Raw genomic sequence first — 105,000 nt, 5'->3', positions numbered from 1 at the left:
TTGCGGCAGTGAGTTCCTTTCTCTCCTTCACTCTCTATGTGTCTCTTTCTGTGTGACTCTCTCTTCTGTGTCTTCCTTTCCTTCACTCTCTTTCTATGTCTCTGCGTCTGTTTCTCTCTGTTTTGCTTTCTCTGTCTCTCTCTCTCTGTCTCTCTGTTTTGCTTTCTCTGTCTCTCTGTCTCTGTGTCTTTTTGTGCTTTCTCTGTGTCTCTCTGTTTTGCTTTCTCTGTCTCTCTGTCTCCCTGTCTCTCTCTCTCTCTCCTCCCTCTCTCTCTCTCTCTCTCTCTCTCTCTCTCTCTCTCTCTCTCTCTCTCTCTCTCTCTCTCTCTCTCTCGCTCTCTCTCTCTCTCTGTCTCTGTTTTGCTTTCTCTGTCTCTCTCTGTGTGTGTCTCTGTTTTGCTTTATCTGTCTCTCTCTGTCTCTCTCTCTCTCTGCCTCTCTCTCTCTGTGTGTCTCTGTCTCTCTCTCTCCCCCCCCCCTCTCTCTCTCTCTCTCTCTCTCTCTCTCTCTCTCTATATATATATATATATATATATATATATATATATGTGTGTGTGGTATATGTGTGTGTGTGTGTGTGTGTGTGTGTGTGTGTGTGTGTGTGTGTTGTGTGTGTGATTGTAGTAAAACAAATACAGTTAAACAATTATAGCCTATGCCACCCCCTCTTTCTTGGATGCAACAAGAATATATTGTATACACAATTCAAAGGTAGTTGTACTATTAAAAAAACCCTATTGTCTGGCCTCAGATTACAGTTATCTTCCCATTTGGTTGTCCAAAATCCGGAAGTTTCACCGCGCAAGTAGTCTGCTGTTTGACTGTGATTATTTCATGGCAGACAGCTATGAAGTGGCAACTGTTTGACTGAAGTGACAGGGGATAGCATGTAGTTTGTAAACATGTGTAACTTGTTGACATTGAAGACTTGTTTGTGGTAATTCCGGCCCATGCAAAAGTAGTGCTTTTTGTGTAAAATGGGTGTACTCCGGCCTGGTTTAGAGGGTGTGTCTGTTTAAACCAATATGCTGGGAGAAAGAGCTGGACAACAGGGGTTGTCCTTTTCAGGGCGTGTGTCCCCCATGCAGGCAAAGGTACATACAAAACTTCACGGGCCTGCTGATATTAATAAAAATGTTATAGCCACTAAGGCTATATAGAAACATATAGCGAAATTAATTGTGGTCTGAGGCCGTCTGCTGGTTTTTGTTATTCTCTCATAGGTATGTTGTTGTTGTTAATATTTATATTGTTGCTGGCTCTACACATTTTATTTGTTTCTTTGTTTCCAGTGCAGTTCGGATACGCCATTGGCGGAGAATTGAGATGATTATATTTTGCATTAACACGGAAGTAAGAGTTACTTAATACAAAAAGGTTATTAAGAAAAAAAGAAAGCTTTTAGTTTTTGTAGCAAACGACCTGTTAATGTGACCCAAGAGTACATTTTTATTGAGGAAGAAGAAAAGCGGATTTGGATACAGAATTGAAAGTTAATCTTCCTCCGGACATGTTTATATCATCTTTCAATTAAGAAATATACACCATCTCTAAGACTGTTTTTTTACGGAAATTATATTAATATAATGGTTTCATTTTATTGTATGTATTTCATCTTGCAGGCTATAGCAAAATGATTTAGGTTTTATGTTTTCTAAGCCAAACTTAGTGTTTTTCAATCTTTGATAATTAATTAAATAATACTAAATAATTAACAGTTTGCCCAATGCACGCAGCACACTGAATTGGATTTTACAATGTCTGCATATATTCGTGTTTCATTAACCGGCAGTGAATATCATATACATGTACTATTAAAAGTGGAACAGAATCATCCATTCCTCCAGGATTAGGCAGATATTTAAATTGATTTTAAATGAATTCATAGTTTCATTAATAAAAACGGTAACACGGGTTATTTAAGAATTGTCTGTTATTTCTTTTACGTTCATCGGGGTATGAACAACAGCAAAAAAATCATCCGCAAACTGTTTGAATCGGTGAAGCCCTTCTCACATAAGTTTACGAATGAAATAACAGACAATACTTATAATTAAATTTGAATTACTTTTGGTTCATAAACAATAACGCCAGACAACTTACCCATATAAAATGACGTCATCGAGATTTGAACAAACTCCCGCTATGCTGCATTTTGGTGTGTGTAACCCATATCACCCTGTCTGTCTGACTGTCGCTCTCTCCCAACTCTTCTCTCTGTCTTGTCTGCCTGTCTGCCTGGCTGCCTCTCTCTATGTTCCTGCCTCTCTCTCCCCATATCTTCCTATCTGTCTGTCTGTCTGCCTGTCGGTCGGTCTCCCTCACTCCCTGTCCCCTCCTGTCTCTCCCCATTACCCCCTCTCCCTCTCTCTCTCTCTCTCTCTCTCTCTCTCTCTCTCTCTCTCTCTCTCTCTCTCTCTCTCTCTCTCTCTCTCTCTCTCTACCCCCTCCCCCCCCCTCTCTCTCCCCCTCTCTCCTCCCCCTCTCTCTCTCTCTCTCTCTCTCTCTCTCTCTCTCTCTCTCTCTCTCTCTCTACCCCTCTCTCCCCTCTCTCCCCTCTCTCTCTCTCTCTCTCTCTCTCTCTCTCTCTCTCTCTCTCTCTCTCTCTCTCTCTCTCTCTCTCTCTCCCAGTAGGTTTACCAATTGTGGATAACTGACTAGATTCCTGACAGGTTTCCTATTACATGTTGATGTTGTAACAATAGATTACACAAACATGTGATGGCGTAAGTAAATTGAAGAAAACAATTCTATTTAAATTGGTACTGCTGGTATTTTCGGCAAAATAACTTTTCTTTAAGACACGGATGTTACACGCATTCTGAATCGACCTCGGTGAGTAATGGTTAAAGCATCGGACATAAGGCTGGTAGGTACTGGGTTCGCAGCCCGGTACCGGTTTCCACCCAGAGAGAATTGAAAGATTCAGTAGGTAGGTTTAAGGCCACTACACTGACTTCTATCTCACTAACCATTAACATTCTGTCTGTCATGACAGATAGCTGAGGTGTTTGCCCATGACAGCGTGCTTGAACCAAAATTGGATAAGCACAAAAAGAGTACAAATGAAATGAAATTAAAGCTGCAGTCCGTGGAATATTTTTATTATTTAAGCATTTAGAATGGATGATCCAGTTCTGTTTGGTACATATAATGTCCACCACGTCGCTATAGTTTCGCAATGCTCGCTTATCTACATTATCTAGGTCAACTACAAACGCAATGGCCAGCTTTGATTTTCTTCATTTAGCGGGACGCCAGTAGAACTGGGATTTTACGTGATTTGCGCAGGCGCTGAGCTTCTCACGTGATTTTGAACAAATTTAACTGTCTTGATTGAGGGGTCGTCTCATATCTCCAAAACATATTTATATCCATAGAGGTATGGTACATCTTTCCAGGGGTCGGTGGAGGATTTGCCTTGAAATTTAAACAGTGCATCGGTTGGCATACGCGTTACATGTAAGGTGGTGTCAATAATTATGTAACACTCTTAGGGGAGAAGAAGAGGTCGGTGTATTCGATTTACGTATCATTTATCAAGACTATATGTTATTTCTATTCATTACTTAGACCTAAAAAAGTGGGGTTTTTTTTTTTTTTTTTTTCGCGGGCGGTCTAGAATCGATCCTCATCGGTGGGCTCGTTCCAGCTAGTGCGCCATGACTGGTATATAAAAAGCCATGGTATGTGATATCCTGTCCGTGGGATGGTGCATATAAACGATCCCTTGCTAAAACAAAATGTAGCGGGTTTCACAGGCGCGTGTGCAGGGATTTTAGCGGGGTTAGATGTTACAGACTGTGCTGAGCGAAGTTTATATGGCGTCATGCTCCCCCAGAAAATATATTTCTATTTTGTTTAACTTGGGCAGGTAAGTGTTTCGACCCCCAATACCCTACCCCTTCACATATACCCGTTTCCTATCTAAGATTTTATGTTAAAATTACCAAATGTTTGACATCCAATAGCCGATGATTAATAAATCAATATGCTCTAACATTTATGTCGTTAAACACAACAAACTAACTTTACCCTTTCCATACGAAATAATATTTATTTGAATTTGTTGATTATAACACTCGTGAAATTAAGAAGTGAAAACGTCCAATGTCTGCTTTAGTATATTTATTTTAAAAAATATACATGCTCAATGTTTTATACAAACTAAACTTTGAAAGTTCTACTGACACTTTATAAAATATTAATTCTGAAATAGGAAGGTACGATTGTCGATAATACATCGGTTTTAACGAAAGTCTCTAGTAGCGTATCCTCATCCGAACGTTCTTCGTACAGCGCAAGATTTCTCATTTTATTTTTTGAGACGATCCCTACAATTTCAAATTCGCAAACGCACGTGTTAACTGAAACTGACAGCAGGCTGTCATTTGTGCTTTGCCGAACAATGGCGGCATAGGCGACGAATCGAGCGTATACTTTTGACGATATCCGTTGATAACGAACACACACAAGTTTTTTTAAAGTGCATTTGAGCTTGTATTTCATATTCGTACATGGTGTTATACTATGGTAACCACAGACTGTAACTTTAACGCATTATCATATTACACGAGAAACCTTTTGTGAAGTCGGTTGGTTTCCTCCCTCTAACAAGCGTCGACCAAACCATATATTTAATACCAAACTGCGTAGTTTATAATGTGCCGTGGCATTGTTAAATATTAATTTTCTTGCTTTTTCTAAAGTTTGTTTTCCAGATAAAATTTCGGAATTCTATACAGCTCTTTGGAACTTCCGTAGGAATCCAATCAATATAGCTGACACTAAAGGCCTTTGGAAAAACATGAATATCATGAAAGATAAAACTTCAAATGTGTAAGGAGAAAGAAACCTGCTTTGGCCATACCAGGTATATGTTTCTTCTATCAGTAGAGCTGTATCTTAAAGCTGTATGCTACGGATCTTTCATATACACTTTATTACAGACAAGAAAACGCATACCATGTTCACAGGAAATTAGCTTGTGTTCTTCCAGCAAAACTTCAATAATTTAATCCTAGACTAATAAATCAGCATTTTATTTGACAAAACTGTAAATATGATTTCCATTTGAAAATGTTTGACACCGAGTCGTATAATTCGTCCTACCTAGGGCGGGACGTAGTTCAGTGGCAAAGCGTTCGCTTGATGCGCGGTCGGTCTGGGGTCTATCCTCGTCGGTGAGCCCAAAGGCCGTGGTATGTGTTATCCTGTATGTGGATTGGTGCATATAAAAGATCCCTTGCTACTAATCGAAAAGAGTAGTCCATGACAACAGCGGGTTTCCTCTCTCAATATCTGTGTGGTCGTTAACCATATGTCTGTGGCCATATAACCGTAAATAAAATGTGTTGAGTGCGCGTCGTTAAATAAAACATTTGTTTCCTTCGTCTGAAAATGTTTGACACTGAGTAATATACTTAGTCCTACCTGTTATGTTATTTCCCGTTCGAACCAGCGCTTGACTACTAGTATATCAAAAGCCTAAATATGCGTTATTGTGTCCGGCATCTTCGAGTTTCTTCTCTCAATTTGTAACGGGAGTGTCACGTAGTGCAGATATTTAAAGACCTAACAGTCTCATATTTCTGTTTTTAAAAACTAAAAATGCTTCTGTTCATTCAACAAAAATATCCATATCCCAAAGAATGCCTCCTTTATTTCATCTAGGGGCGAGGCGTAGCCCAGTGGTACAATGCTCGCTTAATGCACGGTCGATTTGGGATCGATCCCCGTCGGTGGGCCCATTGGGCTATTTCTCGCTGCAGCCAGTGCACCACGACTGGTACATCAAAGGCTGTGGTATGTGCTATCCTGTCTATGGGATGGTGCATATAAAAGATCCCTTGCTGCTAATCGAAAAGAGTAGCCCATGAAGTGGCGATAGCGGGTTTCCTCTCTCAATATATATGTGGTCCTTAACCATATGTCTGAAGCCATATAACCGTAAATAAAATGTGTTGAGTGCATCGTTAAATAAAACATTTCCTTCCTTTGTTTCATCCAAGACGCCATTTTTACGTCTTCTAGACATGCTCAGTATACGTTTGAAAACCAAGGTGAGTGAAATGTTACGCTGTCCAACAAAATATATACTCACGGAAAAACGTTCATGTGCATATGTCGGTCTGGGATCGATCCCCGTCGGTGGACCCATTGGGCTATTTCTCGTTCCAGCCAGTGCTTCACAACTGGTGTAACAAAGGCCGCGGTATGTACTATCCTGTCTGTGGGATGGTGCATATAAAAGATTCCTTGCTGCTTATCGAAAAGAGTAGCCCATGAAGTGGCGACAGCGGGTTTTCTCTCTCAATACCTGTGTCGTCCTTAACCATATGTCCGACGCCATATAACCGTAAATAAAATGTGTTGAGTGCGTCGTTAAATAAAACATTTCCTTCCTTCATGTGCATAGAATAACTCTTTACAAAATTTCACGGGCCTCGGTGGCGTCGTGATTAGGCCATCGGTCTACAGGCTGGTAGGCACTGGGTTCTGATCCCAGTCGAGGCATGGGATTTTTAATCCAGATACCGACTCCAAACCCTGAGTGAGCGCACCGCAAGGCTCAATGGGTAGGTGTAAACCACTTACACCGACCAGTGATCCATAACTGGTTCAACAAAGGCCATGGTTTGTGCTATCTTGCCTGTGGGAAGCACAAATAAAAGATCCCTTGCTGCTAATCGGAAAGAGTAGCCCATGTAGTGGCGACAGCGGGTTTCCTCTCAAACTTTTTGTATATATATATATATATATATATATATATATATATATATATATATATGTTTTTTAAATTATCAAATATTGCGTTCTATGGATTGCTATAAGTAGTAGTAGTATGCATCGCCATTTCAAAGCTATCGGAACGGGATCCAGCTCAGTCGATAGAGAGCTTGCCTTAGGTGCTTGGATCAATGGATCGAAACCCGTCGATGGACCCATTCTGTATTCTCACGCTCCAACCAGTGCCCCATGACTGATATATATCAAATGCCGTGATATGTGCTGTCCTATCCCTGTGAACACAAAACATCCATTGCTACTTTTGGAAAAATGTAGGGGATTTCTTTATTAAGACTATTTATCAGATTTATCAAATTTTTGCCATCCGATAGCCGATAATTAATAAATCAATGTTCTCTAGTGGTGTCGTTAAACAAAACTGCTTCATTTGTCTTGCGTTTAGTACATACATTTTATCGCGAGCACATGCTAACATATTTATTGGTTTAACAAGAAGCGCTGGGCGAGACGTAGCCCAGTGGTAAAGCAGTCGCTCATGCGCAGTCGGTCTAGGATCGATCCCCGTCGGTGGTACCATTGGACTATTTCCCTTTCCAACCCGTGCTCCACGACTGGTATATCAAAGACCGTGGTATGTACTATCATGTCTGTGGAATGGTGCAGATAACAGATCCCTTGCTACTAATGGAACACATGTAGCGGGTTTCCTAAGAATAAGTCAGGTGCGGGTCTAAGGAAGTCACTGGGGTCCCGTCACCCTTCTTTGAAGAAAGTTAAGGGTCACAAGCATTCTGTGACCCCTAAATATTTCTTGTGAAATATAACGATTTTACCATGATTTAAATACTCTTATCCCACACAAAAATAAAAATACATCCCAATAATTTTATTTACTACATTTTAAAAAGTATTTTATTAAAACATCCAATAAGGATGACTGACAGCTTAAGACGTATATTAAATTTTGAATTTGACAAAGAACTGTCTGCTAATTTAATGCACAGAAATTTTGTATGTACTAAATATGTTTAACATCATCAATCCTGGCGGTGACGGACAATGGACTGTTATTGTACATAGTTCTGCGCTACTTTTATTTCCTGCCAAGCGCGGATCCAGTGGTGGGTACCCGGTAGGTGTTGCTGGATGTGTGGATTTCAACGGTATTTCGATATTTTCCGTTATGTTACGAAGATGACCGAAGATGTTACCATAAAAATGTCAACATTCCTTTGCCGTGACGTCAACAATGGTTTGGCGTTTTAATTAATATGATTATTGATATCAAAGCGATACTACGCACATTCGTCTGATTATAGTTTAACTTATGAAATGTGCGAAAAGATCTCTGTTTGATATTTATAATCATATTTATTTTAAATGTGTATAAATATAAAATATTTGTGCATGGATCTAACGCTACCTAATGATGATTTCTAACTACAGTGCTGTTCATTTCCAATAGTTCCTGCAAATGATGATTTCTAACTACAGTGCTGTTCAGTTCCAATAGTTCCTGCAAATGATGATTTCTAACTACAGTGCTGTTCAGTTCCAATAGTTCCTGCAAATGGTGATTTCTAACTACAGTGCTGTTAAGTTCCAATAGTTCCTGCAAATGGTGATTTCTAACTACAGTGCTGTTCAGTTCCAATAGTTCCTGCAAATGGTGATTTCTAACTACAGTGCTGTTCAGTTCCAATAGTTCCTGTAAATGGTGATTTCTAACTACAGTGCTGTTCAGTTCCAATAGTTCCTGCAAATGATGATTTCGAACTACAGTGCTGTTCAATTCCAATAGTTCCTGCAAATGGTGATTTCTAACTACAGTGCTGTTCAGTTCCAATAGTTCCTGCAAATGATGATTTCTAACTACAGTGCTGTTCAGTTCCAATAGTTCCTGCAAATGGTGATTTCTAACTACAGTGCTGTTCAGTTCCAATAGTTCCTGCAAATGATGAGTGGATATAGCAATAGAGGTAAGTGATTGATTGTTTGTTTGTTTAATTGTTTTCTTTATCAGGACCGATGAGGTAGGTGGGGTGTGTAGGCATTGGCGTAGCCAGTATTTTATAGGGGGGGGGGGGTCTCCCACATTTGGAGGAGGAACTCACACTGTCATTGAATCGTGTTATGGGGCATTTAAAAAGTGGGGTGTTATGCGGGCATTGCCCCCAATGCCCCCCCCCCCCCCCCCCCCCGATCCACGTCTACGCCAGTACATATTAATAAAGAATAACAAGACATGTTCACTAGGTTAGTTCAGTTCAGTTCAGTTTGTTGCATCAATTTAAAATTAAGAACTGCTCCCGAAGGACTGCAAGAGTAGATCCAAAAAGAGGGCTTAGGATGGGCACACCTCCCCTCCAAAATTCGAATTGTCCTTAAAAATTCAGTGTTTAGCAGATACAAATAATGCATTTAGTGGTTTTTAGCGGGGAACATGTTTACAATGTTCAGCTTTATATTTCTGTGGATGATTACTATAAAATAATACATGTTAGTTTTCTATGGAATACTGTGGATGTCACTTGTACGTGTTGCATCCACTACCTTGAACAATCCTACATCCGTCTCTACCAGTTATGACAATATTAAACAATAGTAATATTACCCACCACCCCACCACCACCACCACCACCACCACCACCACCCACTTCTTCATCGCTTCACAGCCTCGTTATGACCCCTGCTCAGCTTGACGCTGGATCCGTCACTGGACTATATGTCAAAAATTACCAAATGTTTGACATCCAGTAGCCGATGATTAGTAAATCAATGTGATGTCGCCAAAACTTTAATTTTAAGAAGAAGCGCACCCCCCCCCCCCCCAAAAAAAAAAGAGAAAAAAAAAAAAAAAAAAAAAAAAAAGAAGAAAAGAAATAAAATAAAATAAAATAAATAAATAAAAATAAATGAAAAAAACAACCTCATCCCAAAAACCAAACAAAAAACAACAAACCACTACTACACCACCACCCTACTCCCTCAACCCCCCCAAAAAAAAAACCCAAACAAAAACAAACAAAAAAAAACCCCCAAAAAACACAACCAAACCAGAACCCACCCAAACAAAACAAAACAACAAAAAACCATCCCCACACAACAACATTAAACAAAACCGAAGGCTACCCAACACTACGGAAACGTCGTGTCAGTTGAACAAGGGGCTGGTTTAGGTACCGGGGATTGGCCGACGTTATCGCGAGGGTGGGTGGTTAATGTGATAAAATAAAACAATTAGCGCTAAGTGGAGAAAACGAAACTGGGTCCCAAAGTGTCGAATACATTGGATAATTGATCGTATATTATGATGAAGTGAGATATATTGGCCGGGGGTTTATCTTGTAACGGAAATACTATATTTTCAATCACGGGCGGCTATCGTAAACTGTCATATGCGAACCCGATGAGTCTTTCTGCCGACACACTTGTAGAGTTAATTAATGAGGCTCCATGGCCGCATTCTCCGGTAGAGTATCATGGACCACGGCGTCTCTTTTTTTTAATGATGCTACAACGAGTACAAACATATGTTACCATTCCATTCTCTTTCACTTGTCCAACTGAACGGAAGAAAAACAACCACTTTACTTGACATTCGGTAATATCTCGAAACTGACAAAAAAGAACACTACAAAAAAAAAAAAAAAAAAAATCCATCAAAAAAGCCTGCAAGTTAAAAAAAAGATTAATAGTATATTAAAAATAATTTGGATTTTTTTTTCATCTTGAAAATAATCTATTTGTACCGGTTGTATAATTCCACGAATTACTCTGTTTCCTGTCATGTAATACTAGCTTGCTACGAATGGTGTTGGAAACCCACGGGTGCCGATATCAAAGAAATAGCTCTGGAGAATCAATAGAAGACACCTTTACTTGGCATTATTTCAGAATACTGTGCTTCTGCCGAGTCTAGGCTGACATTCGCCAAATTGCCAACTAAAATTAGACGATGAAATTGGCGAATATATATATATATATATATATATATATATATATATATATATATATATATATATATATATATATATATAATATATATATATATGAAATTTAAGAAACAAGTTTTAATATGCGTTTATTTTGTTGAAGGGGCGGGACGTAGCCCAGTGGTAAAGTGTTCGCTTGATGCGCGGTCGGTCTAGGATCGATCCCTTTGGGCTATTTCACGTTCCAGCCAGTGCTCCACAACTGGTGTGACAAAGGCCGTAGTATGTACTATCCTATATGTGGGATGGTGCATATAAAAGATCCCTTGCTGCTAATCGAAACGAGTAGCCCATGAAGTGGCGACAGCGGGTTTCCTCTCTCAATATCTGTGTGGTCCGTAACAATATGTTGGACGCCATATAACCGTGAATAAAATGTGTTGAATGCGTCATTAAAAAAAACATTTCCTTCCTTCCTTCCTTAATCTTATGGAAATTATATCTAGATATAGGTGGATTTTGTGCAAACCTTGTCCAAAAAACGTTTCACTGGTGATAGTATAGCGAGATATGTCCCAAATTGGTTCACTTAAAGCCGCACACCCTAGTTCCATCCAGCGAAAATAAATTATAATTTGGTTAATCTACAAACCTGTAACACACTTAGATCACGTTTTTATCAAATGGAGTGAAAAAGCAGGTTTTATATCAATAAATACCCATGTCCCAATTGCTTGAAATAATTTTGAAAGTTTGTATTCTGATGTCACCGGTAGATGTCGCTCGAAGCACAACAATGCCTACGTCACGACAAATTTCACAGACTTGGGGTGCGTTCTTTTCACCTCTCCTGGACATGTTCCAACTGTTCTGTCCTGGTTGTATCCCCTCTCCAGATATCGTAGGACTTAGCAACATTATTGGTTTTAAGGGTTTGTAACGTTTTGTATTGAGATACTTACTTGTCTGAACTTTATTGTTACTGAAAATGTTCACGAACTGTGAAGAAAAATCTCACAAATGAACAACAACAAATCGGATGTTGATTGCGCGAACCGCGCACGAGAAAACAAACCGAACCAAAATGATAACGGTCACGTGGTATACCAACGTCTGTGACATTGAAATGGAAATATCCCGTCTAAAAATAGATTAGACCTTGTCTGCTCAACGGTTTTTTTCTCAAACGTGCGTCCGTTTTTCAGAAATACGAAAAATGCATTTTGTGGTATTACAAACACCAGGATTACCAGGATTACCAAAAAAACACTTCAGGTGAATGGAAATGTATATTCTAAATAATAAACGGTAAGTAAAGTGCAATTTTATTTGTGAAAAAATGGGTTTAATAGCGAAAAACAACGCCGTAATGGTTAACAACTAGCCGTAACTAGGGTGTGTCTCTTTAAGGGATCAATTCCGCGTAACATTGCACCTTGGGCGAACGCTTCACCATGCACACAGTCTTGTTTCGAATAATAATACACTGGCACAAACAGACGTGGGTCTTCCCTGACGAAGCCGAATTCAACAACTGGTATTTAGAGCATCGTCTCAAGTCAATACCGAGGGAAAGCAAATATTAAAATGGTCTTGGGATCTTCTTGGACGACAAGCTTCTAGTATCCCAGAGATACAGCAGAGAATTTGGATTCTCTCTTTAACATTATCTATGACATTGCGCATAACTGGAGGGAGTTGAAGACTACGGTGACATTTGAATCCCTCCTACGAAACATTAGGGGAGGAAGCTACAATGTAATGGTTGACGTAGGTCCTCAATGCTGAGGGAAGTCCGAACACAGAGACCAAAGTAGACATTACCAATAGTAAACAGATATAGAAAACCAAGTCTAAACATGTGTAGTATAATATCTCTACTCTCCTCAGTATAATACTGCTCGCTCCATCATAATTCGACATCAGTGTCCCTTGACGTGCATGTATGTTTAGTAAGTGTGCTCTCTTTCGCCAGGCGCGACCAGCCGATCATTATTGAGACCAGTCAGTAATGGGTAACCTTGTTTTCCGTTTTGCCTTGGGTAATATTAAATGTCGTCACCAATTGAAATCTGTCCCTTGGGCAGCCTGTCACCGTGCACTTCGCGTCCTCAGATTGGTTTCCAGTGTGAGATAACGAGATTACATGCAGCACGGGTCGGAGAATTGTAGAGGCATCTCGCTGGTTCACCGGAATGTTCAATGGTGTATGCTGCTGATTGGCTAGTTTGGCTGGAAGACATGCTCTTTCTAATAACGCATGTATGGGATGAACTATGGCGTTATAATTTTACAAATATGACTTGGATTCGAAAAAGACTGTACGAAATCTGATTTAAAAATCTATTTAATTTTGGAACAAAGGCTTCAAAAATGGACTATGATTATTGTGAATGATTCTACATTTGCGTGTGCGTGCGTGTGTGTGTGTGTTTATGATAGATAGATAGACAGACATAAAGATAAGTAAAGGTACATAGATATAATATATAAATACAATGTGTTTGCTTACATTCGTTTGTGGACGTGTGTGTGTGTGTGCGTGTGTGCGTGTGTGTGTGTTTGTGTGTGTGTGTGTGTGTGTGTGTGTGTTTGTGTGTGTATGTGTGTGTGTTTGTGTGTGTGTGTGTGTGTGTGTGTGTGTGTGTGTGTGTATGATTTTGATAATTCTGACAAAGTCTTAGAGGAAACCCGCTACATCTTTCCATTAGCAGCAAAGGATATGTGATGTACGTTTTCCCACAGACATGACATCACATACCATGACCTTTAATTTACCACCCATGAAACACTGATTGGGGCGGAAAACACCCCCCCCCCCCCAACAACATGAGAATCGGCCCACGGGGGGTGTTCGACTCTACGACCAAATCCCCTCATGCGAGCGCTCTGCAGATACAGCTAGTTCCTTCCAAGAACAATTAATTCTTCGACCCATTACACTTCAGCACTTCTCAACTCAGCTATATTCCGCCTCGTAAATAAAGCGTACTGGGCTTGCAACAGGACCATCCGTGTATTGTAACAAAAACACACACAAATAGGAAAAACAATATAATGCCAGCAAATACAGAACGATTAAAACAAAACATAATTCACCGACTTTAAACGTTTTATAATTATAGTAGTGAAGTTTACAGCAGAAAATCAATATCAAATATATGATCATATGTCCGACTGCCGTGGCATCAGACAGGCACGTGCGTTCTGTTCCCTAGTAATGGCTTCCATGTTGATGTCTTGTGGGTCAGAACTCGGTGACGACTCTCTCTCACATCTTTGTCTCAGTTTCTCTCCCGTCGTGCGGAGAAAATTCCACGTACGGCAACGGAAATTTCCAGAGAAAATGAGATAAACAAGAAATTTGATAACAAAATTTAAAATGTACAGCTCATAGAATATGTTATTCCACTTGTTTAACGATGACCTCATTTGCATTCCGTTTAAAGACATAGCACTTCGGATGATATTCATGGGCAGGTTAGATATCAGCGTTAGCATTAAAACGGGAAACACTAGCTTCGTATCACTCTTAGCACACTGCGCAGAATCGGACCGCGAAGAGTCCTGTCTGGGCCACAACTCTACAGCAGCCGATATCCGGTAGTACTCGCACCCTCGAATTAAAATTAATGACGTCAGAAGTATTATGATTGCATACGGGAGAATGCCGACGACGACGGAATCTATTTTGCTTAAGTTTTCGAAATGCCTTGTCAGCTCCGGCCACGGATGACACCAAGTGATGTGCTTGCCGGTCGGTCCAAAGAAATACACCACATATGAATAGCAGGTCACAGCTAATATAGCCATGAAAACCATGACGATTTTCGCTCGAAACGGCGTGCACATGGTCGTCTTTTTCAGAGGCCAGTAAATGCCAATGAACTTCTCGACGATCATCGCCACCAGGTACCAGATGGACAGGAAGGTGAACACGTAATTGAGAAACGTCATGAACTGACACACTCCCACCTGGACGATGATGGGCACCCCGTAGTAGAGGTACAGCGGCGTCAGAAAGAACGTCCACAGGAAGCCGGTGTCCGTGACAGCCACGGCGGCCAGGTACTGCACGGACGACACCTTCTTTAGCCGGGTCCTCGTGCAGACCAGGTACGCCAGTATGTTTCCGATAGACCCGAAGGCCAGCAGTACCGGGTATCCGTAGTATTTGTACGTCAGCAGTCCCAGCTGCAGAGAATCCATCCTCCTGTGGAAGAATGGCCTCCTCGTGCCGTTCACAGTCACATTTCCTATTCCTAATCCGAGCTCGGTGGTTTCATTGAATTCGTGGATCGTCGCAGTCGCTGACATTTGGAGAGAAGTAGTTTCCCCGAAAGCATCAAAGCCAGACATGATATAGTTGGAGGGACCTCAGCTGCTGGCGTGTTGGTCATTGAACGAGGTGAGAGCGTTCAGTTTCTGTTCTCATCAAAAGTAGATCTTTCCAAGACGGCTAGTATCTGCAAATAAACAAAACATATTGTTATAGTAAGAATCAAAATTAAATAGTCGCCAGGCAACCTGCTACAATGTAATCACAATTTTCTCCATAAAACCAGTAGTTAACATTGAGGCCTGATGTCATATGCAGTCTTGTAATCAGACAAAGAAATTCTGATAATGTGCTACTACTACTACTACTACTACTACTACTACTACTACTACTACTACTACTACTACTACTACTACTACTACTACTACTTCTACTACCGCCGCTGCTGCTATTGTTGATGTTGTTACTGTTATTGTTGATGCTTCTGCCATTGCTTTTGCTGTTACTACTAATATTACTACAGCAAATAAATACACTCATCACAATGTTAAGTCGACGGCTATGAATAGGCAAACATACGATGATTGTAATGCTTGGTCTCGACCATCACATAGGTTGTCAATTAATAGATGCAATGGATTTTAGTCCCAACAATCCCCCATGATTAGAATGATGTGCTATCGTGTCTGTAGTAAAGCACACATATTACGTAAAACATTTCTTTTATTTAATGACGCCACTAGAGCACAATGATTTTTTTATCTTATCATCGGCTATTGGACGTCAAACATATGGTCATTCTTACACTGTTTTTTTTAGGAAACCCGCTGTCGCCACATAGGCTACTCTTTTACGACAGGCAGCAAGGGATCTTTTATTTGTGCTTCCCACAGGCAGGATAGCACAAACCATGGCCTTTGTTGAACCAGTTATGGATCACTGGTCGGTGCAAGTGGGAGCACTCATTCAGGGTTTGGAGTTGGTATCTGGATTAAAAATCCCATGCCTCGACTGGTATCCGAACCCAGTACCTACCAACCTGTAGACCGATGACCTAACCACGACGCCATCGAGGCCGGTACATATTATGTATACTCATTTTCGAGAATAGTATCTTATGTTTGTCACAGTGCTTTGTTACTCATATCAAGTGGCAATATCTCTCCAAGACGAGCGAATTTGAGTCCTGGATTCCGTGCCCCGGATGGTTAAATTTTATTATGTTTAACGACACCACTAGAGAACATTGATTTATTCATCTTCGGCTATTTGGGCGTCACACATTTGGTCATTCTGACGTTATAGTCTTAGAAGAAACCTGCTACGTGTTTCCATTACAGCAAGGGATATTTTATATGAACTTTCCCACAGACAGGACAGCAGATATGGCGGTCAGTCATGGGACACTGTTTGGAATTTGGGGAGAAATTTATCAGAGAAAGGGTGCACTGAGCGGGTTCGATCCTGCAACAAAAGCACCTCAGGCGAGCGCTCTTCTACAGCAGAGTTGGATCCTACCTCGTCCCCCGGATCGATGATCGACTGACGTTCACAGTGACACACTGATATACTATGCTTATCTTTTGGGACGTACCCCTCAAAATTTGCAATTTATCCATTTATTAAAAGATTTGGATATATAATAACGCTGGTGGACTATACTTAGTGCATATTTAATGGCCGAGGATATACGTTTCCTCTGTTGGGATCAGTATTAGGTTTGCAAATTTGCCAATTCACCAGAGATTACTGACACTGAGATAACATATTTATGAAGAGAGCTCGTGAGACGGGCTTGTCTCAGCCAGATGATCAATCTTATCTGAGCACTTTACTAAAAGTCTGTTGGGACGTTCCCAATGCCAGCTCGGATTTCAAGACAATTCCAGTATCATAAACAAGCTTTGCTTATTTTATTTATAGGCGTATCAATTCCTCTTCCACGTTCAGTGTGTTTCAGCGTGTCTTTGTCCATCCGTCCATCGGTCTATATATATATATATTTTCGTGGTTCATGTGTGTGTGTACTTACGTATGCATGAGCAAAATTCTCCTTTCTGTTTCAGAGGCCCAAGTTTGAATGCTAGTATCTTTCCTTCATGTAACAGTTGCTAGGCTAATTGCACCGAGAAGCTAATGGGTTTGTTACGACATTCTGCTCGAACGCCAGTAGAGATTAATTAATTTTATTTGTTTTTTAATAAATTCATTTCATGTACTTGCTTCAATCCTGCGTGGAATAAAACATTTAACGGCTATAAGGTGGCCGTCTTCTTATCCATTTTGCATTTCAAAAGTATTAGTCGGCACGTTATGAACTACAGACTGCCACGAGCAATTTCATCTGCGCACTTTACGAATGCTGTGATGTTTTTGACCCCTTGGCCAAGGATGTCTAAATATTTGAAAGGAGATAAATTTGTATGCAATAGCAGACAGCTAAATATCCAACCATGCTCAGCTGTATGAGATCATCTCCAAGTTCATTCATTAATTGATTTCATCTTATATTCGTGCTTATATCCAATTAAGGTTCAAACAAGCCGTCCTGGACCCAAACTCCAGCTATCTAGGACAGTGAGTTAGTGGATGATGAGAGAAGTCGGTGTAGTGGCCTTACACCTACTCATTGAGTCGTTAAACTCGCTCTGGGTGGGAGCCGGTACCTGGAGTCGAACCCAGTACCTACCAGCCTTATGTCCGATGGCTTAACCACTACGCAACCGAGGCCGGTGGAGATCATACGAGTACTGTGGACTGCTTTATAGGTAATTATCTACTACTGGCGTCTCAAAAACCGTGCCAGGGTAAAAGTGCATTTAAAGATTTCTTGATTGCCACACGCAGCCTGTGTGGCGTCATCGTGGTCTACTTCTCGTTAAAGTCAGTCTTGGTTGGACGGCTAGGATCAGTATATAGGGCAGCGTGCTACAATCGTAAATCGTTCAGTTTTAGTGGAAAGTCGATGTAGCTCATTAGCAGAGCTCTCGCTAGAGGTGTCATTTGTAAAAAAAAAAAAAAAAAAAAAAATCTTCGTTAGGCCCGTCGCGATTTTCACCGCCCTGATAGTGCCCCATGACTCGTATATGTATCAAATGGGGTGGTATGTTATCCTATTAGAAAGTGCATACTTTATTGTTTTCTCTCTCTCCTCCCTGCTCTCTCTATCTCTGGCTCCCCTTATTTCTTTCTGTCCATCTTTCTATCTATCTATCTATCTATCTATCTATCTATCTATCTATCTATTAATCTATCTACCTATGTCTCTTTGATTTTGTCTCTCTCTTAGCCTCTGTTAGTCTTCGTCTCTATCTCTCTGTCTCTCTCTCTCTCTCAATCTCTCCTTCTATCTCTCTCCCCTCTCTCTCTCTCCCTATCTCTCTGTCTCTCCCTCTATCTCTCTACCCTTTCATATCTCTCTCTCTCTCCCTCTCTCTCTCTCTCTCTCTCTCTCTCTCTCTCTCTCTCTCTCTCTCTCTCTCTCTCTCTTTCTCTCTTTTTCAGACATCTAATGGCCATAATTTTAAAAATGTGTCGAGGTGACACTTTTCTTCCATTCCTTTTATCTTTGTTCGTGCCTATATGAAAGCCATCAACTGCTCAAGCTTCCTGATCACAGAAAGTGATCCGAGGGAGAAGATGTCATCCGCACATTTACATTCTTCGCACTTTGATCACGCTATTCCCGATAATCGTGTCTGGGCGCCCTATCACTTTACACAAATTGCGCTATACGGAATTAAATAAATGTCATTTGTGCGTAACTCCTAACGCTGGTTGGAAACAGTAAGATGCGAGTGAAGGCTTATACACCACGTTGAAGCATCAGCGGTAAGAAACGTCGGGCTTTCGGTGGTACGTGTGGCTGGCCTGCCTAGGAGCATCGAGTTTTACTGTGGGTAGGCGTGGGTAATTTTGGCATGCTTCCATCCAAGAAGTGTTCATGCACGCCTGTCATGAACCCAGCATCTAAATTCTCCAGAGGGTTCTGTCCAAGTCAGCGAAGGAGACGAGTGATTTTGCCTGTGGGGATATATAACTAATATATAACAATTTCCTCTCTTACAATAACACGTCATAGAATTTAGGCTAAATCAGCACATTGATGACTGATCGTCATTTCATTCATTCATTTGAGTCTATGCGATGGTGCATATAAAATATCCCTTGCTGCTAATCGAAAAGAGTAGCCCATGAAGTGGCGACAGCGGGTTTCCTCCCTCAATATCTGTGTAGTCCTTAACCGTATGTCCGACGTTATATAACCGTAAATAAAATGTGTTGAGTGCGTCGTTAAATAAAACATTTCCTTTTTCATTCATTTGAACTTATTTTCGGGCTTCTATCCAATTACGGTTCAAGCACGCTGTCCTGCGCACACATCAGCTATCTGTGCTGTCCATTAGAAGATGTTTGCTGGCGTGGCGGTTTATTTTAGATTTATGACGCATTATCCGTCTAAATATATAGCAGTTATCCCGCTGTCTGCAACAGAGCCGGAATAGCCCATTACAGAGAAGGGGTGTTAACATACAATATTTAATTGTGCTGTTCAGTACAATACTGCTGCACGTTGACACTCAGAGTTGAGTGTTTGTGTACCAGGGACATTTTAATCTGTACATAATGTTTTATTTTGTTTATTTCATTTTACAATTAAATGCACAGAACACACCACTCATCCACCCTTACAGCAGCAGCAGCAGCAATGGTACAGCCCATACATGTCAGATTATACCGGGTAAGAGACACACAAAAAAACACCTTCGTGTCGTTTATAAGACAAAAGTTACAAATATTACACTTTTAGCATAATCTACAATCAATCCCAAAGACAGAAGAGCCAATAAAATCGAGAAAATTGATACATTTCTTTATAATTAAAAACTTTCCGAATTTATACGAGTTACTGTATTCTGATTGGCTGACGTTACTAAAAAAACAAGCGTTATCCTTTCATAAACCTCATAAAAATACGTCATCACGGAAGACCAAGATCGAAATAACCGCACAACATCAACAGTCACTACACATAAACAAAAGTTAATATCAAGGTCACTTTGCGATAGAAAAACACAAGACAAATCTGCACATGAAATTGTTTCATTTTTTAAAAAGAAGTTATAATAAAGATATATACACTGTTTTTGTTGATTCAATATTTATTTTTATTTTTAGCGGACAATTTCCAATAGTATGTATACATGTATTCCTACGCTTATTTATAGAACATGGTTGAGGGTAAGAACGAAAGAAATTATTTTTGAGTGTTTTAAGGTACACTTCTTGTACTGTTTGTAATTATAAGAATTGTTTCTCATTTTTTAGGAATTTATTGATGTATAAAAGTCACAAATGTAGTATAAAATAAATTCCTAAAAAATGAGAAACAATTCTTATATATAAACCTTGACGTTTTCACATTCGCAACCAACAGCAGACAAAAACATGCATATGGAGTGCGCATGCGCTGAGAGTAAGATAAACGGCAAACTTGACATTTTTCAGTTAAAAAATGATGGATCATGATCTGCACCAATCAAAAAAAAAAAATATATATATTACACTAATCTCAGACATTAATTGGATAGCGAACTGGGATGAAACCGCCTCCCGAAACTCAAGCTTTTCCATTAGGAATGGAATCAAAACAATGTAAAAACATGGAAAATGACGGTGGAAAAATCAATCGGAAAAATATAACAAAAATATTTTCGGGTAGAATATTTTTTTAAAGTTTCATATGATGATATTCTGAGCGAACTGGCTCGCGACCGGGGTTTTATTTAAATAAACATGGCGTTGACAGTGAAAAAGCAAATGTCAAAACGTTACTTAACCACTGGATTTAATTAGGTCAGCGCTCAGTGAGCAAACTTCTTGTAATGTGTCCAGGACAGTGGGTTAGTTGTTAGTTGGTTAGTGGTTAGTGAGAGAGAAGAGGGTGTAGTAGCCTTACACCTACCCACTGAGCCCTTGAGAACTCGTTCTGGGTGGAAGCAGGTACCGGGCCGCGAACCCTGTGCCTACCAGCCTACAGTCCGACGGCTTAACCATTGCGCCACCGAGGCCGGTACTGATCGTCAGGGAACACTGAGAGCTGTAGACATAACGTTTGTTCCCTAACTTATGCATGCATATTAAAGGCCAGTGGTATGTGATGTACTGTATATTAGACAGAGCCTGCAGCTAAATAGAAAAAACTATAATCATTCTCAAGGCAGTAGATTTGCTTTTTGCTTTATTAACTTCCGTCAGGCGCGTTGAACATTCAAGAAAATATATTACATCGTCATTGTCACCATCACCACCATTACCTCCACTACAATGATGATGATGATGATCATCATCATCATCATTATCAACATCATGACCTTTGTATCATCATCATCATCTTGACTTTTGTATCATCATCATACTGACTTTAGTATCATTATCAACATCATCATCACATCATCGTCACTACCATCACCACCATCATCATCATCACCATCTTCATCATCATCATCATCATCAACGCCACAATCATCATCATCAATATCAAGTTTGTTTGGACAGAAAAAGAATAATTGCTTAAAATTTCTTTGTTTGAAAACGGGGGCGGGATGTAGCCCAGTGGTAAAGCGCTCGCTTGATGCGCGGTCGGTTTGGGATCGATGCCCGTCGGTGGGCCAATTGGGCTATTTCTCGTTCCAGCCAGTGCACCACGACTGGTATATCAAATGCCGTGGTATGTGCTATCCTGTCTGTGGGATGGTGCATATAAAAGAACCTTTTCTGCTAATCGAAAAGAGTAGTCCGTGAAGTGGCGACAGCTGTTTTCCTCTCTCAATATCTGTGTTGTCCTTAACCATATTATGTTCGACGCCATATAACCGTACCGTAAATAAAATGTGTTGAGTGCGTCGTTAAATAAAACATTTCCTTCCTTCCTTCTAGTTTGAAAACATGCCATTGGATATTTCAATATATTATTTTTTCACACAAGACTCAAAACTTCCTGTTTTCAACAACATAAAATACCACAGTTCTAATTGTAATAAAAAAAACCCCAAAAAGATACTGCGTAAGTGTTCATTATCTCAGAATGCTAGGTTCCAGATGTCGAAGCAAAAAAAACCCCAAAAATCCCAACGAAATAACAGACATGTCAGTAAAATCTCCACAAATACTCTTTACATGAGTTTTAAAGTAAAAACAAATCCACTAAAACAGCTCACGTGTTGGCTGAATGAAATAGCTTGTGTATCGTACACGACACTAATTATGCACTGTGGTGTAATTTTGCACTCCAGTGTAACACCCAATCAACTGGCAGACGACTTACTGGCAGATCTACACGACTGTCTGAAAGGCAAGGAAATTAGCTAGTGTTAAAAAGTCTGATACATTCTCGGGCTTTTAGAAAATCGACCAAAGAGTACAGATGGAGCACTATCTTTTTCCATTAATATTCAAATCGGATAGATCAAAATGATAACCCAGAATTCTCGACATCGTTGCAATTAAAAGGAACGATTCAGTGCCACGAGACGTCATTGGATGTAATGGAGAATTTACAATTGAATGGTAATGTCTCTGCTAACCCAATTTCTCCAAAGATGAACCGATAATTATCTGGCTTAATCACGTTAACCAAAACAAAACGTTGTGTACTAAAGCGCTTGTTTAATTTCGTTTGATTGCATCGTCTGGTTTGCTAATTCATTTTGTAAGAATAGTTCGCAAAAATTAAAGTATTGTTTTTCGTTTGAAACGGAATGTTTATGGTTCCAATAACAGTGTTAGGATTTTTACGTCTTTGTTTTACGAGTTTTGCGAGTAGTGATGGCTTTAATTTTATCAAATACATCTCATGGGTGTCTCTTGCTGGTCATAGTCTACCGAATTAATGTTACGCAAGACATGGTGCACGCAACTATACCCTTTAATTTCGCTGACAGATACATCAAGATACAGCAGGATTTCATGCTTTGTCAGCTAGTTTCAGTAAATGATGTTCCAATGATTGATTACAATCGACAATTAATCAGTTTGGCTAGATATCGATGTGATGATCAGTTATAAAACTCTATAATCGATTATGTGGGAAAATGTTAAATTGCAATTGTTCCCCATATTCACATGATGGAATTGCTGTTTGTTTTCAGGTATACATAAAGAAAAGCTATATATAGAGATTATTATACGAGCTTGTGTGTCGTACTGATTTTACGAAACGAGTGTCAGGATTTTTTTATTGCCTGAGCGAGAGCGAGGGTAATACGTGAATCCTGACACAAGTTTCGTAAAATCAGTACGACTCACATGTGAATGTAATAATTTGTTTATTGTCCATATTATTATTGTTGTTTTCTTTATGAATAACAAGACCCAAATCAAAATGTTTCAACCACAACTAGAAGGAGATGACGAAATGACGTTATATCTCAAATGCACAGTCTGAGCTAGGACAGGAGAAGCAACGTCATGTTACGACGTCGCTTCCCAAAATAACGTCATTACACTTGTTATTACACGTGTGCTTCGTATGATTATTATTAACATGATTATGCTGAATCATATGGATAATAATAAATATTATTAGAGGTACTAATAGTTCAAAGCCTTCATATAATTCAAACCGATTGTGTAATCGAAATTTGGTCGGTTGATGCAAACCGATTATAAGCGATGATCGATGATGAAATGTCCACCTATTCCCAACAGGAGTTTCAGTATATATTTTGTGAGAGCTTAGTATTAATAGAAACACTAGCAAAACCCCTTTGGGAAGGAAGGAAATGTTTTATTTAACGACGCACTCAACACATTTTATTTACGGTTATATGGCGTCGGACATACGGTTAAGAGCCACACAGATATTGAGAGAGGAAACCCGCTGTCGCCACTTCATGGGCTACTCTTTTCGATTAGCAGCAATGGATCTTTTATATGCACCATCCCACAGACAGAATAACACATACCACGGCCTTTGATATACCAGTTGTGGTGCACTGGCTGGAGCGAGAAATAGCCAAATGGACCCACCGACGAGGATCGATCCCAGACCGACCGCGCATCAAGCGAACGTTTTCACCACTGGGCTACATCCCGCCCCAAAACCCCTTTAAAGACAGTAAAAGCAGATGCACTCTTTTACCAATGTATGATGGCCAAAACATTCAAATATATTTTATACACGATTGCAAGTTAAATTGCGCGTGTGTGTATATATAAATATCAGACATGTTGGCAACTTACATCCATTTGAATCCACGAATGACTACATTATGAAGTGAGGCAATTACGTTTTGTGATGGAGCATCATTAAATTGAGCTAAATTACTCGTTTAGAGTAGCCGTCCTTTAGATAACATTACGTAAACAATAATTAGTTAATGACGTAGGATATTGACTTCATGTTTTGAAGATAATACCACAAGCCTCATGCTGCGTCATTAACTGGTTGTTATCTTTATACTACAATCCAAAATGAATTATGGGAGAATTATTTCATCACTGTTTCTTTCAATTACATTGTAGAGTTTATTCTATAAGCTATCAGCTAACGTTTTAGTATGGAGCGGATATATTTTAACATGCTCATATACCACTAAGGTTTCGAGCATGTGTGTCCCGGTTCCCACCCCTGGATAGCCAGGGGCCCGATCCGGGACAGAACAACGTTTTAGTAACGTCTCTGCTAATGCTCATTGATATACTACGTCAAAGATTTGAATCCTTTTCAGCTTCATTTAGTTTTGCACTATACAAAAAATAGTATCAATGCATTTTACATTGTTTTGTATTTACCTCAAAAATATAGCAGATGTAAGAAACAAAATTGTAGGCTAATACAGTTTTGACAACTGACACAGTAATAACACACAATGTGTGAAAGTTCGTATGTAATATTTTAAACTGATACATGACACACTAAAACGTAAACTATATACGTAGCCCCCTTCTTTACTATTTCGGCGGACCGTTCAAAAATGCGCCTAATTTCCTTCTCATAAATGCGCACCATTTCTCTTTAGACTCATCCTTCGGGACTCAAAATTCCATAGCACCAAACCACCCCTCCGCCTGTTACCGATCACGGTCGGACTGCAGGTGCTCTCTTGCAGCTGACAGTGCAGGCGGCCTCCCCATCACCCTCCCCACCCTTTTCCTGTCCTGGACGGAGGAACCGACACCTGCGCCCAGGAAAGGCGTGCGCTACAACAGCTTGCTCTGAGTGTGCACGTTAAACTCTCTGACCTGACCTGACTAAAACGTCAAGATGGAACATTATTGTACAATGTAGAATAAGAAAAAATTGTCGTAGGGGAGGGGAAGGAGGCAGAGTCAGTCACCTTGGTGATAAATAAATGGAGACAAAAATACACAGCCAATAAAGAGATTAATTTGAAATTTCTCCCAGTTCTCAAGATGGCTGAAAGGTCTCAACAGTCACTGTAGAAAATAATAGCTCTTGCTTCCTCTCCCAGCAAAAGTTTTTCCTCGTCTAATGTACAGCATCATACATGGCCGATATCTCTTTTTAGAATTGTAATGAATGAACACAGACACACACTAGAAATAAAAATCAATGTTGTTAACGGTGCAGCGGTTCTAACTAGAGTCCATATCTCCAGGCTCAAACACTATATTCGGTGTATTCAGAAGAGAAACAAATATCATAAGAAATTAATAATAGATCCATTTGAACTTTTAATTAGCATTAAAGTTAGTGGACCACTCGCCAGGAGACATCATAAGATTTAAAAAATAATAATATTCTAATCAATACAAGTACAGTAAAGTACATTTATAACGAATGTGCTTATAACGAACACGCTTAGAACGAACTACTGCATAGAACGAACTGATCGTAAAATCCTGTGCTATCTCCCCATATATATTAATGACCATTTATTCAAATGTGTACAACGAACTAACTATCATGTCCCCTTCCGGTTCGTTATAAGAGTACTTTACTATATTGGTATTTTAAAATGTATAGCATAAACACCTAAAACAAAGATCACAATAAAACACTTGCACTGTAAATCTTGACCGTGGAATAACAAGATTCCTGTGGATATAGTTGTCTTGTTTCACATAAATGCGTTTAAATTAGACGCCCATTCACTTGGAACTTTTTAATTATGATTATAAAAAAAGAGGATAAAAACTGAATTGTCAGTCAGTATCAAATTTATGTCCCGAATGAAGTAACACTTGTTACGAGCTTTTAGCGAGTGACAAATTAAAATGATTTCACCAAGAACATTGATTTATTATCTGATACAGAGTTTATTCTATTCATCAGGTATTTTTTCTCTTAATGCCTTTATCTTCGAGATCAATGATACATGCACATGCATACCGAAATGATGGAAACCACTTAACATACTGTTATAACGTTGTATTTTATTCACATTCACAAATAATTTTCAAAAACCTAAGTTCTAAATATTCTTTTCATAAAATCTATAATCAATTATGTTACTAAAATAACCTTTTATTACACAATTTAACAATGAAAACGGATGCGTACATGCAATTGCTTTAAACTATTTGACGTCATTATGTTTCATATTTAGTATTACAAGATCATTGGCTTGTTAGCGCCAAATAGTCCAGTACGTTACACCAATGCATCAGGTTTTTTATTTCCTATGTTATTTGTACCCGCTGGGATTATAAAATACAGTAAATACCCCGCCCATTCAATGAAGTAGGAACATTATATTGTTCAGATCTCATGATATACACAATTCAACTTTGACCACGTTGTCGATTAAAACCTGAAGGTTTACGAAATGTTTACAGGATATAGGAGCCTGTTAAATAAAGCCGCATTATGCCTACTACTATTTACGCCAACTTAAGGTCATATCAAATACACGCCAACCCATAGTCCGCATTATCTCTCGCCTAAACATGCAATGGTCGATTATTAACAAATGAATGCGCTCTAGTGGTGTCGTTAAACAGCAGATACTTTTACAACTCTCGCCTGAGTGAGTCATAATGCCGATGTGTTCTGTGTTTTATCGAAATGTTGCCTCGAAAAGAACGAAATAACAATAAACTGATTAGCCGTCTCCCTGTTTGACCACATTAAGACGACAGACACCATACCGCTTTATCGCGCATCAACGAATGCTTATTGTTCTTCAAAGGACGACCGCAGTTTCAGTCAATTCCCTTCTTAAGGCGACGCTACACGACACGAGTGCATCGTAAGACAATAGCCGATTGCATAGCAACCGATGAAATCGTAATATTGTATTGCCACCATCGGCCTTTCTGGGGCGGGATGTAGCCCAGTGGTACAGCGCTCGCTCGATGCGCGGTCGGTGAGCCCATTGGGCTATTTCTCGTTCCAGCCAGTGCATCACGACTGGTATATAAAAGGCCGTGGTATGTACTACCCTGTATGTGGGATGGTGCATATAAAAGAGCCCTTGCTGCTAATCGAAAAGAGTAGCCAATGAAGTGGCGACAGCGGGTTTCCTCTCTCAATATATGTGTGGTCCTAAACCATATGTCTGACGCCATATAACAATAAATACAATGTGTTGAGTGCGTCGTAAAATAAAACAGTTCTTTCATTCTTTTTTTCTTTTTTCATCGGTCTTTCGCGTACGAGACACTCGTATCGTCTTACTTCGCCTTTAGTGTATTCATGCAATGACGTTGTCGTTACAATTTAAAAAATAAAAAAAATGTTTCGTGACGAGTTCAAACTGTAATTACCATAGCTGTCAAGTGTAATAGCTTTACACATGCATTTTAGGCTACGGAAGACGAGCATGCTGTCTAAAGAAAATAAATCCATTGTAACTTGACAACTAGGTCAAACTGTATGAGCGATCATTCAATTTGCAGCTTCCATTTCTGTCATGTTTTAGCTTGGTAGGTCTTTAGTAATTGAAAAAAACAAATTGTTGTTAGAGGTACATACAATGTACTTTGTATTACACGACACATGATAAATCTTTCTTGTCACTTCAAATTAGCGACCAATTTCAAACTACTGGGCCAGTTTAAACCAACAGACGAAGGTGGTTAGAAGTACAATTCAAGGTATAAAACAAATGTACGCCATATTATGCTCTAGTTAAGTACATTTTTAATTGAATTAGTCGCATAGTTTTGAAACCGGAAATAGATATGTACCGTAGTCCTGAAATGTAGGACTACGCTTGTAACTCTATACGAAAAAGAGTTCTGGAAAATATCTCTACTTGAAAAACTCCCACAAAAAAACTAAAAAAGAAAACAAAAGTAACACTCGTGTACACTCATCCTTTTGCTAACGCTTTACAATGTGGCATTTGTTTTCTCATTAAAGAATATTACAAGAGTGGCCTTTAGATGATCATTTATCTTACAACGAGTTGTTTTAACACAAATTTAACAAGCGAAAGCGAATTTGATACGTTTTTAGACAACGAGATGTAAGATAAATGGTATTTAACGGACACGAATGTAGTATTCTATTTCTTACATATCCTAAAAAAACACAGGTTTTAAGCAAATTCGAAAGTCTTTTCTCGATTAAAACCTATTTACAGCCCATGCGCTGGTAGCTAACTTATGCGTCACAGACAAATAAATTTCATTTCAAGTGTGTGTATTTTTCTTTCTTTGGATGTATGACATTAGCTATCAGGCCTGATGCTGATAACACTTGTTGAGTCTTAGACTCAAGACTCTAATAGAGTCTGAGACTCTAACGTCATGACAACGCTATACAAATTGTATGCGTGTGACGTCATTAGAGATTGCGTCTGAACTCTAAAAGTTATATAAGCACGGGCCCTGGCAACTGATTTTCGAAGCTATATTAGCGTTACGATATCGTAAAACTGTCGTAAGCTTTGACGTCACAACGAAGGCGTGCAATAGCCTATGGCGGAGTTACGATATCGTAGCGCTAAGATAGCTTCGAAAATCTGGGCCCTGGTCATCACTCAGGAGCAGCCAGTCGTATATCTAAACTGTTATCACACGTATATGTGTTAACAATATGTGTTATCGAAATTAACAAATGATGTTCTCACCAACGGGTGTAAGAAAATTATTTAATTATTTTAAATTGTGATCTGCACGGCCGTCTGTCATAAAATGCATTACACACTACAACAGCACACAACTGACACGCACGGGATCAGGTTCGAAAAGGTAGTGGATATGCATATATGTGTTTGTGTGTCTGTGTGTATGAAGTGGAACAAGGACTATATTAATTAGAAATGCTGTACGTTTTGTATTTAATAGTAAACATAAATCGCAACTAGTATCAACAACAACAAAACCCTCGTTAAATTCAAGTTTATTGTTATTAACGTATATATCTTTTTGTCATAAATTACAATGCACTGCAATTGCACCAAGTGTCGACATCCAACAATTATAATTTAAATTATTCAATGATGCTAAACATGCATTCACTTTCTTTCCTTTCGCTAATGAAGCTTTCAATATGTTACCCAATGTACACTTTCTGCATCTTAATTAACAGCGGTTACAGACATTTGGCATTGCCTGTTTTAAAGAGAAGCGACTGTGAGTGGGTTCCATCACTTAAGTCAGCCTCTTAAAATTCAGTCAGTAGTGGGCTACATTTCCGTCTGCTATTGTTAACTCGGCGGGCCACCCACACCTAATGCGAGTTTAATTGGTTTTTCTTTAAATATAATTTTAAATCGAGATTGTACTTTGCAAACATTCGTTTGACTGGTAATTCAATTTAAACTCAAGAGAGTTCCTTCGACTTGTCAGCTGTTGTAATATGTTTCAGGATGACAGAGCTTTTCAACTTTCAACATTACATCTCAATTATATTTTCTTGCTTAGAATTTCCACGTTATTAGAAGTTATATAATGAATATATTTCTGGTAGTCTTAATGTTTGTAATAGTTCAAACTGGATTTGACAGCTGTATTTCTAAACATAAAGTTCTTGTTCCGTCTGTCAATGAGGCAGTAATTTAATTTAATTATGTCCAAGTACTTTTATCATTTCATTTTTATAATATACTTTATTATATAGTCATTTTATTAATATAAATAGAATACAATTTTTGTGTCTCCGTCTGGCCTGTACGTACATAATGTTATTATTATTAATTGTTATTTTTGTTGTTATTAATGTTATATATAAAAAATAATAATCTCTGTTTGCTGACACCAGATTGTTTGATATTGGGCATTTAAATCATCCTATGATGTGAAAATGTAACACTACTGGAACTGAACGACCATAAACACATTGGATATTCTGACACCAAAACAACAAAATATATTATATTGTTTTATGTTAAAACAAACATGGCTATTTCAGCTAAATGTTAATCGAATACTATATTGTAGAACGAGATATATAGTTTATTGCAATAGGCCTACTGGCCTTTGAGCATTCATAATATACATACATACATATAAAATAAAATAAAATAAAATAAAATAAAATATGGTGGTATATGTATATATATATATATACATATACATATACATATACATATACATACACATACACATACACATACACATACACATACACATACACACATATATATATATATATATATATATATATATATATATATATATATATATATAAAGCACCCGAAAGACTGCAGTTACATATACATGAACAGGTAATTAATTAAATATATACTTAAATATTGTCGTGTTACGGAGAAGATAAATCGTTGCAAATATTTTGGCGTTGTATGATTCAACGATCCAACACTTTACTCACCAATATTATTATGTTTATTTTTGCAGTTTGTCCTTCATGGATTTTATTGACATATGTCACAATATATCTGGTATCAAACGTGCCGAATATTACGAAATACATGTAATAACGTTAATATTACGATACTTCATATTTGACTTTCTTCATTACTAGCCTTTCTTAACTTCATCAAAATAATTTGTAACACTGTTCTCTTGATGTCTATCCATCATTAATAATGCATATCGCTATGTTATTACCTTTGTGATGAGATGTCATTTTCGATATGCTTTTGTTGTTTTCGTCTTTCTGACTTTGACCAATAAAAAAATCTATATTTCTTCCTCACGTGACGCACTTATTAGCATGTATAATTATGACACATCCGATAATTAAACATCTCTCCACACTATTGGATACGCCACTTGAAGAAAAAAGATCAAAGCAAAAGCTGGTGGCCATGAGGCACTAGTGTTTATTAACATCCAAATTCATACGACAATAGTAACCCGATATTTATCGCCAAGCTTAACAGTTCAAACAGTGGCTAGACTAACATTAACCAAGAATGACAGTTATTACTTTGTAATCATGTTGGTGACAAGATAAGGCCAAGACTGATTTTGTGGAAAAAAAGAAAATTGTTCCATCAAATGCCTTTGATGGTTTCTGATGGATTGGAGACCACGCTTTGTTTGATTGAGAACACTTGCGTGCTGGTCTGTCATCACCCATTATAAGATCACAAATAATGAAATAAATTGCCAAGACTTTTATTTAGTCCCTGGCACTTGCCAATCGCTGGTTGTTACGAACAATAATTTGAGCACGCATTCAACTGTCAGGGCTAAACGTGTTTGTAACGCGTTCTAATCCCGGTTATGAACAGGTCACGGAACAGACTATCGAATAAGGTATTTGACCTTTATAATAATTTCAGTATTATTTCTGTAGAATACTTACGTGTAATTCCTTGGCTAAAATACACAACTGGAAATTAATTTAGAACCAACTGAATTGTGTTTCAGCCGAAGAGGCACCTACAAGTTGTTGTTCGTGTCGACGGAGTTCACGTCTGATAGTGATAGTTTTTACATAGTCTGTGTCTGTGGAGTGTTTACCCGAGATTGCATGAATAAAGTACTTGTGAGAAGCACGTCAATGTGATTCCATCTCGATAATTAATTGCCATACATTTTCATGGATATTAACGGTTTCTTCCTTTTTTCCCTACAATAGATTCAATGCTGATGTAACGACAGTGTCACATGCTGTCAGTCTTTTCCAGTATCCTCTGTTTACACACAACATCAATTTTCGTGTTCTGTATTCACGAAATATTCACACTTACCTGCGATGTACTATAAATATTGGCGAGAATGAAATTTTAGCAAACTTAGCTAATACTGTTTGTCGACGATTAACTAAATACACAACAATGTTTACATGCTAACGTGGCCAAACCAAATGGATTGTAAACAATGGTTAGTTGGCATACACATTACCGCACGTTTCTACAAAATTTGAATTATCTGTAACGCCAAATTGGATCAAAAGTATTATTTCAGCTGATCCTACAACATTTGTTTTAAAGGGACATTCCTGAGTTTGCTGCAATTTTTAAGATGTTATCTACTAACAGAGACTTTTTAACGACTGTAATTACATATCAAATATATGCTTCTGCATAAAATATTAGTGGCTGTATATTAAACATGTTTCCGATCGTTCTAATATTAGTACTACGTTAAATTTCATTTTATTTCCTAAAATATACTTTTTTCGTACGTACGAAATTATTTGAAAACAAAATCCAGTTTGGGCTTCTAACAAATATTAAGACGACCAGAAACACATTGGAAATACAGACACTGATATTCTAAACAAGAAAATATATTTAATATGTAAGTTTAATCGTAGAAATACTTTATTAGTCGGAAACATCTTACAATGCAGGAAAGTCAGGAATATCCCTTTAAATGTTTGATATGACGATATCGCTAAGGTTTTTTGTAGGCAATATGTCACTTATATGTGTTTCGCAAACTTTTAAGAACGTTAATATTTTATGATTTACGTTTCTTAAATTTTAGATTGTTTTGATATACTACTGTGAGGACACACACACACACACACACACGCACACACACACACACACAGAGAGAGAGAGAGAGAGAAAGAGAGAGAGAGAGAGAGAGAGAGAGAGAGAGAGAGAGAGAACAACAACAACAACAACAACAACCAAATATTTTAATCTTTATGAACTTACATCATACAACGTTGAAGTGTAATGTCATTGTTCCCAGTCTACTGTATTGGAACCAATGTGAATTTTCTTCTTCATTTCCATGCCTGTCGGACCATGACCTAATCAGCAGCGCTCTTAAAGTTATACAATTGTACACACACACACACACACACACACACACACACACCTCTATTTATATATATATAGAGAGAGAGTCATCAGATATATGGGGAAGCGGAAGTGAGACAGACAGGCAGACGTATATATTTTGCCCTGCCACTCGAAGCAGTTTAAGAAGTTTCTCTCACAACCTGTCTCGTCTTTATATTGATTTCAAGGATCTTGCCATTAATAATATTGTGAGCTTTAGCGGTCTTGTTACGTATAGTGGCAAACATGTTAGGCTTTACAATGAATTGCGCTGAAAGCAGATTTAATTTAATGCTCTTGTTGTGGCTTTAGAAATAAGAAGAAATAGTCTGGAATTTAATGTTTCATGTTACAAATTTACAATGGCGAATAAATTGCGTTGAAACCAGTTTCAATATAATTAACATATTCGTTACGGCTTTACAATAAATAATAAATCGTGTTGAAATCAGCTTGACCCTATTTTCTTACACGCACACGTTTGAGGTAACACTGTGTGAGAGTGGTGGTAGTTCACGGCAATATGCCGCACGTTGGAGATAGACTTAAAGAACTCCGAATGTGTGATCCAGGGAGATGACCTGGACGTCAAAGCCAAACCGTACAGTGAAATTAACTCTACTGAAACTAATATGTATGTTCAATGCGCAAGACGCTATGTTGAAAAATACATTTGAATAGTTTTTTTTAAACTTGATTTTTGAGGATATGTAAGAAGTAAAATACAGCCGTGTATGTTAGAAACGATTTATTTTACAACTCTCATTAGATATGCTTAAAAAAAACTTGCATGATAAATGATATCTAAAATTATTTACGATTTTGCTTTTTCATCCTTTTGATGAATGAATGAATGAATGTTTAACCACACCCCAGCACGAAAAATACATCGGCTATTGGGTGTCAAACTATGGTAAATGTAAACACAATGTGTCCTTTTGATGACAATATTGATCATACTTTCCATCGTTTGGGTGTAAAAAAACACTCGAGCTGGTTTCCGTCTCAGCCAGTGACTTGAATGAATGAATTAATGTTTAACAACACACCTGCACAAAAAACCACTTACCCCCCAACTCACACACAACCCCCACCCCCTAAAAAAACACAAAAAAACCAACTAAAAAACTAAACAGACCCAAAAAATCACAACCCACATCAAAGTTAGTTATTTTATTATCACTATCGGTGTAAAATTATAAAACTATTAATAAACATAGTGTAAACTTCAGTGAAAGAGTCACCGTTGTGAAAGACACAACGAATCATATAAATATTAAATACCAAAAAATAAAATCTTCAAAAAGACAAAAATAAACGCTATGGTCAGACCAAAAAACAGTGTCGTAGTATTGAACCCAGTTATCAAGGCAAAAAAATAAATCAAAGTAAACAGCTGTGAAAGATCAACACAACATACCAAAAATAAAATCTCCAGAGAGACAAAAATAAACGCTGTGGTCAGACCATGGAAACCGTGTATGTAACTGTAGTAAACGAAACCAGTATTGCACAAAATGAAAAACATATTTGAAAACATTATCACAGCTGCTCATAGAGGTTGTTTAATTTCCATTTGATACCGAGTATGTGCTGTATTCGCCACTCTCATGGAAACCCATCAGAATCTTGCCATCCCTGCACTACGACAAGGAACAGTACACGCACAGCCAGCGCCTTGCAACTGGTACATCAAAGGATTTGTATCTATGATAAATAAAAAATATCACCTGCTGTCAATTATGTAGAACAAGGCTATTTGGCGGCAGGATATTTCCTCTCTACGTAGTACTAAACCAAACAGGTGCACCCAACTTTTGATACAGAAGTTAACACCACAAGTCCTGTGATTGGTGACAAAAGTGAGTTTGTTGGCTGTAAAACATTTAAGTATCATCTGGGCAAAAAATGTATGCAATGTTGTTTCATCTAGTACCACTGTGTCAAGTAACCTTGTGCTTGAAACATGTATGCGGTACCTGTAAAAAGTACTTCAATTTTATGCGGAACTAGGGTAGTCATAGACGCTACCAGTTATCTCTGAAATGAGCAGCTTGACCTTCATTTTGTTTCTGATTCACTTTAAGGGTGAGGGGTGGTAGTATATATATCCGTGGTGTTTATGTCGATTGATACGCCACATATGTTACTATTGTCGTCTATAGTGATTTGATTTGGTAGTTTTCACCCTCTTGCTCTCTCTCTTGACCAAGTATCAAAATAGCCAAATGTTACTGACCAAATATAATAGCCGTAGATTAATATATGCTGAGGTGTTGTTAACCAAATATCCACGTTCTTTCGAGTGAACAATTTGGCATGGTCGAACAATACGCGAGGACAAGCTAAGTTCTAAACTACAAACAGTAGCTGCATCCCGATAATATGAGGTCTATCAAATCGTGTTATTGGTCGGAGATAATTGCATGCTTTCGAGAGGTCAGTTCCGGGGCAGTCGCTAGTTATTGTCAATTTAAGCACACACTCAACATCAAACATGGTTAAACGTCAAAACGGACTACGGCCGGCATTCCCCAAAAGAACAGGTTGTGCTAGTTTAAATTAACGAAATGGCCCGTAGGGAGAAGTTAGGCGTGGATGGTGAAGACACCAGCTGCATAATATAATGAGAAGCAAGAGGGGCAACTGTGTGTATCATTATAGAGGAAACATTTATTTCATATAATGCCTTCTAGAGGCTAAGTTCAATTACTAAACAGCCGCAAGCATTAACTAAAGCAAATCCTACCCCTCTAAACCTGCAACGTTCCATAACTAATGAGTATAGACTTTTACCAATAAAATCTATAATGTTCCATATGTTCAGTGTTGATGGGTCGATGGTGGCCATGTTTGTTTTGTTTTGTTTGTTGTTGTTGTTTAGGTTTCTTTGTTTATGTTTTGTGTATTGATTGTTGTTTGTTGTTTTTGTTTTTCAGACTACGCCATAGTTGCTGACATGTTTAATGGGCCAGACTGACAGATAATGTTTGCTGACAAATTACTTCATATGGCAGACTAGTTTTTAAGTGAATTTATCGCACTCTTATCTAAAACGCATTAAAGACATTTCCAGCAGAAAACGTGATCTCAATCCTGCATGGTCGCAATATGCAAGTTTGGAATATTCTTGTTTTGAAGCTTTTGAAGCACCGTTAGCTCCCATCTACCTTCCAAATTCCGTGAATTTTGGTGCACAGGTGTTTGAGATAAAAACAACGGAAATATAATAAGGAATAATAAATAATAATTCTGAAAAATGCAAGAAAGCTCGTCACCGCCTGGACGAATATATGGGCTAGTTAGACTTTAAACGTTTTGGAAGCAGTTCAAAATTCTTATGTTTATTTTTTTATAAGTAGTCTAACGCATTTTATTTTGGCGCCCGTTCAATTGCTCAAAATCACCTTAAAAACCTTTTGGCTGAGCAGTCTTAACTATTTTAGGTTAAATTTTAGAGTCCGGACATGTTTTGGATGCAGTTACTCTTTGTAGACTTAGGTAAAATACAGGCTTCACCGAGGAATCGAAATTCAGCCAATCAGAGCACGGCTCCCACTCGGTGTACTTCAAGTTTACGAAGTGTCTGCTATTTGGTCCGCGCTCGCGTTGACCTTACTAAATGGCTTTATTCCAAATTCCGCCCAACTCAAACTTACCCCCCCCCCCCCCCCCCAACTCCTGCTCCGGAGTTAGTCACTGGCGAAGTCAGAGGCTAAATCCGTGGTGGGCGTGCCTGAACCTTCGTGGATAGGGGCACGTAAAAAGAGTTGCCCGTTGCCCGTTGAGAGAAAAAAAGAACCACACAAAAAACAACAACATGGCTACCATATTGAAATCTAAAATGGCTGCCCTAAATTGGACTAACATATTTAAAACGTTTGTCTGACTATTTAACTCTTGAAATGTAGGTTTGGCATTATATACCTTTAACACCATGCACCATCGACTACTGACCCTACTTAATAACCCCACACTTCCTAACCCCCCGCCCCCCTTCACGTCCCCCACCCCCCATGAAACTCAAGCCATACAATGCAGCATGTTAATGACGTCTGCCGTGGTCTAATATGTTTCGCAAACATATTTAGCAATTCCTAATTGTCCCGCTTTTAGTGGTTGTCTTGGCATGGTGCTTACTTCTGTTCTTTCCTGCTGTTTCTGTATCACAATGTCGAGTTGATCGCTCTGTAACGTGAGCGGCGGCAACCTGCTCCATCTATCGCGACCCGATCATGGCTTTATCGTCTGCGCAAAACACATTCTCGCTGCTGTGTGTTATCAAATATATGGATGTTTAATGTGAATTCGGTAACTCGGTTTATCACTAAGAACACTAAAGTTTACCGCACAAAACCCAAGTAAAGATAGCAGCACGAGAGAAAGATACGGAAAGAGGAGTCCTACGATGATGGAGAAGCTGAGAAAACACTAGTTTTGATAGCCATTTTTTTTTTGAATGCGAAAACCTGGCTATACGTTGGCGCAATGGTTAAGCCATTGGTCTACAGGCTGGTAGGTACAAGGTTCACATCCCGGTACCGGCTCCAACCCAGAGCGAGTTCTTAAAGGCTCTCACAAACCACTAACCAACAAACTACTAACCCACTGTCCTGAACAGACATCCCAGATAGCTGAGGTGTGTGCCCAGGACAGCGTGATTGAACCTTAATTGGATATAAGCACGAAACTAAGTTGAAATGAAATGAAATCAAGACTGGTCGGTAGCGTAGAGAAGGTATTATGTGTGTGGAGGAGATGCGCGGTAAATGGTTACTGTTTAAATTCCACCAACACCTGTCTTTTAAAAACTGGTTTGTTGTGTCTAACAACATCACTAGAGCGCATTGATCAATTAAAGAGACTATCCTGAGTGGGTTTTTTTTTGTTGCCAATGTGAGATGTTACCGACTAAAGAAATCTTGCATTGACCAATCTTAGATATACTAAATATAGTTTCTTGTTTATAATATCAATAAAACGTCTCTGTTATGCTAGTGTCAGACTATCAACTGTTACGACGGAGTTGGCCACCTCGTCGATCTCACGACTTTTCTAACTCTAAGACTATCCGGTTGATAGGTCTGAGCGTTCTTGCAACCCGATTCTCGTCGTTAACAACTACTACGACCGATTGGTTGTTAGTCTGAGCGCACCCGTCCTAAGTTGGAAGTGGAGGGGGGGGGGGGGGGGGGGAGATTACAACCGAAATGTTGAGTTGGACAACTCCGTCGCGACAGTTGATAGTCTAAAATTAGCATTAGAAAAATGCTCTGTCGCATCGCCTCTTTAGAAAATACTCTAGTTGTAATACACGTTAGAAAATGCTCTATCTGTGATCTGTTCAGTCAGAAAATGCTTTATGATCCGTTGCACGTTAGAAAATACTGCATATCTCTGATCTAGTGCAGTTTAAAAAACATTATCTGTTTTTAATCTGAGACAGGATGGCGAGTGATCGCGGTCGCTCACTAGACTGGTTTTTGCACTTAACGTTAAGTAAATGTATTATGACACAAGATAATTGTATTATGACACAAGACGATGGTCGTCAAATTATTCGCGAAGGTTCGGCCTTCTGTTTTGCACATGAGCAGACGCTCCAGCTATGATCTGTTTTGCACAATGCTAATCGGTAATTAACATTATGTAGGGACAGAAACATTGCACACTGTGTACCATTTGGTAAATCATTGTCGCTTACAAAGATACAAATGTCAGAATCAGTTTCGCTGCAGACCGCGCGCTGCTTTCAAGAGAAGTCGTAGAAGCCTTATCACTACGCGCGGATGGGAAATAGAAAGGAGTGGTGACATCGTTGGCGGTTTGTCGCAAGCTCAAAACAAAAAATAATAAAAAGAAGAATAAAAGGTTACCGCATTTAACTTTACCTGAATTTGAAATCAACATTGGTGGTAAACGAATAAATCCGTTTTAAATAAGAAGGAAGGAAGGAAGGAAATGTTTTATTTAACGACGCACTTAACACATTTTATTTACGGTTATATGGCGTCAGAATATGGGTAAGGATCACACAGATATTGAGAGAGGAAACCTGCTGTCGCCACTTCATGGGCTACTCTTTTCGATTAGCAGCAAGGGATCTTTTATATGCACTGTTCCACAGACAGGATAGTACATACCACTGCCTTTGTTACACCAGTTGTCGAGCACTGGCTGGAACGAGAAATAGCCCAATGGGTCCACCAACGGGGATCGATCCTAGGACAGTACCATGTAAATATAAGTGTAGACAGCATATACATGTGAAATGTGATTTACACTTATCAATTATCAGAGATTATACCAAGTTTATGGGGGGGGGTGCCTAGACTGTGGGGAGCGAAGTTTCTAGGGTCATGCTCCCTCGGAATATCTATATATTTTTTTAATTCTAGGAGTAGTAGGGTTCAATCCTCCAAAGCCCCACTCCCACACACACCTACACTCTCGCCTGAATAGTCCGTATAAAGCAAATTAATAGTTTGTTAACGATACCCTAACGGCTGTTTGATGTCGAATAAACAGTTTAAATTCCTATGCATAAAAATATATAGGTCATTTGCGTGATTTGGTATTAACAAGGGTAAATGGAACCATAGGAATATATAGGTATTTTGTTTATTAAATAATCTAATTCCTTAGCTTAAATATTATACCAAACAATGATATAATTTTAATGTTAATTTCACATACATAATGTATCATCGATAATGAAAAGATAATCTTTACAATATTATGTTTGTGTGGTTCGTGGGTCGTCATTTAACAACAGAGTGTATACTTATTAAAGGGACATTCCTGAGTTTGCTGCAATTTTTAAGATGTTATCGACTAACAGAGACTTTTTAACGATTGTAATTACATATCAAATATATGTTTCTTCATAAAATATTAGTGGCTGTATATTAAACGTGTTTCTAGTCGTTCTAATATTTGTATTAGGTTAAAAAAAAATTTCATACGTACGAAATTATTTGAAGACAAAATTCAGTTTGGGCTTCTTACAAATATTAAGACGACCAGAAACACATTGAATATACAGGCACTGATATTCTAAACAAGAAAATATATTTAATATGTAAGTTTTATCGATGAAGTATTTTATTAGTCGGAAACATCTTACAATGCAGCAAACTCAGGAATGTCCCCTTAACGATCATATATGATCACTAATTCATATTTGCTCTCATTTCCTACCTTAACCAATACATCAAACGAAAATAGCTTGATATCTATCATGTGTCTCCGTATAACATCCGAAAACAAAATCTGTAAGATAATTTTCTTTTAGTAATCTCATCATTATTATATTAACAACGCCAAGAAAAAGCGAAAAGAAACAATTTGCGTTAAGTTCAATAGTTCAATTGGTGTAATTATTTCTTAAAGCTTTATCTCTTCTGTTTTGTTTGCCCGCCGATGCGTCATCGTTGTCGATCGAAGCATCTTAATTAGTCCGTGTGACTCGGTGCTTTATGCCTGTGATATCAATATATATTTAAGGGAATGTTGGTCGATTCCAAATTAAAAGTTTTAATTTGGAATACTGTATATATAAAGATCACTTCCTTTCATTTTAATTTGGAATCGACCGACATTCCCTTGTCCTTCTATATGTCAGACCTCATACTGTCTGCCAAATGTGCACGCCATGACAAACCAAATGTTTTTTTATTTATGCTTTATGCTATTTTCAGTTTAGACCAATACCCACTATGCCACCAAAACCACTAATAAGCATTCCCTTAAGTCCAAGCTCAAAACGGCACCAGACGCCATATAGCAGATTTCAACGGAAGTGCGAACACAGGCAGGAAGATCAGACGCATGTTCGCACGATAGTTTCACAAACTGTCCATTAACCAATATGTTATTAGAGATATTTTCGTTATATGGTTCAATGTAACAGTTATGTTCTACAAAAAATGAATGCTCGCATAAATCAAACCGGACTAAGACTTGTTTTCGAATCATGGGCCTTATAGTAAAATGTGCTCAAGCGGCCAACGGTATTAAACAGCCACGTGTTAAAAGGCCATATTTGTTCTCTCAAACCTTCTACTATAGCATAAACTGACATGTAATAAGTAGCCAGCCGACTGTCCTAAAAGGCCATTTTTGATATTCTCTTTTGTGGCTGTTTTTACACATAGCGCATAATGCTAGTTTCAGACTGTCTACTGTCACAACGAAGTTGGCCAGCTCGACGGTTGCGTTGTAATTTTTCCATCTCCCGACTTAAGATGGAAAGAAAGAAATGTTTTATTTAACGACGCACACAACACATTTTATTTACGGTTATATGGCGTCAGACATATGGTTAAAGATCACACAGACTGAGAGAGGAAACCTGCTGGGTGCGCTCAGATTAACAACTAATCAGTCGAAGAAGTTGTATACGACGTTGATAGAGTTGTAAGAGCGCTGAGACTAGCAACTGGACAGTCGGGAGAGGCAGAACTTTGGCCAATTTTGTCGTAGCAGTTAGTAGCCTGCGCCTAGCACAAGTATTGGTTGAACGTTTAGGCCACCTATTTTTTATTAAATGGTTTACGGATTTTTTCCCACAAAATATATGTAGGTGGTCGAAATAAAAATAAAAATAAAAGTTTTGGATCCATTTTTTTTTTTTCTTTTTTTTCTGACCAATTTTTTCTGTCGGAGGAAAAAAAAAGAAAATTTTCAAATCCAGATTATTCATCATGAACACACACACATATATGTTGCAAATGGATTTTGTGGTTGCATGTACTTTCTCATCCACTACCATTCTGCTTCCCGGGTTTTACAGTATTTATATCTCGTTTAAATAACTAATGTGGATATATTCATGTTATTTCAAAACAATTACACTAATAAATATATAATCGGGGCGAATCGACTCACTTTTGGGGCGAAACGACTCCGTACGAATAAGATTTTAGAACGAACCACCCTGGGTGAACGGGTCTAAGGGCGAAACAACACAGGGTTCGAAATGGTTTTAGGGCGAAACAACCCGGATTCAACAGAAATTGGTCTGCACATGTCGTAATTTTTCTGCTTTGGCATTCAGGCATATAAATACTGTATTATACATAGATGCTTATTGATTTATACTTTTGATATGTATTTATGATGTTGAATTAGTTAATACAGACATACTACGATAAACTGTTCAATTCTGCTACTTGAAATTCTGATTTCGACATATAGCCGCTTTCCGCAAGTATCAATAACAACAACAACAAGATGGTGGCCATGCACCTGTGCACCCGCACAGTACACGGCAAAGTCAAAACGCAACGTACTTCTGAATAAATAATTTAACAAAGACAGAATATGATTTGACAAGTATAATTTTGGGAAAAATACCCTTGAATTACTTTTTTTATTTATTTATTTTTGGTCAGAACGGCGGTAAAAATAATAAAAAAATGTAGGTTTGCATTTTTATTTTTCCAGCGGGACTTTTTAATGAACTTCGGCGGATCCGTAAACCTATTAATCAAAAACAACTGGCCTTATGTATCTACGACGGCAGTGCGTTCTGTGATAACACATATCTATATATTAAAACGGGATATTTAAGCGACAACTCAGCACATGTTTTAAGCATGGCAGGTTGATGTCTAACATTTAATCATTACAACACTTAGGCCGTGGTCAAATGTATCCTTTTTTCAGCCGCATCCGCTTCCGCTTAAGATATCCGTCGGCTACCAAATTCGATTGCATTGCGGGCGGATGTAAATGTGCAACAATGGGGACGATCAGGGCCCCGTTCCACGAAGCGATCTTAGCCCTAAGATCACCGTAACTGCACAGCTGACATATGCACTTAAGGTGATCTTAGCGCTACGATCGCTTTGTGGAACGGGGCCCAGGCCTGCTTGTACTAATTTCAATACAATCGGATTTGACAGACAACGGACAAAGTGTGCGGAAGCGGGTGCGGATGTAAAAAACCACACACAAAAACCCCTTGATAAATTTGCCACAAGTTCCGTGACCTAACGTTTCCCTGACGTTCGCGAACTATTTGTTTGGTTACAGCGTGGCCATTTGGTTTACCGTGAGCTGCATAAACCTGTCTGGCTGAACGCAGCCTTGATCTCGTGTTTAATTTGTATCAAGTGAGACTCGTTGCCACGTATATAGGAAACTTCTAGCAAGAGATCGTTTCATGTGCACTTTCCTACAGACACTCAATTTTTTTTAATTAACTAAGAATTATCTTAAAGTATTAGCGCTTTCATCGTTTTTAGTTTAGTATATTGTACTATTGGTAACACTGGTGTGTGTAATCAACTGGATCATATCATAAAGACTTCATAGTTAAAATTTAAACAATACCTCTTCTAATTTAAATTTGTTTTGTGTGTGTGTGTGTGTGTGTGTGTGTGTGTGTGTGTGCGTGTGTATGTGTGCGTGCATGTGTGTGTGTTTATGAGAGGGTTTTATTTGGTTCTTACTATTTAAGAGATCTGTTATATACGAAACGTTTTATTTTTTAAATTCCAGTCGTCGTTGATTTTACAACAGTTCTTACGAATAAAAAAAAGTTAGTTTTGTTTAACGACACCGCTAGAGCACATTGATTAATTAATCATCGGCTAGTGGATGTCAAACATTTGGTAATACTGACACGTAGTCATCAAGGAAACCCGCTATATTTTTCCTAATGCAGCAAGGGATCTTTTATATGCATTTTCCCACAGACAGGAAAACACATACCAGGGCCTTTGAACAGTTGTGTTGCACTGGTTGGAAGGAGAAAAAAAAAACCCAGTCAGCTGAATGGATCCATCGAGGTGGTTCGATCCTGCGACGCAAGCACCACAAGCGAGCACTCAACTGACTGAGCTAAATCCCGCCCATTGCACATACGAACGATTCAAGACCAAAAAAAGAAGAGAAAAAAAAAGAAGTAAAATTGTTCATACGAATATCGTATCGGTAATTTTAATCGTACTGCCCCAGGTCAATATATTTCTTCGAAGTGAATATTATAAAGGAAATGAAGGCTCGCGATTAGTGTACCTTCTGTCGAAATTCTTACTGCGCCTAAAGGCTCATATAAACTGGATGTGGTGCGGACAAAAAAAAAAAAAAAAAAAAAAATCGAAATATATTAGTTTCAATGAGAGCATCTAGACTGAATACGTGCGATGCGTGCGTCTGGAAAAAGCATTGGGCTAACCACAATGAACAAAAAAAAATCAAAAAAATCGTATATGGTGTTTATGCCCAAACCGCAAACCGCAGACGTAACAGTCTAGAGAGAGCATCTAGACTGAATACGTGCGATGCGTGCGTCTGGAAAAAGCATGCGGCTAACCACAATGAAATTAAAAAATAAATAAATCGTACATGGTGTTTATGCCCAAACCGCAAACCGCAGACGCAACAGTCGGACCGCACATACGCGCAGGGTCCAGTCTATAAACGCCTTTAGAGATGGTCATGGACGTCTCGGCAACTGACTCGTCTTCAAGAGGTCAGGAACCCAGCAAGTATTGCTATCGGGTTTCTACCTCGTGTCATCACGCACACACTCAAAAGCGGTGCATGCCATTGTGTGCGTGTTTTGTCTGGCCTTGTGTCGGAAATAGTCTCGAGATTGACGAAGTCTTTACTAATAAAAGCACTTGAAAGATGGATGAGAGTTTTGAGTCTCTTCAGCGTTTTCTTGAAATGTTTTTCATAGACGCCATCATCTTTGACGAATTGACAGTACATGGTGGAGAGATGGGGGTGGGGTGGGGGGGTGGGGGGGGTGGGTGGCGGTCTCTAGGTGAAATTCGTCATGTTCTTGGTAGTATAATATACTAATAATGGAGTTTGAGAGGCTAAGTAAAACGGATTATTGGAACACATACATGCCAAGAGAGAGAGAGAGAGAGAGAGAGAGAGAGAGAGAGAGAGAGAGAGAGAGAGAGAGAGAGAGAGAGAGAGAGAGAAAGCGACGGACATAATTTACAACAGACACACAGAGAGAGAGAGAGAGAGAGAGAGAGAGAGAGAGAGAGAGAGAGAGAGAGAGAGAGAGCGACGGACATAATTTACACACAGAGAGAGAGAGAGAGAGAGAGAGAGAGAGAGAGAGAGAGAGAGCGAGAGAGAGAGAGAGACATACACACACATACATACATAGATGCACACACCACTTACATGCGATCGTATACTTTCAGATACATTCATGTATATATATATATATATATATATATATATATATATATATATATATATACACACACACACACACACTTTAGTAATAACCGATTAACACAATTCTATATAAAATGAAAGATATTTACTACTAGAGCTTACAAATCACTATGTAAAATAATCATTACTATGAAATGGATCGCTTACTTGTTTGAAAGACGCTACAAAAGAAAAACAAATACATGTACAGGATACTAACATCTCTAAATATTGGTTGTTTAAAATCAGTGCAAATGCTAAAACGTATGTCAATTACAGCAAAATATGTTACCGTTCAGAATATGACAATACATATAATATGACTTACCGATTCGCGCTCTAGCTGGTCAAACCAAAGACTGTTTTAATCACATTATAAAAAGCATGAATGATTACTAACTTCTAGACAAGGTAAACACAAATGCTAGACTTCTTTTTGAGAGTTGAACAAAAACAACACCAACAAAAAACCCCGTCTTTTATCTTTCGCCAAGGTATAAATACTTGGAGATAGATTGGAAACAGCTCCTGGGAATACCTCGAACAGGTCGGAGATAACTTCTACAGGAGACTTCTCGGATGACCAACCAGTAGCACAGGTTTCTGGCACGGTCCCATGTGTTCGGTAGAAAACAACGTTAGCATCCGTTATTCAGTTCTAGCCGCGTTCACGAATACCTTTCTGGTTTCAAATTCCAAGGTAAGACAAAAGCCTCGTAAAGTTGGCTATTTTACACTAATTGACAAGCGAGACTAATAAATAACTCTTGTGGAGCGCGTAACAAGACGTTTCGCCAGGCGAGTGGAAAATGGAAATAGACTGACGCCACCATGACTTTGGTGGTGCTTTCGGACGCTCGCTATCAGTGCCGGATTTATAAGGGGACAAAGGGGGCAATCCCCCCCCCCCCCCCCTGCCAGAGGGCCCCCCAAACTTAGGACTTCCTTTATTAATTTTAGTTTTTATAATTATAAAATTAGTTTTTTTTTTTATTTGTCATGTAATGTAATTTCTATATTGAGATGTCCCCGAACCTGAAGTGCTCCGGAAATTTGTATGTAATTTTCAGCTTAAAAGGAGGCAGGATTTCTCCCCGAATTGACAAAGCTCTTAAGTCTTCACTAGATGCCTCAAAGACTATCGCCAATACAAATACTTGTAGCTGGTCTAGATACGTGTCTGAAGTCTTGAATCTGAACTTCAACAGTTCGTATATAAAGACGCACCTTATTTTATATGATAATCGTCCAAGGAACAACACATTATGCGTTTCATATAGTATATACATTGCATCAACGATCCACTTGGATTTCGTCATAACTGCTATAGGTGGCATAGTTTGTTTGTTTTGCTCCAGTGGTTTCCTCTGGAGCACATTAATTTAATAATCATCGGTTATTGAATAATTCCGACAGTCTTAGAGGAAACTCGCTACATTTTTCCATTTGTAACAATACAAAGGATCTTTTATATGCACCATCCCACAGACAGCATAGCACATACATAGCCTTTAATACACCAGTTGTGGTGCACTGGCTGGAACGAGAAATAACCCAATGAGCCCACCGACGGGGATCGATTCTAGATCGCCCGCGCATTAGGTGAGCATTTTACCAATGGGCTACGTCCCGCCTCATGAGATGGCATAGAATACAAGCGTAGAATACAAGCGTAGAATACAAGCATAGAATACAAGCGTAAAGTACAAGCGTAAAGTACAAGCGTAGAATACAAGCGTAGAATACAAGCGTAGAATACAAGCGTAAAGTACAAGCGTAGAATACAAGCGTAAAATACAAGCGTAGAATACAAGCGTAGAATACAAGCATAAAGTACAAGCGTAGAATACAAGCATAAAATACAAGCATAGAATACAGGCATAAAATACAAGCGTAGAATACAGGCATAAAATACAAGCGTAGAATACAGGCATAAAATACAAGCGTAGAATACAGGCATAAAATACAAGCGTAGAATACAGGCATAAAATACAAGCGTAGAATACAAGCGTAGAATACAAGCGTAGAATACAAGCATAGAATACAAGCGTAGAATACAAGCGTAGAATACAGGCATAAAATACAAGCGTAGAATACAGGCATAAAATACAAGCGTAGAATACAAGCGTAGAATACAAGCGTAGAATACAGGCATAAAATACAAGCGTAGAATACAGGCATAAAATACAAGCATAGAATACAGGCATAAAATACAAGCGTAGAATACAGGCATAAAATACAAGCGTAGAATACAGGCATAAAATACAAGCGTAGAATACAAGCGTAGAATACAAGCATAGAATACAAGCATAGAATATAAGCGTAGAATACAAGCGTAGAATACAAGCATAGAATACAAGCGTAGAATACAGGCATAAAATACAAGCGTAGAATACAGGCATAAAATACAAGCGTAGAATACAGGCATAAAATACAAGCATAGAATACAAGCGTAGAATACAAGCGGGTATCTGCAGTTGTATTTGTGGTTAGTGCCACACTTACTGAACTCACAATGGAGACGATGATGTGAGAAACTGTTTACCACCTGTTACCCTATCGCTCACTCTGGCGCACTCACCAAATAGTTAGAAGAAAGTAATTAACTCGCCTCAAGCACCATAAAACCTTGAAAGATTACAACATATCAGAAAGATCTGCTCTAAAAATGTCATATCATTTACCGCCCCCACCCCTGACTCCCGAATTATTCGTCTATTCATATTGGTGCACAAACACTTCGTTTGTAAAACAGACAGAAGGAAAGAAGGAAATGTTTTATTTAACGACGCACTCAACACATTTTATTTACGGTTATATGGCGTTAGACATGGTTAAGGACAACACAGATATTGAGAGAGGAAACCCGCTGTCGCCACTTCTCTTTTCGATTAGCAGCAAGGTTTCTTTTATATGCACAGACATGATAGTACATACCACGGCCTTTGTTATACCAGTTGTGGAGCACTGGCTGGAACGAGAAATAGCTCAATGGGTCCACCGACGTGGATCGATCCTAGACCGACCGTGCATCAAACCGACATATGCATGTGTTTGACAGATAAACAACATGGAAAACTAAAGGGAGTATCTCTGGCATTTATTTTACAGCCAATCATGCCTATCATACCAACCTTTAAATCTGAAATTAGTTTTCTAACCTGAAAGAAGACAATATCCCTTGTGGCATTTCCCACTTCTCCCAATGACATCAAGACACGTGAATCAAATCTATTGCACTTCACCGTTATATTATTCTGTTTCATGTATCCATATTTAACTATACTGTTGTACTTTACTATATGTATCCATACTATGTTTATATTGGCTTATATGTTTATATTAGCACGGCCGTAATGTAGTGATACTAGGTTCCCCAACCCTGACACTGCCATATTTTTTCTGGAGTTGATAAACTGTTTAAAAGAACACCCCAAAAAATCCTAGAACCCAAACCTAGAAGAAATATATTACACTGTATTATTATACCGGCCTCGGTGGCGTCGTGGCAGGCCATCGGTCTACAGGCTGGTAGGTACTGGGTTCGGATCCCAGTCGAGGCATGGGATTTTTAATCCAGATACCGACTCCAAACCCTGAGTGAGTGCTCCGCAAGGCTCAATGGGTAGGTGTAAACCACTTGCACCGACCAGTGATCCATAACTGGTTCAACAAAGGCCATGGTTTGTGCTATCCTGCCTGTGGGAAGCGCAAATAAAAGATCCCTTGCTGCCAATCGGAAGAGTAGCCCATGTAGTGGCGACAGCGGGTTTCCTCTCAAAATCTGTGTGGTCCTTAACCATATGTCTGACGTCATATAACCGTAAATAAAATGTGTTGAGTGCGTCGTTAAATAAAACATTCCTTTCTTTCTGTATTATTATAGAAGATGCCCTCTCCCCCTCTCAACAACAATCGAAGGAAAAGGAAAATGTTTTATTTAATAACGCACACAACACATTTTATTCACGGTTATATGGCGTCAGAAATATGGTTGAGGACCACACAGATATTGAGAGAGGAAACCAGCTGTCGCCACTTCATGGGCTACTCTTTTCGATTAGCAGCAAGGGATATTTTATATGCACCATCACACAGACAGGGTAGTACATACCACGGCTTTTGATATGCCAGTCGTGGTGCACTGGCTGGAACGAGAAATAGCCCAATGGGCCCACCGACAGGGATCGATCCCAGACCGACTGCGCATCGAGCGAAAGCTTTATCACTAGGCTACCTCCCGCCCCACAACAATCGAATACGGGCGCATCTTAACAAAACAAAACACTCTTTTAAAACGAACTGTATTGGCTGTAACAAAAATGTTTCATGTTTTGGAGTTGCTTTTCAAAACCCTGTTTTCATATGGACTGAATTTCACAAATATCTAATTAATTCTAAACGAGAGATTGGCAGAATCATGTCTAGTAACAATTAGGTAGAAGTGTACGCACATAATGAAGGTAATTATTTCCCCAGTATTGTTTGTTTGAGAGGAAACCTTGCCCCCAAACGGTTTCCTCTGACTAGATATGGTCTTGTTACCATGTTCTGCCACAGCGACCTAATACGGCGTTCTGTCGTTAATGATCCACTCTCGGTTATTTTCTCATTTGATAACGGTATATTTTTATCTCCCCCATGTCTCGACCTCGCCATGATGCATATAGCTTTCTTCTCATAACCCAAACTTTCTTTGATCTCCCGAACGCCCGCCGGGCGACACTTACAGGATTTCCCGCCGTGGGTCCCTGATCCCAAACTAATACCGCGACTTACAGTAATCACGAACCGTTATCTTGTCCGGAAATTGGTAATGGCCAGCGAGAATTGTAAAACTGACTAATTCAATTTTGTTATTCACTTTAAGCTGTACGGCTTATCTCTACAAAGAAAAATTCCAAACGCGAAAGTAAACAATGGGCTATTGACCGACGCATTTATTCACAAGGAGATGTGCGATAACCTATAACGGTTTGTGTACATTCATACGGTAAAATTGCAAAGTTGTGTACAGAGAGCATGGCGCTTATGATAATGGTTAGTTATGTCACGATACACGTTGCATATATTGATAGCACGAAGCTTACAATGAATGCTAGTTATTATTTAGAGATAACGCGAAACATATGATAAACGTTACCTATTGTTCATATGTCACGATGATTACGATAAGTGCACGTTATAATATAGAAACAACACGAAACGCGATAAACGTTACATATATAAACAACACGAATCTTGCCATCAATGCCAGTTATATTGAAATAACACGCTAAGTACGATACACGTTACACATATAGATAACAGGAAACTTCGTTACGTGTATACGACAAACACTGGAGCCAATTTCACAAAACATCGTACGTTTACGTCTGCGACTAACAGTTAAACCGGTCCGAAGGAAGGAAATGTTTTATTTAACGACACACTCAACACATTTTATTTAATGTTATATGGCGTCAGACATATGGTTAAGGACCACACAGATATTGAGAGAGGAAACCCGCTGTCGCCACTTCATGGGCTACTCTTTTCGATTAGCAGCAAGGGATCTTTTATATGCACCATCCCAGAGACAGGGTAGTACATACCACGGCCTTTGATATACTAGTTGTGGTGCACTAGCTGGAACGAAAAATAGCCCAATTGGCCCACCAACAGGGATCGATCCCAGACCGACCGTCCCGTGTATATGACAAGCACTGGAGCCAATTTGACAAAGCATCGTAAGTTTACGTCTGCGACTAGCAGTTAAACCGGTCCGATGCGTTTACATTGTTTGGCATCTATTTCACGCATTCAAACCCCGAGTGAGTGCTCTGCAAGGCTCAATGGGTAGGTGTAAACCGCTTGCACCGACCAGTGCTCCATAACTGGTTCAACAAAGGCCATGGTTTGTGCTATCCTGCCTGTGGGAAGCGCAAATAAAAGATCCCTTGCTGCTAATCGGAAAGAGTAGCCCATGAAGTGGCGACAGCGGGTTTCCTCTCAAAATCTGTGTGGTCCTTAATCATATGTCTGACGCTATATAACCGTAAATAAAATGTGTTGAATGCGTCGTTAAATAAAACATTTCTTTCTTTCTTTCTATTTCACGCACTTCATGCTGAGGTCTCGTTAAACGTTCATTCATTCATTCATTCATTCATTCATTCATAGATTCATTCATTCATTTTATTTCCCCTGCGCGTGCTGTAACCTCACCGTGGTGCAGGGGTAAAACATTCTCTTTAAGAATGGCCAATACAGCCCAAAATTGAAGTTTTGAGTAAAAGTCAGTATCTATCTGTGATATTTGTGTTTTTGCACAGTTGTTTACACTGTTTTTTTAATTAAATCTTGAATATTTATATTGTTGTTGATCATCGCTTTATTTGTTTGCATTACCATAGTTTGACACCCAATAGCCGATGTATTTTTCGTGCTGGGGTGTCGTTAAACATTCATTCATTCATTCATTCATTCATTCATTCATTTTATTACACACAGAAAATTACATCATTATTTAAGATGAAAAATTTTAAGGACAAAAGAAAATGAAATACGTGTACTTTAACTATATTTATTATGCTATAATAGTATTAAGAATTGTCGTTTAGTCGTAAATTTACGTTTACGTGCAAAACTAAGCTTACGATGTTTTGTGAAATTGGTCCCTTGTTACTCAGGGATAATGCAAAACATATGATAATGAAAGATAAAAGACTATGAACTGGGCGTGAACGCCATACGGAACTGATGGAACAAGTTTGGCAACTGTTTCATTTCCCGAGCGAGAACGAGCAGTCAGGAACAGTGGTATGCATATTTCTACATTTAGAACGAGACGAACTCTACCGTGCAGGTAGTGGATCACTTACTGGAACGTGGACCAACCTAATGGAGATTACAAAACGACATCAGGGGCACAGGCGTACGGGATCCCATTTTTATAGTGCCGTCTGAATTTTGCCCGAATTAAACGAAAATGCCCGAATCTGAATAACAACATTTATTCATATTAGTATTACTGCCAAATACCCATAGGGTTACAAACAAATCACTAAGCATTTTTACATGGATTATAACTAATATTGTGTGTAAGATGATGGACATATATACAAGGTGAAAAGGTTTCAGGCAAGCTCATTTTGTCCGTATATCTTTATCGTTTTTGCCCGAATTTGAGGATTTGCTACAGCTCTAGGGGGGGTGAGGGGGGGGGGGGGGGGTGGGAGAGGAGTTACCCTCTGTCCTCCTGTATCTTACGTTTATGATCAGGAGCCTAATTCACTAAACTTGTTCAACTTTGCGATCTCGCAATGATTTGGGAAAATGCTTGCCATGATGATGTGATGTCTCTTAAGAGGGATTAGGAGAGATTTACGACCAGTCATACTCTGCTGTGAATACCAGGATTGCGTGTTTCAACAGTTGATGGATCTCAGCACGAAGTTCCGTGTACAACAAATGATCCATCAATATAAAAATGATCCATCAATAGGAGATCTTCAATTGCTTGACAAATAAATGCACTTAACATGCTTAGTGACAATTTACTTCTTATTAGTTATGCTGATGAAATATCCTTATTCAAATGCCATGTTAATTATATGCGAGAATTACTTCGTCTAACACCTGGTCATGATATGTTTATTCGTAGTCCATTACCTTCACATAACAGTCATATTCTTGGTGTACATATATTTTTAATTGTTATTATTATTATTCTAATATTCTAAGCAGAAAAATATATTTCATATATAATTACTATCGTTAAAAAGTCTCTGTTAGTCGATAACATCTATAAAATTGCAGCAAACTCAGGAATGTCCCTTTAAAATGTTCATACATTACTGTCAAATTGATACTGTTTTGTGTGGAGGCAGGAGAAGAAATCGGACGCTCTCTTTGACACGTGTTTTAACGGAAGACCTATGCCCGAAGCGTGATTCGGTGCAGCGCGATGGTGAAATATCGTTACCATGTCACTTTTGTTGGAAATTTAGCACGGAGAAGGACGGCAGCACACTTGATAGAGGTTACACGGTAAACATACCAGGGCTGAATTAGAGGTAGCACTAAACTAATTAATTTCCGGCTGGGTCAAAGTTCGAGGTGCACCGAACTTTTGATAGAGAAGTGAACACCACAAGTCCTGTGATTTGTTATTAATGTGAGTGTGTTAGTTGTAAAAAAAAATAGTTTCATCTAGGCTAAAAATGTATGCAGTTTTATTTGACCTAGTACCACTGTGTCAAGTAGCCTTCTGCTTGGAACATGTATGGGGTACCTGTAAAAAATGTACTAAACTTTTGTGCAAAACTAGAGGTGTTGTAGAAACATCTGGTTATAAGGAAAATGAGCCACGAAAGGTACCATTTTCTGCAGTTAATACTTTGAGGTAGGGGTTGTAGTACTGATATTTATGGGTCATAGTTTGGTCGATATATTGCATATAGTGTTTTTAAGCACAAACGTTAACATGGTCGCCTATGGGATTTTATTTGGTATAGTTTAACCTATATATATAAGTGCGTAGGTATCTGTAGTTATAGTTTGTTTTGTTTACCGACACCACTAGAGCACATTGATTTTGCAAGATTTTGGTAATTCTGTCATAGTCATAGAGAAAGCCGGCTACAATTTTCCATTAGTTGCAAGGAGTATTTTATAAGCACTTTCCACAGATACAGGACATCACATACCACGACTTTTGTTATATCAGTAATTGTACACTGGTTACGGCGGGGCAAAAAAAGCAATCAGAGAATTGGCCAACTAAGGTGATTCAATCCTAGGACGCAAGGACCTAATATGGCCATTTCAAAACTTAGTGAGAAAGAGAGAGACAGAGAGAGAGAGAGAGAGAGAGAGAGAGAGAGAGAGAGAGAGAGAGAGAGAGAGAGAGAGAGAGAGAGAGAGTTAAAAGTTAAAGATTGTTTTCTTTGATGACATCTTTAGAGCACATTTATTTATTATTTATTGGCTATTGGATGTCAATGATTTAGTAATTTTGACATATAGTCTTAGAGAGGGTAAGAAAGAAAGGGAGAGAGGAATGTAGAAATAATGGGATATGGAGGGAGGAAGAGAGAAAGTGAGAAGGAGGGATAGAAAATGGGAGAATGAGAGAGATAGAGAGACATACTTGCTACTGTCACACAGGCTACTCCTGAAAACAAATTGACTGATACACGTCCCCTTTGATGTGCCACTATTGGGACACAGGTTAGAATTGGGAAAAACCCGACTCCACGACTGTGCCATCCCTCGCACTTCAAATGAGCGACCTACCACTGACCTATATCCTACCCCCTATTTGCAGTGAGTGGTAGCAGTGTTTATTATTTTCGTGAAATTACTGTTGTCTACACGCAATGAATTGTTATACTTACATTTAGTGTACTCTCTACACAATAGGTTGACGTACAGACAAGCAGAAAGTATAGACAAGCCTAATGACATTTCCTGTTATTACCGTTTAACGTCATCCCAATCCTGAGGTAAGATTTAGTCCAGTCAACCATTTATCGCTAATGCTTGATACATATAGAATAATACATGAGTGGCCGTTAGATACCATTTATATCACAAAGAGTTGTTTTAAAATGTATCTAACAAGCGAAAACGAGTTTGAAACGTTTTTAAACAAAGAGTTGTATTATTCTTACATATCCTCAAAAAACAAGTTTTAAGCAAATTTTAACATATTTATCGACTATAAAATATTTACAACCCTTGCACTTGTAGCTGACTTACGCGTTGTCAGGTTAACTATAAGTCACAGTGTAATATACATCCCTCGTCCCCTGCGCGTGCTGTAACCTCACCGTGGTGTAGGGGTGTAACATTCTCTTTGAGAATGGCCAATACAGCACAAATCCCCTTGTTTTCTTCGAGATAAAATTGAAATATTGAGTAAAAGTCAGTATCTATCTGTGATATTTGTATTTTTACACAGTTCTTTACACTGTTTTATTTAAATTTTGAATTTTTATATTGAGACCCAATAGTCGATGCATTTTTCGTGCTGGGGTGTCGTTAAACATTCATTCATTCATTCATTCATTCTATTTCCCTCGTGGTGTTTTTCACTGGTGACCTGGTCATCACCTGGGAGCAGCCAGTCGGATGTCTTGAAATTGTTAACACACGTACATGTGTAAACAAGTATGTGTTTTTCATTTTTCAAAACATGGTGTTCTCACCAACGGGTGTGTACGAAACTGATGTTTACGCTATACATTAAACCGAATGACCACTTTGGGAACCAATCAACATAGTTTACAAACATTTAGCCATGTACTTAAGCCTGACTTGTTCCTTGGCCACTTGTTAGTGGCTTTTCCTAAATGTAGATGTAGCATTTTTTTCAATATGTACCTCTCCAAAACGTGTTTTATGATCTCTTTTAGCACTCACAAATACATCCTAAGATACTCTAGTACTTATGGTCATTACTTAGTGTAGCTATACAGAGCAGCTGTAACTCAAGGTCAAAGTATTGATTTGAAGGACAAATTGCAAAGATGTTGTGTGTTGTTCCTATTACGGTAATGAGAATGACCGACAGGGTTTAATAGACAAAGATTGGTGAACATAATAGACGGCTTCGGGCTGATTTATACTAATGTCGTTGGCTCGGCAATCCAGTGTCCCAACCACTGGGCCAGTAATCAGCAACATATATGTAATCAAACGTTTTTTTTTTTTTTGTGTTCTCACGAAGTGTGGTGATTTTGCGCGTTGACAAAATATTAAACTGTTCATGAAAATGTTAGAACAATGGCGAACAACGAAAGCAGAAATAAACATAAGCTGTTTATAAGGTACCGACCGTCATTTCATCAATTTGTTATATATATATATATATATATATATATATATATATATATATATATATATATATATATATATATATAAAGCCTTATTTTCTAATATGTAAATAGGGTGTAGATCAGATGCTTATGTAAAATTATTTATTGTTTTATATGGGCACACGGACATGTTATGCATGCAATACAGACTGTTATCAAGTAGGGGCCGTTGTCCCATATGTTTGGGGTAAACGTATATTCTTAGCTGTAAATAAATCCAAGTATATCAATGAACCTGCATTTAGTGCACGCAATAAACAAAATAAATCCTACTACATATTAGATATTTATTTTATAATATATAACTATAGCTGATAGATCTAAGAACAAAATGACTAAAACATTTTCCAGACAAATAAACAAATCGCATCTGAACCAGGACTTCTATCAGTGGCTATACTTTTAAAGGTACATTCTCACATATTGAAGTGTCATATTTTACTATTCGCTATTTTTACACGTATGGCTGATAAATAACTGCACATTATTATATATTGCATAATTTCACGTACAAATATCAAATATGTATTGTGCTGTCACTTGGCGAAAACAACGTATTCCTCAAGAATCATTTCAGCCAGTTCTTTGTCAGTATTCAAATGCAATGCAAGTGGAGACTGACATCGCAAAATAATGAATGAAACATAATTTGTCTGGACATGAAATTCAATGTATAATCTTCAGTTTTCAGAAGAAAATAACTATTGTTGAATTGTGCAACTGTGAGACTGTACCTTTAACGCTAACACTTCTCTGTATTAATCAATTCTACTCCTATATTTGTTAGTTCAACTGCATTAATGCTATTAACTATTACATTTGTATTTGATGGATTACCAGGAAGAGTGTCTTTCAATTTATCACCGAATTGTTTCGTTTTAATTAAATGTTTTAATTTGTTCAGTTATTAAGCTGCCAACAGCTACTTCTGTTTTTGAAATAGGCTAGCTATAATTAATGACTTAAATATTAAGTTTTGGTTTTTCCTGGATTTTTTTTTTATATATATATTTTTATATTGCGACCTAAATCCGATACCTTTATCCTTTAAGGTATTCCTATGTATTTGTACTGTTCATTTTTCAAAATTTTATTGTAATCTGAAATGATGTTATTTTAACACTATGCACATTGGTTTCTTTATAAGCGTTTGATTATAATGTATTTTCATACTGGTGTTTTTCTTTGTTTGTTTTTTAATGCGTATGAAAGTAGTCTACCGTTAATTTCTCTATTGAGAATGAATGAATGAATGAATGAATGTTTAACGACACCTCAGCACGAAAAATACATCGGCTATTGGGTATCAAACTATGGTAATGCAAATAAATAAAGTGATGATCAACATCAATATAAAAATTCAAGACTTAAACAAAAACAGTGTAAAGAACTGTACAAAAACACAAATATCACAGAATTTTACTGATACTGAATTTTACTCAAAACTTCAATTTTGTGCTGTATTGGCCATTCTCAAAGAGAATGTTACACCCCTGCACCACGGTGAGGTTACAGCACACGCAGGGGTTCTCTATTGAGACTTCTCTATTGAGACTTCTCAAAGATTGTTGTTGATCGAGATTGGATATTGTAATGTAAAATTTGACCTACGTGCTTTGTGTTACATAGTTTGGCATCATACTGATGATTATACTTTCATTTGTTTTATTAATTGAATTTTTATATGTTACATCCATGAGTAATAAGTTATTAAATTTCCACAGTCCCTTGCTTCTTTTAAGTGATAAAATTCTGAATGTGAAATTACTCCTGAATAAACACACGTATAGCCAGCTAATCATTTTATACTTTCAGGACTAAGTCCTTCGGCATTTTAACAAATTCGCATTGTGTCGTCTTAATAGCAATCACAAAAGATAATAGGGAGCATCTTAAAATGGGCTTGTCTGTTCTACGTCAGCTGTGTCCTATTTTTAAAATGAAGTAAATAATCGAACTACATGTAAGAGCACGTGCCATGGGTTTTTTTTCAAATACTAAAACTGTGCACTGTCTGTCTTACGGTTATCATATAAATAGTCATTCGTCAATGAATGACTGAATGAATGAATGAATCAGTCTCTCTCTCTCTCTCTCTCTCTCTCTCTCTCTCTCTCTCTCTCTCTCTCTCTCTCTCTCTGTATGTTTCTGTATCTCTCGTCATTCTCTCTCTTCTCTCTCTCTCTCTCTCTCTCTCTCTCTCTCTCTCTCTCTCTCTCTCTCTCTCTCTCTCTCTCTCTCTCTCTCTCTCTCTATCATCATCATCATCATCATTCTATTTATCTATAATATATATGTTCAAGTCCATACTTTCAACAATTTCTTAGATCTTTTTGCTATTCCATCGTAAGCGTGAACTCATCAACATGATTGCGTCTTCAATTTGTTCTTATTTCATTTCTTTATCAGCGGCAGATCTTTTGATTAGTTACGACTACGAGACACATTGTCAGTTCAGACAGCAATGATTCACATGATCGACAGCAATCACTAGAATTCTATAGCAGACATCGGCATATCCTACAGTGTAGGCGACATCATGGCTCCGTCTTATTTACACGATACTATACTATTCACAACAAGTTAAGGGTCATAGAATTTAATGTATATCGATTTTACCATACAATATTCAATGAATACACAAAAATTCATAGCAATAATGTCTGGTCAATTCTATGTACCAAAAGAATGCAAATCAGCATTGGAGACACGTGAAGAAAATGTTAGACCACTTGTGAGCAGCCAGGGGTCAAAAACCAAAGTCCAACACAAAACCGCCATCTCAATACTGAGTGAAACCACGTCTCGTCCTAAGAGGGTCAACGGTGTCATCGCAAGTTGTCTAGAAGACGTCGAAAGAACTGCTGGGGTTATAGCAGGAACACTGACAACAGCCAGTTCTCTGTGACACGTTCCTCTGATAAAATCCTATTTACAGGTACCCCAAACATGTTTAAAAACAGGACTACTTGATACAGCGGTTCTGGATGAAATAAAAACTTTTTCTACAATTACTGATACATTTATCACCAATGGCAGACCTGGTAGTATTTACTCCTCTATTAAATATTCACTTCTAACGTTGATCCGGTCGGATGTTATTGGTGTATCCCTGTCCCGAGTCAGATTCCCGATCGTATCGGAGGCCGGGCTCGGGATAGGCGTGTTCGAAACCCTAGTGGTATATGGACACGTTAAACCAGTTACTAAGCTAAGCTAAGTTATTGGTGTTGTGCTACCAATAAAGGTGCAATCTCGCCTCACAATTCTATAACGTAATTTCCTTACACCGGCCTCGGTGGCACAGTGGTTAAGCCATCGGACTACAGGCTGGTAGGTACAGGGTTCGCAGCCTAGTACCGGCTCCAACCCAAAGCGAGTTCTTAAGGGTTTAATGGGTACGTGTAAGTCCACTACACCGTTTTCTTTCTCACTAACCACTAACCAACTAACAACTAACCTACTGTCCTGGACTACCAGCCCAGATAACCGAGATGTATGCCTAGGACAACGCGCTTGAACCTTAATTGGATATAAGCACGAAAATAAGTTTAAATGAAATAAAATCCATTCATAACTACATCATCGGATAAAGTCAACTGCCTTGTAACAATTTACCTGACCCAAATTTGCGAAATTGGAAAACATTTTGGTAAATGATCTATTCCAAATTGTTAAATAATACAATTACACCGATAATTTGATTTGAAGTAATATTGCATTACTATAATGTAATTAGTTTGTAAAGCGGTGCATATGCCGCATCTTCTCTCAGAATAATTAGTATTGAATAATGTTTGGAAGCGTTAAACGGATAATATCACCAAGCATTAAAAGTATCTAATTTTTGAAAGTCTGTCAATGACCGTGTCTGCATTATCTTAAACGTTATTATGAAGCACAGCATATTACTGCTGAAGGTTAACCAGAATATTGGAAGAAAAAATATTGTATTACTTTTAAAAAATACCAAAATAGATTGAGGCACGTTATCCGAGAGATTACAAAAAGTAAAGTTTGTTTTATTTAACGACGCCGCTAGAGCACATTGATTTTTTATCTTATCATCGGCTATTGGACGTCAAACATATGGTCATTCTGACACTGTTTTTAGAGGAAACCCGCTGTCGCCACATAGGCTACTCTTTTTACGACAGGCAGCAAGGGATCTTTTATTTGCGCTTCCCACAGGCAGGATAGCACAAACCATGGCCTTTGTTGAACCAGTTATGGATCACTGGTCGGTGCAAGTGGTTTACACCTACCCATTGAGCCTTGCGGAGCACTCACTCAGGGTTTGGAGTCGGTATCTGGATTAAAAATCCCATGCCTCGACTGGGATCTGAACCCAGTACCTACCAGCCTGTAGACCGATGGCCTGCCACGACGCCACCGAGGCCGGTCCGAGAGATTACAGTTAACGCAGTGACATTGTAAGAAATTTGTTTGAATAAATGTGCTGTAGGAGGACTGCCACTATTCAAAGACTGGCTTGACAGAATGAAACTTGTTCGCAACCACACCGTTCCAATCATCTTGCCATGTAATATTTAAAATCACTGTAGGGGATACCAATACTGACATGGGTTAAATTCTAAGCAAATTTGGCAGCAGAATCTGTCTTTTCATTACCCTTAATGCCAACATGACTAGGTATCAAACAAAATATAAAATCGTTATTGGTAATAGATAAAAAGACACACTTTCGTATTACCATCCCTAAAAAGGGATGTTAAAAGCTTTATGTATTGTAATGCTTGGGGACACGAAAGTGAGTCTGTAAAAATAATATACTTGAATGTACTGTTTTCCAGGTCTTTAATGATTGGCCAAATTTCAGTAGTAAAATTAATATGGATGATGAATCGGACAATCTCATAGAAATTGATGTGTTTAATGGAAAATAACTGTAGCACATAGCCACAATATTCTCATCCCGTGATCCGTCTGTATAAACAGAAATGTAAATCACGGTAACTCTCTTGAATTTCTGTGAACTGTTGTTTATTAATAATTACATACGTCCGATCTTTCTTCAGATGCACAAGATCAAAAACAATTTTGGATTCTTTGACGCGTCAGTTCAATATATATATATATATATATATATATATATATATATATATATATATATATATATATATATATATATATATATATATATATACACACACACACATAGATATATATATATATATATATATATATATATATATATATATATATATATAGAGAGAGAGAGAGAGAGAGAGAGAGAGAGAGAGAGAGAGAGAGAGAGAGAGATATGGATGGACGTATGGATAAATGGGTGGACGGACGGACAGTCGGAGAGATAGATAGCATCTAACTTATCAACACGAAATGAAACACACTTATAGATTTGAAAACATTGTCACATATACTTTTAAAACATCGCGAGACGCTGGAAAACGTGTGCTATATTTGTAACTCTCGAGGAGAACCATGAGAATGTTATTGCCCATGCGTCGCAATGTGGAACAACACTCGCAGGGATAGACAGACAAAGGGTCACCACCACCACGTACACACCTGATAATACTAGGTTTTTTTATTTATTATATGAGTACCGCTTAACCTCTCAAGCTTCTTATTGTGCCAGTCATGACACTTTACTGCGACTAATATCTGTATGCATTTTAGATTTTTATAATTAAGTTGTATTCCTAAGAGGTTTACTGAATTCGAAAATTCATTATTTCTCTGGTCAGGGTTTAGCCAGACGTCTGCATTGTATAGTAACATTAAATCACGTGTTTTTTTGGTGGTTTTTTTAATTATCTGAATGGCTTTTGTATTGCTCTAACAATTAATTTGCACAGCCTACCACATTTTAAAGTCACTAACCCTACTTCCCCACAGTGTTTTTCGTTTCGCATAAAATACATTTTGATCTACAATAAAATGACTAATACCCTGATGACCAAAAACGCATAGAATTAACACACACCCTCCCCTTAAAACCCCCACAAAAACACACAAAACCCCCCAAAACAAACAAACTACAAAAAAAAAAACAAACAAAACAAAAAAAACAAAATCAAAACAAAACCGTAAGATAAAGGTTGTAAGTAATGTGTAATTTAACAATTAAAACGTTGTAACAGACGACAATTTATTATATTATTATTTTTAATCTTTTGTTTTACACTAATACTAGTAACTAGTCTCAATTTCATTAAGGGGTTGGATCTAGATCAGTCGGTAGAGCGCTCGGTTGGGGTACTTGGGTCGTAGAATCGAACCTCCACGATGGACCCATTCTTACGACTGGTATATAAAAGGATGTGGTATGTGCTGTCTTGTCTGTGTTAACGTGCATATAAAAGATCACTTGTTGCTGATAGGAAACTGTAGATAGTTTCCTCTAATAAAGACTACGTGTCAGAATTACCAAATGTTTAATACCTAATAGCCAATGATTAATAAATCAATGTGCTCTAGTGGTGTTGTTAGACAAAACAAAACTAAACACTGCGTCTTTAATATGTAGTGATCTGTAATGTCAGGACGTTCCCCCATGTGAAATGTCTTACAGACTGAGAATTCTATTCGGTAATCGATATGTTGCTATTAATCCGATCACCGGCCTCGGTGCTGTCGTTGTTAAGCCATCGGACATAAGGCTTATAGGTGCAGGGTTCGCAGCCCGGTATCGGCTCCAACCCAAAGCGAATTTTAACGACTCAATGGGTAGGTGTAAGACCACTACACCCTTTTCTCTCTCGCTAACCACTAACAACTAACCCACTGTCCTGGACAGATAGCCCAGATAGCTGGGGTCTGTGCCCAAGACAGCGTACTTGAACCTTAATTGGATATGAGCACAAAATAAGTTGAAATGAAATACTCCGAGCATAGTGACAAGGGTTATATAGTACGGTTATGCCTTAAATGGATCCCATGCTACTGATGGAAAAATGTAGCGGGTTTCCTCTGAAAGACTACATGTCAAAATTACTAAATGTTTGACATCCGAAAAATGGTGATTATTAAATTAAATTAAATTATTAAATGTGCTCTAGTAGCGTCGCTAAATAAAACAAACTTTATGCCTTAAACAATAGGTTCGAAAGAAAGAAAAAGTATTCACTGGAGACACTGAACATCGCTATTTTACCATACAGCAATATCGCTTGCGATTTTACGCCAACGCTAGTACAATGAACTATTTTTTAACATTTTAAAGAGAAAGAATTAGCTATAAATGAAAAAAAAAGAGGATGAGGCTTCGTATTTATGGCAACGTAGCGAAAATATGTTTTTTTTTAATATATACGAAAATACCGATAACAAGTGAAATATGTCATGCTGGTTGGAAAAATAGCCTTTGAGATAGGGGGTGGGTGGAGGGGAAACTAAATATGTTTAGGTAATATTTAACTCAGTCATTTAATGTCTCTTGCGATTAATTTTTATAGTGTCAAATTCGTGGATGCTTTTTCCAAAACCCGTCATTAAAAAAAAATGTTTTTTTTGGTGGTATTTTTGTTGTTGTTGTATTTAACCACTTAAAGCACATTGATTTCATCGGTTATTGGATATCAAACATTTGGTAATTCGAACACGTAGTCATCAGAGGAAACCCGCTACATTTGTCAATTAGTAGCAAGGTATGTTTTATATACACTTTTCCTTCAGACAGGAAAACATATACCACGGCCTTTGAGTAGTTGTGGTGCACTAGTTGGAACGAGAAAAAAACCCAATCAGTTGAATGGATCCACCGTCGTAGTTTGATCCTGCGGCGCAATCACCTCAGGCTAGCACTCAACCGACTGAGCTAAATCTCGTCAGTTTGTATTATTAATGTTAGCAGCATCATTTAACAAAATATATATTTTATTAATTTTGTTTAACCTTGAATACTATTGTTTGTGGAAACTTCAGTGATAGATGTATGGCGTAGGAATACAAAGTTACACTGATAAACAGCTAAATGAAAGTGACCACAATATGACGTCATTTTTTCCCGGTCTTTGATCTGTGCATTTTCGTGTCTTGTTTAGTTATTTTGGAAGTCATTATTTTTGGGGACTGCGTTAGCGGTGGCGACGAACAATAACGCCCAGAGTTGAGGCGCGTTAGTGCTCAGCGACAAATATTTTAATACAGCGCTTGCCGCAACCGAAATGTAAACTCGGCTTTAGACAACTTGACGTGTTATGTTCGAACAAGATACCATAACATAACTTGCTACAAATCAGGACTTCTAGATTATGGTTGCCCCACTCCCATGGCTAGTGATATTCAGTGTAAATAATTACTATAATTAGCCCGACGGCTAGTGGAAAAAAAACCTTGTCAAATGCTGCATTTACATATATATTTTGTAAATATAAATATCTTGCCCCCTCTTTCCACCCCAATCTAAATATTTTTAAGCTCAATCTCCGTCTTTAGGTGACATATCTGATTATTACTATTAATAAAATTGTATTAATTTAAAGTAGGGCTAGTACAGTTTTAAAATCACTGATCCCATCGCTAGTGGATTTTTAAAAATAGAATTCTAGAAGCCCCGTACAAATATTCAGACTATCTTTTGTATTACTTGGCATCGTTTCAACTGACGATCTATCATTTACCTACTCCAAATATAGTGAATGCAACTCCCTGCTTGAAAGCATCATTCATCAAACTTTAATAATATAATGTCTACCGATACTAACGTGTTTGCAGACATTTGAAGTTAACCGTATAACAACTTTCCAGAAGACGAATTAGAAGAAGAAAAAGAAAGAAGAGGAGGAGGAGGAGAAGAAGAAGAAGAAGGAAGAAGAAGAAGAAGAAGAAGAAGAAGGAAGAAGAAGAAGAAAAAAAAAAGTTTGTTTTGTTTAACGACACAACTAGAGCACATTGATTTATTAATCATCGGCTATTGGATGTCAAACATTTGGTAATTTGACATATAGTCTTACAGAGGAAACCTGGTAAAAAAAATTCATTAGTAGCAAGGGATCTTTTATATGCACCATCCCATAGACAGGATAGCACATACCATGGCCTTTGATGTACCAGTCGTGATGAAGAAGAAGAAGAAGAAGAAGAAGAAAAGAAGAATCGGAAGAAGTAGTAGTAGTAGAAGAAGAACGTAATAAAGCCTGGTCAAAGTATTAGCATATTTCTGAGGGAATTTTGTTTAACCGAGTACAACTGTTACGTTGGATTGCTCTATAACCCTTAGTTCCTATTAGATGTGAAATTGCGAACCTCTCAAGCCAACCTCTGTGTGTTAGCGACTATATAATTTAGAGTATATTATTAATTCTTGTTTTGTTCGTGAGACCTGCCATTCCTATATTCCCTTTGAAGACTCTGCAATCTAGGTAACATTAAAACGCAGGTGTAGGTGACAACGTATGAATGCTTCACTTGAAGTGGACCTGCTTTGCAGTTGAATACCCCGGTAAAACCTGATTTACATACTATCTGTAACACTCAGCAGACGTCATCGACGCAATCTAATTAAAATTAGCTCCACTATTACATGTGGGTCTAACAGCAGCCTGCTGGAGCTCATGTCGGACCTTTCATTCGACCAATCAAAACCTTACTTGCAAAATCATGCCAGTGATTTGAAAATAATTTGAAAACATTCGGAATTATGCCGAGGGTATACGAAATAATTCGGGTGAATTACTAAGTATGCCGGAAACTAATTGCAACATAAAATTGTATATAAAATTCGTTTCAAGACGGGGAAAAAAACGTGATGGTATAGCCATAAAATCTGTTTATACTAGTATACAATCCAAAGTTTATTACTGTACTTTTCCCCCTGTTTTTTCAATGTTGAAATAGACCAACAAGTTCGCCTATTGCATAGATAGTCTCGCCCGATATTTTTAGAATTTGTATGCTCCCGAATAACGCTATAAAAGGCGAAGTGTAATTGGCCGATATTTAAATAGTTATTTATAGATGAAATGTCACCTGGACATGGCAGTCCACGCAATGCTGTTAGATCTACTGGCTAGATCCAGTAGAGCTAATTTTAATCAGATTGTCATCGACGCAGACCACAGGAGATTTTTTTTTATGGAAAGATATTTGTAGACTTTGTAGAATTGGTCTGCGTCGGATTAAGGAAATTGAAGCATGCTCATCTTTTCAGATCTATAGCAGAGTCAATCTGCGTCCATTACATATAAGAGACATAAGAGGCATAAGAGACATGTACACACGCGTCAATGGCACTCCGCATATGTTCACGTATGGTTATACAAGGAACATTCATACTAAGATTAGTGTAAACAAAAAGTAATCAACTTTAGGATGTCTTGTTACACATATCACGAATATCAGGCATGGCAGTCTGAACTACTTTAAAAAATACTTTAACATGGTGACCGTGAGATGCTATTTGAAACAGTTCTGCCAATTCTGAAATTATACATTTTCAAAAAAATGTCCAATAAGGAGGAGTTTTTTTTTTAGGGCCGTCAAGATGACCTGTATCCGATATTGACTGACAAACCAAAAGTAACTGTTGTCTGCAGTGCAGCATCATATTTACATAATGAACACCTCCTAAAGTAAACGTACAATTCAAACGTAAGTACAAATGCAGTATGTTATATTTTAAAATATATTAAACGAAATAGTACACTTCGAGGTACTTCCTGTGAGTTGAGTGTGTACAATCAGAATATCATATATTTAGTCAGAATATGCATATCTGAAGACTCTCATTTCCATTAAATCATTCCCTCGAAACTCATTTACTCTAGTAAACCACTGTGGTTTCAAAAACCTTTATTGGCATACCATAGGAACACCATCATACAAAAGGAATATTATGAGGAAGACATTAAACTATTTGATGAAGTGCTGCCCATACAACATTTAGTTAATGGGAAGTAATGATGTTGACCCGGGATTTGATACATAATAAAACTCACCATCATCATGTTCGCGTTTTCGTCTCCTTACAAAGGTACTGAATGCCAGTAACCAGCGAAATATCAACGAAAATATTCGTTAGTAAAATTCGGTGAAATTATGATTGATTCATGTGATCTTATTTGATCTCGCAGCCGATGATCATGTCCACACTATTGTGGACTGTTGCTAATGGCATGCAAAGCAGCCTTTTAACAACGCGAATAGAACTTAATTTCTACATACACTGTAGAAATGTGATTAGTGTACTGTCTAGTCTCCGCTAAACTCACGCCCCAATTGGTTCCAGAAGAAGATCCGCATGGACTTTATCTCCGAATTAGTAGTTGAGCCTTTAAAGGATATGAACACGAAAAAAGTAATGCATTTTCTGAAAATGTAATTTTGCATCTGCCAAATATGGTTATCTGTCTTTGTACTCGTATGGAAAGTACTCCTACCCTAATGGCAATTCCGATATTCCAAAATATCTTAACTAAGGACAATCAGTAGGGAAGGGACGTGAGAACGTCTGTATGTGTGTGTGTAGTGGATGGTGTGTTTCCCTCTTTTCAGAGTTTGACAAATCCACTAGCCATCGGCCCCTGGTAGTGAAATTTTGGTCTGGGCTAGTGAAAATTATCTAATTACACTGGATTGTCTCGACACTATGAAGTTTAAAAGAGCAGTGTTTGATAAATGTTAAAGTCACTAGCTCTAACATAATCTTTGGCTAGTGCCCTAAGTATTATAGTAATACAAATGCTAGTGCCCTATGTATTATAGTAATACAGATGCTAGTGCCCTATGTATTATAGTAATACAGATGCTAGTGCCCTATGTATTATAGTAATACAGATACAATACGCTGAAACTACGCAGACAACTCACAGTGTATTAGTATTATACATAGTGCACTAGGGTAAGATTCTGTGAGGGCTGGTGACTTTCTCAAACATTTGTCAAACACTGCTCTTTGGAACTTAAATGTGTCCAGAAAATTGAGTGTTTAACGTAAATGTGACGAGATAGGTAGGAAGGAAATAGTTTATTTAACGACGCACTCAACACATTTTATTTACGGTTATATGGCGTCGGACGTATGGTTTAGAACCACACGGATATTGAGGGAGAAAACCCGCTGTCGCTACTTCATGGGCTACTCTTTTCGATTAGCAACAAGTAACAGGATAGCACATACCACGGCCTTTAATGTACCAGTCGTGGTGCACTGGCTGGAGCGAGAAATAGCCCAATGGGCCCACCGACGGGGATCGATCTCAAACCGATCGCGCATCAAGCGAGCGCTTTACCACTGGGCTATATGACGAGATAATACAGAAGTGTCATTATTGTTTTCGAAAACGAGTTCAACAGTTTTGTGGTCTACGTCATCAGTTCATGCGTACTTCTTTCAGTTCTTGTATTAAGTTTAATGGAATCAGGCTCTGAATCTCGGTTGCGTTTCGGATTTCATACTGACATGATGCTAAACACATATAAGTTAGATTTTATCTGAACTAGGATTATTTATTTAGTAGTCCATTGCCAACTTGACCAGCAAATCCACCATCATTTGTTTCACGCGGGCACCATCGGTCATATCGCCATCTAGTTGGTCTAAATACACTAAGAGGGATCGGACATACAACCTATAACACCTCATACACGTTGGTAACGACATCTAACATATCATTTAGAATGTTTACCAAAAGGGCCCATTCCTGTATTAAACCTTTTCCCGAAAACTAAAAAGGAATTAGTCTTAAAGCAATGGTATCCAAATTACGATAAAACTGTTGACAGAAATATCAAGTTGTGGTTTGTAATGTCGATACTGACATCTTATCAATGAAGAGATTTATATCAAATATTGCTGTATCCCCTGGTGATGCGTTTGAAAGGTTAATAGACATCGGTACCATTCTCAATTATCTGGCAAATTGTTTTCCTTCATTTGTACGTTTTCGTTGTACTTTGAATGACCTTTACTTTATCTCTTTTTATATTTGTCTTTGGACTTATGTATGTAAGTATGTATGTATGTATGTAGGTATGTAGGTATGTAGGTATGTATGTAGGTATGTAGGTATGTAGGTATGTATGTAGGTATGTAGGTATGTATGTATGTATTGATGTATGAATATCTATATATTGTATGTATGTCGAGGTTGACTATTACATACATAGATATTAACGCACTGGCGCAGGGGATAATTAAATCCTTTCTGGCCTCACAAAGTGTCCCATACCGTTGCTTGGACTCGAACCTGTGGCACCGATTCGCCCGCAAATTGCAAGGCTAACCACGATACGCTCTGAGCTATCGAAGCTTCCATAAAAAAGGAAGTTTCTTTAACTCAACCATATGCATGGGGCCTACAATCTACGCGGTCGATCCCGCTTACGTGCATGAAACAGTGGGCAGACCTGGCACTGGCTAGTATGTATTGATGTATGAATATCTATATATTGTATGTATGTCGAGGTTGACTATTACATACATAGATATTAACGAACTGGCGCAGGGGATAATTAAATCCTTTCTGGCCTCACAAAGTGTCCCATACCGTTGCTTGGACTCGAACCTGTGGCACCGATTCGCCCGCAAATTGCAAGGCTAACTACGATACGCTCTGAGCTATCGAAGCTTCCATAAAAAAGGAAGTTTCTTTAACTCAACCATATGCATGGGGCCTACAATCTACGCGGTCGATCCCGCTTACGTGCATGAAACAGTGGGCAGACCTGGCACTGGCTAGTATGTATTGATGTATGAATATCTATATATTGTATGTATGTCGAGGTTGACTATTACATACATAGATATTAACGCACTGGCGCAGGGGATAATTAAATCCTTTCTGGCCTCACAAAGTGTCCCATACCGTTGCTTGGACTCGAACCTGTGGCACCGATTCGCCAGCAAATTGCAAGGCTAACCACGATACGCTCTGAGCTATCGAAGCTTCCATAAAAAAGGAAGTTTCTTTAACTCAACCATATGCATGGGGCCTACAATCTACGCGGTCGATCCCGCTTACGTGCATGAAACAGTGGGCAGACCTGGCACTGGCTAGTATGTATTGATGTATGAATATCTATATATTGTATGTATGTCGAGGTTGACTATTACATACATAGATATTAACGCACTGGCGCAGGGGATAATTAAATCCTTTCTGGCCTCACAAAGTGTCCCATACCGTTGCTTGGACTCGAACCTGTGGCACCGATTCGCCAGCAAATTGCAAGGCTAACCACGATACGCTCTGAGCTATCGAAGCTTCCATAAAAAAGGAAGTTTCTTTAACTCAACCATATGCATGGGGCCTACAATCTACGCGGTCGATCCCGCTTACGTGCATGAAACAGTGGGCAGACCTGGCACTGGCTAGTATGTATTGATGTATGAATATCTATATATTGTATGTATGTCGAGGTTGACTATTACATACATAGATATTAACGCACTGGCGCAGGGGATAATTAAATCCTTTCTGGCCTCACAAAGTGTCCCATACCGTTGCTTGGACTCGAACCTGTGGCACCGATTCGCCCGCAAATTGCAAGGCTAACCACGATACGCTCTGAGCTATCGAAGCTTCCATAAAAAAGGAAGTTTCTTTAACTCAACCATATGCATGGGGCCTACAATCTACGCGGTCGATCCCGCTTACGTGCATGAAACAGTGGGCAGACCTGGCACTGGCTAGTATGTATTGATGTATGAATATCTATATATTGTATGTATGTCGAGGTTGACTATTACATACATAGATATTAACGCACTGGCGCAGGGGATAATTAAATCCTTTCTGGCCTCACAAAGTGTCCCATACCGTTGCTTGGACTCGAACCTGTGGCACCGATTCGCCCGCAAATTGCAAGGCTAACCACGATACGCTCTGAGCTATCGAAGCTTCCATAAAAAAGGAATGTATGTATGTAAGTATGTATGTATTTTTATATTTTGAATATCTCTATTGTATGTATGTCGGGTTTTGACTTAAACATACATATATTCAATGACGCACTGGCACAGGGGATATTAAAATCCTTTATTGCCTTCACAAATTTCCTCATGCCGTTACCGAGACCCGAACCTGTGGCACCCAATCGCCCGCAATTGTTGGGCCGGAACGCTACCAATCAGACCAACTACGTTCCACAAAAATAGAACGATCGTTAGTCGACAGTATTCGTACCTGTCCAACAACCACGCGGTTCTAAGGCCCCATGGCTTGGCAACGTTTGACTTACATGCAGATGTGGACAGACCTGGCACTGGCTATATATGTATTTTTATATTTTGAATATCTCTATTGTATGTATGTCGGGTTTTGACTTAAACATACATATATTCAATGACGCACTGGCACAGGGGATATTAAAATCCTTTATTGCCTTCACAAATTTCCTCATGCCGTTACCGAGACCCGAACCTGTGGCACCCAATCGCCCGCAATTGTTGGGCCGGAACGCTACCAATCAGACCAACTACGTTCCACAAAAATAGAACGATCGTTAGTCGACAGTATTCGTACCTGTCCAACAACCACGCGGTTCTAAGGCCCCATGGCTTGGCAACGTTTGACTTACATGCAGATGTGGACAGACCTGGCACTGGCTATATATGTATTTTTATATTTTGAATATCTCTATTGTATGTATGTCGGGTTTTGACTTAAACATACATATATTCAATGACGCACTGGCACAGGGGATATTAAAATCCTTTATTGCCTTCACAAATTTCCTCATGCCGTTACCGAGACCCGAACCTGTGGCACCCAATCGCCCGCAATTGTTGGGCCGGAACGCTACCAATCAGACCAACTACGTTCCACAAAAATAGAACGATCGTTAGTCGACAGTATTCGTACCTGCACCGATTCGCCAGCAAATTGCAAGGCTAACCACGATACGCTCTGAGCTATCGAAGCTTCCATAAAAAAGGAAGTTTCTTTAACTCAACCATATGCATGGGGCCTACAATCTACGCGGTCGATCCCGCTTACGTGCATGAAACAGTGGGCAGACCTGGCACTGGCTAGTATGTATTGATGTATGAATATCTATATATTGTATGTATGTCGAGGTTGACTATTACATACATAGATATTAACGCACTGGCGCAGGGGATAATTAAATCCTTTCTGGCCTCACAAAGTGTCCCATACCGTTGCTTGGACTCGAACCTGTGGCACCGATTCGCCCGCAAATTGCAAGGCTAACCACGATACGCTCTGAGCTATCGAAGCTTCCATAAAAAAGGAATGTATGTATGTAAGTATGTATGTAGGTATGTAGGTATGTATGTATGTATGTATGTATGTATGTATATATTGTATGTATGTATTTAAGAATGAATGAACGTATATACGTATGTATTTAAGAATGTATGTACGTATGTATGTATGTAGGTAGGTATGTATGTAGGTATCTATGTATGTATGTATGTAGGTATCTATGTAGGTATGTAGGTATGTAGGTATGTATGTATGTAGGTATGTATGTATGTAGGTATGTATGTAGGTATGTATGTATGTATGTATGTATGTATGTATGTATGTAGGGGCGGGGCATAGCCCTGTGGTAAAGCACATGGCTGATGCGCGGTTGGTCTAGGATCGAACCTCGTCGTTTGCCCATTGGGCTCTTTTTCGTTCCATCCAGAACACCACGACAGGTATATCAAAGGTCGTGGTATGTGCTAGCCTTTCTGTGGGATGGTGCATATAAAATATCCCTTGATATTAATAGAAACATATAGCGGGCTTCCTCTCTAAGCCTATATAATGGAATTACCAAATGTTTGACATTCAATATCCGACGATAAATAAATCAATGTGCTTTAGTGGTGTCGTTAAACTTTAACTTGTTTGTATGTGTGCATGTATTGATGTATGTGGGTATGGATGTATGCGTATGCGTGTTTATGTGCGTGTGTATGTGCGTGCGCGCGCGCGTGTGTGTGTGTGTGTGTCTGATAATAGATTGATTTTCCTTTCAGCATCACGTGTTCCTCTCTTCGTTTCTCATTACGTTGCCTAACAAGGCATGCAAACTCAATAAGACGTAGAACAAAGTTAATTTACAAAATAATGTGATTTCCTGATCAAATGGTTAACAGTATTTTTGTCTTGTCTTTGCCCTTGTCTCTTTTTGTATTTGCTCATTTTAACAACCATTGTACAGCATTTTAATAAGCTTCCAGTTATAATATAGAAACGAAGAGATTCATATTCCTAACTAAGCTTAATAAAGGGTGTGTACTTTGCACTGTGGTTTTGTATTGGTCTTGGTGTTTTGTATTCATTAAACGATACATTTTTTACAATAATACATGTATACATACGTGCGCACGTGGTGTGTGTGTGTGTGTGTGTGTGTGTGTGTGTGTGTGTGTGTGTTTGAGAGAGAGAGAGAGAGAGAGAGAGAGAGAGAGAGAGAGAGAGAGAGAGAGACAGACAGACACAGACAGAGAGATAGCGATATATATTATATATATATATATATACACACACAATGTGTACTTGTTTTGAGCATACGCGCGCGTGTGTTGTGTTCAAATTAGAGTAATTTACTGGCAGCAGTAATGCACTGTAATTTTTGTAGTGACACAAGACGTTATTTTATGTCAACAGTAGTTAGCCTACTTGCTCAAGTTTTACAAGAATATTGACCTACTGTAATTTGAAACCGTCTGGTAATGTACCGTAAATGTTACATCAAACGTAGTACAAATTGTTTTTATGTTTCTTTTTGTGTTTTTTTTCTCAACGTCAATAAAACCATACTGCCTACGGATTAAAACATCCCCAGTTAAATGATTGATCCAGAGAAATAAATGGTGTATGTATGTATGTATGTATGTATGTATGTATGTAATGTATTCAATGCATGTGTGTGTATGTATGTATGTATGTATGTATGTATGTATGTATTAATGTAATAATATCTATATAGTGTATGTATGTCGAGGTTGACTGTTACATACATAGATATTAACGCACTGGCGCAGGGGATAATTAAATCCTTTCTGGCCTCACAAAGTGTCCCATACCGTTGCTTGGACTCGAACCTGTGGCACCGATTCGCCCGCAAATTGCAAGGCTAACCACGATACGCTCTGAGCTATCGTAGCTTCCATAAAAAAGGAATGTATGTATGTAAGTATGTATGTAGGTATGTAGGTATGTATGTATGTATATATTGTATGTATGTATTTAAGAATGAATGAACGTATATACGTATGTATTTAAGAATGTATGTACGTATGTATGTATGTAGGTAGGTATGTATGTAGGTATCTATGTATGTATGTATGTAGGTATCTATGTAGGTATGTAGGTATGTAGGTATGTATGTATGTAGGTATGTATGTATGTAGGTATGTATGTATGTATGTATGTATGTATGTATGTATGTAGGGGCATAGCCCTGTGGTAAAGCACATGGCTGATGCGCGGTTGGTCTAGGACCGAACCTCGTCGTTTGCCCATTGGGCTCTTTTTCGTTCCATCCAGAACACCACGACAGGTATATCAAAGGTCGTGGTATGTGCTAGCCTTTCTGTGGGATGGTGCATATAAAATATCCCTTGATATTAATAGAAACATATAGCGGGCTTCCTCTCTAAGCCTATATAATGGAATTACCAAATGTTTGACATTCAATATCCGACGATAAATAAATCAATGTGCTTTAGTGGTGTCGTTAAACTTTAACTTGTTTGTATGTGTGCATGTATTGATGTATGTGGGTATGGATGTATGCGTATGCGTGTTTATGTGTGTGTGTATGTGCGTGCGCGCGCGCGTGTGTGTGTGTGTGTGTGTGTCTGATAATAGATTGATTTTCCTTTCAGCATCACGTGTTCCTCTCTTCGTTTCTCATTACGTTGCCTAACAAGGCATGCAAACTCAATAAGACGTAGAACAAAGTTAATTTACAAAATAATGTGCTTTCCTGATCAAATGGTTAACAGTATTTTTGTCTTGTCTTTGCCCTTGTCTCTTTTTGTATTTGCTCATTTTAACAACCATTGTACAGCATTTTAATAAGCTTCCAGTTATAATATAGAAACGAAGAGATTCATATTCCTAACTAAGCTTAATAAAGGGTGTGTACTTTGCACTGTGGTTTTGTATTGGTCTTGGTGTTTTGTATTCATTAAACGATACATTTTTTACAATAATACATGTATACATACGTGCGCACGTGGTGTGTGTGTGTGTGTGTGTGTGTGTGTGTGTGTGTGAGAGAGAGAGAGAGAGAGAGAGAGAGAGAGAGAGAGAGAGAGAGAGAGAGAGAGAGAGAGAGAGAGAGAGAGAGACAGACAGACAGACAGACACAGACAGAGAGATAGCGATATATATTATATATATATATACACACACAATGTGTACTTGTTTTGAGCATACGCGCGCGTGTGTTGTGTTCAAATTAGAGTAATTTACTGGCAGCAGTAATGCACTGTAATTTTTGTAGTGACACAAGACGTTATTTTATGTCAACAGTAGTTAGCCTACTTGCTCAAGTTTTACAAGAATATTGACCTACTGTAATTTGAAACCGTCTGGTAATGTACCGTAAATGTTACATCAAACGTAGTACAAATTGTTTTTATGTTTCTTTTTGTGTGTTTTTTCTCAACGTCAATAAAACCATACTGCCTACGGATTAAAACATCCCCAGTTAAATGATTGATCCAGAGAAATAAATGGTGTATGTATGTATGTATGTATGTATGTATGTATGTATGTATGTATGTAATGTATTCAATGCATGTGTGTGTATGTATGTATGTATGTATGTATGTATGTATGTATGTATGTATTAATGTAATAATATCTATATAGTGTATGTATGTCGAGGTTGACTGTTACATACATAGATATTAACGCACTGGCGCAGGGGATAATTAAATCCGTTTTGGCCTCACAAATTGTCTCATGCCGTTGGTGGGACTCAAACCATGTATGAATGTATGTATGTATATGCGCGCATGCGTGCGTGTGTGTGCTTGTCTCTATGTGTGTGTGTCCCCTGCGCGTGCTGTAACCTCACCGTGGTGCAGGGGTGTAACATTCTCTTTGAACATGGCGAATACAGCACAAATTGAAATTTTGAGTAAAAGTCAGTGTCTCTCTGTGATACTTGTATTTTTGCACAGTTCTTTACACTGTTTTTATTTAAATCTTGAATTTTTATATTGATGTTGCTCATCACCTTGTTTGCATTACCATAGTTTGACACCCAATAGCCGATGTATTTTTCGTGCTGGGGTGTCGTTAAACATTCATTCATTCATTCATTCATTCATTCTATGTGTCTGTGAACATTCATAAAATCTTCAATATAATTATACTTGCGGTTATAAGTCAGAACGACCTTAGTCAACGCCTTAGAGAAAAGCACAGTAATATTTTTGAGGTATCATTTTATGCCTCGTTGCGTGTTCTAATTTAGCATCCCATCGAACAGTGAGCCACAAAGTCAGATTGAATTATTGATTGTGCGTGTTCACGCAGTAAGACCTACACTAAAGGTCAATCTTTGTGTGCGGTAAGTAATATCAGGTCTGTGGTAAAAGTAATATCCCGTCGTCCCATTCTTGAGGAGTAGATTACGTGGCGGTAGTGTGGCTTCGTCTCTACAACTCCAGACCATGTTGTTGACATTTAAGAAACAGGTTTTGGAAGGAAAAGTGTCACGGGGATCCTATAATACCCGTAACTGAATGAAACACACGATTATCCAAATATCTCTCCTAACTGTATATCTATTAGATCTCCCTGTAACGGGCAGTTATACCCGCGTGGCTCGTCTAGGTATGATCAGAGATAAGATCTTATATAAAGTATATATTATTATAGCACGTTTAGCTCACTAGAAAATACAACAAAAACACAATACACTTTGGAATCTGTATTAACCTACGCTGACAAATGTACTGCCGCAGTAGTTACTTAACAACAAATAATAACAACCAAGAACTGATCATTTAATTAGTTAATCTCTAGGTATCTAGTTTACACAATATTCTAATCACTTCACCGTGACACAACACCCACACGTGTGATAATTGAGAAACGCTTCCAGGGGAACTTAATTAATAAAGGAATTACAACTCTATTCCTAACTGGTTAATTTTTAAATAACCCTTACTTCTCATTCAGTAACGTGTGATAATTGAGAAACGCTGCCAGGGGAACTTAATTAATAAAGGAATTACAACTCTATTCCGAACTGGTTAATTTTTAATTAACCCTTAACTACTCATTCAGTAACCTTGTAACACAGAATTAATACTGGTACCTATCACAATAAAGACAATAACCTACAGTTTACCTAGGTCCTCTAGGATGACTGGTTAAGCTTTAATAATTATTTAGACAGTGAGCCTACAGTTTACTGCGTCAGATGACCGGCAGCACCGTCTAAATAATATTGGTATAATACAGTATTAAAATATTTAAAGTCACATCAAGGTTATACACAGAGCAGAAATAATATATAATTACCACGTCCGGACTGAACTTATATATTTCGTTCAGTGGACGACGTCCCTTTCCCCTGCAGCCTTGCTATGTTTCTCCCTGATATCTCTAAAACCCTAGCTATTTATTATAAAACCGAATATCGCCTGGGGGTACATCGCGGCACCGAATACCTACAAGTGATATTTCCACAGAGACCAAGCCGGCATATTTTTCTTAGATGGTCAGACTTACTGTCGCCAGTTCGCTGACAATGCCCTGGTTGTAAAACAGAACTCGTGGAGGTATTACGTAACTACTGGCCACATGGCCTGCGCACATGGGCTGGGTGTGTATTAGAAGAGCTCGACGACCGTCGCGCAGAGGTATTACGTAACAAAGTGCCCACCTGGGCTTAAGTGCATATTGAGGCTGCACACGACCCTCTAAAACAATTAATATCGCCACAGGCGAAAAGAAATTTAAGAGCATGTTCCGTCACAAAAAGAAAGAAATATTTGTCTAGAGACACCTCAACGCATTTTAAACTACAGCCGTTTGATGTTCTCTTCTACCGCTTTCAGTTCCTTTATGTTCCTTAACATCCAAATCAGAAGTCTTGCTGACTCATTGAACTCCGTAGTCAGAAGTAGGATCATGTCTTTCGCTGCAATGTTTTCCCTGATTGTTCTGGGATGTGGCCAGAGTTTCTGTCTTGCACAGTCAAACGTTAGACATCTTTGCAGCATTTGGTGTCTAACATATATATGGTCATTTCGACATTTGGCATAGAATGAAAGGAAATCCGTTTCCACCGCATACGCTACTGCTATCGAGCATGCAGCAGGGGATCGTTTTATAATTATGCACCTTCTCATACACAGATCACTATATTAGGCACTGGTTGGGACGATGAAAACAAATACCCGACGTCATCAGGGATGATCGAACCTACGTCCTGTCGCACCTCAAGCGGGCGCTGTATCACTGAGATGCATTCCGTCTCTCAACCACATTCTGGGGGTGTCTATAAAACAAACACCTTCCTTTCATCTGTAGTAGGTTTACAGATGGTTGTAGTTGGATTAACTACACTTGACGCACTGGCGTAACCGGAGGAGCGGGGGGGGGGGGGGGGGGGGGGGGGGGGGGGGCCGTTTTTTTCCCACCACATTTTATATTTTTGTCATTGACTCATAGACAGTGTTGTCGCTCCTCACCAATGTGGGTGCATCTCCATATAAAATCCTACAGGGCTCCGTTTTACGAAGCGATCTTAGCGCTAAAATTACCTTAATTGCCTAACTACTTCATGCACTTATGATGATTTTAGCGCTAAGAACACTTCGTAAAACGGGACCCTGGCTAAGCCAATGACTTGACGTTTCTTTGGTCTGACTGACAACTGTCTGCATGTAGAAGAGCGCAATATGGGACGTGGGGCCAATGTGTATTGTGTGTTGTCAAGCACGTATATGGATAAAGCGTTTACGGTAATACACGAAATAACAAGACGTCATTTTTGAGTGATTTGGACTAAGCGCGCCATTGAGACATGCACGTGCGGGCAGTGGATCTGTCAACTTTTATCAGAGTGTCGGAAACGTTTTGCTGAACAGATCCCAGGTTATGACGCATCACTGAGTGGAATAATGTTTAAATCGATACAGAGCTATAAGATCTAACATGTAATTCCTAAATTTGTTTCTGTTACCCTAAAATAACCCAAAATGACGACGAAAGTCAGTTTAACGTCAAAGTTATAGATACGTTTTAGTAACAAAATAAAACAACACACCTCAAGAAAAACAAGAAAAAAAGGTTGAACATGCATTTGGGAAGTGTATGTGGGGTGGGGGGTGGGGAGTGTATTTCTCGCTCTAGCCAGTGCACCACAACTGGTATATCAAAGGCCGTGGTATGTGCCATTCTGTCGGTGGGATAGTGCATATAAAAGATCCCTTGCTACAAATGAAAAAATACAGTGGTTTTTTTTTCTCTAAGACTATATGTCAAAATTACCAAATGGTTGACATCCAATAGCCGATCATTAATAAATCATTGTGATCTTGTGTTGTTGTTAAATATAACAAACCTCTTTATTCTGTTGGTTCCCGTTCAGAGTCAAATTCAACAAAATGATTTCAAAATACTTTTAAAAAGTATGCATAAACTTGGCTGTAATTGACCAAATCGAAACACGGCATTAAGCTATCAGAAACAATATATGTAGAGGATGCCTGACTGAAATGCTTTAACAATAGATTGTAGGATCGTAGGCACCACGCCACTGCCGCCTTACATTGGACCCACTAGATTATATAACACCCCAGTCAGTCCTTCAATGAAGGCAGTGGGGGGAGGGGAGGCAGGGTCACTGTCCCCAACTTTGCCACTTCCTAGGGCTACACTTTTCAATCAGCGCCTATAGATCTACGTGGTATGTACTATCCTGTCTGTAGGATGGTGCATATAAAAGAGCCCTTACTGCTAATCAAAAAGAGTAGCCCATGAAGTGGCGACAGCGGGTTTCCGCTCTCAATATCTTGGTGGTCCTTAGCCATATAACCGTAAATGAAATGTGTTGAGTGCGTCGTTAATTAAACATTTCCTTCCTATAGATCTTTTAAATGCACTACTTTACTGACAGGACAGTGCACAGTATGGCCTTTGTTACAGCAGTTGTAGAGCACTGGCTGGAACAAAATGTAGACGAACAGACCCAACGACGGGGATCGATCGCGCATAAGGCGAGCACTTTATCACTGGGTTACATTTCGTCCCTTGGAGGATTATGATCATAGAAGCAATTATAACCACCATTAGTAGCGCGATGTCACAGTGTGATTTCGGATTCATTTCATATAATGTATGATCACGAACAGCTTCGTGTTAAAGCGCTACGCCGTTCAAACAGTAAAGTTTGTTTTATTTAACGACGCCACTAGAGCATATTGATATTTTTTATTTTAATATCGGCTATTGGACGTCAAACATATGGTCATTCGGACACTGTTTTTAGAGGAAACCCGCTGTCGCCACATAGGCTACTCTTTTACGACAGGCAGCAAGGTAACTTTTATTTCCGCTTCCCACAGGCAGGATAGCACAAACCATGGCTTTTGTTGAACCAGTTATGGATCACTGGTCGGTGCACGTGGTTTACACATACCCATTGAGGCTTGCGGAGCACTCACTCAGGGTTTGGAGTCGGTATCTGGATTAAACATCCCATGCCTCGACTGGTACCTACCAGCCTGTAGACCGATGGCCTAACCACGACGCCACCGAGGCCGGTCCGTTCATACAGAGTGCAAAGCGGTTCTGATCTTCATACTAAAGTGGACGACAAACATGATCACGTTCAATTTACAAATATCAGGCGAGAGAAGGAGTACACAAATAAAATGCAGAGCGGATAATTTTGCCATGCTCTTATACCACGAAGGTTTCAAGCATGTCTGTCCCGTCTCTGGATAGCCAGTGGCCCGACACGGGACAGAAAATACAATGCAGTGAATATTATATTTATACAAATATAAAGCTAGAAAGTGATTAAACCCGTTCTCTTGGCTAAATAAAATATGCTTTGGAGCTCGCTAAAACTCGCTCATAAGATTGATTTTCTTCAGATTCGTGCCATAAAAAAAAAAAAAATCTGCAAAACAGAGAGACTCTTTATCTATTGTTATTTGAGACTACATTGATATTGTTTACCATTTAATATGACATCAATGTTAATAATAACAGCAATGTACAAAGGACACTAACACCTTTGCTTATAATAATTCCCTATGCCAACTAATAACCTACACAATGACGGTACTATTCGTCAAAAACCCCTCTAGGCACCTAGTTTACAATATAACAATTACCCTCTTTCCAATTTATGACAGAAGTGAATCTATCTAGTGAAACTAATACCTCTTAACGGAGTTACACGGGAATATCATCCGTATTCTGTCCACCATTGCAAGCTTTAATTTACTTTCGGAATTTGGTTAAGACGTACGAGTGTATTTGACACAGTGAGACTTCGCTAAGTGGATCGCACTCGATTTCCCGTCGTACAGTTAAGATGGTCAGATAAGATTATTGGTGATCAGTTTAGCTAGTTAACCCAATAATCAAGAAGATGTGCATCCCGAGGTCTAGCCAGCGACGGAAATCGGGGAAAAGGTGGCGCAGCGATTAGGCCATCGGACTACAGGTTGGTAGGTACAGGGTTCGTAGCCCGGTACCGGCTCCCACCCAGAGCGAGTTCTTAAGAACTCAATGGGTAGGTGTAAGGTCACTACACCCTCTTCTCTCTCACTAACACCTAACCACTAGCCCACTATCCTGGACAGATAGCCCAAGAAGCTGAGGTGTGTGTGCCCAGGATAGCGTGCCTGAACCTTAATTGGATATAAGCACGAAAATAAATTGAAATAAAGAAAGAAGAAATGTTTTATTTAACACATTTTAATTACGGTTATATGGCGTCGGACATATGGTTAATACTGTTATCTGCACCAGGGGCCAGTTGTTCAAAAATGGTTAAGTTGACCATGGGCTTGTATAAATATCTACTTGTGGATGTTTTTGGAAAGCTGACCATGGGCGTGTATAAATATCTACTTTTGGATATTTTTGGAAATGTAATATGCAATAATAAACGTTTCTGTTTTGTTTTGTTGCCCAAACAGCTGGCTAATTCGCTTGAGCAACTGATCCCAGAATAGGTCAATATACGAGATATATATATATATATATATATATATATATATATATATATATATATATATATATATATATATATATATATATATATATATAGCCCGATGGCCTTATATACAATAAAGAATTGAATTGAGATGGACATATGGTTAAATACCACAGAGATCACTTCAGAGGAAACCCGCTGTCGACATGCCATGGGATACTCTTTTCGATTATAGTATAAACGGAGCTTATATAGAGTCTGTTTGTGAGAAGGGGTGGGGACTGGTGTTGATAACGACCAGTAAAAGACCAAGCCAGAGTAAGCACCATTTTAAGAACAGTAAATTGAATTATATGTTGATTTATCCTCGCATCATATTCTCAATTTGTCATTTCCTATGAGCGCTCTTGCTACTCATTTACTGTTTGAGAATTCATCTGATATACAGTTTATTTTGTACTTATAGGCTACTTGACAAACAGCCTGTTAGCATGACGGAAGGCAACCGGTGGAGCAGAGCGCACTCACCTTTCGCGAACACTTGGACCCAGTTAAGCCAGACAGTGCAGACAAACATTGTCTACTAAAGACTAGTTTATGCGCTTCACGTTAAACCAAATGAACACATGAAGTTCAGGCGCAAAACGCGATATAAACCATTTTCTTTTTTTTTTTTAGTTAAAGCCATTATTGTATGTCAGTAAGGGCTAATCGTAGGCCCGCTGAGTGATCCTTATGAAATTTTATTGGGTAAATCCCGTAGTTTTTTTTTTTTTTTTTTTTATCAAAACGCGATATACGCCAATTAAAAAAATCACTTTTATAGAAAATCCAAAAAAAGGATATATCGCGTTTTACACCTAAATTCTTCACATAGAACGTTAGCGTCGCTTGCTGTCTTTGAACATGGAACTGATATCATCAATGTGTTTATACAGCGACTCATGGGTTCTTGCCATCATCCTTCTATATATCCATTACACCTCCACATTGAGCCGTTAAACCTCATTGTGAAAACCAGAATTGGGATTTATTTTAAGCAAGAGTATACATTGTGCTACGCGATCGCAAGGAAGAACTGTTTTATTAAACGAAACGCTCAACACGTGTTTTTATAATTTACAGTTATATGGCGTCAGAAATATGATTAATGACTACACATATAATAAGACAGGAACGCCATTACCGCTACTCCATTGCCGCTATTCCATTACCGCTACTCCATTGGCTACACTATTCGATTATCAGCAGGGGATCTTTTTATATGTACCATCCCACAGACAGAATATAACATACCAAGACTTTTTTTCACCAGTTGTGGAGCCCTGACTGAAAACAGAAATGGCTCAGTGGATAGATCAGACATTAAGCAAGCGTTTTACCACTAGGTTACGTTCAATCTCCCACCCATCTCCACAACCGAAAGAGTGCAATAAAAGAGAAGGCAATATTAAAACAAACCCACTAAATAATAAACCAACGTATGACGATGAAATAATATATACTGGTTTATTATTATTATTGAATTTGTATGCCGTATACAAATTTCCAAACACGGCATATTGCTTAACATTGGGCGGCATGGATTTATTTTAACATTAGCATACTTAACAGTATCTGAAGACGTTTTGAGAAACACTCCAGACAACACCCCCAAAATCAGTGGAATGAATTTATCCCTTTCTCATTTTTCACTATGTTGAACCACTTGACAGAAGTCTGTAATTAATATCAGAATGAAACCAATGATGTGATTACAGATAACTTAATGATATATACTCTGTCATCATTGGAACGAGCAAAATGAGACAAGTCCGTAATTAATTACATTAATTAATATTTGTAGAATTCATTAACTTGTTGAAGGTTCCAATGAAACAGACCATATATTAATTGTGTGTTTACTTGTTCAGTATCAAACTGGTTGCTAACCACAGGAGTGTTTTAACACATTGTTATATGCAAAGGATAATAACATTATACTTTCCATTCCCCGATTTAGGAAATGAAAATAAACACTGTTTAAACAAAAGATAAAAATGGAAACGTGTGTGGTTAGTAAACCCATAATGTTTTAGGTTTATTGGTTAAGCATGAATTGAAAACAAAAGTAGAAATAAATTGGCAATTATTTAATTGTATTTTATGGGCAATAAGCATATTTTAAAAGTATCTCTTATGAACATTCTAAAGTTTGGAACAGCCATAAGAAAAACGGTGATCTCACACTTTAGGCAATTCCAATATGAACTGATTTATCTCAGGAATGTTTAGTGTACCAATAACTGAAGATCATCATAATATCATGGTTTTAATAATCTCGTTCATTAGTAAAGTTTGTTTTATTTAACGACGCCGCTAGAGCACATTGATTTTTTATCTTATCATCGGCTATTGGACGTCAAACATATGGTCATTCTGACACTGTTTTTAGAGGAAACCCGCTGTCGCCACATAGGCTACTCTTTTTACGACAGGCAGCAAGGGATCTTTTATTTGCGCTTCCCACAGGCAGGATAGCACAAACCATGGCCTTTGTTGAACCAGTTATGGATCACTGGTCGGTGCAAGTGGTTTACACCTACCCATTGAGCCTTGCGGAGCACTCACTCAGGGTTCTCGTTCATTAGAGATCATATGATGATAGTATATCAATGACTGAAGATCGTTATTATAAATTATGGTTTTAATAATCTCGTTCATTAGAGATCATATGATTTTAGTGTACAATGACTGAAGATCGTTATTATAACTTAGGGTTTTAATAATCTCGTTCATTAGAGATCATATGATGATTTTAGTGTATCAATGACTGAATATCGTTATTATAACTTAGGGTTTTAATAATCTCGTTTATTAGAGATCATATGCTTTTAGTGTATCAATGACTGAAGATCGTTATTATAACTTAGGGTTTTAATAATCTCGTTCATTAGAGATCATATGATGATTTTAGTGTATCAGTGACTGAAGATCGTTATTATAACTTAGGGATTTAATAATCTCGTTCATTAGAGATCATATGATTTTAGTGTACAATGACTGAAGATCGTTATTATAACTTAGGGTTTTAATAATCTCGTTCATTAGAGATCATATGCTTTTAGTGTATCAATGACTGAAGATCGTTATTATAACTTAGGGTTTTAATAATCTCGTTCATTAGAGATCATATGATGATTATAGTGTATCAATGACTGAAGATCGTTATTATAACTTAGGGATTTAATAATCTCGTTCATTAGAGATCATATGCTGATTTTAGTGTATCAATGACTGAAGATCGTTATTATAACTTAGGGTTTTAATAATCTCGTTCATTAGAGATCATATGCTTTTAGTGTATCAATGACTGAAGATCGTTATTATAACTTAGGGTTTTAATAATCTCGTTCATTAGAGATCATATGCTTTTAGTGTATCAATGACTGAAGATCGTTATTATAACTTAGGGTTTTAATAATCTCGTTCATTAGAGATCATATGATGATTTTAGTGTATCAATGACTGAAGATCGTTATTATAACTTAGGGTTTTAATAATCTCGTTTATTAGAGATCATATGCTTTTAGTGTATCAATGACTGAAGATCGTTATTATAACTTAGGGTTTTAATAATCTCCTTCATTAGAGATCATATGATGATTTTAGTGTATCAATGACTGAAGATCGTTATTATAACTTAGGGATTTAATAATCTCGTTCATTAGAGATCATATGATTTTAGTGTACAATGACTGAAGATCGTTATTATAACTTAGGGTTTTAATAATCTCGTTCATTAAAGATCATATGCTTTTAGTGTATCAATGACTGAAGATCGTTATTATAACTTACAATGCACATTAACAGGAACAAGAAGCAAATGTTTAAAACACACATGTTAATCTGTTTTACAAGCAACGTTTGCTTTCTTATTTTTGAAACTACTTCAGATATATCCAGAATTCCTCATTTTCAGGAGAGAAAAAAAAAATCATAAGTACCATCTGTGTTTGTCTCAAATGTCCCGCGCTGTTGCTATGACAGTTACATTACCAGACTAATAAGGAGTTCATTTCAAAACTAATTTGTAAAACTGCTTCTCTGTTTCTGGTGTTTGCTTCCGGATTAAAAACTGAGAAACAAAGATTTCTGCCCACTCCATATAATGTATTTCAAGTCTTGACTCACGATTCCTGTATTATTACTAATGAACATTTCAGCAGTACTAACTGAAATTCTTTACTATAACTTATGATTTCAATAACTTAATGGAAAATTGCAGGACTTGAAGTTCATTTCTTTTTCTTTTTTTATAATTTTAGACTTCAATAACAATAAGAATTGTAGATTGTTGTAACTCTCGATTTCAGAAACTATAGATAAATATTACTTCTCCTCGTTATATACATTGAGATTTGCATCTGTTATACATTCAAATGTGCGTGAGTAGCACATGAACAAGCAAACAAAAGTCCATTACTTAAGGATGATTATAACTCCTGATTGCAGTAACTGTAGGTTAGTATCAATTCGGCATTTGAGTTCAAGTGAGTTTTATAAGACATCTATAAACATGAAAAAGCAAATGAGCCAAAAGCAAATGAGCCAAAAACAAAGAACAACCATAAAGATATAACTCACGAGGTCAGTAACTTACGATTTGTTTTTAGTATTTAGCATTTCATCTCATATGAATTCTTTTTTCGGTGCAACAAAACTTAAAAAATTATCACTGACGAGTTCAGTAACTTACAATTTGTTTTCAGTATTCAGCATTTCGTCACATGATTTTTTTCGGTGTAACAGAAGGGTTTTAAAAATATATAAAGTGAGCTTTACAGCTCATCTATAAACACGAAAGAACAGCAAATGAAACAAAAACAAAGTACACAAATTAATTTTTTTTTTTTTTATTACTGACGAGTTCGGTAACTTACATTTTCTTTTCAGTATTCAGTATATCGTATCATGTGATTTTTTCGGAGTAACAGAAGTGTTAAATTTGAAGTGAGCTTTATAGTTCATCTATAAATGCAAATGAGCAACAAATGACCCCCCCCCCCCCCCCCCCCCCCCAAAAAAAAACCCCCCAAACAAAACAAACACAAAAAACAAACACACAAAAAAAAAACCCACCAAAAAAAACAAACAAACAAACAAACAAACAAACCCAAAACATACAAACATAAAGATGTTATAATTCACGAGTTCAGTAACTTACAATTTGTTTTCAGTTTATCGTGTAATATGTCTTTGGAATAACAGAAGATGTTTTTAACTTAAACTGAGCTTTATAGCTGATCTATAAACGCAAATTAGCAACAAATGAACCAAAAACAAAGTACCAAAAACATATATATATATATATATATATATATATATATATATATATATATATATATACCACGAGTTCAATAACTTACAATTTGTTTTCTGGATTCAGTGTATCGTCTCGTACGATTTCTTCCAAGTGAGAAAAAGAAGTCCTCCTGGGAAGCATTAAACCAGTTCTGGCGTGTTTGCCAAACAACTGCGCACGGCTCTCAAGTTTGTATAGTCCCGCACTACGTCTACGACCAAACTACCAAGAACTCGTCTCGCGTTGGTACCAGGTATCGATTCTAGCTCTGCCAACAGCAACCACCGCTGTCGATATGGAATTGGTCGATGACGGTGCCGAGACATAGGCGATCTCTGAAATGACTGCTGATTATGGCCAGCCTGTTACAAGGTATCACTCAGCACTCGTTACGTGCAAATTAAATATATATATGCGTGTGACAAAACCTCTCGTGAATACGTTTCGTGGATGGGGAAATAGCTAGCGAGAGTGCGTCTATATGTTGGTGAAAGATTCATTGGCTAGCTGTGGTAGAAGTATTTCGTATGGTATCTACAACCACAGGGTGCCTGGTAACACTATGGGACAAACGTCCACCGGTCAGTAAGCCACCAGAGTTTAAAAAAAAATGGACAGTGGTACACTATACAACTAAAACAGAAAATATGAGCACTATATTCACATGGGATTCAAACTGTGTGCTTTCTGAAATATGCTGAAACAAATTAGGCAGGGTAGATGGAGTTTTTGTTTTTGTTTATAATTTTGTATTATTGTTTTTTTAATATAATTACATTCACCCCTAAGGGTCCATATAAAATGTTATTTATGTAATGTCTTCATCTACATATCAATACAAATAAATCGAAAGATATATAATGTATAATACGTCAGGACAAAAATACCTTCGGCGCATTTTTTGTAGGTAGTGTCGGGTTCCCCAAAACACAATTAATTTAAATCAAGAAGGTGTTTAGAAGAGCTACAGTAAAATTTCAATTAACAAAATAATGTTTACACTACAGTTTAGTGTCAAAGATTATTATGATAATGTTTACGCTGCAATCTAATGTCAAGGATTATTAGTCTGATGTTTACACCAGTCTAATGTTAAGGATTATAATTCTACTCTAAGAAGACGATCCTCTAACCACAGGCTTAAGTGATCTTTTTAAAAGAAGGCTTAACGAAAATGGCTCTGCTTAAGGTGCGATAGGTCGAATGATCGAATCCTTGACGTGGACTCATTTGATTATTTTTCTTTCTAATCAGTCATTGTTGACATATTTAAAGAATTGCGTGGTATTTTTGGCATCGTTTGTTTACCACACACTGGTAACCCATCAACCTCAGAGCTGACCAGACAATCCAAACACATGATTGGCGTATGTAGGACAGAATGTTTCAAATTCAGTTGAATTTAAAGGCTCATATAGACTGGACGCGGCGCGTGCGTGCGGTACGGGTTAAACAAATAAAAATCGAAATACATTAACTTCAGTGAGAGCGTTTAGACTTGATTCGTGCGTCTGCAATAATCGAAAATGGTGTATATGCCCAAAATGAAAGCCGCAGATGAATCAGACTCAGTCGGACCGCATGCATTCGCCACTTCCAGTCTGTATGAAACATCATAACCTATATAGGGGCGAGACGTAGCCCAGTGGTAAAGCGCTCGCTTGATGCGCGGTCGGTTTCGGGTCGATCCCCGTTAGTGGGCCCATTGGGCTATTTCTCGCCTCAGCCAGTGCACCACGACTGGTACACCAAAGGCCGTGGTATGTGTTTTCCCGTCTATGTTATGACGCATATAAAATATACCTTGCTGCTAATCGAAAAGAGTAGCCCATGAACTGGCGACATCGGGTTTCCTCCCTCAATATCTGTGTGGTTCTTAACCATATGTCCGACGCCATATAACCGTAAATAAAATGTGTTGAGTGTGTCGTTAAATAAACCATTTCCTTCCTTCATAACCTATTGTAATGAATTTCGCACTCGAATATGAAACGAAACCATGTCACTTGAAATTTTACCCGGGTCCAGCTACCCCTTTCAGTTGTAGACTTCAATGTAATTAACACTAAATAGGCGGTCTTGACATACCACGTCTAAATACTAGTATCAGACAGACTACATAACAATGGAACAGATTATATATTTATTCAAGGGGGTCAACACAGAAAACAGTCCTCAACATTTCACAATACGAAGACAGTTGACATTTAAATTTTAATAGTTATTTAAAAGCCTCAAGAGTGAAATTGTCGATTTAAAGTCACGCTCCATGCGAGACAATCTAATCTTTGCCAACATACCCGAGAAAGACAACGAGACGCCTGACATGACAGAAAATGTCCTTCGCGAATTCCTTGAAGTCAATCTCAAAATGGACAAAGCAGAAACCGCCAACGTGAAGTTCGAAAGAGTTCACAGGATGGGTGGCCGATTCAAACCCCGAGCGATTGTTGCAAAGTTTAGCGACTTCAAACAACGACAACACGTAAAAGGTAGATTTCGGGAATTGAAAGGTACAAACTTTTATATCAATGAGCATTTTCCACCTGAAATAAACAATCAGCGTAAAGAACTGCGCAAAGTCATGAAAGAAAAGCGACAGCAAGGACACGACACACGACTTGTGTATAACAAACTTTATATTGACAATGTTTTGTATAAATCCCCTACTCAACCGTCAGTATCAACTGCGAAGGAAAACTCGGAGGTAGGACAACTTCGGGTCTTGTCGTGAAACATAAACAGGAACGTTGAAAATAAATTTTACGATAAGCAATTTGTTGAACTATTAATGCAATATGACATTATATTTCTATGTGAATGTTGGATCAAAAGCGATACCGAACTAGATCTAGAGTTATTCAATAACGAATATGAATGCAAGTGTTTTCCTAGAAGTAAAGGTAACGGTGGGGGTCTTGTCGTGTTGTACAAGCAAGTTTTATCGCATGTAGTTTCGATTGTAAAAAATGTGGAAGATTCATTAATTTGGTTTAAAATCGAACAACTATTTTCGTCTAATGTGTATATATGCTTCTCGTACTTACCCCATGAAAACAACGCGTTTTATAAGATATACAACAGCGATATATTTGATTGTATTTTGAATGATGTTTGTGAGTTCTGTGAACTTGGTACAGTTATTGTTGCTGGTGACCTTAACAGTCGTGTGGGCAATCAGGTTGACTATATAGAAACAGATGTTGTAGGTAAACCAGTATTAGATATTTTATCGGAATTTATGATGTATGACGCTGACAGGGCGATGAAGAAACGTGTAACCGAAGACGCTACCGTTAATTCTTTTGGTAGAAAATTAATAACGTTGTGTAAAACTACAGGTTTACGCATAAGCAATGGTCGTTTGCCAGGTGACGAATATGGCAGTTTTACTTTTTACAACCATTTAGGTTCAAGTGTAATATACTCTTCAAAAAAAGAAACGCAAAAGGGTACAAATGGGTTATAACTCCGATTTTATGTTTCCTACCGGTTCATGCTTTGTGAATATAAGGTCATTGCATGTCCCAAACACATTACCACGGTTACATTCGATAAAACACAGCTACTGTACAATAAAGTTCCAAAATGTGAATATTCGCAAAAACGCAGCCACGTGCAAACCATGTCACCACTGCACGTGCGTTGTCTGCACGTGCAACATGAACACCGACAGTATAAAAGTGCAGGGTGTTCGCTTGCCTGGCCTCTGTATCTGGCCGACAGTTGACAATCCAGGACATGCCACGTCTCAGTGAACCGCAGAGAAACAATGCCATCGGCCGACTAGACGCAGGCGAATCCAGAACGGCCGTTGCCAGGGCATTCCATGTGTCCCCAAGCACCATCTCCAGACTGTGGGACCGTTACCAGCAACATGGATCAACACGTGACCTCCCTAGATCCGGTCGACCACGGGTCACTACCCCCGGGCAGGACCGCTACATCCGGGTACGCCACCTTCGGGAACGATTGACTACTGCCACCTCCACAGCCGCAGCAATACCAGGTTTGCGCAGGATATCCGACCAGACCGTACGGAACCGCCTACGTGAGGTAGGAATTCTTGCCAGACGTCCAGTTCGAGGTGTCATCTTAACACCACAACACCGTCGACTCCGACTGCAGTGGTGCCAGATTCATCGACAATGGCCTCAACTGCGATGGAGATAGGTGTGGTTCAGTGACGAGTCCCGATTTCTGCTCCGACGTCATGATGGAAGATGTCGCGTGTATAGGCGTCGTGGTGAACGTTATGCGGCAAACTGCGTGCAGGAAGTGGACAAATTCGGCGGGGGTAGTGTCATGGTGTGGGCAGCCATCTCACACACTGACAGAACTGACCTGGTCCACGTGCAGGGCAACCTGAATGCACAGGGCTACATTGACCAGATCCTCCGGCCACACATCGTTCCAGTTATGGCCAACGCAGTGTTCCAACATGACAACGCCAGGCCTCACACAGCACGTCTCACAACGGCATTCCTACAGAACAACAACATTAATGTCCTTCCTTGGCCATCGATATCACCGGATTTGAACCCAATTGAGCATCTATGGGACGAGTTGGACCGACGCCTCCGACAGCGACAACCACAGCCCCAGACCCTGCCCGAGCTGGCAGCAGCCTTGCAGGCCGAGTGGGCCACCATCCCCCGGGACGTCATCCGTACTCTGGTTGCTTCAATGGGCAGGCGGTGCCAGGCAGTTGTCAACACACGCGGAGGCCACACCCGGTATTGACTCCAGATGACCTTGACCTTGGTGGTGTGTCCTATCACTTACTCACAATGGACTAGAGTGAATTGTGAACAATCCTGCAACATTTGGTAATTATCGGACTCACCATTCAATAATTAAATCAATTCTCCAAATGTTACGACAATGTGGTTTTGCGTTTCTTCTTTTGAAGAGTATATAGATTACGTTCTTGAACACAAAGATAACGTGGATACAATTTCTGAACTGCATGTGTGCGATTTTAATGAGTGGTCAGATCATGCACCTATAGCGTTTACTATGAACTGTAAACAACTTCATAACTGCGGTCCTATTGTTGATGACGTATCAGTTTCTACATCTTACGTATGGAGCGCTGACAAATTAGAGGAAATGAAGCGAAAACTGTATGAGAAATCCAGCGACATGCATGTGTATTGACAACATGCAGTCATCCGAAACGTCTGTCAGCGAAGGGCTTGTGGACTTTACATCTCTAATTAATGACATTTTTGAGCCATACTGTTTGAAAACATCCAAGCTGTTCCATAGCCATACACACGTGAAATCTGTTCACACTAATAAGCCATGGTTTGATGATAGATGCAGAACATTACACAATGGTTATCGAAATTCTTTGCATGTTTTTAATACTGAACGTAATGTAAACAATAGGCAAGCTTTAGTTTTAGCTAAACGTATATACAAGACTTATGAGCGTAGAGTTAAAAGCAATTACTTGAGATCTGAAGGCAATAGGATTGGTTTCCTAAGAAAATGTAATCCTCGGCAGTTCTTTAGTTTATTTAAAAAGCGCAAACGTGAACCGAAAACAGATTTATCTCTGGATGATTTTTTAAAACATTTTAAAGATTTAGCCAGTAACACCGACGACCATCCAAATGCTGCAGAAGAACACGACGAGGGCACTTACGCAGAGCTCGACTGCCCAATCACTGAAGAAGAGGTTCACACAGTAATACGACATTTAAAATCACGAAAATCACCAGGAAAAGACCATTTACTTAATTAATATTTTATTACGTTCCAAGATGTATTTGTTCCTTTTTTGACTCGAATTTTTAATGTTATATTTGATAGTGGGATATTTCCTTCAAGTTGGTCGGAAGGTATTGTAATTCCTCTATATAAGAAAGGTAACGTAAATGATACAAATAATTACAGAGGTATTACACTTGTCAGCTCTCTGGAAAAAGTTTTCACTGCAATTTTAAATAATAGATTGTTAAAGTGGTCAGACGAAAACGATGTTATTACAGATGCCCAGTTTGGTTTTAAACCAGGCTACGGCACAACTGATGCGATTTTTGCACTCCATGCTGTTATTGAAACGAAACCCAGAGTTCACTTGAAATCATGGGACTCGGCGTTTACAAAAAGGATAAATTCCCACGCCAGGTCCGGCCACCCCTTTCGGTTGTGGACTTCCAAAAGGTTCTACAACTTAATACATTTTATAATAATGGTCTGTCCAGTAATCTAACGACCTGCCACAAGGTTAACCAAAACACACAATTTTAAAACATTTATTCAACACAAAGACAAAGAGCTCTTAACAAAATACTGTGGACATTTGACAAATTATACAATAATATTACCCCGAGATTTCCGACAAATATACTTATTTGAAAGTTCCATACCAAATAAAATACCGGTCTACATGAAAACTTATAATATCGGTAATTTAGGCTACAACTCCTATTACAAATAAATTAGTCCCTATCGGAAACTATCAATTTGATTTGAAAGATGATTTACACCAAAATCCCAAAACTACAATTCTTCCATGTTACAATTAATTTCCGCAACAGCCCCTATTACAAATGTGAATATCCCACATAGAAATTCAACAATTGGTTTGAAAGCCGAATTATCACGGAGTTCACTACACCTCCCAAACCTCAAACAAACATATCGGAAAACAAATAACTAAAATTTGTCTGCATGTTTAGAAATAATATTTCCATGAAAAATAAATGGCGTGCACCCCCATGCACAACCAACAAAATGACAACAATTCTTTTACTAACAATGTACAACGATTAACCCCATAGCCAGTAATAAAGCATATGGAAACGGAGAGAGAGAGAGAAAGAAACTCTAAAATCTAGGCTTTAACACCCCTTAAAACATTAATTTACCCAAACCATAATAACTTACGTGTTGACCCTATGAAAACACATCAGAAAGTCAAGTTCCAAGTTTGACCACACGGGCAACACGAGGACGAAATCGTATCTCATTGGTTCATCCCAAATAAACAATCATATAAAAATTATTACCCATAACAATTACGCCTAAAATTCACCAAAATATTCTATTATTACTACAATAGTGTATCCACTTAACAAAATAAAAAAATTAATTAAAAGAAAATACAAATAAACATCTATATATTTTACTTCCTGTTAAATTACCGTAAAACCTTTAAATATTACCCTACTTCAAATTTTATCTTAATAACAATGAATTCCATGTTTTTATCCCAGCAGTATTATTCAGTTAGTAAATAGTGATTAGTATAGTTAATACAGAAGAAATAGAGAATATAACAAAATAAAATTACAACTAAAAAAAGAAAATAGGACAGAAAAGTTAAATGGATAAAAACATGGTTCATTACATTATTATGAAAATGTTGGCGAGTAAAAATAAATTGTATTGCTGTTTTGTAGACTATAGAAAAACGTTTGATAGTGTAAATCGATGTAAATTATTATTTAAGTTAGCACGTTCCGGTATTATCGGCAAACTCTATAATATTATAAAATCGATGTATGACGGTTTGAAGACATGTGTTAAGTATCAGTCTCAGTTTTCAGACTATTTTAATTGTAATACTGGACTAATGCAAGGTGAAGCGTTATCACCATTTTTGTTTTCTATGTATATTAATGATTTTGAAAATGAGCTAATTAGTGGCTTATGTGAGCCAATGTATTTACACGATATTTCGTTGTTTCTTGTAATGTATGCTGATGACACTGTTCTTTTATCAGAGACAGTAGAAGGTCTTCAGAAGATGCTTGATGTGCTCTATGCATATAGTACAAAATGGAACATCAGTGTTAATATAAATAAAACAAAAATTGTTGTATTCAGAAATAGAGGTAAAATAACTGTTAAAGAATCATGGATATATAACGATGACCTAATTGAAATTGTTGATTGTTTTAATTACCTTGGATTGACATTGAATTTTAATGGAAAGTTTACTATATCACAAAGGGTAATTGCTTCACAGGGCAGAAAATGTATGAATCACATTTCAAGAATATGTAATAATCTATGCCTTAATAAGGACACGAAGTTGCACGTTTTCGATACCTATGTTTCTAGTGTTTTAAATTATGGATGCGAAATATGGGGTTTTCATCCTGCTCATGATATTGAACATGTACATATGGATTTTTGTAAACGAATTTTGAATGTCAAGAAATGCACCACAAATGTAGTTGTTTTGACAGAACTTGGAAGAGTTCCTTTAAGTATTATGCGAAAAATTAGAATAGTTAAATATTGGTTGAAATTACTACAAACCAGAAATTGTATCTTAAAATCGTTATATGAAGATATGTTAGAACACATGAATCCCTCTAATTGGCTATACCAGGTAAGATATTTACTACTATCAATAGGTTTCGGAGATGTTTGGTGTAGTCAGCATGTAGATAGTGCTAACTCATTTTTAAAATGTTTAGAAATACGTCTAACGGACCAGTTTATTCAAGAGAAAGATGCTACAATAGACAAATCTCCAAAATGTACATTATATAAACTGCTGATACACACTTTTTGTTTGCAATATTATCTTAGAATATCAATTCCTGAATGTTATGCCACGCTTATTACAAAATTTCGTGTATCTTCCCATCAATTGCTCATTGAACAAGGAAGATATTATGGTATAGAAAGATCGGAAAGAAAATGTAAATTGTGCAATAAGGACGATATAGAAGACGAATATCATTTTATTCTGATATGTCCATTGTATACAGGTTTACGAATTACTTACATAAAAAAATATTATTGGTTCAAACCATCTATGTTTAAAATTGTACAATTATTATCAGTTCAAAACAGAAAAGAACTATGTAATCTCGGTAAATTTCTCAAACATGCAACCTTTTTACGTTCTAAGCATATATAACTGTCCATCCTCCAATTACACAATCACCCATTGTATATATTATCTGTATCATTGTTTATTGAATGTATATGTATATGCTTATAAGCCGTAAGGCTTAAAGCTAATAAACTATACTATACTACAAATAAATCTTAAGTTCCCTTCTCAATTAACACCTCCCCATCACAACGTTCACCAATACTAAATGAGATTGATATATCCGCTAGCTCGTCTCAAAACACGGAAAAACAACTCCCTAGTATAGTCTAACGGCACCCTTTTCGTTAGCTCCGTTTTATTAATTCGGAAAGCGTTTCTTCAACAAGTCAAACCCCGAATCCTACTTCCTATTATAGTCTAACGGCACCCTTTTGGTTAGTTCCGTTTTGCTAATTCGGAAAGCAGATTCCTTGACACGCTGCACTAGAGGATAAACTCCCAACCCACTCAAAATGTGCTAGCGTCATTGTTGGGAAAGGAATTTCCTTTAGCCAAATACAACCATTTAGTTAATTAATCTCTTCCCCACCCATAATAATATTTAAATACGTTCTAATGATTTGGAAGCAAACACAAATTCAATTAAAAAAAAACATCCTACAAAACAAAACACGACTTATTTGTTTGAAACCCAAAAACCAAGTAAAGGATAATGCCTCGGTCCGATCTGCACGGACTTTCATACCCTTAAACCCGATTGGCCAGATAATAACGAAGCCCGTAACCTACCGACAAACCCCGAGTAATTTTCCACCACAATATAAATTAGACTGGTCTCATACCATACCATCGTTGCCTCATGCTGTTGATCAGACGTCTGAAGAACTCTTGGGGAATGGCCTGCCACTCTGCCATAAGAAGTTGACCCAGATCATGAAGGTTGGCCGGAGGGGCATGGTTATCCCGAACTCTCCTGCCTAATTCGTCCCAGGCGTTCTCCATTGGGGCCAAGTCAGGCGAATATGCTGGCCAATCCATCCTGGCGATACCTTGTTGTCTGAGAAAGTCCGTTACCACCCTGGCGCGGTGGGGTCTGGCATTGTCATCCTGCAGAACTGCCCCGCCACCAATCTGCTGAAGGCCTGGGAGAACCAACGGCCGGATAATCTCATTCAGATAGCGGATTCCATTCAGATTGCTATCCACCACATAGAGGGGGGTCCTGTGGTGGATAGAGATGCCGCCCCACACCATAACGCTGCCACCACCGAACCGGTGACGTTGTCTAACGTTAACGTCAGCGAAGCGCTCCCCAGGACGTCTGTAGACACGAACCCGACCGTCGTTGAACTGGAGACTAAACCTGGACTCATCAGTGAAAATCACTCGACCCCACTGAACACGTTGCCACCGCAGATGAAGTGTGCACCAATGACGCCTGGCCGTTCTGTGACGTGGTAGGAGTGGTGGTCGAACAGCCTGGCTACGGCAGCGTAGATTATTGGCTCTCAGACGAATGCGTATGGTTTGATCACACTCGAGTTCCAGTCGCAGTCCGCAGATTGTCACGTAATCGGCGTGCAGTGGTTGTGCGTTGACGTAGAGCCATATTGGTGATGTAGCGGTCCTCTCTATTTGTAGTGCTTCGGGGTCTTCCCGAACGTGGACGATTTCGAACAGAATTCGTTGCTTGGTACCGTTGCCACAGTCGCCCAACGACACTCTGACTGACACCAAGTCTCAGAGCAACATTTCTTTGCGTATTGCCATCCTGAAGCCAAGCAATAGCCCTTCCTCGATCTTCGATAGTCAGTTAACGTCGTACCATTGTCGAATTTGGAGTGTGCACCGTACACGAATGCAAGCTCCAGTATACGGAAATTCAGCATTGGGAACATGGAATACACATGCAAAGCGTGCAAATGAAGCGCTTTGTGAAAAAGCAAGTTATGGGCACTTGGCAGACCTTTCGCTTTCGCCCTAATTTACGTGCAAATGTAAGCATGTTTTCGCCATTAGAACTAGTCGACAGTGTCAATGACAGTGGATTTTAATTCATTTATGGGTTGCTTAGACCCACTTTCGTCAAAATGGAACAATACCATGCGTGACATTATGGTCTAGCTAATATAATTGACATTCAGAAAATAATGTCGAAAATATCGTCTGACGCTTAAATTATTTTGAGTAGTATATAATAACCTTCCCTAAATCAAACCCCCTTAAAAATAACATAACCGTACATAGAAACATATAAAGACACATGTTCACAAAAACCAAAAATAATACATTGACTTGATTTTGGGCTCAAAATAACAAACAAAAACATTTTAAAATAATGAGAAACCGTTCCTTACATTATATAATTTATAATAACCTACCTTAATAAACATAAATTGACTTGTTCCAATTACCATTCAAAAATAACCTCTTCCAAAATTCCAATGTAATATCCATAATGACAATAGCTCAAATTCCTTATTATATATTCACACGTACCTAATACCCCCTTAACTGTACATTAGAGTTCAGAATATCTAAATTGCGCAATGTGCTCCCCGAATAAATAATAAATACCAAAAACAAAATAATAATTTCACAATAAAAATCCTACTCTACAGTTAAAATACAGTCTATCACACGCTGTATTCAACAATAGAGTAGCACCTCAATTTAATATTTACTTCGTGGATCAATATCAACACAGGCAGAAATTTATAAATTAATGAATAAAAACAAAAAAACAAATCTACTGTTAAAGTACCAACACGCGGCACCCAACAGCAGAGTAGCATTTCAACTTACAATTTTTTTCCCTTTTTCCACATTACAACATTCTGAATTCTTTAATAACCACCAACTTCAATTCATGGTAATATTTCTTCATGCCTTTTATCCCCAGATGGACCCCTCCTGACAACAATTTCCCCCACCACGTCCATAGTATCGCACAGTAACCCCTTGCAACCCAAGATTTCTGCCCCCCCCTCCCCCTCCCCCCCGATGACGCCCGTGCGAAACTAGCTAGCCTAGATATAAATGAATGCCCCATAACAGCAACATTCCCCGAAACTTGAGCCATTTTGTTTTCTTTTCAGTTTTGTTCTTCCTACAAAGGGAAGAAAAGAAATTTGTAATAACATTTCACCAACATTCTCTACGCTTCATGTAACAGGAAACATAACAAAATAAAATACATCGTAAACTATTCTCAACTACATATATGGATCAATTTCTAAATTCTACAATTCATTTACCAATATATAATTCAAGAACATGATTATGCAATAGTCATTCCTTTCTGTAACCACAGTTCTTATAACCAACACAAATAACAATTCATGACCATAAACTGGTCATATATTTTCTTAATCAGTCCATATGAATTACACAACAGTTCATGACTAATTTAGTCATATTTTCTTAACCACTGTCCATATAAATTGCACAATAGTTCATGACTAATTTAGTCATATTTTCCTAACCACAGTCCATATAAATTGCACAATAGTTCATGAAGATGAAGAAACAGTCACTCATGACTTGTGTCATGAATTTCCACAAGCAAATCTCACAAGTGCAGGAACAGTTTATAATTACAGCTTGACACTTCGCGACTAATATTACAACAGAAGGAACAGTCCATGTAGACCAGAAGCACATCAATACATGACACCCGCTTCCAGGAACGACATTTAGGTGTCAACAGTTCATGGCACAAAGTATCCGGTATCCAGAGAAGCACGAATCCGATCTCAGAAAAGAAATGTAATGAAAATAGTTCCAGGTGCATCGCTTTATTTATACAATAAACAATCCACACACACTGTATGGTGCATTATCCATCTCACAAATAAAATAAGAAATATATACACAATTCACAATTAGGTCAAATCATATTCCCCAGACCTCATCCACTCTGGACATTTACATTTTCTTTTTCTGTCAGATTCCTTAATGGAGTAATTTAACTCAGTGGCCCTTGGTGCTACGGCTCCATAAAATATTTGATCTACAATATCGTCCGAAACAAATTGAATTTCTGAACCGTTAGGTTCATTAACAATATCAGGTGTAACAGTTTCCTCCGGTACCGGAATATTGAACTCATCGTCTATGTCCTCAATCTCACTTTCAAAATAGGGCTTTACCCTATCAAAATGTACCACTTGTTTAATTCTATTTCCAGGGCTCGAAATAACATAATTTACTGCCGACAATCGGTTTAGTACTTGAAAAGACCAGTCCAGAATTTCTGGATTTTTGGAGATAACCCTTTCTTTCTATTTGGAGTAAATAACCAAACCTTACCACCCATTTCAAATTCTTGTCCACTAATCTTTCGATCATAATGAACTTTCTGCCTTTCTTGATTTGTTTTAGTATGCTGACGAGCCAACTCAAAAACATCACCAAGTTTCTCCTCTTAATTTATCAACATAATCCACAGGATTATTAATTTTCTTTTGCAAATTTTCTGTCAAAAGAGTCAAAGGTACTTGAATTTCAGTCCCCAACATAATTTTATTTGGAGTGAAGCCAGTGGTCTCACGAATACTAGTTCAATAGGCCATAGTTATTAAAGGCAAATGCAAATCCCAATTCGATTGAGCATTTTGTACATACGCACTTAGCATTTGGATTAAAGTTCTGTTAAAGCGTTCTATCATTCCATCTGATTGTGGATGATATGGAGTAGTGCGGGTTTTTTTTAATTTCCAACATTCTGCACATTTCCTGGAATAATTTACTTTCAACATTTGCACCTTGATCGGAATGCAATTCTTTGGGCATACCAAACCTAGAAAAGAATTTATATACCAGTACTTGCCTGATTAGGAATAGGATACGCCTCGATCCATTTCGTAAAGTAATCCCCAACCACAACTATGTATTTATTGTCCCGCTGGGTTTGTGGGAATGGACCAATAATATCCAAAGCAACCCTCTCCATAGGCTCTCCTACTGGCATGGAAATTAAAGGTGCTCTTCTATGAGGTATAGGACGCTTTCTAGCTTCACACGGTTTGCATGTACGAATTCAACGGGTAACATCTTTTCTTAAACCCACCCAGAAAAACCGCTGTTTAATTTTTAGAATGGTTTTATGAACACCTAAATGACCCCCAATTGGCGAGTTATGGGCTAGTCGAAAGACCTCTTGTACAAAACACTCTGGCATAACTATTAGCTTAAGATCTTCCCCCGTCTTCTCGCAAAACCAATTTCTAAAAAGGATTCCTTCCACTATTTCTAGTTGTTTCCACTGAGCCCAATAGGTTTTTTCTTTCCAACCGAGAGTTTTCACTACCTCATAGTTCGGTTTACTGCCATTGGTTTGCAATAGCCCAATTATAAAGCCTAATGTTTTATCTTGAAATTGAGCTTCTTGAATTTCCTGCTTTGTTCAACATAAATTACTAAATACTAAACTCGAGCAATTTAAAGTTATCCTACTTATTGCATCAGCATTAGTGTGCTTGGCTCCAGATCGGTGTTCAATTTGAAACTGAAAACTATTCAATTACTCTATCCACACAGCTACTTGTCCTTCTGGATTTTTGAAAGTAGTTAGCCATTTTAAGGAAGCATGATCTGTACGCAGTAAAAATTCCCGGTCGATGCACCAAATGTAAAAAATTTCGCACTCAAATATGAAACGAAATCATGTCACTTGAAATGTTACCTGGGTCCAGCTACCCCTTTCAATTGTAGACTTCAATGTAATTAACACTAAATAGGCGGCCTTGACATACCACGTCTAAATACTAGTATCAGACAGACTACATAACAATGGAACAGATTATATATTTATTCAAGGGGGTAAACACAGAAAACAGTCCTCAACATTTCACAATACGAAGACAGTTGACATTTAAATTTTAACAGTTATTTACAAATAAATCTTAAGTTCCCATCTCAATTAACACCTCCCCATCACAACAACGTTCACCAATACTAAATGAGATTGATATATCCGCTAGCTCGTCTCAAAACACGGAAAAACAACTCCCTAGTATAGTCTAACGGCACCCTTTTCGTTAGCTCTGTTTTGTTAATTCGGAAAGCGTTTTCTTGAACAAGTCAAACCCCGAATCCTACTTCCTATTATAGTCTAACGGCACCCTTTTCGTTAACTCCGTTTTGCTAATTCGGAAAGCAGATTCCTTGACTCGCTGCCTTAGACGGATAAACTCCCAACCCACTCAAAATGTGCTAGCGTCATTGTTGGGAAAGGAATTTCCTTTAGCCAAATACAACCATTTAGTTAATTAATCTCTTCCCCACCCATAATAATATTTAAATACGTTCTAATGATTTGGAAGCAAACACAAATTCAATAAAAAGAAAACATCCTACAAAACGACTTACTTGTTTGAAACCCAAAAAACAAGTAAAGGATAATGCCTCGGTCCGATCTGCACGGACTTTCATACCCGTAAACCCGATTGGCCAGATAATAACGAAGCCCGTAACCTACCGACAACCCCCGAGTAATTTTCCACCACAATATAAATTAGACTGGTCTCATACCATACTTTATAACATGCACAACGTAACGTTCCTGACATTCCCTTATTAGTAAGGTTAATATTAGAGATTAATATAATTAATAAGAAGAATAATAAGAAGAAGAACCAAATAAAAATAATAACCAAGGAAATATGAAATGATAGATCGACAGAAAACCAGGAACGCTACACTATAACCTAAAGTTTGTTCAAAATGTGCTTCACCAATATTCCTACTAAAGAAAATGTAACTAGTGGTCTCCTAAGAGAAGGGCAGATGTATTCATTTCATTACATTAAACTACCACCAAACACTAATTTGTAAAACCGTCAGGTTCTCGCCCATTTCAAAACTCTAAGGGAGTTAGTGACTTTCTAGCTCAAGGCATTGGGAATCCAAACGTCAACCCTGGGTCAAACTTCGGATCACTTGTCTTAAATTAGTTCTATTAAAAACAAATAAGGCAAACAATTTATTCGATTTTTTTTTTGGCCCCGAGAAGTAATATCGGATACTGGAAACCGCACCAAACTGAACCTCAAAATAGCATTTCTTATGACCATTTCGCGCTTTCAGTGTTTGTTGCCGTCAATAATGGTGCAAGACATAAAACAAATAGTTCATCGCATGTTATGCCAAATGTTCCAGTACGTATGAGGAATTCGAAAATAATTCATGACCTTATTCCAATATCTCACAAACTTGACATGGATATCAAATAGTCGTTTTGCTGTCAGATATGAAGTCAATGCCAATAGCAACTGAACATATGTGTTGAAACTAGATTTCTTACACACCCTTTGGTGAGAACATCATGCGTTATTTTTGATAACACATGGGTTTTGGGGTTGTTTTTGTACACACGTACGTGTGTTAACAATTTCAAGACATACGACTGGATGCTCCTAGGTGATGACCAGGTCACCTGTGTCATGCATCGAATGAAAAGCAACACGGTGGAAATAGATTACACTGTGACGTATAGTTAACCTGACAATCATATGTCTGTGACACATAAGTTAGCTACAAGTGCAACGGCTGTAAGTAACTTTTGGTCGAAAAAGATGTTAAATTTGTTTAAAACCTGATTTATTTTAGGATATGTAAGAAATAGAATAATACATTCGTGTCCGTTAGATACCATTTATCTCACAACTCGTTGTGAGATAAATGGTATCTAACGGCCATTCATGTATTATTCTCTATTTAAAACAACCTACGTTATGTACACTTAATCAAAATCAATTTAAGCCTTTACGCAGAAAAATAATTTTAAAGCTACACTGTTGGTATATTTTAAATATTTTAGGTGTTTGGAATATATCATCAGCATTTGTTTTATTTCCGTGCCGGGCCTTTCTCCGATTTTCCTTTCGACCATATCTAAAATCTAGGTCACATTCAAACGGCACTAAACATGAAATTAAATAGACAACGACTGGTGAGAACACCATAATGAATGAATGAATAAATGAATGAATGAATGAATGAATGTTTAACGATACCCCAACACGAAAAATACATCGGCTATTGGGTGTCAAACTATGGTAAGTCAAAACATGAAGTGATGATCAACATCAATATAAAAATTCAAGAGTCAAATAAAAACACAGTGTAAAGAACTGTGCAAAACATATACATATCACAGATAGATAAAATTAAAATGTAGAATAAAAGTCAAAATTACGTAGAAGCTGTAATATAAGTTCTGGATGGAATCGAAAGGAATCCATCGCAAATCCTTGTTCAAGTATATCTTTTTTAATTTCCTTGAGCTGAGTACACTCCACCAAAATGTGGCGCACCGTCAGAAGACACCGACAGTACTCACACTGAGGTGGAGGATCTTTCTTCAAGATAAATGAATGGGTCAAGTATATATGACCGATGCGAGCACGACACAAGACTATTTCACCCTTCCTGCACTGGCTATAGATAGACTGCCACTCTCCCAAGACTGGCTTGATAGCATGAAGCTTGTTCGCAATCACACCGTCCTAATCATGTTGCCAAGTCGAAAAGATAAATTGGTTGATACCATGTTTAAAATCAGTATACGGTGAACCAACCCCGGCATGAGGCAAATCCAAAGCACACTTG

General features: G+C 38.2%; 1 protein-coding gene across 2 annotated transcripts; it reads right to left on the bottom strand.

Annotated features, from left to right (window-relative positions):
- Positions 1-13,724: 13,724 nt before the first annotated feature.
- Positions 13,725-87,838, bottom strand: LOC121370696. Of its 2 annotated transcripts, none has more exons than XM_041496106.1 (2): positions 87,643-87,838; positions 13,725-15,151 (listed from the first exon to the last, which is right to left on the bottom strand). In XM_041496106.1, the coding sequence occupies exon 2, from the start codon at positions 15,042-15,044 to the stop codon at positions 13,851-13,853; it is 1,194 nt and encodes a 397-aa protein (XP_041352040.1). In that variant the 5' UTR covers positions 15,045-15,151; positions 87,643-87,838; the 3' UTR covers positions 13,725-13,850. The 2 variants fall into 2 exon arrangements, with proteins under 2 accessions (XP_041352040.1, XP_041352041.1); XM_041496107.1 differs by lacking the exon at positions 87,643-87,838 and adding an exon at positions 45,607-45,731.
- Positions 87,839-105,000: the final 17,162 nt, after the last annotated feature.

Source organism: Gigantopelta aegis, chromosome 4 (assembly GCF_016097555.1).
Source record: "Gigantopelta aegis isolate Gae_Host chromosome 4, Gae_host_genome, whole genome shotgun sequence".
Classification (NCBI taxonomy): domain Eukaryota; kingdom Metazoa; phylum Mollusca; class Gastropoda; order Neomphalida; family Peltospiridae; genus Gigantopelta; species Gigantopelta aegis.
This window is presented reverse-complemented; position numbering and strand designations above follow the sequence as displayed.

Coding starts and splice junctions, on each gene's coding strand:
- LOC121370696 (XM_041496106.1), bottom strand. CDS start 15,044: ATGTCTGGCTTTGATGCTTTCGGGGAAACTACTTCTCTCCAAATGTCA.